The sequence below is a fragment of the Crinia signifera genome, chromosome 8 (genome assembly GCF_055691185.1).
Source record: "Crinia signifera chromosome 8, ASM5569118v1, whole genome shotgun sequence".
Taxonomy (NCBI): domain Eukaryota; kingdom Metazoa; phylum Chordata; class Amphibia; order Anura; family Myobatrachidae; genus Crinia; species Crinia signifera.
In genome coordinates, this window is record NC_139224.1 from 51647462 (window position 1) to 51791640 (window position 144179).

The 144179-nt window shown below is 45.8% G+C and overlaps 3 protein-coding genes across 4 annotated transcripts; 1 reads left to right on the plus strand and 2 right to left on the minus strand.

The window, feature by feature from the left end:
• Positions 1–20841: 20841 nt before the first annotated feature.
• SSTR3 (somatostatin receptor 3) lies at positions 20842–26386 on the minus strand. The gene is made up of 2 exons (XM_083156363.1): positions 25426–26386; positions 20842–23350 (listed from the first exon to the last, which is right to left on the minus strand). Exon 2 carries the CDS (start codon positions 22853–22855, stop codon positions 21644–21646), a length of 1212 nt encoding a protein of 403 aa, XP_083012489.1. The 5' UTR covers positions 22856–23350; positions 25426–26386; the 3' UTR covers positions 20842–21643.
• Positions 26387–26519: 133 nt separating this feature from the next.
• Positions 26520–112510, minus strand: RAC2 (Rac family small GTPase 2). Of its 2 annotated transcripts, none has more exons than XM_083156364.1 (7): positions 112389–112510; positions 62320–62391; positions 57554–57671; positions 43516–43578; positions 38305–38464; positions 30056–30188; positions 26520–26731 (listed from the first exon to the last, which is right to left on the minus strand). In XM_083156364.1, exons 1-6 carry the CDS (start codon positions 112421–112423, stop codon positions 30058–30060), a joined length of 579 nt encoding a protein of 192 aa, XP_083012490.1. In that variant the 5' UTR covers positions 112424–112510; the 3' UTR covers positions 26520–26731; positions 30056–30057. The 2 variants fall into 2 exon arrangements, with proteins under 2 accessions (XP_083012490.1, XP_083012491.1); XM_083156365.1 differs by lacking the exon at positions 26520–26731 and adding an exon at positions 26748–26892.
• Positions 112511–130213: 17703 nt separating this feature from the next.
• On the plus strand, positions 130214–131569 carry LOC146027227 (paraneoplastic antigen Ma1 homolog). The gene has a single exon (XM_083158180.1). The coding sequence runs from the start codon at positions 130214–130216 to the stop codon at positions 131567–131569; it is 1356 nt and encodes a 451-aa protein (XP_083014306.1).
• The last annotated feature ends 12610 nt before the right edge of the window (positions 131570–144179 follow it).

Here is a 144179-nt window from a genome sequence, read left to right on the forward strand (position 1 = left end):
GAGGGAGGGGGTACGTACGCTCCGTACGCTTCTGACTGGCACCCCGGCCCCGCTGTCTTCCCAGCCGCAGCTCCACCACCTGAGCAGCTGCTGGTGTTCGCTGCGGCTGGCCTCCTCTGAGTCTGTACAAACACGGGAAGCAGGAAGGGGGCAGCTATGCGTAGTACTAGTACGTACAAACCTGGAGACAGTGAACCACTTCCGGGCACGGCCACTGCTACCCATAACTCCGCGGTGGCCGGCCCCTTGATTCAGTGTCACCAGTGTCCAGCAGCTTTCGGCCTCAGGGTCGGCCGGCCTCCCGGGAAAAGTCCCGGTGACTTCAATGGCCAATCCGCCCCTGTCTAAGGAGTCTGAAAACTAAAAGCAAATGAAGAAGACAGCGGCTGCACCATTCACAGTGTGGCGCTCTATACCTCTGTGTACCTGGAGTAATGGTCGGGCCGGCCCTGGCAGCAGCACAAGAGTCTGCCACAATGAAAGTAGGGGTTCAGAGTTTAGCAGCGGGCACTTGGTGGCAGTCAGTTTGCAAATTAATTTTAATGCCCGCCCATCCAGCGCCCAGGTCGTCTAACCCCCTAGCTTCCCCTAGTAACAGCCAGGGCCGGCTCTACCACTAGGCAGCTTTAGGCAGCTGCCTAGGGCGCCAGGTTCTAGGGGGCGCCACCAAGTCTGCCTATCAAAAAATCAATGATGTCTGTGACAATCCTTTGTAGTTAATGCAGGTGACGGCTGTGGAACTTCTAAAGCTGGGTACACATATGTACAATTTCCTTTTTCTTGCGACCGTTCGATCGACCGAATACACGTTCGGCCGTCCAAAACATACGACCGTTCTGCGCGTACACATATGTACAATTTTACTTGCGACGTCCGATGTACTCCCGTCCAAACAATCGCAAGAAGAAGTATATGAGAGACCCTGCCTTTGCCTGCTGTTTTAACTAATGTGTATATAATGTATATATGTTGAGCAGTGGCTCAACACTTTAGACGCATCCCTTTAAGACATTAATCAATGTTGAAGTTTTAATAGAGTGGGCTGGAAGCTCTTTTCAGGGCACCAGCTTCACACTATTAAAACTTCAACATTGATTAATGTCTTAAAGTGATGCGTCTAAAGTGTTGGGCAGTGAGGCATTATACACACATTAGTTAAAACAGCAGGCAAAGGGTTACAGGGTCTCTCATAATGCAGCATACCACCGTGCTTTGTCAAACTGTCAAGCATATCGATCGAAGGTGCGTACACACTTCACTTTTGTTCCGATATGGAGCCGTCCTGTCGGATGAAATATTAAGCAGCAAAGAACCTTCGACCGACCGACAGTGGACGGCCAAGAGCGTTTTTGGCCGTTTATCGGTCGCACAGCAGCAATTGGGACAGCGTACACACCTATACAATCGAACGGCCGTTTGCCCCCAGATTGGAAGAACGGCCCGACGATTGTATATATGTGTACCCAGCTTTAGACCTCACCTCCATACTTTCTCTTGAGGCAAACTTCCTTATGTTGCTGCCCTCCCTTCCTGTACTATGTCATGAGTGGCAAAGGGGAGGGTGCTGGGGGCCTCCAGGGAAAGCAGTGGTCTTGCCCACCTTCCTGGGGGGCTGGGTGGACCACTCAGTTTTTGGGAGGCTCCCTGCCATTCTAGAATGTTAGGCAAGTATGCATTAAAGGGTTGGAAAATGGTTATTGGTGGCAGTATGGGGGGGGGGCGGGGGCGGCAGTGGGTTGAAGTTTTGCCTAGGGTGCTGAGAAGCCTTACACCGGCCCTGGTAACAGCCCTACGCTCACCATGCTTCGGGCATGGTGCCTCGCTGTGCTTGGCACACTATTATATTCTCCCTTCATGCTGTAGTGGATGGTAGGGTTTGAAATACTGCCTGTCGGCACGTCGGCTCAATCTTTGGTAAAAAAATCATGTTGACCATTTTCATGTCGACCTTCCCATGTTCACATTTTTGGCCATGTCGACCTTTTGACCTTGTCGACCTGTTGACCCTGTTGACATTTTAACTGTTTACTTTTCGACTGACGAACTCTTGACTGTCGACCAATAGTGGTTGACCTTATGACTGTGGACCTACAGTCAATCTATCATGAGTATGGATACCATTGGCTGCTGCGGTCCTCCACAGCAGCCCAGTAACTTCCTATAAGGACTGGGAAAATGTCCAGTTCAGCAAGCTCTGAAACACTTAGGGGGGGTACACACCAGAACGATTAGGGCTCAATTCCATCAATCTGGATCCAATTCCGACCAATTGGATGCAGATTGTATGTAGATTGGGCATGTTTAGGTCCAATTCCGATCCGATTCCAATCCGATGCGCGTCCCCGCTGTCGTTTGGTCGTTTTACAGATCCTACCTGCTGCAGTGAGGATCTGTAAAAGATCCATTCAACTGGATACAGACTCAGATCGGATTGGTATCAGATTGGATGCAGATCGTTAGCAGATTGTGTGCACCCAACAGATCGTGCGAGCATCACACAATCTGCTAACAATCTACTAACAATCAGGATCGTTCTGGTGTGTACCAGGCCTTAGCTTTAGGTGTATAATCCATCAGAGGTGGGTGGGAGCTTGGCAGGGTGGCGTTTACCTGCTCGCATGGCTCTGAAAACTTGCAGCTCAGCGAGCAGGTTTGAATCAGGCCCATAGACTCCTGGCTAATTCTGCTATGTGCAGAGCTCAGTTGATTATACCAGTTGCTGCTGATGTCAGCAAATGTATATGAATTCTGTAGATAAAGTCCAACCTCTTTTATGCTGGTGCATATGCCCAGTTCTATATACTCCCATTGCGGAGTCTGGTATTTTTGCACTAGTATTCCCCGAGCATCACAGCTGACATATAAATGCAATGAGCTGATGTTGAGACTCCTGGATAAACATTTAGTAATATAAGTAGTATATAGTATAACACAAGTGCAATCTCCCACAGCAACGGCTTTTATACAAATGACCCCACATTTGTATAAAAGCAGCATTCAGAGCCCTATAGGGCAGTGAGCAGGTTTCTGTGAGTCTGGGCTGCAGTAAAGTGCGGCCTCACACTAGATCTTTGCGGACAATAGGATTGGCGTCATTATCTTAATTAATGAGCAACCGTTTTTTAATATATTATTTGGATCATTATTCAGTCTGTTTATTTGATTACTAGTTTCTAATTAAGCACAGTCTTGTTGTACAAGTCTTGCTACTGTCCTTCAATTAATGAGGTGCTGACTAGCTGGATGCACAGCATGTTATATTGTAGGCAGGGCTATTTTTCAGCAGGCTCCAGCAGGAACTGAGGTCCTTATTCTAGTTCACTCTTTCTGACAAAATATTTCTTAGATGGACAAAACCATGTGCACTGCAGGTGAGGCAGGTGTAAAACCCCACCAAATCTAATTATCTCTGCACAAGTAACACCTGCCTCACATGCAGTGCACATGGTTTTGTCCATCTGAAGCTGGGTATACACAGGGGCGATAGGGGCTGAAATCGCTGGAAATATGGTCGCTGGCGACCATATTACCAGTGATTGGAGTGTGCCCCCGCGCTCCCGTTTTCAGCCCCATTCTAATCGCTGGTCGCAGGAGCTTGTGCCTGTGACCAGCTAATTACCTCTGCGGCTCCCCAGGCAGAGGTTCCTTCTCATCAGCGACCATTTGTGGTCACTGATGAAAAGGAGAAACTGAGCAATATATTGCTCAGCCATATATTGCTAGCAATATATGGCTGAGCAATATATCTCCCCCGTGTGTATGTGGCTTGAGAAATATTTTGTCAGAAAGAGTGAACTAGAATAAGGGCCTCAGTTCCTGCTGGAGCCTGCTGAAAAATAGCCCTGATTGTAGGTTATAGATATGTGATATGTTGTTTAATTTCCATTTATTAGTCTCCTGATTGGCTGAACAACATTTAATTCATTAGTACCCCAAGGTGAATTTATGGAGGAGGGTACAACAGCAACAGCCAACCCCGTGTCTAATTTTAATATTTTCATTGATTTTTTTTATAAGCCCTTATTTAATGATAGCCAATTTAATAGAATAATAAAAACCATTAACTATGAAATGTTTCAATTTTTACTTATATATCCTTAAGAAGAGCACCGCGCAAGGGCCATGTCTGACCCATTTACACTCCAAACCAGATGACATATGGTACAGTACAGCTACTGGTACATTTAGGGTTGACAGTATTAACACAGGAATCCAAGTGCCTCCCCCTAACAGGTGCCCCCCTAGACATGTGCCTCACGTGCCTAATAGGAAATTCACCATTGGTAGTGCCTCATTTGCCACATTTTACAAATAGTAATAAAGATACTGCATTGATTATTTTATTTATCCAGGCCACTATGTTCACAACACAGAGAGTAATCCCAATATAATTATGGGGACTTCCATACACACCTTACAAGACTTCAGGATATGAACTGCAGACTTATAGGCCTGATGGCAGAAACCTCTCAATCTTTGCAGCACTTGCACGTTTATTTCTCCTGGTTATATAATCTTGTTGGGGGTTGGTACATGAATTACTGTACAGAGTGGTCATAAATACCAGCCGCTAAAAGCCGCTTATCGACATGGCAGTGCTAGTGCAAACACCTGTGTGTACACAGAAACACAAGTAGAGCGGAATAATTGTGTCACCAACCAAGGGCAGGTGATCTATGATAGCACAATGTGTTACCAGCACTTTAATGTAATTTCCCGGAACAATTTGTTACTGGTTCTGTGCATCTTAGTACATCACATCCAGTAGTATTTAGGCCAACCACAAAACACCGTTATCATTACAGGTTAACTAAATACATTTATTAGGGGATTTTGGTATATTATTAACAATCTTCAAAAAAGACCATGAAAAAGCTGATAACTATATACTGCATTGTATCAAGCACATATAATGAGTAACAGTTTACTGATATATAATATATTAAAACAATATACCTCCCGACTTCCAAAAACCTCTTGTTAGGGGTTATTAAGAGTGGTACTTGTGTATTATCACGGCGCCCATCGCATCGCATACCATAAGGCATACGATGGTATGCGATGCGATACAATGTTAGCAGATGTTATACAATTTCAAATTGTATACCATCGAATTGTATGCCATTGTACAATACAATGGTATAAGATTTTAAATTGTATAATGGGTGTTTTCAATGTTAAATGTGCCCCCTATAAGATAAATAATTGTATAAGCACCGTAATAGGTGCTTACAATGTTAAAAGCACCCCCACGCCACCCGTGCTATCAACGCCAACCCGAAGCGTGGTGAGGGAACGCGGAATACATGTGAAGTAATGCGCGGCCGCTCACGGGGCTCGCTGCGCTCGCCACACTTCGGGCTCGGTGGTTCGCTGCGCTCGCCACACTATATGAAGTCAACTCCACACCGACGTGGATAGTGGGGGTATGAAAAGGTCGGGGGACGCGTACCGCCACCCCTCGCGGGCTCGCTGCGCTCGCCACGCTTCGGGTTGGCTTTGATAGTGGCAGTGGCGTGGGGGTGCATTTAACATTGTAAGCACCTATTAAGGTGCTTATACAATTAAAGATTGTATATACAATTTAAAATCGCATCTCATTGCATTGTATGCCATATATACAATTTTAAATGGAATACAATGCCATACCGCTGAATATCGTGGGCGCCGTGATAATACACAAGTACCATAAGAGTTGATTGCTGCGAAAATCGAAATCCGTTCAATTATTGAATGACTATGCAAGCGCGAGTCAAAATTGTGTCAAAATAGCAAATCCCCTCTCAATGTGACTAAACGGAAGTCAGGGTTTGGGGTGCACATCTGCCATCTGGGAATGTCAGAAAAAATGCAGGCGTGCGTTTAAGGGAGGGTCTGTGATGCCAGCACCGGCCTGGATCATCCTGTCTCTGTTGCAGCATTGTGTAAGGCTCAGAGTTACTCACAAGTGCGTATAGATGTGAGACAATATTTTTGCAATTCACTCGCAGATTTGCACAGGGTGAGTTTTCGGTCTGTTTGGGTGGCGATCACACGGCAGAATGGGTTGTGGTTTGCTTGGGGCAGACAAGTTTATTTTGTCTTTTGGGCATATTATCAAAAGTAATTTGCAAGCAATACCATTGCTTGAAAATGATGCTCATGGACGTGTGTGTGTGTGTGTGTGTGTGTGTGTATGTACACTATGTGTTTGTAAGTATTTTGTTTATGTGTGTTTTGTGACTATGCTATGCTATGTATGCAACAAATATACAATATACAGTATATATATATATATATATATATGTGTGTATATATATATATATATATATATATATAAAAACAATATCCTATTTATCAAAAATAGAAAAAAGCACTCTCCATAGGAACAGATAATGTATTTGAATAAAGAAAAAAACCTGTTTAGCTGGTTCAATCTCCAATCTCCAACGTTTCGATCACAGCAGTGACCGTTGTCAACGAGTGAGATCAGCCAATAGTAATGATGCATCGCCCAAACGGCGCGCTGTGTTCCCGGCCTTGGAACGCACGCATACGCGGCTTCTGGCCTGTGGAACGCACGTGACGCAACTTCCGGATTGGGAGACACACTACAGTGTTTTTTTGACACCCCTTCGTATATGTATAACTTGATTCTCACATGTTGACATGTTTACATTGTTTGTTATGGGTACAGGGTTCTATCAGGGTTGGCACGGGGGTGGCATTGTACTGTGTCTCTCATCCCGGCACATTCCACAATATGCAAGTACTTTGGTTGTCACTCGGAACCGGAGGGAGGTCTCCATGTGTTGGAGCTGTCCCTCTGCCTTAGCAGCGTTGTATGAGATGCCAGGTTGTCGTAGCAATGTGTACGCGGCTCCCGGAGAAACCGGTAGTTGCGTCACGTGCGTTCCACAGGCCGGAAGCCGCGTATGCGTGCGTTCCAAGGCCGGGAACGCAGCGCACCGTTTGGGCGCTGAATATTGATTAAATGCAGGTATAAATAGCCGGGTTAGGGGGTCTGTCAGGTTGTGGCTCCCATCCCCTGGAGATTGCTCTGTTGGCTCACGCTGTATATGCTGCATCACTACTATTGGCTGATCTCACTCCTTGACAACGGTCACTGCTGTGATCGAAACGTTGGAGTTTGGAGATTGAACCAGCTAAACAGGTTTTTTTTTCTTTATTCAAATACATTATCTTTTCCTGTGGAGAGTGCTTTTTTCTATTTTTGATAAATAGGATATTGGGGAAGATTCTCTATGCAAGAAATACGGTAAAAACCCCATTATCGGGGTTTTTACCACATTTTGGGATGCTGGCGATTCCCCATAGAAGCCAATGGGCTTCTACCGCATCCCACTGCCGCCCCGCAACGACCCGCCGCCGCCCCGCACAGACCCCCGCCGCCCCGCATCGCCCCCTCCACCCTCACCTGTGTCCGGGCAGCACAGCGCAGTGCTGCCCGGACCTTTGACCTCCTCTCAGCACTGATCCTCTTCCGGGTGCAGGGAGGAGGAGAGCCCGGCGCCGGGTGTGTGAGGGAGGGGGGAGCCGCCGGGACCTGCTGGGACCCGGTGACTCTAACCGCAAAGGACGGCTCTTAACGCAAGAGCTGTCCTTTGCTATAATTATCGCATATGTTACAACATATGCGATAATTATAAATGCGATGAGCGGCGAAGGGGGGCGGAGATTCTTAGAGAATCTCCCCCTCTGTTTGTATTTTTTGGCAACAGGTTCCCACCTGTGTGCCAATAAGGCACCCCACCCATTGCATAGGTTATAGGTCCATAGTAGTAGTGCCTCTTATACACATAATATGCCCAGTAGCAGCAGTGTTGCAAATAGCCCAAAGGCGTGTGGCTAAAATGTAGGCTTTGGCTTCCTGGGGAAAGGGCATGGCCACATAGTAGTACTAGTTCACATTACAGTGTTTATTCCCATTATACCACCCAGTGGTGCCACTAATAAACATTGCGTAAGCTAGAGCTCCTTAGACACACTGCACAAGGTAGAAACCCTTAGAAACATTATGCGAGGTAGTGCCCCTTGGATACATTGCACCAGGTAGATCCTCTTCAACACAATGCCCCAGGTAGAGCCCCTTGGACACACTGTGCCAGGATTATGCAGGCCATAATGCCCATTAAACATTATGCCGCACACAATAATGCCCATTACACATTTTGCCACACACCATAATGCCTGTTACACATTATACCTCACATCATAAATCCCAATACACATAATGCCACACATCATAATGCCTATTATATATTATGCCACATAAATGCCGCTTACCTACATGCTTGTTGCCGGGAGTTCCATGCTAATTTTTAGGAGCTACATGCTCGCTGCTAAGAGTTTCTTGTTCGATGCCAGGGGTTTACATGTTCATTGCCAGAGGGGATTACATGCTTGTTGCTAGTAGGAGGTACATGCTTGTTACCCAGGGGGGATTATATGCTCATTGTCAGTATGCTGCTTGTCACCCACTGCTGTGATGCATATCGTGAGTGTTGGGTTCGGTGGAGGAGGAAGCCTACATTTCATCTTTGCAACTGGGCCAACCACTCACAAGTTCTGCCACTGCGGCCACCATCCTTCAGGTTCCACTGTGCTGTCTGGACTGTTTCTCCTGCAGTCAACGTCCGGACCATCGCCACAGCATAATGGAATGGCAGGGAGGAGGAAGCAGCATCGTGTGGGTTCTGGTGTGTCAGGTGAGGTCAATTACGCACACTACTGGGTTAGGGGAAGATGACATCGGGGCAGTGGGAGGTTACCAGAGAGGATCCAGGTCTTACTTATCAACTACATTGTCACAGCTCCCTTCAAGCTGGGCAGCCAGCACAATCTATATAGATTGTAATAAGTGCTAGCCGCTGCAGCTGCAGGGGCGAATTTAAGGGTCCCCCCCCCTTCCCTCCATTTTAACAAATTAATCATTACAGTATATATGTATTATAATATAAATATACAGTACGACCACAGGCAGCAAGCAAAGCTAACACATATTGTACACATAAAAGATTCTTAAATAGTACAGTTAAGGGACTTTATACAGCTACAATGTATCTAGTAATGTCACAATCACAAAAAAGTATCTGCATTTAGATACAATCACAACTTATATCAGTAGTTGTTTTTTATCATTTGCCACACATATATGCACCCACAGTGCTAAGTATGCCCCCAGTGCTAGATATGCCCCCACAGTGCCACACATATGCCCCCAGTGCCAGATATGCCCCCACAGTGCCACACATATGCCCTCACAGTGCTAAGTATTCCCCCAGTGCCAGATATGCCCCCACAGTGCCACACATATGCCCCCACAGTGCTAAGTATGCCCCCACAGTGCCACACATATGCCCCCACAGTGCTAAGTATGCCCCTAGTGCCAGATATGCCCCCACACTGTTAAGTATGCCCCCAGTGCCACACATATGCCCCCACAGTGCCACACATATACCCCCACAGTGCTAGGTATGCCCACAGTGCTAGGTATATCCCCAGTGCCGCACATAAATGCCCCCACAGTGCCAGAATAAGCCAGCAGCAGAAGCACAACTCACCCTACGTGTCTGCAGTGCTGGCTGTCTTCTGGTGTTCGGGTGTCCTCTCCCCCTCCAGTCCCCCGCTGCCGCCGCTTGCTTCTGTGCAGTGTGCTTCATTTGGCGGGGAGGAGAGCGCATTGCGCGTCTCTCCTTCCCCGGCTTCCCTGCGTCCCTGGCTGTGAATGTCCGTCAGCCAATCACATCTCGTGGGCTGGCTCCTGATTGGCTGCCGGCCCATGAGCTCTGATTGGCTGATAGGCAGCCCAGTCACAGTGAGGGAATCAGCCAAAGGGAATCAGCTGTGGTGGGGTGGCCCTGCCCACCTGGCCCTACAGATCTGTCCACTTTCAGTTCTTTTAGGAACTTCTCCTCTGTAAATTCCCCTTCATCTATCTTATTTTTATGAATGTCTATGCAACTTAGCTGTGGTTCTTTTCCCTCTCCTTCTGTATTGAATCCTGAGCAGAAATGGGGGGGATGCACTAATGCAAAAATGCGGTAAAACCTCCGTTATCCAGGTTACTGCGATTGGGTATCGCCAGCAAACTCAGGGGTTTCTTTACTAAGATGGGAATATACTTGTTTTCTCCCTTTATCTACTGACTGCACCACATAGCTGCCTACCCTCCTGCATTCTACAGTAGACTCCCTAAAATAGCAGCAATCTCCCTCTGTCCCTCATTAGTCTAGCAATCTCCCTCATTCACATAGCCCACATTACACTGTTACATTTTTTGGGGAAAAAGGAATCAGACAGATACATTTACATTGTATTATCAGCGTCATTTCCCAGCACTTTATCAAGTATAGTAGCTCTTACTAACTGCTTTGGGGCTCATCTACATTTGTATACAAGTCAATTTAAAAGCTTAGATGTAGCAGTACACACCCCCGCTTCTAGGTGCCACATTCACAATCTCTTCATATATGGAACTAGACAAACCCTTTGGGTGGAGCAAGACACGCCCCCTTCAATGGGGCACTGTGCAAAATTCTGCTACCAACTATAATCTCCCTGAAACTAGTTTTTAAAAGTAGGCAAGTATGCTGCACCATTTTCTCCTCAGCTTCTGCCTTTGCACTTCTGATCACCTTCTTAGCCACCTTCGCCATCTGTACAAAGTAGGCCTTTCTAAAATCCAACAGTTCTGGATTAAAGGGTCAACTGTGTCTTAGATAGGCAGTCAGGACAACACCAAACGATCAACATACACAACTCCAGTGACAAAGTTAGGTCCAAATTGTAGTGGGCTAAAGGACCTCCTGACTTCACATGGGAGGAGAGGGGGTGGAGAGAGGAGGAGCAAGGTCAGAAGAAGGGTCCCAAATGGACCCTCGCGGGCTCGCTTTTCTCGCCACACTTCGGGCACCTTGGCTCGCTTTGCTCACCACCTGGTTACTAAAGGCAACCAGTGGTGGCGTGGATAGTGAAGGAGCAAGCCCTCCGGCCTTGCTCCTCCCTCTGGATGTGGAAGGTCCTTTAGCCCACTACAATTTAGCATCTACCGTGACAAAAGGTCTACACAAGCAAAATGTCGACTTGGCAACAACAACACTTGTACTAGTGGACCCCCAAATAGTGTACCATTGAATGGCTCACTTTACTCGCCATGTTTCCGGCCAAATGCCCCCCCTGTGCTCGGTACACTTACTGTTACCAATTGTAGTCCATGGGGATGGTAAAGCATTAAAAACTTCACAAACCTTTGTCTTTATGTAACAGTAGAGTCTTTATATTAAACACACCACCAATTCCCCATTGCTGATCTGTCTCCATCTTGCAGCCGGAGCAGAATAGAGGAGGCGGAGCCACATTGCTTGGATGTGGCGGAAATCCACTCCTCATTTTATATGTAGGTTTCAAAACCCTCACTCCTGTAAGGCGTTAAGGAGGTAGGTTTTTTTTTTATAATTAAATTGATTAGAAATGTTCCTTTTATTGTAAAACTAAGTCACCAAGACTAAAATCTCGGTTGCCATGGCAACCTGGCCCCCAGGATCTGTTGAGCCCTGAATTAGGGACTGTGAAATTCTGAACGTCATATTTCTATGTGTACTGTCCTCGGTGAATGCTGGCTTCCCTGGTGAAGCATGTCACATTTGACTTCTAAAAAAATAATGTTATTAAGTTACTTAATTGATGACGATCATGAAAGTCTCTCTCTATTGCTCTCTCATTTGCAATGTCATTTAGTGACTGATTATTTTCAGAAGCAATCTTATTTACAAGCACTGTATTCATCACTCAGAGGCTCATAAGGAGAAACAGGCTCTAGGCTTGTACAACAGAGGAAGGTGGATTAAAGACACAACATAGGGCTTGTTTTAGTGTGGCATATAAATGTGTTATGCAATATATAAATATAAGATACGGCAAATTGTTTTACTTATATGCAAACTACTTGTATTTTGCTCTTGTAGAGACTTAAGTTTGGAGAAACAGATCAGGGAAGTTACATTGCATATGTACAACAATAAGAAATATGTCTTACTTAGAAAACTGAATTCTGCAGTAATCTTATGTGAAAGTTATGAGATAATGGCGATGATGATGATAACAGTTCAGGGGCAAACGCAGGATTTTCAGAAGGGGGTTTCCAGAGGGGCGGAGCAAAGCACGGAGATGGACACTTAGGTGACCCTGTATATGCGGGGTCAGTTAAAGTATTATAGATAGACCAAATGTATATAAATAATAATAATAATAATAATAATAATAATAATAATAAAAAAAATATATATATATATATATATATATATATATATATATATATATATACACATACAGGGGCAGCAACAGCAGTGCAGACCCCTGGCATAGCAATGTATTGGGGCCCCTACCGATCCTCCAGCGGTAGGGGTGGGGGGGTGCTATCAGCAGAAGCTTTGATGTCCCACGGGTGGTAGGGGGTATTATATCAATCGCTCAGCATGTAGGGCCTGGATCAGCAATTTCCAATAATTACCCTTTACTGCACAGATGGTGGGAGATAGGGTGGGAGAAGGGGGCATTGGGCCCTGATACATAACTTCTAGGGTGGTAGAGGATGTTTAATACGCAGAGGAGGGGTGTATAGTGCAGTGGGCTTATTATCCATAATTTTCTGGTGGGAGGACAGCTTGCTTGACTGCAGATATCTCCAGTTCCCGGAAATAGATTTCTTAGATTTTAATGGAATTAAAAACTAGATAATCCCACCTACCAAATAGTATTGGGGACTACGGGATCAGACTTCAGGAGGCAGAGCAATCTGCCAAAGAGTATATAAAACTACATACCAGGTGTGTGGAGCTGGAGCAGTAACCAGCTGCTGGAAGGCTGATATCTCTGGTTCTGGGCACAGTAGAGACAAGCTACTAGTGTCCATCAAAGGGAGAGAGTCCCAGCTTTTGGAATATACCCTCTAAAGTCCGACAGAACCTGAAATATCTGACTGGGAAGAGCAATTAACAGGCTTGGATGGGGACCACTGCTTTGAAGTCAGATATCTCCGGTTCCCAAGGGCCGATTTTTTAAATTCTTGTACCCATGGAAAGAGGGGACCCTCAGCTTTCAGCCTAGGGTCCTTAGAGTCTTAGGGGGGTTTCTGGGTACTCAGAAAACCCCCTGCGTTCGCTACTGCGGTTCCATCCTTGCTTTAAGCTCCTCTACATGCTAGACTTATAAGGTTGCACATATCTTTATGCGTGCACAGCTCAAACTACAGATGCACAAATCGAGGTTTCATATGCTCATTTTACAATCAGAGCCACAGTACTAAATTATTATTTATTTATTAACAGTTTCTTATATAGCGCACACATATTCCGCAGCGCTTTACAGAGTGTAGTTGAACACTCACATCAGTCCCTGCCCCAGTGGAGCTTACAATCTATATTACCTACCACATATACACACACACAGACATTCTAGGGGGACACCCACGCAAACACGGGGAGAATATACAAACTCCGCACAGTTAGGGCCATGGTGCTGGGTGTGTCGTGGCCAGGGCCTGTGTCTTTTGTCACAGTTGCGTTAGCAGTGGCAACCATGTTCTGATGGACATTCTGTGCCTCCACAGAGGTGGTGCAATGCCTAATGGTGTGACCCATGGTGCATCGTTTTACACACAACCAGTGGGCTTATTAATAGGAATCTCTAAATCAGTCCCAACATAAGTGCAGACAACAGGACTATATTATGGTTATGGTCACAGAGGGCGGGATGTATCAACATACATCCCCGCCCTTCGCACGGCAGCCGCCGCGATGCTACCGCATATGTACTAACATATGCGGCCAGCATCGGGCTGCGGTAACGGAGACCCCCGCGATACCTGTGATGTGGGCTGCGGGGGTCTCCGTCACCTCCCGGCGGCTGCCAGCGTCCCCCTGTGTCTCCTCCTCCCCCCTGAAGCCGGATGTCCTCCCGGCTGTCACACCAGGGGGAGGAGATGATCACAGGAGGACGGGAGGGGGTGGGCGCGCGGACGGCGTATGTCGGGCGGCGAAAGAAGCCCATAGGCTTCTATAGGGTATCGGCACCCTCTGGGTGGCGATACCCTGGCCTGCGAAAACGGGGCGAACCGGTGATGATACATAGGAAAATGCGGTAAAACAGGGGTTTTACCGCATTTTCCCGTTAGTACATCCCGCCCAGAGAGAGAAATGAATCTGGGTGAATGTCTGCAAATTTACACTAGATTGCACTCAGTGGTGAATTAAGAGATTTTGGGGCCCATATGCGGTCTCTCTCTGGTTCCTCTTCTCTCTGGCAGGGTATTCGCACTGATCATAGACTGACTCAAGATAGACAGTCATATGGTTGACCACTAATGGTCAACAGGGTCAAAAGGTCGACAGGGTCAAAAGGTTGACAGGGTTTAAAAGTCGATGGACAATAGGTCGACAGGGTCGAAAGGTCGACAATCAAAAGGTTGACAGGGTTTAAAGGTCGACAGGCAATAGGTCGTCATGGTCAAAAGGTCAACATGGTCAAAAGGTTGACATGGAAAAGGTCGACATGCTTTTTTTTTTTACATTTTCAGCCGACATATGCCGACAGGCGGTATTTCATGCCCTACCATCCACTATGGTGTGGAGGGAGAATAAAATAGTGTGCCAAGCGCAGCAAGGCACCGAGCCCACAACTAACATACCTCCCAACTGTCACGATTACAGCGGGACAGTCCCGATTTTCGGGTCCTGTCCCGCTGTCCCACCCGCGGCAGGCATTGTCCCGCTGTGGGGGGTGGCAGTTGGGAGACCCCCCAATCTAATAGAATAGACGCTGTGCACACGCGCACAGCGTCTATTCTCGTATGAAAATGAGGTTGCGGCTAATTAGCATAAGCCGTACCCTCATTTGCATATGTCCCGCCACCTTTTCGGACGCGAGTGTCCCTATTTCATCATCACAAAAGTTGGGAGGTATGGACTAATACTCACTGTCACTACTGCGTGACAGAGAGGTAAGTATTGAAAATATGGGTGCAGAGTGTGTTTCAACATAGGGGCTCATGTGCACCCACACAATGCACCATATACTGTATATATATATATATATATATATATATATATATATATATATATGCCACTGACCGCAACTCATCTGAGATTTTTTAAAGCCAAGAGGAAATATCTGCACTTTGTGCAGATAATAAGTCTAATTTACATTCAACTTCGTTTTCACCCGATCCGTGACCGCACTGAATAGACGTGTACTGATATTCCCGTCTGTCCAATATATAGGCACACATTGAATACCGCCTAGAAAGCAAATCATTTTGTCACAACATCCTAACCTATTTAAATATTTTTCTCCTGTTTTTGCACTACTGTAATAAATCTGTAATCATACAAAATACAAATGAATCACCTTTTTATACTGTATGTAAGGCAGAATGCTATATGCTGTGCAATTGATCAGAATACTGATGCCAGAATCCCATAGGAGGGAACCCTGACAGGGTCAGGTAAGTATACCTACTATCTTCCTGCCACTCCTAACCATCTCTCCATGCAGCTTTACCCTCTCATCCTGCAGCCTGACCATAACCTCCTTCTAAGTGCCTAACCCTCCCCCCAACCTAGCCTTCCACTTCTACAGCATAACCCTTCCACACTGCAGCCTAACCATAACCCCCTTTTAAGTGCCTAACCCTCCCTCCCTGCAGCCTAACCCACCCCTGCAGTCCAACCCTCTCACTCTGCAGCCTTACCCTCCCTCCCACCAGTCTAACCCTAACCCACTTCCAAATGCCAGATGCTGCTTTCACACCGCAAAACCTGCTTTGACCAGGTATTTAAAACGTTTTTCAAAACGGGTCAGAGCAAGTTTAACCCCTTTCACACCGCATGTAAATACCTGGTCTAAAGCAGGTGAAAGCGGTACGGTCTGGGCAGTTTACCCCCCCCCCCCCCTCACCATCTTAACATTAGTGAGGGCCCCTGGGCTTATTTACTGTGCCCCCCCCCTTCCTATGAATCAGTTTGCCCCCCCCAGGAGCCCGGACCCGGCCACAGATAACAGGGGAGCGTGACCTGCGGGATTATAACGGAGCGGGCTGAGAGGACGGGGGTAGCACCGGGCATAGGGGGAGCCTCCAGGATGCCGCAGCCCTCGCTCAGCACAGAGTAGGGCGCACAGGGCCCCCAGGTTATTGGCATGTGGTGATAAGATGCAGAATGTGGTGGAAATGCCCCCGCACCCAGTGCCCGGCGGATGCCAGCGCCCTGGCCATCTTTGTGCTCTGCTGGCTCTACATCTTCCAAGTTCCCGGGGAGCGGCTGCCGGAATAGAAGGAGGTGGTGGAGGGACTATGTAAAAACCGGACCCGGACTACACTCCGGACCGCCGGACAGGACATCAACATCTGCAGTCCGGAGCTTGTAGGGTCCGGTCCGGCGGATGTCCTGTCTTGGGGGTGTCTTGTCCGGGGGGGGTCCCTGTGATAGCTATCACCAGGGACATGGGGAAGGGGAGATTACAGCCTCCCCGGGTGGTCCGGACCGTCCGGTTTTTGCTACATGCCCGGACCATACAGGGAGGCTTTATTTTCTCCTTCCTCCTCTCCCTGGTGACAGGTGTGACAGGCAGCTCCCCCCCGGACAGGACACCCCCCGGACCGGAGGCTACAAGCTACAAAATGCAGAGTTTGATGTCCGGTCCGACGGTCCGGGGGTTTTGTCCTGGTCCGGTTTTCACCCATACCCAGTGGTGCAGGAGGTGCTGCAGCGCGGCCGGGACTGGCGGAGGAATGACAGCTCCGTGCGGGCATTCAGGATCCCCAGGCACTGCTGCCTTACTGTATCGCGGCCGGGACTGGCGGAGGAATGACAGCGCTGTGCGGGCATTCAGGTACCCGAGCAGCAGCCAGCCCCACAACCCCACTGCCCGGATCCTACCTGGGCAGCACAGGGAAGGGAATAATCACGCTGGGGGCAGGGGGTCCCTGCAGTGTATGTTAAATCAGTGGCGGGGTCCCTGCAGCTACTAGTTCCCATCCGCTGCAGGGACCCCGCCACTGATCTAACATACACTGTAGGGACCCCCAGCGCGATCATTCCCTTCCCTGCGCTGCCCAAGTTGGGGGGGGACCAATAATGGTCCGCTCATTAGATATGCACAGAGCGGACCACTATTGGCTGGGTCCTAAATACTGTTTCAGACCCGATTTTGGTGCCAAAATACCGGGTCTGAAATGGGTAGGACCCTGCTTTTTTACCGTTTCCAAAAACTGTTTTTTTTTTTGGAAATGTTAAAATCACTCTGCCCCTTTCATACTGCACAGATTACCATTTTAAAACGGTAAAAAATCTGCAAAATACCGTTTTTTTAGTGCGGTCTGAAAGGGGCATAACTCTCCCTTCCTGCACCCTAGTTCTCCTCCCCTGTATCCTAACCCTCCCCCTGTAGCAAACCCTCTCTCCCTGCAGCCTAACCCTAACCCCCTTCCAAGTAGCTAACCCTCCCAGGCTGCAGCTTAACCATAACCCCCTTCTAAGTGCCTAACCCCCCCCCCCCAGCCTAACCCACCCCTGCAGCCCAACCCTGTTATTTTGCAACCTTACCCTCCCTCCCCGCATCCTAACCCTAACCCCCTTCTAAGTGCCTAATTCTCCCTCCCTGCAGCCTAGTCCTCCTCCCCTGCAGCCTAACCCTTCCCCTGCAGCCAAACCCTCTCACCCTGCAGCTTAACCCCCCTTCCAAGTGCCTAACCTTCCCTCCCTGCAGCCTAACCCTCCCCCCTGAAGCCCGACCCTCTCATCATGCAGCCTAACCATTACTGCCCTTCCAAGTGCCTAACCCTCACTCCCCACAGCCTAACCATAACCCCACTTTTTGCAGCCTCTGTCTCTGGCCTGACTCTAACCTACTCCGGCATACTTACGTTTAGCATCCCCACAGTCGGAATTCTGGTGCTGGCAGCCTCATAGATGTCAGTATTCTGGTGCCAGCCTCCCGGAATCAGGCATCTGTATTGTGAACGCCGGCATCCTGATACTATGTACAATACCTTGTAGCCAGAGCAACAGAGTCACAATTTAGCTGTTTTTCTTCTTCAAATTCTCAGGTACCAGGACAGTTACTGAGTATGAACTTATCATATATATTTCTCTTTTCTTCAGACATAACAGCTGAATGGGGGGTAATAATGTTAAGGGGTGCTAAAAAAAACAACTACGGCACCCATAAGATGAGCTGCTAATAAAATAAAACTAAAACCCTGATAACGTTATAGATTGTTCACATTCTATGCTACTGTGTTCTATTTGGCCAATTTAAGACATGATCTGAATTAGTACAGTGGACGATTATCACATTTGGGCTACAATGTACATGTGGCGATAAAAGCCTGCTACTTTTTTTCTTCACTTGTCATGATCATCAGGAAGTAGGTCTGAATCTGCCCTATAACTAATTGAACTTATTGTAGCTTGGTGCTATTTCTAATTAAATCAAAATATACACATATATATATAATATATATATATATATATTGTTGGGTGGTGCGGCACTCCCCGCATATTCAAGACAGGAGACGGGTTAAAAGGCTGTCTCCTGTCTTGAATATGCGGGGAGTGCCGCACCACCCAACAATATATGTACAAATCGTTTAGTGTGGGCACCCAGCAAAGCAACCTACAGCGTGGGAGCAGTGAGTGTGCCGGTCTATTGGAGTTGTTATATATATATATATATATATATATATATATATATATTAACTAGTAAGCCCTCTCGAAGCAAAAGCTTCAAAAGCTAGTCTGCTACCTTCTGTGTTTTTTGCATGTGTGGGAAAGAGATGTAGTTTCACTCTCTGCCAGCAGGTGGCAGTATTTCGGAGACTCACGGACACTAGACATACATATATATAGATGATATATAAAGAGATTATGCAGATGTTGATGATTCCACTACAGATATTTTTTTCTTGTTTACTGAGTACTTATGGGCAGGAAAGATGATCATTATTCCATATTCAAATACAAAAGAGTCCGGCCTCATTCAACGCCGGCGCCCGCCAGATTCCTCTGGCAAGCGCTGGCAATAGGGACGCACGTGCATGCGCATCCCAGTATCATGGCGGCTGGGCAGCGTCTCCCTGCATGTCTCCGCTTCATGGAGACAGGCAGGGTGCGGGGGGGGGGGGGGACGGGCGAAGGGGGACCGGCGGCAGGGACCCGGGGCAAGCTCCGTTGCCACGGGGCATGCAAGCGTCTTGTGCGTGCACACACCTGGAAGTGTCATAGAATGTGTAATGTTTTCAAAATGCTGAAATATTTTTGAAATATACTCTTTCTCCAAATCTTTCATGTAGGATCACAGAATTGCTTTCACGTTCTACCACGTATATATGCTTTCACGTGGGATCACTGATTGACTTTCAAGTATGATCACGGATTTACTTTCACATGGGATCACAGATTCGATATTTACATTGGGTCACAGAATTGCTTTCACCTGGAATAACAGATTTGCTTTCCAAGCTTCCAGTATAAATGATAGTAACATTAGAGTAATACTTGGGCAGATGTATTAAGCCTTAACAAGAGATAAATGCAAGGGCGATAAAGAGAGATAAACGTCCAGCCAATCAGCTCCTTCCTGACTTTTTTTTCAAACATAGCAGTTAGGAGCTGATTGGCTGGACGTTTATCTCTCTTTATCACCCTTGCAGTTATCTCTTGTTAAGGCTTAATACATCTGCCCCACTAAAACACATCTAATTTTGGACTCTTCAACAGTAATTCCCAACATGCATATGGGGGAATATTTGCATGAGACTAGTCTGTCCATGTCTGACAGTTCCATTATTTAATCACTGTCAGGAGAAATCCCTTAACCAAAATGAATGACGTACAAAGAGGTACATTTTTTAAGCTATGTATAATTTATAATGTGGTTTTACAGTATACTGTACAGTCTGTACATATATTTTAACAATGGTGTAATACAATAAAATTTCATGGGTGACATGCTACGATTATATAAAGATCTGGGCTCATTGTGCAGCCCACGCATGCTGCATTGTGGTACATCCACGGTGGACACAATAGCTGAATACCGGGGGACTCAGCATTGTATGTATTTTTTTGTTACCGAACAACAAGGACTTGAATCTTCACTTTTCTATCGAACAGATGCTGGTGTTGGAGTTAATCATTTAACTCAGTGTCCTAATTCTTGATATAACTCATGATCTTAATTTTGATAATGTGCTATTAACCTACAGAGTATACATATGTTGGTCAACGTGTCAAAATAATAAAATCGACTAACCAAAATCTCAGAGTAGTTTTAAAACATCACTCTCCCTTTCTTTATGAGTTTTTTCTTTCGCCTACATTCAATTTCCTTTCGTTTACTCAGCTACAGTACTTCAAATTACCGGGTTATACTGTACAATGTTACTTCAATATTTACACGTATAATACATTAACGGTCAGTATGCACAGTTCATTCAAAAACATCTGAAGAAAATCTACCGTATTTTAATTAACAACTGTGTGCATATGTATTGTAGTATTTAGTGGAAATCTGATTAGAACTCAATAAACTATTTATAAAGGTTTAATATCCCAAGTTTACATTTACAAGTCTAGAATGCTGGCTGTTCAAGGCCAAATGGAAATGTCACAGCACTTTATATTGATAGATTACAAGTACCTTTCGTCCTGGTGCGCCGCTTGCTTACTTATTACAGTACATATTGGAGAGGGAAGATAAAATCTATTTGTTTTGTACAAAACAATTATTGAGGGTTTAAAGACCTTCTCATTAACGACTCAATATACAATAAATACATGCCAGTTATTGCTTGGTAAGCGTTTAATTAGTGGTAACTTTTTCATTTATACAGTTGATTCTTCAGAATATTCTTCTGAATGTCAGTGCAAAATTACAAATGGATAAAACACAAAAGAACAGAACATGAGAGTGAATATAGCGCGTTAGTGAAACTGAAGCTCTGTTCTGTATCGTAAATGGCAGAAGTATTTTTGTTTGCTCATTCGTTTTATAACTGCAGAATGAAATTTTGATAAAGATATGTCTTTGAGTAACATTGAACTCTGTTGTTAGCCTCTCCGATTGTATAAATGGAAAGTGTAGAGTGTTTGGATTAGATAAATCATACAACAGTGGTCTATTACAGCATCGTAGGTTGCAGTTCTTTGGCTCATTGCATCTCTGGCCTGCAGAGCTTGCAATCTATGACATACTATTAAACTCATTTGCAATGAGAATGTTAAAATCGTAATCATCTCACTCTGTGGGCTGCCCAGTCCTTTACTCCTCTTCAATTGAAATGTTTGGATGCTACAGTATATCAGTTAGCTGCCGTTCATAGGAGATACTTATAGTAATAATTATACTGAAAGATGGTTTAAAAGACCAGTCCATAGGATTTCCAGTCGGGAGTTTTCTTTTCTCAGAGTTATTGACATATTCTAAAGTTATATTTTAAAGTCTTGTTTTCAAATAAACTTATGTATGTCCTTGAAAAGATATAGCCACACATTTCAGGCATTTTACAGTCTAGAGTTTTAATATTTGCTTTTCCACTTCAGACACTTACATGTCCAAGGGAGTTTTATAGGCCACCATTGCCCTTTCACAAATAACTTATGCCGAGCATGTTTTCTTTCTCAGATGCCCCCAGTTCCTCTGGAAGGGCCTTTTGTGAAGATGGGCCCACCACTGGCTGCAGTGGTTCTTCGACTTCCGCTCTCTTCCCATTCTCATCCATTCCATCGACTTTTGGTTTTCCTCTTTCTTGCGAAATGCCACTAACTCTGCTTAGCTCTCCTTGTGCCCTTTCAACTCCTCCATTTATATCTCCATCTGCCACCCTTACTGAAGTACGGCAGAGAACACGTTTTAACCCCCGCTGGAATGGACGAGCAAGAAGCGCATAGATAATGGGATTTAGGCAGCTGTTAGCATAGGAAAGCGCTACAACAAACGAGTAAAGTCCATATAATCTTGGACCTGCAGGCAGTGGCCAGAGAAGATTAATTATGTTCAAAGCATAAAAGGGCAGCCAGCACAAGATGAAGGCAGTCACAGCAAGGGCCACCATCTTAGTTACTTTACGTTCGGGACCTTGCCGTCGGGCTGGAGCCACTCTAACTCGATTTCCAGACATTCTTAGCTCGGCTACAATAAGTAGGTGGCAGATACAAATGACGAGCAATGGACAGAAAAATCCAAGTGCAGCTGTGTATAGGATGAAGCCAGTTCTCCACGCCTGTTGCGGTTCAGGCCAAGCAATATGACACATTCCAGAATCTTTTGGAACCCCAGCAAATAAAACTACTGGCAGCACAACCAAGAACGAGATAATCCATACTGTCACATTGACGCTTTTAGCTACTTTGGATCTTCTCCACTTTGAGGATTGGATTGGACGAACAACAGCTAAATACCTGTCCAAGCTGAGCACAGTTAGGCAGAAGATGCTGGTGAATTGGTTTACAGCATCAAGAGTCATTACAATCCGACACACAGGTGAGCCAAATGGCCAATATGACAGAGCACTTTGAGCAGCCAGAAAGGGCAGGCCCAACATAAAAAGATCATCAGCCAAAGCCAAATTTAGAATATACAGCGCTGTAACTGAGTTCTGTCCAGCAGGACTTCGCCATGCCAGGTATATGACCAAGGTGTTACCCCACAACCCTACTGCACATACAACTAGGTAGACTAGAGGAATGAGGAGCCTAGGGGCTGCCAAGCTAGGAGTAGAGGATACATTGGCATACAGAGTTGTGTTTATGTAATCATAAGAGCTTGAGAGAAGGCTCGTTGGAGAAGTTGGTGTCATACTTGGTTACAGGTCAAAACATGGTATTCTTTGGTGATTTATCTGCCATCTTAATGACTCATGAACAGCTCTCCAGATCTCAGGGAAAATGTTATTTACCAGGTGCTTCTTCCTATCATTTTTTTTTAAAATTGTGAAAGTGCATGAAAAAAAAATCCAAGTTTTTGGATATGTTTTGATTATTTTTTTGGATTGTTAATTATAAGTCTATTTGGCCAGGATTTAGCTTACTGTGCTTATACAACAGTTGTGCTTTCTCCAATCATGTGTCAAATTTGATACACCTGCAGTATAAACTATTTGGTTGGTCTTGGTCTTAACTCAATAAAACATGCTTATAATTCTTCAGTTGTTTCTTCTCGTTAAGTCTTTGGAGGTTTGGGGGTAATTCCTTTTTTTGTTACTTCTTCATAGAAACTAAATTATGTTCTTTAGTTTTTCAGTAACTGTCTCTTTGCTAGAACCACAGTCTACCTTTGGATGAGCGTCTAAGATCTGGTAAGAAAAGAAATAAATAAATAAAAACAAACATTTTTATTTGCTTGCAGAATTTGTTTCTATAAATTAATTGATCGATCTCGCTTCTCATTCATCATACACTTGTTGGTGCCTGGGCGGTCTGATCATGTTTTTCCTTGGTAATGACAGTAATTAATTATGTCTCTGGCACTTTCCAAATGTAAAACAAATAATGTAGAATGAATTTGGTATGCATTATAGCCGTTAAACTTTCATTTGACAACTCAAAGAGAAATTGGGACTGATGTACAGACATTGAAAGTTTCCATAGCAATATTTGTTTCAAATTTCAGCTTACAAGGGTGTAACACAACAGAGCCTACCCCTGTGATGAATGACATTCGACAGCTCAGAGGACCAAGATTTGACTCCTCAAATATGGCTGCCCTCTTGGGAATCATAGGTTGCTATAGTGATGATGTCAGTAGTTGAAATGAGGCCTTGTGTAATTCTTTGGTAAATAATTAAAATGAGATATGTTGTGAAAGCAATATTGCTTTATTGAGGATAGTGCTGTTAACAGTTCCCAGTTCAATTCTATGCGGTCGGTCTTGTTGCTTTATGATTACATGATGTCACTAATAATACTATAAAATTGATTTATTATTTTTAAGATAAGGAAATCTTTTTTCAATAAACAACACACATTTAGACAAAACATATACATCGTCCATAAGGACGTTTCTATGTCCTGTTGTGTTTCTATGGCATATACTGTATAATGTACCAAAGCTAGTGCTAAGATATTGCAGATACTTTCACTGCAATCATTGTTTCTGGTCAAGTGAAGTCATGCATTACTTCCACTTGCAGGTACAGTATGATGTCTGGCAGGCTTAGATTGTTTTAAGTTGAACTCCTTTAAGCCAAAGGTGTTTTAAAATGTATATTAGACACTAATAAACCCAAGGGGATGCTGGAAGTCTAGGACATCGTATAGCTCATTGCGTTTTACAAAAAAAAAAAGACTTATGGCTACAGTAGAGCTTATCAGTGCTAGTTGTGTCATTTAAAAGGGACCATTTATTTTTCTTCTAAGCCTTATCAGCAACCTCACATGCATTGCTGTGCCCCATGGTCTGTGCCACTGTGTGACCGGACACTGATAATTAACTTCCTGACTTATGTTAACTCTGCCACTACTAGACTGTATGTCAGAGAACCTAACGTACTCATAAATAGAGAATGGAATGCAATGTGATATACATGAATATATACAGATATAATGCACAGTATTACCAGGGGGAACAAAAAGAAAGAATGAAGAGACTCTATTTATGTAATAATAAAGAATCAAGGACGGTTACTAAGAGAGGCACTCAGTGACGCAGGCACACCAAGCAATCCATGCAAAGGCATAAAGTAACATATAGCGTGTATGTGATACAAAGGTACCCAGTAACATACTGACTGTAGTCATAGAGAGCGATATAGAACTCCTATACCTGGTGTACTGTAAAAAGACTTGGATAAGGAACATGCAGTTATAGATACACAAAAAAAAGGAAAGCGGCAAAGTCGAATAACACACAACACAGTAAACTACAGTATGTAACTAACACATCAATATAGTTTTAGAGATATTAAGATCACAGTAAACTCTAATACCGTGTATACAATAAAACGGGGCATGTATGGTTTAAGTGTAGGCTAATGCAATATCTAAATGACACAAAGTCAGACTGCGACACAATTGTAATTGAAAATCAGGTTAATAATACATAAATAACAATAATGGTGCAAGTGAAAGGTGAAAACCCGCAACAAAGGGACACGTTGACTTTACAAAGTAGATATATGTGCAGATGCAGACAAACATGATAAAAGCTAAAAATAAAGGCACAACATAAACCACAAAGTAATACATATATCCTATAGCTAGAGCAAATGTCTAAGCACAGGTGAATGCATCCTATGCAGTAGCTGCAGATATTTTGCAGGAACAGTGATATTCTCAGGTGCTTCGTTCAGAAAGGTAAAGCATCTCTGTACTGAGTCTTTCAGGTGAATGTCTGGCAGTACAGTCTGGTGCCTGTTGCAGAGCTACTTACCTGTTAACGCACCCTGATATGTCCAGCTGTTACACTAGTGACAAGCATCCAGTTGTGCGTCTGTCACAGGTAGACGTAGGTGTGCTGCTTATGATGACTTGGTTGGGTCAATCTCACATGTACAAGTGAGTCCCCTAGGTGCTGCTGGCGTTATTTCCTCCGTAATCATTTATACTCCCTCTTCCTTCTATTTAACCTGTTCCTAGTCATACATTGTTTCAGTGCCCCTTTTCTTCTGTCTCTATCTCTCCATATCAAGGATTTGTCTGTCAGTGGCACACAGGTTGCAAACCAATCAGGGGCTGAGAAGGTGGAGAGAGGGGGAGTGAGTGGGAGTGAGGGAGAGAGAGAGAGATAGAGCTATAAATACATAGGGAGAGAGAGGAATGGACAGAGAAAAAGAGTGAGAATTTAAAAAAAGAAAAGAGACAGAAATAATGAAGAGAGCAAAGGAGAAATAGATTCAGTCTTTTTTTAGCGCTGCTGTGTTTCCTCTGCGGATTCCTATTTATTTCTATGACTCTGCAGCTGCATTTTTTTTAAATCTTTCATCAATGAGGCAGCGAAGACACTATTTCCCAAAAGAGACAGGGGAACGATGCAATATCCCATGCCTGCAACCCTTTCCGTGCTGGTGATGCTCTAGCACAGAACACTTGATATCTTCTCAAGTATCTTGTTGAGTGGTAAACAATGAGTTAATGGGAGTCATATAGTGACCTCCCCCCCATTCACTGCGTCATTCTTTACACTCATTCTCCCCCTCTCTGCCTCATTCATTTTTCTGCGTGCATCCATCCTGCCCCATTCAGTCCCTCTCCTCTGCTAACCCTTGCGTACTGACTTTCACATACCAATGCACCAGTATAATGCACATTCGCAGCAGCGTCTCTGCGTACAGCAGCTATATCATCATGTCAATGATGGCAAACCAATCACACAGTCCTGCAAACAGTCACCGTACAAAATAATATCTGTGAGCCAAAATATGAGCAGCCTGTAATACACAGATGTGCGGTGAGATGAGTCACGCAAAGCACTGTATATACTGACCAAGTTATGATATATAGAGTAGGATACAGATAAGGCACATGGTAAGACAATATATTTATTTATAGTCTGAACAGTATTACAGGATTACAGGGATATCTGAAGACAATTATAGGAAGAGAAGCAATGGATAGCAATGGACGATGTGTTCTAGAGCAGCTAGGTACATAAGTGATTTGTGGGGCACATGGGTAATAGGGGTGTTATGGACGTAAGGGCTATGCTGGTGCAAGCTGGAGAATCTTCCCCTGAAATCCTGTACAACACAAAAGAAATGACAGTTAGAAATAGCTGAGACGTTGTATTTCTGCAGCCTTCAGGAGACACCATGATCCTTTCACCTTTGGTCAAACAGTAAATGAAGTCAATAGCAGGCATTCAATGTCATTTGCATTTTCATAGGAACCGAGAGCATAGCTGAATAATAAAATATAGAAAATGGTCAGCAAGAAACTGAAATAATTTGGAGGCTACAATTATAGATTTTAACACAACATTTATGATGCACAAAACACAGCGGGGGAACTTGTGATTCGGGCTCCCCTCCTCCACTACAACTCAAGGTCACAATATGCCACTCAGCGGGATGCAGTCAAAATCCCGACGGTCAAAATCCCGAATGGGTCATAATACCGACAAGGACAAAATCCCGTCAAGGACAAAATCCAGACATTGAAAATCCCGACAAGGACAAAATACCGACATATAGAATGTACAGGTGAAACAGTCAACATGACTTTCTGTCGACAGGTCGCAAGGTCGACATGGGTTTTTTCACTGTTTTTTGACCGACATGTCACTAGAAAGGAATCTAGGACATGAGGGCACGACTTTAGATTAGAAGAAAAAAATCATGTTGACTGTTTCACCTGTACATTCTAAATGTCGGTATTTTGACCATGTTGGGATTTTAAATGTCGGAATTTTGTCTTTGTCGGGACTTTAAATGTCGGGATTTTGTCCTTGTCGGTATTATGACCCATTTGGGATTTCGACCCTGTCGGGATTTTAACCGTCAGGATTTCATACCGAATCCCACTCAGCAGTGAGTGGCAGCAGTGGCCCCCTTATTCCCCTGGGGCCCTGCTACAATGCACCTGCTGCAGCAATGGTAGCGCTGTGCATAGATTTGTACTGTACCTTACCCATGTTTTTGGGAACACTGCCCATTGCATCATTCAATCAGGTGCCGGGGATGGCATAAATAAGGTTGACATGACTGAAGGTCAACATGCAGGAAGGTCGACATGCAGGAAGGCTGACATGGGTCATTTCAGGGGTGCTCAAACTATTTTGATCTGGACCCTGTCAGACATTAAAAATTATTACAGGACCCCAGCAAGTTACTACTGAATGGCCGCAACATGTGTGGTCAGTAAAGTAAAGTGACCGCTTTTGTGACAGGGAGGCAGTGGGTAATGGGGGGGATGGAAAAGAGTGACAGGGGATGGAAGAGGGAACAGGGGGGTGGAAGTGGGAAGCTTTGGGTGTATACTTAATGAGTTATACCCTGTCCCCCCTCCACAGACACATTAGCCTGATGATCAGCAACACAGTCGTGACCCCATGCTGAGGTGGCCGGGACCCACTCTGGGGTCAGGACCCACAGTTTGAGAACCACTGGGTTAGTTCAACAGGGTCATTAGGTCAACGCAATCATTAGGTTGACAGTCAAAAGGTCGACATGGGGTTTTGCACATTTTCTTTTGGAACCAACATGTGCCAACAGGTGGTAATTAATGCCCTACCATCCACTAGGGCATGGTGTAAATAGTGTGCTGAGCGTAACGAGGCACCATGCCCAAAGTATGGCAAGCGCAGCGAGCCATGCCAGGGGTCATGGTGATACCTTTCAGTGTCCATGTCGAAATTCGGGAAAAAAAACAACGTAAATAAAACCAATGTCCACCTTTTGACTGTTGACCTTCCCCATGTTGAGCTAATGCTTGTGTCGACCTAATTACCCTGTCGACCTAACCCATGTCAACCCTCACTCATGTCGACCGTCATACATGTCGACGTAGTGGTGTCGACTTAATGCTTGTTGATCTAGTTGCTGTCTATCCAATGATCCCATTCAGTGATAAACAATTACATTCTGGCCATTGTGCCATAATATGAACTAGGGCACTGTGTGGCACATTGTGAACTGCCAGCAATACAATGGGCCATATTGCCAAACGGGAGCACAGGAATGTGGCATATTATTATCTGGCGCACTGTGTGGTATAATTGGAACTACTATACTGCACAAAATGAAAAGACATTTCTATGGGGAATAACAATAGTCGGCCACTATTATTGTTCATAAAAAATAGTAGAGCACCGCTATGGGATATAAAATTAAGCAGCTATGGAGAATGATGCCTCTCTAGTAGGGCAGAGGGGCATAACCACACCTCTGGTATGGGCACAAATGTGTGTGTGTGGGGGGTGTGAGGGTGATTAGTACTTAGGATGTCCTCCCCTTCTCTTCAAACCATGTGCACTTTATCCTGCACAGATACATATTTATATAAAGAGGGTATGAAATCCTGGTATATGTGAACTGGCATTTGTGCATATATGACAACAATTATTAATTTGAATGTGGCACAACAAGAATCCCCTGCCATGATCAGGGACCTACATAACAATGATGGGCCCAAGTGATTGGGTAGGCATAGTCAAATCTCGGGACATGTCTATGCCAGCCCGGAAAAGACGGAATGAAAATGACATGCTTGGGGGATTATTTTTCCTGCTGGGCCCCTTAAACCTACCTGGGCCAGGGTAATTAGTACCTGCTCCCTCTTCTTGTCATCCCTGGGCACCATTATCAGAGATAGTCCAAGGGTAGCAAGGGCATAATTTCAATAATTGAAGAATGGGATGCTACTGCTATGGAGCCCACAGATGAGAATAAACATCTCAGTCAAAACCTTATTTTTATTATGTTTCCTGTCGGGGGAAATAGCGTCTGAGCCCTATTCAGTGCTGTCTTTACCGACAGCATTGAAGAGGATCACGGCAGAACGAGCCCGACTTTAAATGCTGTCCGGCCCGTTTTGCCGATAACGGCCGTGGATTGTCGCGATCCCGGCTGTAGATCGTCAATCCACGTCCTTTTCGCCGATCGGCAGGCGGGACATTGAATCCCGCCTGCCAATTTGCTGTCGGGCAAACCGCAAACGGGCCAGGAGGCTGTCAGGAGGGATCGACAGCCGTGACACGGGATTGCATGGGATTGCATGCCCCCCTTAGTGTTCGTATATATGTATACATAAAAATAAATAGCATGCATGCAAATAGATTGAGCATAATTACCACATTATTGATGGCACCATTACTATACCCAGTCCCAATGAATATTTATACATAAAACTAAGAAATGTTATGTGCTTTAATCATTTAATTGCAATATGGGTCTAGGAACATTAAGAAGCTGCTGCAGTTTTCATGCATATTTTATTTCCAGCTCCAGGCCTATACAAGTCCCTACATTATGGCATTTATGGGCTGACAATCCTTCAGCGGGGTCAAACTTGCAATAATAAAAGGCGAAGTAGACATTTCACACACAAAGCACCACCTAGCTCACCTTTATAGCAAGACACATGGGTGCTTCTTCGGTCGTGATGGAGGGGGGCAGAGCACAGCTCTAATAGCCTCATCAAACACTGTCTTTAGGCCGCGCTGTGTGAGAGCTGAGCACTCTAAATACTTCACAGACTCTGGAACAAAGGAAGAGCACAGATCTTAGACAGAGAGCAACAAGGAAATAAAGCTTTGTATAATGAATGTGATGCGGGAGACACAACAGGCTGGGAAAGAAGAGACGGAATAAAGGGAAGACTGTTGAGGTGGATAGATACGTGAACGTGATCTTCAGCAGTCTGGCTTCTTGCAGGCATATATTATGGATCCAAGGCTGTTTAATGTAGTGTATTTATATTCAGACCTTGTCTTTCCTCATACAAACACAATGTTAACCAGCATCCCTCTCTTTCCTCCATTCTCATACAGTAGCCCATACATGAAACATCCAAGCCCATACATGAAACACCTTTGCATTATGATACACAAGCCATGCTAATATAAACTCCTCCAAGTCTGATTCTTAGTTGGATACAAGTGGAAATACTGATGAATCTCAAGGATTCAGAATGCTTCACATGGGCCACACTGGGCCAGATTAATAATGGAGCGAATGTCGCTAAAGCTCCAGGCCTCAAAAATAGGCCCATGATAATGGTACAATGATAATGACCAGTGTTTCCTGGCCAAAGGGTTGGCCATAACTCATGAGCAATGCAAAAGTATTTCTAGTTTTCCCACAACATTTAGCACTTTCTCTATATGGGGGGATGCTCTAACATCCGCGGCCCCTTACCGCCGCACATCGCTGGCTACCGCAGACCTAATTATCGCATATGCTCTAACATATGCGATAATTATGGCTAAGGACAGGTCTTGCGTTAAGAGCTGTCCTTTGCGATCTTGCCGGCGATGTGCTGCGGGTCCCGGCGGCCCCCCCTCCCTCCATTACCCGGGGCTGCTGCATACATGTGGGCTCTCCTCCTCCTCCCTGCACCCGGAAGAGGATACAGTGCAGGGAGGAGGGGGTCACAGGTCCAGGCAGCACAGCGCTGTGCTGCCTGGACACAGTTGAGGGGGGAGGGGGTGTCGGCGCGAGGTGGCGGGGGTCCGTTCGGGGCGGCGTGGGTGCGTTAAGAAGCCTATAGGCTTCTATGGGGTATCCAGCAACCCCCCCCCCCCCCCACAGCGAAAACCCTTGCGGGTTTTGCTGCATATCGAAATGCGGTAAAAACCCAGATAACGGGGTTTTTACTGCATTCCTGCTTTAGAGAATCTCCCCCTATATATTTTGCAAGAAATTGCAGCTGTTAGTGTAGGCGGTGTACAGGCCCACATGCCACTGACCACACCCACATGGCACTGGCCATACTCACATATCACTAATACCTACACAGCACTGACCACACCCACACAGCACTGGTCACAGCTTATTCACCTCTTATACCCATTTCACACCAGAAAATGCAGGGACTTACCTGGGAATACAGTCCAGGGCTCAAGCAGGGACATTCCCAGATTAGCCCCTTTCACACCGGCCTAGTCCCAGCATTTTATGGTGTGAGGCCTTTTCAAATCCAGCAGCGCTTCACACCCCACTGACCGGCAAATGGCGCTACAAGCACCCAACTGCCGCTGCCTGGATCCCCAAAGTCTGGAACCCGGATCCCCCCACCCACTGCCCAGATCCCCGACACCCGCTGCCCGGACCCTGGCACCCGCCACCAGGACCCTGCTACCCTGATCGTATGCCGCCACCCGGCGCTGGAGGCAAGCCACCACTGGAAGCAAGCCAGGATGCCGGGTAAGAACCTTTCCCACTGGCCTGTATCCCAGGCTGGTCTTGCTATCTAGCAGGGTTGAATTCCTGGTAAATTTTCCCAGGAGTTTGGCCAACCCAGGAATTCAGGCTGGTGTAAAAAGGGTGGAACAATACCGTTCTACTAACTGGAGGGCGGCATCCCTCCACCGTAGTGACTGCTAGTGTATGTGATATACAAGGCAATTATTCCTAGCACTTTAGACAATCTTGTTGCTGGTGTAAAAGGGGAATTAGTATAGGCCTATAAACATTTTAGGTCCCAGAGCCTCTTGGCCCTTAATCTGGTGCCATAGTAAGAAAACGATAAGTGCAGGATGAGCTATGTGCACACAGACAGGGTTAGCTAGTATGTACAGATTGGCCTGTCCATTGATGGACCGCTGATTGGTGATCATACAGATTCATGGAGCTGTTCTGTCTCATGGGAGTGTCATACTGCCAAATTCAGCATGGATTGTTATTCACAGAATTGGCAAGTCGAGCAATTATTGAATGACTGCGCATGCTCAGTGTTCGCAACACACGCGCGTGTGGTCAAATAGAGAGAAAATATCCATACACAGCAGTCTCAGAGTAGCTGTAGTTTGATTGACAGGAGCCTGGTATTTAGCGGTGGAAACCTGGTGTTTGTGGGTGTGTTTGCTAAAAAGCAGCCTCAGTGATGACCACTTCTAGCCTAATTCTTGCCTAAATTATTGGAAGCTCTAAGATACCAATGATGACATTTGCAGCTGAGGATTCAAAAACAGCAGATGGGATAGGCTTTCACATGCAGACGCACACATTGACAGCATATACAGGGGTATTCTGTCATTAACATAAGTAGCCTACAATGAGGCATTATATGAAAATGAGTCCTGATGCCATCAATGTATGTTATAGCTTTCATAATCTATTTGTTGAACCAAATCCATGTTTCGGCATAGGTAGTAAATGTACCTCCCGACCCATGCAACGCGCAGGAGCTGATGCGGCAGGAAAATGGCAGGAGGCGTGTCTTCACTGTAAATGCTAATAATGCTATATAGCTGTATACAATTCATACACATTACTTCAAATGGTCAGAGTGCAAATAATAGGTAAGGTGTGTGGTGGAGCGCTATCTGGTTTATATTAAATAGATAAATGACCGATTGGGTAGTACATTAAATATTTAATATATCATATCATGAAAATCACACAAAAAAATTAATTAAAATAAGCCTTTACTCTCTGCCATCCAGGTGGTAGGGAATAAACCCCCTTTTTTTCCCTGTAAATAATAGGTACCTGAGTAGTTTAGTGCCTTGAATGCAGACTGAACAAGATGCAAATACAAAATGTAAACTTAAAGGATTTACTTTGCAAAGAAACAAAATAACACCCAGATCTAAAGAGGCATACACACGGACCAATTTTGTGCTCTCTTCTCAGCAATCTGACTAGCTTGCTTAGAAAGTAAGCACAGATCGCTCTGTGTGTATGCCCCTCGAGCGATGGCGATGTGTGGTCCGCATGTCGCTGTCACCTGCTAGTTAAGTCAGTGCATGCAGAAATCTAGTCAAATTGCTTAGCGATTTGCGCTATTTATTTTGATTTTGCAGCACCTGATCCCAATTTGATCCCAGTAACATGGCTCCACGGCATCAGAATCAAATGTAAAAATAGACTGGACAGCACAGTCTATTTCTACTATACCGAAATGAGGGCCATTCCCCTGCTTCCCCCTGGCGCCGCCCCCCCCTCCCTTTCAGCAGATGCCAGCACCCCATCTGTAAAGCCAAATCAAAGCATGTGTACACACCTTTAGGGGGGAGGGTGCCCACCCCCCCCCGGAAAAGACACCTCCCGGACCGGACACTACAAGCTCCGGACTGCAGATTTTGATGTCCGGTCCGGGGTCTTGTCTGGGTCCGTTTTTTACCCATACCCCCCAAAATGTACTTTGGATGTGTTTACATAACTATCCCTTACTTCCACCACCTTCACAGCCCCCTTGGTGCAGGAGGCTGTTGGGAAAACAGTAGCAAATGACTCACATGCATTCTAAACAATCATCTATGATTGCATCCAACTTTGTATGAGAGTCCAAATGTGCCGTTGGGTCACATCTTTTATAAAACTCCTCATGCCTTTGGAGTTATCCAGTGAAGTCTATGAATGTCTGTTAAAATTACTTTTGTAAATGAATAACAATGTTCATTGGAAGGACTGTTATACTTTTTTTTTTAACATAATCCATAGAAATATCTTGTAACCGGCACAGTGTTATAAATAGATAGCATTCATAGAACTGCCTGCAGTATAAAAATAGTACTAATCAGAGAGGGCATTCTAATCGCACAAACGAGGGAATAGGTTATGCTTCCAAATAAAAATAACAGTGATTTAATAGAGATACCTTTAATAATGAGCCAAAGTGTAATGTTCCAAGAGTCTAGAGAGGATGAGGTGATGAAGGGTTTCAATAGATATCTTTTTTAGTCTATCTGACCCTGCTAATTAGGTGCAGCAGAAGAGATTGTTCCAAGCATCCCATTATAATTTTGTGATAAATACCATGGAGAATGCAATGCCTCCTAGTCCCTAAACAAATGATCATTTGTGCAATTTATATTTTCTATCCTTTTTGCTTACCTACAGTATATGCATTTACAAAACAATTGTATGCACACTAAAAGCTGCACTGTAACATTCAAGTTAAAGATAACTATTATATTGTCTCATTCATAATACTGAAAGAGCTCTGACTTCTGGATTGAAAAATATTAACCCTTATATTCTTGTACTGTGATAACGCTTTCATACATTGATCCCGGGGCTGACTCAACTCTGATCCTTTCACACTACAACCAATATGTACAGTGCGACCCGGGTTTCACCCTTTTTATACCCTGGTCGAATTGCTGGGTTGGTCAACCTGGGTTATTAGGTTTGTTGCTTTCACACTGTGCCTCAACACGGGTTGACTCGGGAACAAGTTGGCATAACCCAGGTTTTAGAGGTGATGTGAAAAAGGTATGAGGGGCACTGCAGAGCTGCATATACAGTGCACCTGTACTTTCATACTTTTCAAAAAGCGTTTCAGGGAGATTGTGAAGGTGACACCTAGAAGCGAGGACGTGTATTGCTGCTTTCTGAGGGGTGTGTCAAAAATAATGACTTAAATCTAAATATAGATGAGCCCCAAAGCAGTTAGTAAGATGCAAAACTCTACTGTCCCGATTGTCGTTGGACAGTCCCAATTGTTTGGGACTGTCCCGCTGTCCCTTTCATGGGCAGCAGTGTATAGTGGTGTGGGGGGCACTTTGGGAGACCCTCTGTCCCTCGCTGCTCTGCTTAGCCAAGCGGTGGTGATTGGCCAGCTGACAATGTCCCACAAATGACGGAAATGGCAGGCGTGGTTTGCAATAGTGCCATTATCATGAAGCCAAGTTCCTTTCCCCAAGGCCACACCCACTGTTTGGGCAGCAGTGGGGCTTCACCGCACAAGGGTCCCGGCTGCAGTCCACTGAATGTTGGAAGGTATGAGATCTATTGTACTTGTTGAAGAAAATACACTGAAACCTGTCACTGCTTGTTTATGTATTGGGCTTTACAAGGGGTTCCATGTAAGTTGCCATGAGAAATCCTTATTTAACATGTAGACAAAGGGATCAGTGCTTTATAGCCAGTGCAGGGAACTGCCACTGATGATTCCATTTGAATGTATACAGTATATCTCTGACTTCTTTTTCCCTATGAATGTAACAGCTGAATATACAGTAGTGGGTTATTCCCCGACTGAAGCAGATGAATACTGAGAGGCATACAGCTCCGCAGCATGTGCACGAAGAGCGGCCATTTTTCCATGCACGTTTCTTTTGAGTAACGTACAAATGTTTTATTTCCAGCCCAGCATCTGCACCCTAACTCTCAAATCTAGGTAGGATAGCAATTGACTCCTTGTAGTCTCAATTGAGTCATGCATTCTGACATTGGGGTGGCTGTATAGTGTAGCCCAAGTAGTTGCTTAATGCTCCAACATACTGTAAAGTGCATATAATTAGTTGTGTATATTTGCGATCTCTGTGGCCAGTGCACCCTATTTGTCATCATCATCAGAACTTGTGCCAGTCCAATCCTTTTCTGAAAATATAATAGAGGGCTGAATAAGCCTGATGGCGCATGAATCGGGATTGTAGGTGAGATATTGGCAATGCATGGGGTATCTGATGAACAGACTACTAAATACAGTTACATGGTAAGTAATGTTGAACAAAGACATTAGTCTATCGAGTTCAACCTGTTTAATAAAAGACTGCATAAAGACTTGATATTCCTGACTAAGATTTAATAATTTCATACTAAACTAGGGCATCTTGTTGTTATAATGTCCATGAAGTTCCCAAACGTGGGTCCTCCAGAAGCACAAATGGACCAGGTTTTAAGTACTGTGTATCCCTCGCTCAACACAGATAGTTTAGTCATATTGACTGAGGCACTAATTAAGCTAAACATAGTTATACTCAAAACCTGGTACTCCTTGAGTAATGAATTTGGTAACTACTGGTATGGCCTAGTAAAGTTGAGACAAGGATCTACTACTACTTTACAAAGACTAGCGGTGGGTGTTTTTTCTCCATTGCATTTTAATGTGCCCCCCCCCTGTACTCAGCATTCTGGTCCTGATTGTCCTATATTTGATTTTCTACTTGTTACATTTTACCATGTACGATGTTAGTGTTCTGCATTGTCATCCATGTTTCACAGGAGGTGTAGCTTTGCAGGAAAGCATTGTCCTTCAGTGATAACAGGTGGAGCAGGAGGCAGTTGTGCAGCACTCCCATACTGGAGGAACAGGTTGTCACTGATCATGAGCAGGAACTTGGGCACCTTCCTTAAGGGGAGGTTAGTTCTGTATAATTCAGGATGCGTCAGTTGGCAATATATTATGATGGTGTTGCTGATTCTCTGCAATGCTTTCTTGGCCATCCATTTTACTATTCATTCAGTTAAGAATAGCAATGACCTAATCAGCCAATCATGTATCAGAGTACTCCTTCATTGGGGTTAAGTTGGTTGGTGGCTGGGGTTTTTATGCCGAGTTGAAGGCACTTAAGATACTTCTGAAAACAGGTGAATTGCCCTTTTCACACAACACTACATAGTCTGCACAAATGCTCAATTCAGTGGTGTAAATAAGGTTCCGCAGCACTAGCGGTGGAGGGGGGGAGCCAGCGCCACGGGGGCGCAGGCTGTGACCCTGCACCCCCTGTCATTTTCAGTTTTTTTTTATATTATTATTAAAACCGCTGCGCTGCTGGGGAAGCTGTTTCTGGCACAGCATCAGCTGCAGCAGCAGGAATAGGCTGAGTGAGGAGTACTTTGTGCTCTGGTGGCTGCCTGTGCTTCCCGTTGCTCAGTCCTGTGCGCTGCGTGGATGCAGAAATGTTGGCCAGCGTCGGGGAGCAGGAGAGTAGCAGCGGCGGCCGTGGACCGCAAGAAGAGCATTGGAGGCAGGGACCAGGGGCGGGATGTTCTAGCAGCCCTCTATCGCCCCCCTTCGCCGGCCACCGCATTCTTAATGATCGCATATGTTCTAACATATGCGATCATTAACGCAAGGGACAGCTCTTGCGATAAGAGCTGTCCCTTGCGATGCGGTGCCGGACTGAGACCCGGGAGTCCATCTGCACATGTGCAGAGCACGGGGCCGGCCGCAGGACATGCTGGGAAGGATCCGTGATTGATCCCTCACACAGCGCTACAGTAAGAAGCCCATAGGCTTCTGCAGGGAATTACCAGTTTTTGTTGGCGATTCCCTCCGCAGTGGTGACACTGCGGGGGGGGGGGGTACAGAGCATGCAGAAATGCGGCAAAAAACATGATAACGTCGTTTTTAGCGCATTTCTGCTTTAAAGAATCTCCCCCTTGAGAGAAGCGGCCAGGGACCATGATAAGGGCAGCTGTGGCTGGAACCTCGTGAACAGCGTTAGCCAAAGGTGAGCAGTAGTAGCCAGCAGAGGCCGGCCCCTATGAGCAGGAGACCCTCCCAATGCCACCATGCCCCCTTTCACCACGTCACAGCTCACCCCCTTTCAGCATGCCCCTCTTGTCTCAGCTCATGTGCTGCTTTATAAAAAAATGGGAGGGGGGGGGGGTCGCCAGATTTTTGGGGGGGCTGGGGGGTGAAAAATTTCTAGTTACGCCACTGGCTCAATAAATACTGTTTGCTTGAACCTGCCCAGAAACCAAGAGATGTTGCTTCTTTCTGTATGACTTCATGCCCGTACTTGCATACACTTGGTGCATAGAACAAAACCATATAAGCTATGCTCCGCAAACTGGTGAACGTTCAACTCTGCAGTGGCCCCATTGGGTACATGAAATGGGTGCATTTTTGGTTACATTTAACATTAATCATTCCAATCTACCCCTACCCTGCCGCTTCTGCCAGTATTCATACTCACCAATCTCCTTGGCTAAAGCTAGGCCCTGTGGATAAGAAATTGGTGCCAGCTTCTTTTCTTTAAGCTTCTCAATAGTTTCCTTGTCATCACGCAAATCCAGCTTGGTACCAACAAGAATTATTGGGGTGCTGGGGCAGTGGTGTCTCACTTCTGGGAACCACTGGAAAGAATTTACAAGAGATGTTAGGTTCAGTATGTAAGATGTAATGCTTCTGTGATGCACATACAGTACCAGCCCACACCCCGGCTATTACTGATAAATAGGGGAAAGCTCTTCTGTGCACCCGGGAAAGAAGACAACCCTCCCACATCCCTAGCCAGACATGTAGGCAGGATGGGAGTAATACAACATGAATTACTGTAAATTGGATATGCAGATCCAGGGAGCACACAGGCCCCCTATCATTTCTGCAAAAAAAAAATTCCAACGGAGTAGTGCCAGGTAAGCAGGTCAGTCTAATTCTAATCCGATAGTGCTTGTCTGCTTTCGCCTGCCACCATATTTAATGCATTTTGCTGCTGCTGCTAGGGACTGGAGGTCTTTCCTCCCACTTTCCCAGAATGCCAGTGCGTGCATGACGTAATCGCGCACCTTATTCTGAGAGGTTTGGATATACATCCTCTTTAGTAAATGTCCGGCTGACGGGCATACCATATGATCCAGGATGGCAGAAGGAGCATGAAAGACGCCAACAGGAAACACAAAGTGTACCCCTGCGTACTCTCTTAATTCGCCAAGTTTGGGCCCGGTGGCTCGCTCCCCTTGCCACCAGGTTACTAAAGGCAACCAGTAATGGCATAGATAGTGAGATTGCTGTTCCACCAACCTTGCTGCTGCCACTGCCGTCGTAGGTCACATGATATGTTCCATCGGTCAAGTGGTCCAAACTACATTCACAGCCTGGGAGCTAGCTGCTACCATTATTTAAGCGACCGCGGGGGTAAGAAGAGTTACAGGGAGAAATTTACTAAGATGTGTATTCTACTTCACATGTGATATTGCTATGGGCAACCAATCAGATCCTGTCTACTATGTTCTAGAGGGTGCTACTTTAAGTGGACCTGGAGAGGTGGTGGAACTCAATTCCAAAAAATGAGATGTAAGGAAAAGCCAGCGAATAAACAAAAAATCTGGGTTTCCTTTCCCCACCTTAACCACTTAAGTGGTATACCCGGAAATTTTCCGGGCTCAGCTGCGCTGCCGCAGCGGGCTGTCCCGGAAAATTTTCGGGCATACCACTATGTATGTGTGCGCCAGTGGTGTCTCCATCGGAGCACCACTGGCGCACTACCTAAGGGGTCCCCCCATCAGTCACCCCCCACCCCTCTTGTTGGCCTCCCCGGGTCCCTCTGCTCCAGCGTATACGGCCGAGCTTCCCAGCCGCCAATCATCCTGTAGTGACGTAGGTGGCAGGCTCGGGGATGTTCGGGGCGGCTCGGGGGAGCTTGGGAGAGTTCAGTCACCGAGTCCTCCTGAGCTGCTGCGGCTTATTATCTGTGGTGGGTTTTGCTGGGGCAGGACAAACCTGCCCTGGTAGGTTTGTCCTGCCCCAGCAAAACCCACCACTCAAGGGGTTAATCGCAACTTTAAAGTGTGGGGAAATTTGGTGAAGGCTATTTAATGGAAAATCCAGAATTTGCCAGAAATTAGCCACGGACTAAACCCTGTGAGTAACTGAACACCCCTTAAACAGTGCAGGTATTTTGATATCAATGTTTGAGAACATATGGTTAAATTTAAATAACTTAAGGTGGCCATACAGTACATCAGAAAGACCAGTCTTACAATCATGATTGTGTCCAATTTCCCTTTAACTCACGGCAGTTCTTGGTGGTTTTTGGACACACAATATACTCACAATCTGTCATACAATCCGTCATACAATCCATCTACTGCATGATTGTAGCTTCATTTAAATAGGGGGCTGGCCTACTAGGATCAAAAGGATAGGAGTACCATAAATCCAGTTTTTTTTATTTATTTATTTTAATTTACAGGTTGCCAGCAACTACCAATCTGCTCACATCTGCTGTGTTATACACCATTATTAAATAGCCCGAATGCAGCAATCCTCTGAAAACTGTTTTGTAATAACAAGTATTGACAGAATTGTGCAAATTAACTTCCACCGCTCTCTTCAGGCACCCGCCCGTCTGCCGCTTAGAAACTTCTGCGGCTCCCAGCATCTTCACTGCCAAGGGCCGCCCGTAAGCTTCGCCTTTCTTCTCTGCTAGTCAGGGTGGGAGTGTCACATCCCAATCCCAACTGATCTGACGTGCAGCACATCAGATCAGAGGACCAATCCTCCAATCTCCCAGGGCTCGCATTGCATTGAGATTGTATGATTGGGTGCAATGTCTTTCTGATGTATGGCCACTAGGTACTAATTAAGTCACCTGTGCTGGATGGATATCCTCAAAACCTGGAGTGTTGGTATGCCTCGAGGACTGTAGTTGGGAGCCGCTGCAGTCAGAGGCAGATATAGACCTTACATGGCACTAACCCAAAAACTGAATATGGGACCCCCTTCTTCAAAACAATCCCCACCGCTAGTCAGTCATCATATGCCAAATCCTCACCAGTCTCTGTATGTGAAATCCACCCCTGGAGGCTGAGCCAGCTCCTGACAGCTGTAATCACTGGCAGCCTGCCAGGAGTATTTAGCCAGCCCAGTGCTCGCACATGAGTTCACATTTCACAGTGATTCAGCCCTGTCAGGAGGCCACCTGGGATCAGGGCTCTAAGCTCCCACTTTAGTAGCCTAGCCTTACATCCGCTCCCACCTGCAGCACCTAATCCTTGGTAATGTCCTAGACCAGTGGTGTAACAATAGCCCCACAGATCCCACAGTGGTGGGGAGGCGCTGAGTAAGTGTGGGCACCGGGAGTCTGCAGGGGCTATTGATACGCTGCTGCTGCCTGCCGGGACCTGCTGCATCTGTGGCCGGGACCCGCAGGTTTACTTGTCTGTGGTCATGGTGCTCCTCCTGGCTCCTGCTGCTAATAAAAACTGACCGTTACAACATATCCGCCCCCTTACAGCAGACAGTGTTTGCTATTAGGGGCAGTCATTATGTGAGGGTCAGTTTTCATTAGCAGGAATTCGAGGCACGCTGGGACCGCAGACAAGATATGCGGGTCCCTCCCAGAGACGCGTGACAATCGAAATTTTCGTCGGGGGGATGCGCAAATTTTGTAGTTACACCACTGCCATAGACCAGCATTTATATGTTAGAAGTGCCTTGTACAGCGAATCATAGCAAGGAAAGCAATGGCATAAGTACTAATTACAGAGCACCAGACATGTCCCCCACTTGTAGAGTGGAGTGCCGGGCCTGGTGGGGAAAAAAAAATTGAGAGCTTTGATTACCCTCCTGGCCTCGCTTCCAGACCGATCCAGGAGAATATGCACCTATGCCCCACAATTAAGAAAAAGGGAGGCGTGGCTTGCTATTGCCCCCTTTTTCCAAGACCAAGCACCCTTTTTGGGAGTCTCATGTCCCTTTCAGACCGCACTAAAAAAAACGGTATTTTGTCGATTTTTAACCATTTTAAAACGGTAATATGTGCGGTCTGAAAGGTCCAGAGTGATTTTACCGTTTAAAAAAAAATGGTTTTTGGAAACGGCAAAAAAGCAAGGTCCTACCCTTTTCAGACCCGTTTTTTTTGCGGTCTGAATGGGTCTGAAACAGTACCCAGGCAGCAAGCGAGCACTATTGGTCCCCAGCACTGTGCATATTTAATGAGCCGGCCAGCTCATTAAATATGCACTGCGCTGGCTCAGAGGGGACTCCTTGCCTGCGTGTAATGTCCGCCTCACGGGCTCCAGCAACAATTACCATGTTATGGGGTGTCACTTTTCTGCCAGGAACCGGCCCCCAACACATTGTCTCCTGCACGATGTCTGGACAGCACAAGACGCTGGCATGGAAGATGGGGTACAGGTGTGGGCACAGAGCGGTCTCCGTGAGAGCGGAGGTGCCCAGATCAGCCCTGGACAGCGCCTCTCCCAGCAGGCACAGCACCGCTGCCTATCAACAGCAGCAGCCAGAGCAGGGCCAACTCTGGACAGCGACGTAGGTGGCGTGGGAGCACACAACGGGCCGGGCGTATGGTGCGTCTATACAGGGAGTGTGTACTGGCTTTGACCCTGTATTTGAAAACGTTTTCAAAAACGGGTCTGCCAGGTAAAAAAAACGGCACTTAAACGGTAATATACCCAGGGCCGGCGCCACCACTAGGCAAATCTAGGCATTTGCCTAGGGCGCCGGCCACTGGAGGGCGGCATTTTGCCCCCCCCCCCCCCCCCCTCGTGCCGCCCGGGTACCTGTCCTGCGGCGCTGTGTATTTAAAGCTGGCGGCGGAGGCAGCGGGGGTCCCTGCAGTGCATTAGAAATAACAAGCGCTATCCGCCGGGCTATGCGGAAGCGCTTCTGTTGTGAAAACACTGGCAGCACGGCGCACGCTGATCTCAGCCAATCAGCGTGCTGCCAGTGTTTTCACAACAGAAGCGCTTCCGCATAGCCCGGCGGATAGCGCTCGTTTTTTCTAATGGACTGCAGGGACCCCCGCCGCCAGCTTTAAATACACAGCGCCGCAGGACAGGTACCCCCATCCCCCGGCACCGGACAGCGCCGCAGGACAGGTACCCCCCTCCCCCGGCACCGGACAGCGCCGCAGGACAGGTACCCCCCCCCCCTCCCCCGGCACCGGGGCGCCCCCACCCCGACTCGCCTGGGGCGCTCCGGTGCCTTGCACCGACCCTGAATATACCGTTTAAGAGATGGGGTGAGAAAGGGGTTTTACCTGGCAGACCCGTTTTTGGAAACATTTTCAAATACAGGGTCAAAGCCAGTTATGAAGTCTGAAAGCAGCATCAGTCCCGTATTAGATGCTCATAATGTTGGGAGATATGCTTCGTACTGTCATGCGGGGCTTGCTGTATAGTATTCAGGTTCATTTTGGCTGCATAATCGCAGGTCACCTAACTTTTCTAATCACAGTCATACAGTACTGTAGGTCATAATTTCCTTTTGATCCATATACTGTGCATCCTGCTATAAGCAGAGCATTAATTATAGTATATACTTTTCATGTATTTAAGAAAGTGCACTGTTTCCATTGACATGAAGGTTATGGCTGTTGGCAAATCTAGGCAGAGGTCAGGGATGTGTGTTTTATTCATTTGTTCACATGAATAACAGTTCTCACCTTGGCTCGGACATTTTCGTAAGAAGCTGGGCTCACCAAAGAAAAGCAAATAAGGAAAACATCCTGAGAAAAGAGAGAGAGAGGCTATGAGTAATACTGATTCTAAAACATGTTATACATTAGATCTTTCTTAAAGGACCATAGACCCAATCAATGTTCCCTCTAATTTTACGAAGGCTGTGTGCGGCAAAAGATTTTGGCTGTGCAACTTTGGAAGGAAATTAACATTTTTGAGCGTCACTTATATATAACTGGAAAATGACGTTCAGCATTTGTGTTAACTTTACTTCAAAATGATATTAAACATGTAAACATTCAAAACACAGCACACAATGTAGTTAATGGGTGAAACACACATTAATTGAGTCCACAATTGCAAAAAGGGACCACTGCTGCTTTGTGCGCTCTGTTGTAATGTCTGTGCGCACGTTCGTCGAGTTGTGTGCGTGCGCACGCGTGCACAGCTTAGAGGGAACACTGGACCCAATGCAAATCTGCGAGTCACACAAGTAAGCCCCTTTTCTACCGGGATTTCAGTTTTCAACCTGCAGTTTCTCTGTCTAATACACTGTGCACACTGGCACCCATGGTCCAGGACGGCCCACAATGCATCCATATTTTCAATACTCACCCTCTAGAGTCCCGGCAGTGCTGCAGAAACCACCAGAATAAGATTGTGGCACCATTTTCCACGCCAGCTAGAGAGGGGTATGGGTCATAGAATAGACAGCAACAAGGTAGACAAGCATTTGGTCGACACCACTAGGTTGACATGCATTAAGGTCAACATGACTGATGGTCGACATACAGGAAGGTGGACATGACTGAAGGTCAACAGGGTCATTAGGTCAACATAAGCATTAGGTCGACATGGGGAAGGTTGACAGTCAAAAAGGTCGACATGGGTATTTTTATTTTTTTTGTCCCGAATGTCGACATGGACACTGAAATGTAGCACCGCGTCCCCTCGAATGGCTTGCTGCGCTCGCAATGCTTCGGGCAGAGTGCCTCGCTACGCTAGGCACACTACTTTATTCTCCCACCACACCCTATTGGATGGTAGGGCATGATATACCGCCTGTCGGCTCAAAAAAAAAGTTAAATAGCCCATGTTGACCTTTTGACTGTCGACCTTCCCCATGTCGACCTAATGCTTGTGTCGACATAATGACCCTGTTGACCTAATCCATGTTGACCTACAGTCATGTCAACCATCCTGCATGTCGACATAGTGGTGTCGATCTAATGCTTGTCGACTTAATCCTTGTAGACCTAGTGACTTTATCCCCTAGAAAGCAAGGGGCCCGGACAGTGGGCCTTATTCTGGTTCATTCTCAGAGGCAAATTCCTTCTCAAATTGACAAATCCATGTGCCCTGCAGGTGGGGAAAATGTAATTTGTTCAGAGAGAATTAGGTTTGGGTGACTTATTTTGTTTCTGTGCAGGGTAAATACTGTCTGCTTTATTTTTACACTATAATATAGATCTTACTTTGAAGTAAAACCCCATCCAAATCTAACTCTCTCTGCACATGTTACATCTGCCCCACCTGCAGTGCACATGGTTTTGTCCATTTGAGAAGGAATTTGCCTCTGAGAGTGAACCAGAATAAGGTCCAGTGTATCCAGGGGATGTGTTCGACAGTAAGTCAATAGGTCGACTACTATTGATCAACAGTCAAAAGGTCGACAAATGAAAAATGTCGACGTGCATTAGATCGGCATGGTCAAAAGGTTGGAGCAAGCAATAGGTCGACATTGAGTTTTTCCGTTGTCTTTTTTTTTTTAAAGTGTTTTTTTCATTCTTTACTATACACGTGGACATAGACACAAAAAAACCCCATGAAAACTCATGTCAACCTGTCGACCACGTTGACCTCTTTTATTTGTCGACCATTTAACTGTCGACCAATAGTGGTGGAATGTCAAACTAATTATTGTCGACCCTACTACCCAAATCCGTATCCAGGAGGGCCTCTATCTCTCTCTAAGGGGCCCTGCTCACAGCGTTTTGTGGTCTTTATGAATACTGCTTTACTTAAAGATAATACACTGTCATTATTAATGTGAGCTTGTGCTGATTTCACAATGGGCGGTATTCAATGTGAATACCGGCGAGGTGCAGCGAATCCTGACCGGCGAATATGAGCTCCTGCAGCGAATGCCGCAGGGAGCCTGAGGACAGTGGCAGGCAGGGAGATGGAAGTCTCTCTGCCTGCCCCAGAGCGTATGTGGGGGGGAGGTGGGCTCTCCGGGTGCCAGGCAGCACAGGCTGCCCCCCGGGGGTGCCAGCCAGGGCCGGAGCTACCATTAGGCAGCTTTAGGCAGCTGCCTAGGGCGCTGGCCGCTAGAGGGCGCCTCTTCGTCTGCCCAACATTTAAATTAAGTATATTGATGGCAGTGGCCTATTTTCTCTGAGTCCCAGCATCAGTATTTAACAAATTTATGCTGTATCTGGACTTCCATGGAGGCGCTGGTCACTGCTGCTGCCGCCCACCCCTCACCAGCAGTGCTATCCAGTCAGTGGCAGCAGCGGGTACCAGCTTCTCCCCATCATCGGCAGAAGCGGGGACCAGTGCATGAACGGCGGCACTAACTAATCAGCGGCAGTAGCGCTAACTACCATAATCAGTGGCAGAAGCGGGGACCAGCGTCTCCCCACCAGCAGGAGCAGCGCTAGCAGAAGAAACCAGCGTCTCCCCACCAGCTAGCAGAAGGAACCAACTACTTCCCACCAGCGGCAACGGTGACTTGGCCGGCGGCACCATTTACCTGAAGGTGACAGCAGATCATCTGCGAGGGGGCGCACTAGCCAGAAATATTGCCTAGGGTGTCATAAAACCTTGCACCGGCCCTGGTGCCAGCAGGGGACCGGGTATATTCACTACACCCGATCGTGCATATGTAACGATCGGGTGCAGTGAATATATGAATATCTAATGAGCGGCTCGGCTCCGGCGCCCCCTGCTGGCTGCTGTGTAAAAAAAAATATATATATATTTTTTTTAAATTAAATATATATTCATGTGCTTACAGCACATGAATAAAAATAGCATGCCCCTCCTCAGAATAAAATTCCTGATTTTTTGACACCAAATGTAAAAACAAAACACTTTATTTTAAAAGTTCACATTCCACTTCACCATAAAAAGATAGCGATTGCTACTCGGTGAATCATGGCGAAAAAAACCTTCAAATGTATTCGCCATCTGGTCATTGAATAGGGTGATTCACCGTTTAAGTAAAAAATTCGCCAAACAGCACAAATTCGCCATAAAAACCTGGCGAATCAGGCTCATTGAATACCGCCCAATGTATTGGTTTTAAAATCTGCATTGAGCTACTGTAACTAATGGTAAGCCTGATAAACTTGGCTGCATATTCATGTAACGGCATGCCTAAGGATATCCCCTCTTTAGTTTTGCATACACTGAAATGCACTTATGTTATTTTATGCTCCAAGTGCTAGAACGAGAAAATGGCATGTCATTTAATGTATGAGATAGCGGCACCTTTGAGATGGCTCTTGAACAGTAAATGTGGTTTGTAGGTTGCTAATCAGGGATGGATACGAGTGTGTCATCTTCCCCACCTTCCTTCCTGTAAAATCTTCAGCACAAAACATAATCTCAGATTTGTGATTCATGGGCATATGTTAACATAGTGTGAAGAGCTCCATGACCAACAAATTGTTCATTTTCATATGGGCAAATTAAATTTATATATAGGCTTCGTCCTTTACAACAAAAAGGTGTTGCCGACTTTTTTAATCTCCTGACTTTCAGCAGTTCGGGGGGGGGGGGGGCGCTTGAGTGTGACGTCAATAAGCCACACCCCCATGATGGGAAATTACCCGATTTGCTGATCTCCGTGGAGGTGGGGCTAAATGATGTGATTATGACACTTTAGCCCCACCCCCTCACCGGAGATAGGCAATTCGCCATATCAGGTTATTTGAACGGCGCGGTTAGAGGAGGGGGAATACGCAATCAGGGGGGAGCAGGGGTCCCACAGAAACCGAGAGGGTTGCCCACCTTTCCGAGAGTCCGAGAGGGGGACCCGATTTTCAGGACACTCCCGGCCATTCCGGGAGGGTAGGCAACCCTGTGTTAAGGGCCCTACATATACAGAGATTTGTGCCAGAGATTCATAACGGGAGATTCAGCATGAGAGATTTCACTCTCTCAGATAATGAGCCACATACAGAGAGATTTGTGTCACAGATTAATAATGGGAGATTCAGCATGGGAGATTTCAAATCTCTCACTACTGTCACAGAGAAGTGACGTAAAAAACTGCACTTCATCACAAAAATAATGTTATACAGTATGCTATAGACAGTAATATCCTATCTACCACATAAATAATGTATGTTTCCAGAGACAACGCGGCTATTCTGCATCTACATACCCTCAGTCTACATGAGGGTTATGTTATTTTGGTTCACTCTTTCTCACAAATTACTTCTTAGATGGACAAAACCATGTGCACTGCAGGTGGGGCAGATGTAACATGTGCAGATATAATTAGATTTGGGTGGGGTTTTACTTCAAAGTGAGATCTATTTTGCAGTGTAAAAATAAAGCACAGAAACAAAATAACTCACCCAAATCTAATTCTCTCTGCACCTGTTACATCTTCCCCACCTGCAGTGCACATGGTTTTGTCCATCTAAGAAGGAATTTGTCAGAGAGAGTGAACCAAAATAACCCCCCCATGTGACAATTACCATTGTGCACACCTAGTAAACAAGAATAACATAGCCATAAAAGACAAGGATGTCTCCAATTTATAACCTCTCCAAACTTGCAGACATTAATAAAAACGAGCCCTCCCCAATAACACACAAAAAGGATAGTGATGTGGATACATTGTGCAGACCAAGTGGATCACGCAATATGCTATATTTATAATAGTGTGTACCGGCTACTGGCTAAAAGAAGAGGACGGGCATGCAGCAGCAGCACCCAGCACGCCAGTCCCCAGCCACCTCTGTTTACCCGGCGTCCAGTGGCACCTCTTCCTCCAGCAGCCGCAACCTCCTCAGCCACAGGGCAGCACCGGGAGCAGCGCCAGGACCTCCTCTGCCGCCACAGTTCAGCGCCGGGAGCAGCGCTGGGACCTCCTCCGCCGCAACCTCCTACACCACAGGTAAGCACTGGGAGCAGCGCCAGGATCTCCTCCGCCGCAACCTCGTCCGCCACAGGTCAGCGCCGGGAGCAGCGCTGGGAGCAGTGACGGTATCTTCACTGCCGCAGGAGCCCCCGGACCCTTCCCCGGCTTCAGCGATCGCTTGGAAGGCCACCACACAGCAGAGATGTGCTGGGCTTTCTGAGCGATTACTTTGAATTTTCCAGCGGGGCTGTTATGTATCCAGGGCCGGTGTAAGGCTTCTCAGAAACCTAGGCGACACATCAACCTACTCCCCCCCCCCCCCCTTTACACTGCCAAAATACCCACTTCGCAACCCCTTAAAGCATAATTGCCTAAATTTCCAGAATAAAGACTCCCAAAAATCAGGTGGTCCAGCCTCCTGGGAAGGTGGGTATGGCCCCTGCTTTCCCTGGAGGCCGCCAGGAGGGGACAGGAAAATAGGGATGTATGCCTCAAGGGAAAGTATAAAGGTGAGGTCTTGCCACAGCCTCCACCTGAATTAAGAACAACATGGATCCTAAAGGTGCCCACACACTAGAACGATTTTTGGGCCGATTGGCCGATTTTCGATAAATCGGCCGATATATCGGCCGATATTTACCGAAAATCGGTCGAAAATCAGCCGATGCTCGCTCCCGTGGATCTTTTGCTAAATCTTCTGATCTTACGTGCTGCACAAAAGATCAGAAGATTTAACAAAAGATCCATAGGAACGCACACGGGATCTTAAGGTGCCCACACACTAGAACGATTTTTGGGCCGATTGGCCGATTTTCGATAAATCGGCCAATATATCGGCCGATATTTACCGATAATCGGTCGAAAATCGGCCGATGCTTGCTCCCGTGGATCTTTTGCTAAATCTTCTGATCTTACGTGCTGCACAAAAGATCAGAAGATTTAACAAAAGATCCATAGGAACGCACACGGGATCTTAAGAAAAATCTTTGGTAAAGATGTGCACTTGCCTGAAATCTTTTGTCCAGATCGGACAAAAGATTTGAAGACTAATTTATGCGAACATCTTATGATCGCAGATCTTTCTAGTGTGTGGGCTACACACACAGCGATAGTCAGCCACTTTCTGAGTGATTTACTAAAATTATGTAAAATCGCTCAGAAAGTGGCTGAAAATTGCTCTGTGTGTAGGGCCCATAACGCCAGTAATTAGATTCACCAGATTGCTTGAGATAAGCCTATTTAATCAGTATGGCATGGATACATATAGAGGCACAACACTATTCTGTTGATAACATTCATTTGAACATTCTGCTAAAACAAATGGAAAAAAATATATTATTTTTTAACCCTGAGGGCCAAGTGAATTTGTCAAAATAGGTGTGAAAATTACCAAGCAAACATTGTTATTCATCATAATGACCTGTAATGTTTACCTTATATAGGAAATATAATCTTGTTTTACATAACATTTTTTATTTGAATTTATTTAACAAATGTGAGGGACACTGGCATTTTTAGCGATATTTTGAACATCTCTCACAGAGATTTTTGCAATCAAAGGGTTAGGAAAGATTATTTTATAAAAAAAAAAATTAATGATCAACTACTGTAGCTGGAGTACCCGGCATTTCTTCTTATTTTAAGTATGTTTTAATTGTTCGTTAATTTACGTTGGAGCAGCACATCATGCATCTCTTTATATACTTTGTGCTGCTGGGGGACCCTGCTACTGCCACTAAATAACTCTCAGTGTGTGTGTTTGTGCTATTCCCCTCCTCAAATCATGTCCCTGTCACATACAGCCCTGTCATCACTGACATATCATGCATGTCCTGATATAGCGTGTGCTGCTGCCCCACCCCTCGGGGTGCTAGGGGTGTCGTACCCCCACAGTATTTGTTCATAGATTGTAATTGATATGTGGACCAAGTTTTGTGTAAATTGCTCCAGTCATTCCAAAGTTATACTTTATGCTGAAATACTCTGTGCTGCTGCCTCAGCCCTAGGGGTGCTAGGCTTGCCTTACCCCCGCAGTGTTAAGGCCCCCATACACTATGCGATTTTCGGCCGATTTCATCCGATAAATTGGGTGAAATCGGACCAAAATCGCATGTGTTTGACATCTGATCTGATCACGGCGTCGGACCTACAGAACATAACATATATCGGAATCTGAGCCATCATGGGTGCTTTTTTAGCACCCACGATGTTCAGATCCGATATATATCTTTATATACAGCCCCCCTGTCTTACTAGCAGCGCCCCCCCCCCCCCCCCCCGCATTGACGGCTCCCGGCGGAGGTAGTGCAGGCGGGGACCGCAGGCATCGCAGAGCAGAGAGCGTCGGCGCGGCGGGAGAATAGGAAGAAATCCTATTCAAAAGACCGGGCGGCCGCTGATTGGCTGAGCTCAGCGGCCGCCCGGTCTTTTGAATAAGATTTCTTTCTACTCTCCCGCCGCGCCGACAGTCTCTGCTCTGCGACGCCTGCGGTCCCCGCCTGCACTACCTCCGCAGGGAGCCGTCAATGCGGGGGGGGGGGGGGGGGCGCTGCTAGTAAGACAGGGGGGCGCTGCGGGGGACACAGAGTTGGCAGTACAAGAGCCGGGCAGGAAAAGCTGTCAGCGCTGGAAAAAAAAGCCCCTACAATGAATGGGCAGCCTGTGATTGGCTGAGCGCTCTCTCAGCCAGTCAGCAATTGGCTGAGAGAGCGCTCAGCCAATCACAGGCTGCCCATTCATTGTATGGGCTTTTTTTTCCAGCACTGACAGCTCCCGCCTCCCCCTGCCCGGCTCTGTCCCTGTCCCCCGCAGCGTCCCCTGCACGCTGCCTTAGCAGCGCCCCCCACCAGCAGCCCTGCTCTGCAGCCCCCCCCCCCTGCTCCCCGGGTTTACATGTGATAAATCGAGACGATTTATCACATGTAAAAAATGGCACATCAAGTGCCAATCTTATCAAGCTCCCCCGGGGAGCTGCCGGGGAAGCTCAGGGGGAAGTCGGGGGCGACTTGTCCTCAGGACAAGTCGCCCTAGTGTATGGGGGCCTTTAGTTGCCAGATAGGAAGTCATATGTGTACCAAGTTTGTTGTAAATTGCTTCAGCCATTCCCAAATTATGCAGTCTGCTTAAATACTCTGTACTGCTGCCTCACCCCTAGGGGTGCCAGTGAAAGACATAATAAAAGTGCAGTGAAAGACATCATTGCTGCTGTTTAGTTTTATAAACAGATCTCTTAATCGCTTCAGTACATCATCCAGAAAATAAAAATGCTCTGTACAATTAGGTGATGTGGGCACATTACAGAATTAGGCTGTATTTATGTAGCACTCTGCTATATTTTGGCATCCTGTGAACTGGCAGTTCTTGCTGGGAACTGTCACTAATATATTACTTTTAATGATTTGTGCAATTAAATATAGCTTAAACTTTGCAGTTTATATTTAGAGAAAATACCATCATTTAATTTGTTGCTAATGTCTGCAGATATCTGCAACAGTCTTTTGTCATCTCAGAAGACATTTCTTCAATACGCAGAAGCACATTTCAATATTCTTTGCAGTATTGCAATAATTCCTTTACTAAATAAATCTAACAATGCCTAGCTTTTCCACTGCAGGTGCGCTTTATGGTATCCGGTCAGTAGGCTGACAGTAGGGATGAGCTAGTTCAGATTAGGGGAATCCGGACACCTTCGAGCACACCCGATCTGAGCCCGTACCCAAGCACTGCTCGGGTATTCATGCCCAGACCCAGAGCTCGGAACAAGGCAAAAATGTCATCAACCCGCATCGGATCTTGCAAGTTCCGGACACAATTTATAAGTCCGGGCGGTTTGCTGCCATCTTTACTCTAGCATTGGAGAGGGAACTGAAAGGAGGGGTTCAAGGTACTGGAGGTATGGTTTTGAGCACGTGGGGTGACGATCTGGGGTGGAGACCTGGTGCTGTTCTGTGGTGGTGTCCTGTGCTGCTGAGCTGCCTAGTGCTGGTGTCCTCTCATTGCGCTGCCATGAGTCCCGTCCTGTGGTCATGTGCTGCCTAGTGCCCTGTGGTGTTGTGCTGCCTAGTGCGGTATCCTGTCACTGTGCTGCCATGAGTCCAGTCCTGTGGTCATGTGCTGCCTAGTGCCCTGTGGTGTTGTGCTGCCTAGTGCGGTATCCTGTCACTGTGCTGCCATAAGTCCAGTCCTGTGCTGTCTAGTGCTAGTGTCCTGTGCTGCCGGGTGTGGTACGGGACTCCGACAGTCGGGATCCCGACAGTCATTATCCCGACGTCGGGATCCCGACTGGCCGGAGTCAGACAGCATGGCGAGAGCAAAAAAGCCCCTTGCGGGCATGGTGGCTCGCTATGCGAGCCACCTATTCTATTCTCCCTCTATGGGGGTCGTGGACCCCCACGAGGGAAAATAGCAGGTGGCTGTCGGGCACCCGGCTGCCAGCATTTTGACAGTCGGGATCCCGACATCGGGTAAACGACTGTCGGGCACCCGACTGTCGGGAACCCGTCCGGCACCCGTGCTGCCTAGTGCTGCTAGTCCATTGGTGCTGCTGTATATGTGCAGTTCCGTGATAAAGCTGTTTTTTTCATCAAAAATGGTTATTATTACAAACAGGGCCGCCATCAGGGGGGTGCTGTGGTTACAGTTGTCTCGGGCCTGGGCTCTCTGACAGAGGGAAGGGCTCGGGCCGCTCATTCTGCCCAACACACCCTCTGTTATTTTCTGGCTTTTTAAAATTATTATTAAAACTGCTATGCTGCTGGGGAAGCTGGTGCTGCAGCATCGGGCTGAAAAGCTCTGACACTGCTGGTCACAGAAGCGGGGGAACGCGGGTATACTGGAGGGGGAGTGGGGGGGACAGGGGGTCATAGGTGGGGTGATGACGGACACTGTGAGTCACAGAAGCGGGGGAGGGGGGGGATCAGGGACTACTACTACTACTGAAGAGCAGAGAAGTGCCTGCCCAGCTGTTCTGATGGGTGAGGGGGTCACAATGTATGTGAAATATAGCACTTCCCATACCCCTGAGATGGGTAATGCAGGCTGATAACAGGCAGCAGAGACTACCAGATTATGAAAATGGCTGATATAAGTGGTCATCTGACCATGGGAAGTAGCCAATCAAGTAATTCATTGTATTGCTATAAAAGATGCTCTTTTTATATTTGAGTATAATCTCTGTGATCATTTTTATTGGTTCTTTGAATCTATGGGGCAGATTCAATTAGACTCAGGTTAGATTATGCCACTGTTTGATGTTGGTAAAACCCAGAGGATCTATGTTTTGCAAATTAATTTAGCGCAGTGGAAGGGGAGGTGGGGGAGCCTGTGCTTCCCTCTGCTCCCTCCCCCCCAAGTGACCAGCAGAGCCTGGCGGTAAGTGAGGGGGGTGGGGGGCAGGGACGGATTGGCCCACCGGGAAACCGGGCCATTACCCGGTGGGCCGGTGCAGATTTCCCCCTGGCTGGGCTGCCGACCGTTCTACAAGGGCCGGTGCTGGCGTCATCCTGAGGGGAATATATGCGGTGGCCATATTTGATTTGGGCTGTGCTGCCCTTCTTTGTGACCAGGATGCGGTCGCTGGTCGCTGCTCGGTGACGTCGGTCGGAAGCAGCTGCAGCATGGATGGAACCTGCGTGGAGCGCCCCCCCTCCCCCCGGTCAGTAGTGTTTCCATCCCCCCCCCCCCTGACAGTAGCATTACCTCGCTTCCAATCCGCCCCTGGTAGGGGGCGGACTAGAAATCAGTCCTGCGTCCGGGGCCCCACAATTTCTAGTGGCAGACTTGAATACAAATACAAGTACTTTGAGCTGACTGGAGATTGAGAAAGAGTTTAAGAAAAGTCTGCCATGTTATGTAGAACATGTGAATGATCATGTCTAGGCAATAGTGGTATACCCCAAAGCTTATTACAGTATTTCCACTTTTAATAACATTTCTTATACAATTTTAAAAAAATCTCAAATTTTTTTAATTAATGCCAAAGGTGATCAACTGATGTTTGGGTAATATGTGAGTGCCAAATCTCAGCTGAATGTAGCAAATGGTGGTGGCACCTTGGGATGCAAATTAACAATATAGGGAATGAAGAAGCCGTTCTGGAAGCTCTTAAAGTGAAAGTCCCTTTAACGCCACACTCCATCTCCAGAAGCTGCCATGAGACTGCATTGTGGAGGCTGCAAATGTTCACATGGAGGTCCATGAGCAAATGGTATGCAGACATCCGGGATTAATCAGGCTGATTTAATGTTATAAAATGTTTAGTTAATATGAAGGGGTCCTTTTGATGTTAATGAATAAAGTAATTAGGGGATGATCAACATAAATAACATTGATAATGTGAGGGTTAATTAAAATGGAGTTAAAGGGATCAAGTGAATATAGAGGTTAATTATATTAAATTAGGTTAGAATGATGATGATGATGATAAAGGTGTTAATGATTTTTGAGGAGGGGTTAATTAATAATAAGTAAATTATATTGTTTATCATACATGAGAATAAAGGGGTTTATTCTGGTTCACTCCTTTTGGCAAATTCCTTCTTAAATGGACAAAACCATGTGCACTGCAGGTGGGGCAGATGTAACATGTGCAGAGAGAATTAGATTTGGGTGATTTATTTTGTTTCTGTGCAGGGAAAATACTGACTGCTTTATTTTTACAATGCAATATAGATCTCACTTTGAAGTAAAACCCCACCCAAATCTAACACTCTCTGCACAAGTAACATCTACCCCAACTGCAGTGCACATGGTTTTGTCCATTTGAGAAGGAATTTGCCAGAAGGAGTGAACCAAAATAACCCCCAAAGTTTTATTGCAGTCTCTGAGATGCTCCATGTGGTCACTAGGCTGATCACTGATTTGTTTGTTAATCATTAAAATGCTTGGGGTATTATATGGCAGTAACCCAAATTATCTTTGTATTGTATTTTGGCCGCTATGATACCCTTTGTTTTAATAGGCAGTACATATTATATTATATGTATTGTATGCCAGCCACTAGTATGTTCTCTGTATCATCTGTCATTAAGATCATCTGTTTTATATTTTGATCATAATGATGCCATCTGCACAGTATTGCTGTCACTAAGATGTTCTATATAGTATTTCTGTAACTAGGTTACTGTATTGTATTGTGTATTGTATGGTGGTCACTTGGATGCTTCGTATGGTGGTCAGTAAAATAATCTCTGTATTGTGTGATGGTTAGTAGTCTATTCTGTATTATATGGTGGTCAGAGATATGCTCTCTGTAGTACAGCAGTCACAAGAATACTATCTGTGTTATATGGTGGTCACAAGAATGCTTGTATGGTTAAATAACAGAACTCTTTAAACTGTATTTTGGTGTCTTAAAGTGCCCACAGAAGCATCGATCCCGGCGTGCGTTCTGTGCTTAACTAGCACACATCGCATCGTATGCCTTTATGCGATAAAAAGCTAGTACAAAAAGTATGTGCAGCACATACTTTTTGTACTGTGCGATGAGGTGCCGCGGGAGCGTGCACCCCATCGCATAGCATTGCACCGCCGGGATCGGTGCGTGTGTGGGCACCATTAGAGTTTCTCTATATTTTATGTCTCTTGAGTGCACACTGTGTTGTACTGTACATAGATCTACTGGATGCTCTCTGTATTGTATATTGGTTTCTGCTATACTCTCATTTAGGGACTTATTCTAGTTCACTCTTTCTGACAAAATCCTTCTTAGATGGACAAAACCATGTGCACTGCAGGTGGGGCAGATGTTACTTGTGCAGAGAGAATTATATTTGGGTGGGGTTTTACTTCAAAGTGAGATCTATATTGCAGTGTAAAAATAAAGCAGCAAGTATTTACCCTGCACAGAAACAAAATAACTCACCCAAATCTAATTCTCTCTGCACATTTTAAATCTGCCCCCTGCAGTGCACATGGTTTTGTCCATCTAAGAAGGATTTTGTCAGAAAGAGTGAACTAGAATAAGGCCCTTAGTGAGGCCAATCCCAGGGCATTTTTTCAATCCTTGGATTTGGGATTGAAAAATACCCAATCCCAGGATGCACGCGCAGTCTAATCCCAAAATCAAGGGATTGAAATTTTGCGATTTTGGGGCAAAATGCCGGGATCCCGCCGATCCCAGATTGGCCACCCTATTTTCAATAATGTATGTTGGTCCCTGGCATTCTGACTATCGGCCAGTGTATATCTGTCTCTTGGATGCTTTTTGTGTTTTATATTGGTCTTGCAATGTTGCCTATATTGTGTATTGGTCTTTTAGTTTATATGCATTTTCAGCTTCAGATTTACTTGCATATTTTGTTACAAACTCAATATTTAATTCCCTGCAAAAATCTGTTATTTTCATTTGCATTAAATGAGCCTGAGTCTGCTCTTTACATGTATACGTTTATAAGTGCATAATACTTTTTGTGACAAAATTACACAGGCACAAAAATGTAATTATTTTTAGCTGCTATACTCTGAAAACGGGAACACTAAAGTTGTTGGTGGTATATGTGTATGTGGGGGGAGTAGTATAAATGTGCATTGTATTTACATGGGTTGTGCAGGGCAGCCGAGAGGTATGCCGGGCCCTGGTAAATTTTTTGGGTGTGGCCTAATCTTCGGAGGCATGGCCACCTCCCGTAATTAGGCCACACCCCCAAAGTGTTTATAGGGGGTTGAAAAAACTCTCTAAATGGGGGGGGGGGTGGTTATTGCCGCCCCCCCCCCCCCCCCTCAGCAGAAGCAGCACACACCTACAGCATATGCTGTGCTGAGCTCTCACGCTGCTGCCAGCACACCTCATGCTGTAGAGGTGTGTGCTGCTGCTGCTCCGCCGGGCCCCTCCAGCAAGCCTGGGCCCGGGTAATTAGAACCCGCTCCCCCCCCTCTCGGCCGCCCTGGGGTTGTGTAGTGCCAATAATCAATTTTTTAATACATACAGTCTGTGGGTAGGATAGAGGCCTCAGACGATCATAGTCTTCCTGTCCAGCTGTATCCCATAAGCCAAGATTTACTGGTTTGCTGTCCACCATCACATTTGCTGAATAATTATCGAACCTGTCAGAGAAAGGCAATATGATTACTTATTTACTTTTTTGTTTTATTAACACTGTTCCTAATTAAATAAACGCACTCAAATCATGTGGTGCTTAATGATATAGGAAACAACTGAAAATTAAAAACCACAAAATGTATTCAATACAATAAATCAATGAATAAATAAATGACAAATGACAAACCTCCCTGGGGTATCAAATTAAAAGGTAATCATGATAACATGCAAAATACCCCATTTATAAAATAGTAGTGCAATATATTAATGTCCTCATATCACTAAAAGGACTGCTCTTAATTATATTAATTAATATCCCTGTGAAAATATATTCATCATAATGACCTGATCTACGACAGGGGACAGGGCTAAAATGATAACAATGATAGGTACTTATGTAGTAACTGGGCTGCCGATTTTGAAATCGGGTCCATCGCATCGCATCGCACCCGACCATATCGCATGCGATGCGATGCGATGCGATGCGATGGACCCGATTTTTCCATAGGATTCAATGTTAAAATGGACTCTGTCCATTTTAACATAGAATTCAATGGGAAAAGGGGTCCTTTTCATACCCCTACTATCCAAGTGGGCATGGAGTTGGATATAAACCTGTGGCGAGCGTAGCGAGCCACCGAGCCCGAAGCGTGGCGAGCGTAGCGAGCCCCGCGAGGGGACACAGAATACCGTCCCCTCGCGGGGCTCGCTTCGCTCGCCACGCTTCGGGCTCGGTGGCTCGCTACGCTCGCCACAGGTTTATATCCAACTCCATGCCCACTTGGATAGTAGGGGTATGAAAAGGACCCCTTTTTCCCATTGAATTCCATGTTAAAATGGACTCAGTCCATTTTAACATTGAATCCTATGGAAAAATCGGGTCATCGCATCGCATCGCATGGTCGTATGCGATGCGATGCGATATCGCATCGCATCGCATCTGATTGTATGCCTTAACTTAAGGCATACAATCAAAAAATCGGCAGCCCAGATACTACATAAGTACCCAATGATATATTTTAGCCCAATTTTAGCTAAGATTCCCTTGTTAATCTCACAATCCTACTGTACCTGCTTCTCTAGGAAGTGGGCAAGAGGAAAGAGAATGGGCCACTCTTCCAGACGGTGTGGGGGAGTGCCTTAAAAATCACGAGTTCTGTCTTGGCAGTTAATAAAAACTCTTATGACCTAATGATATTATAGTACAATAGTTTGTAGTTAGCTTCAATATAAATTGTATGAAATTGTGTTTTTTTCTGACAAGTATATTAGAAGCTGACATTTAACAAATTATATCTTCCATATGACGTATTTAATAGACAAGTCTGAGGGAAGCACAAATACAGTACTAGGGGTACTCAAGCAGCTGCCATGCCCACAAAGCTGGTGAAAAACAAGGGAATACCAGCGTTGGCTGAATGATACGATGAAAAATGTATTAACTAAAATAAATCACAAATTAAAATATAACAATTATATATATACTTGCTCCTGAGGAAGCCGGAATACACATAGATTCTTATTCTGGTTCATTCAATTGGATGTGAATTCGCACCCTTGTGAGTGACCCAGATCCCGCCTTGTGAATGGTGGTATGCCGGCCCACCATTTGCAATGCGCGTGTGTTCGCACCGGTTGCGAATGGATGTTTTACACACCCGCGTCATCGGCTCATTACAATGAGAGCGCCCAGTGGTTTCATGGGAACACACATAAAACGCTGGGCGTTTCCATATGGTAATGGGGCGACCCGCCACCCACCCGCCCCCTGCCCTCCGATCGCAAGGTTTGTTCGCTGTGTATACATGCACCCAGTGCATGCACATGCACAGAAATGCGCAAAGCGAAAATATAGGCCCCGTGCGAACGCATACGGCCTTGCGAACAGACCAGAATAAGGTCCATAATCCAGGAAAAAGGCATTGAGATACTTGAAACTTACCAACTGTGACCTACCCACCATCGCCATTTGATCCATGTACAAAATCTCCTGAATGCATAGAGCACCACAGGAAATTGGTATTGTGAGAAATCATCTTTGTGGGATACCTCGCCCCATCCCTAAATGCACAAGGGGTGAGATTTGATAGGATGAGATATTCAGAAAGTGAGAGATTTGGTAAAGATTCTCCAGTTTTTTTAAAGCAGCAATCATTTACACTGTAAAACCAGTGTGATTTTGCAGTGTAAATGATTGTCGCTTTTAAAAAAAGTGGAGATTTCTCACCAAATCTCTCACTTTCTGAATCTTTCATCCTATTACATTTCCCCAGGAATCTTTAGTTCTTGAAAATATAGAGCACATTGGGACTACTGAGACTTACCAAGATATTGGGACTACAGTCACGCCCCTAAAATCTTCAGAGCCCACTAGTGGATCAAGGTATTAAAACATGATGAAACAAAATTTGTGTAATATCTCGGGTACTGAATTTGAATGCCAAGCAATCTTTATCTTATATCATATATAGTGGCAGTTACATACTGTATCCCATCCTCAGTAGTGCTGTTACATAAGTACCCAGTAGGTTTTTAGCAAGAATTTTTTTTTCCACTTTCTGGAATGTATGGTTTTCGGAATAATTTGGATAACGGATATTTGGATAAGGGATACTCAACCTGTATATCCTTTCATTGCTTAAAAAAAATTACAGGTGTAAAATCACTAATGGGACGTTCAATGTTGTAGCAGGCAAAAATGTGCCCTGCGCCTGTCATAATCCTGAACCCCTAAGATGTGATGTAATAGTGTCGCAACAAGGAGGCAGAACTGTCCAGACCAAGGAGAAGCTGGACAGCATCCTAAGGACACTGCAAGCGACCCTGCGGCAGCTTGCTTCCAGGATCAAGCAAAAGCTGAGCAGCTTTGTAGGATGCACGGTGTCATTCTAATTCTATGCACCCTATTTGCCAAATACAGGTGCCATGAGGTAGCGATGGTGCTGCCCACTGAGACAAGCGACCTAAAAGGAGATACCATTCGCCCAGTCTCAGCTATGGTTCTAGGGACATAACCCTGATCACTGTTGCACATTAGTGACTTTTTAAACATCCTTTTTATAGAGCTATATTGTAGCTAACCACTGTTCCATAGTCAGTGTCATAGGTCAGGGAAATGTGATGTTGGTACTTATGAGTTATCCGGGCGTCCGATTTTTAAATCGGGTCGGATCGGGACATCGCATCGCATGCGACCATCGGATGCGATGCGATGCGATGACCCGATTTTTCCATAGGAATCAATGTTAAAATGGACTGAGTCCATTTTAACATGGAATTCAATGGGAAAAAGGGTCCTTTTCATACCCCTACTATCCAAGTGGGCATGGAGTTGGATATAAACCTGTGGCGAGCGTAGCGAGCCACCGAGCCCGAAGCGTGGCGAGCGTAGCGAGCCCCGCGAGGGGACACAGAATACCGTCCCCTCGCGGGGCTCGCTTCGCTCGCCACGCTTCGGGCTCGGTGGCTCGCTACGCTCGCCACAGGTTTATATCCAACTCCATGCCCACTTGGATAGTAGGGGTATGAAAAGGACCCCTTTTTCCATAGGAATCATTTTAACATTGATTCCTATGGAAAAATCGGGTCATCGCATCCGATGGTCGCATGCGATGCGATGCGATGCGATATCGCATCGCATCGCATTTGATTGTATGCCTTAACTTAAGGCATACAATCAAAAAATCGGCAGCCCGGATAACTCACAAGTACCGTGATGTTATAGCTGAGATCACTATTATAATGCAATATACAGAGTTTTGACAAAGCAGCACATTTAATAAGGGCTGGTACTCTAACCGTAGCCATGGAGACACCCATTGAATCTTTATCGCCAACAGAAGCTTTTGAAATATAGTTTAACACATTTTTGTTTTTGCTGGAGAAAGGTCTTTTCTAAGCTTACGAATGGAGCTCAGCGTGAGAAAGCCATTGGGACATAGCTGCCTACCCTCCTGCATTTTGCAGGAGACTCCCTGAAATAGCAGCAATCTCCCTCTCTCCCTCATTAGTCTACCAATCTCCCTCATTTCACCTAGCCCACATTACACTGTTAAATTTTTTGGGAAAAAAGGAATGAGAGACAGATACAATTACATTGAATCATCAGCACTATTTCCCAGAACTTTTACAAGTATAGAATCTCTTACTAACTACTTTAGGGCTCATTTACATTTGGATATACAGTAAGTCATTTTAAATTATACACCCACGCTTCTAGGTGCCACGTTCACAATCTTTTTTCACAATCTCTCCATATATGGAACTAGACACGCCCTTTGGGAGGAGCATGACACGCCCCCTCAATGGGGCGATGTGCAAATTTCTATTACCAACTAAAATCTCACTGAAACTAGTTTTCAAAAGTAGGCAAGGATGCATTGGGAGAGCATATTAAAACATTTGGTAGAAGAAACAGAGAACACTTATACAATATACTGTACAGTTATGGTCTATTTTTTTAAATGATACTTGGGACTGTTTTTGGATCATTTTGCCTAAAGTGCAAAAAAAATAACATGTAAAATAAATGTTCTTTCTTATTCTTAGTAGTTCTCTTTTCAGCGCCTACAGGAGGAGACTATTGGCAATATTATCTGTGTATATCCTCCCTGTGCTGTACCCCATACCTGTATCCTGGTCTAATGAACTTACACAGTTGGGATGTATTCCCCAGGGAAGGCGTTGGTCGTATAACTGATCAGCAGACATGTTTTTCCTACGGCTCTGCAAGAAAAGAGAAAGAGAACATCAGCTAGCTGCTGTATAGTGAGAACAAGGTAAGGAGTCTATTTGATTTATTTGGACATGCATCACTGGCAAAGACGCCTAAACACTGTGCAGCTCCGCCCGCAACTGCTAATAAAAGCAACTTTAGGTCAAAACTTGGCTCCTTACAATTTCTGCGAACCATGATGGTCTCAACCACAATTGGACATTTGGTAGGAAAACATATAGAACAGAAGACGTGGTAGAGTGCAGGTAAAAATATTAATCGTGTACAATTCCAGGAATACAATCTTAAGGTGGCCATACACGGTGCAATCGGGCAGCGGATCAGTCAACATGGAGAGACCGGAGCTGTCTGCCTGATAATTGGAGTGGCTTCATACACTACAAGCAGGGTTGGATTAGCACACAGGGTAAACCTGCAGTGGGCCCTTTTGGGGTGTGTGTGTGTTTTCCTCCTCTTCTATGGATCATGTTACCTTAGTGTATACTGCACAGGACTATGGTGTATTTTCTACAATGCATCTCCATTATTAATCTGGTACATTAGCATGCATGCACTACCATTATTACTATACTTTACTCTCTATTGGCTAGCCAAATCTGTGGCAGCTGGCCACACCCCCTCTGAACACTGGCCACACCCCTAAACATGTGTGCTCTAAATGGTATTCCCTGGTTGGTCCATAATGCTCAGTCTGACACGGACTACAAGATGCAAGGAGGTGAGTTCTATACAGTGGATGAAGGTGGCAGAATGACAGGAGGATTGGGCAGGTTTGAAAACTACTGTATCTAACTGATTCAGACCATTTTTCATCCATTTCCAGACTGTGATCGATCATCATTCATTGCTATTATTGTGCAGCTTTACTGCTACAAATTACAATAGGAAACAAACAATCAGTCGCCCCTAGAAAATATTGTCCATTTTAATATGAACAGTAAAGTGGATTTAAATCTCCATGTTTCTCATTCACACTTTAAACAACCTCCTCCAGTATCAGATGCATACAGTAATAATAACGGTACTGCTTTCCTAGCACGGCGCCTGTCTCATTGACTGTATGCCTTATGTTTAAAGTACTTAAGGCATACAATCAACGCGATGGACCCGATTTTTTAATCTCATGGATCTTATGCATCCATAAGATGCATGAGATCTATGAGATCCATGATATAAAAAATTGTGAGCCCCCAATAATCATTGTTAACGCCACCAGCACTATCAACGCCAACCCGAAGCGTGGCGAGCGCAGCGAGCCCGCGAGGGGCGGCGGTACGTGTCCTCCGACCTTTTCATACCCCCACTATCCACGTTGGCGTGGAGTTGATTCTATATAGCGTGGAGAGCGCAGCGAGCCCTGCGAGGCAATGCGGACTACTTTACATGTATTCCGTGTCCCCTCCCGGGGCTCGCTGCGCTAGCCACGCTTCAGGCTCGGTGGCTCGCTGCGCTCGCCACACTATATAAAATCAACTCCACGCCGACGTGGATAGTGGGGGTATGAAAAGGACGGAGGACGCATACCGCCGCCCCTCGCGGGCTCGCTGTGCTCGCCACGCTTCGGGTTGGCGTCAATAGTGGGGTGGCGTTAACAATGGGGGGGCCATTTCACCCACGAGGGGGGTTAGCAATTAAAATTGGGGTTTTGGGGGCTTTTTACATTGATTCCAATGTAAAAATCTCGTTGATCTCGTTGATCGCATCGATTGCATCATCTCATGCATCTTATGCCGCACAAACACATAAGATGCTTGAGATATCAGCCCCACACATACAATCTAGATCGTGGGCGCCGTGCTAGGAAAGCAGTACCATAATAACATATACAATGCACACTGTTATAATGAACTGGGCAAAATATGAGGCAAGTGAGGAAGTTGCATTGAGCACATGTCCATAAGGGCGCATTATGATAGACCACACAACCAACTGTTCCCCATCACCCCCTACATCCTGCTACAAAAAGACATTTCACAATGAGGGTAATTCAGAAGTGGATGGAGTAACTATCGCTGCTGCTTCCTTGGAAGTACAAGAGATAGCTCTGTATGTAAATTAAGCAGGAGCCATCTATTAGAAGTAGATGCCTCCTGCTGCAGTAGTGATCCTTCAACTTGCCTCCTGGGATGTAGCATCATAGAAACATAAAAAATGACAGCAGATAAGGGGCACTTGGCTCATTAAGACTACCCATTTATTCACTGACTCCCCGAGGCCAGGGAATCTCTGTTGGACAGAGATATCTTTCCTGTCCCTAAGCGGCGGTGACATGACTCCATTTTAACAAACGGTGGCTGCCACCACCATCTTCCCAGCCACCGAATTGGCATCAGACTGACAGCCACTGACAGTCTGATGCTGTCCCTGCATCCTGTGTCAAAAGACCCGCTCGTGCACAGGTAGAATTTGCAGCCTGAGCGATTATCAAACTACTGCGCATGTACACAGATTGTAATGCACGTGCGCGAGGTCTTCCAGAGATGAAAGACAGTGATGACTTTTCATCGGTGGCCCCACGCAGGATGATCGACAGACAGCCGCCATTTTCTGGAAGTGTTGCGGGTAAACGCAGACAGATCCCTATATTCCCACAGGGGTGGATCTCACTCTGACCGGAAGGCAACTAAGAGATCGCGGGGCTACAAAAAGTAGAAGCGATCAGGTCATAATTACCCCCAAAGTATCGAACATTGATACTTTGCACATCAAGACGAGGCATCAGGGATGGTGTAGTGGTTAGCATTATTGCCTCACAGCGCTGAGGTCATGGGTTCAATACCCACCATGGCTCTAACTGTGCAGAGTTTGTATATTCTCCCCGTGATTGCATGGGTTTCCTCCGGGTACTCCGGTTTCCTCCCACAATCCAAAAATATACTGGTAGGTCAATTGGCTTCCAACAAAATTAACCCTAGAATGTTTGTGTGTGCGTGTACATGTGGTAGGGAATATAGATTGTAAGCTTCACTGGGGCAGGGACTGATGTGAATGTTCAACTATACTCTGTAAAGCGCTGCAGAATATGTGTGCGCTATATACTGTAAGAAACTTAAATAAATAAAATAAATCAAGATGCACATCCAACTGGGCTGAATGAGGTCCAATGGGTCCTAATCTTTACAAATTAGGAGTCAGGAAGGGAAAAAAAAAGACACAAAAGTAGATGTTACAGACGGTGTACACTAGTAGGGTGTAATTCTGAGCATATAATTTGTCCAATTTCTATAAAATATCAGGAAATATTTCTGTGACAATATTCTAGACACATACCTGGATCCCTTTAGAGTACATACAACAATAAATTGTACTAGATAAAGTGAGTAAACAACTATTGTAGAACTAAATCACTGACAATGGAGAAAAAAACCCATAAAAAATGGGGAAGAATAAACAAAAAACTCATTCATAAAATGGGGGAGGCCAACACAGAAGTACAGTGGCAGTGTTTTCTTCTTGTACAGAAAAGATAAAGGATGGCAGTTAGCCTCACTCAGATCTCCTGACGTAGATGTGAATACAGGCAGGCAATGAAAGGATTAGATATAGAGATAAGTTGTACATTTTTAGATAAGAGTCTCATGTAATGAAAGGTCATATGGAAAGGCTGATTATGTTTTAGCAAATTTTACAAGAACCACAGAAGACAGAACCTCTGAAAAAAGAAAAAAAACAACAACTTTGTTTGCAATGGCATCACAACAGGGGTGCATGCCACACCCGAGTGTGTCACTCACCAAGGAGTGGCACCAAATTGCCAACTCTGTTTCAGTGACAGGAAGTGAGTACTATATTTTTTGCAGCACATGACTCCTATCACTGCATAGGAGCCGGCCTGGTTCAGGCCAGGATATGGGCCTTAATTGTTTCTCAAATGTGGGGCAATATGTAATACCCTGCCTTGTAAATTATTGTCACTTTAAAACTATGGACAGACTCGCAGAAATTTCTGAACTATTGCGTACTGCCCCTTGTCCTTAAGGCACTCTAAAGGGACCCATACATTAGATGATTTTTTGAACGATTTGCTAAAAAAATCGTGCAGCAACGTGGATACTATTGCAGGAGCAGCACAAGAAGCACAGATTATTTCATTCTTCAGAGTCCATCACCACACAATGCAGGATAGAATACAGGATACTGTAAATACACTTTGTTAAGCCAGGCAAAAAAAGCAGAGCACAACAGCAATGCACAGCTTTCAGCAGGTATTCACCAAGCCTTGCTAGTCTCAGAGCAGAAGTGCACAGAGCTAAAATGGCACCTGTTTCATATACCCTCTAGTAGTCTAATCCAGGGGTCCTCAAACTATTTTGCTCTGGGACCCCCATCAGACAATAAAAATAAATACCAGACCCCAGCGAGGTCCTGCAGAAGGTCATAACATCACATGTGTAGTCAGCAGACAGCACATACATGGCAGCATTGCGGAGGCACAAAATGATGGGAGGAGTCTAAACTAAAGGTCCATACACACTGGGCGACTATGCTCAGCATATATGGACAGAGATGATCACTTTCATCATTGGGGAGGAAAGCCGCTCAGTGCATACACACTGAGCCAATTTCCCCCTGCCTGGCGCGGTCAGCGGGGAGAGGACGGCTATGCAAAGCCATCCTCAAAGCCGCTCAACTGCTGCTATTACCTGTAGATGAACGGCTTTCCCGGCGATGATGCGGGAGTGCACAGCAGCACTCGCCGCTCATCGCCAGGGCATACACACTGGGCGGCTTTTAGCTGAAAGCCGCTCAAACATGCTGTTTTGAGTGACTTTCAGCTCAATGTCGCCCAGTGTGTATGGACCTTAACAGACAATTCAACAGATTTTTGAGACACCTTGAATCACTGACTAAGATTAGAAATGTCTTCAGCCTGACGGTCAGCAACATAGAGTCGCGACCCCATGCTGAGATGGTCAGGACCCACTTTGGGGTCAGGACCCACAGTTTGAGAACCGCTGGTCTAGTCTAATAGTCTGGGAGTTGCCACAGATAAGAAATGAGAAATCATTGATGACATAACATCGATTGCAAGTCATCTAAAGTATCGGTACCTTAACAGTCCAGATCTCAAAGATATCTATGCTTGAAATACATGGTTAAATCAAAATGATGGAAGTTGTAATAAAACAACCTGTGTTCAAGCACAAATATCCTGAAAACCAGGACTGTTGGTGTGCCTTGAGGACCTAGGGCCAGATTCTCTAAGCTTCAAAAAGTGATAAAATGGAGAGTGATAAACAGCCAGCCAATCAGCTCCTGTCTGACATTTTTCAAACACAGTCTTTGAAAAATGTCATGGCAGGCAGGAGCTGATTGGCTGGCTGTTTATCACTCTCCATTGCATCACTTTTGAAGCTTAGGGAATCTGGCCCCAAGTTTGAGAAGCGCTGTTTTAAATAGTTGTCCCTGTTATTTTTTTTTTATTTTTTTTTTTTTAATAATGATCAAATAAACAAATACCATTTTTCTTATTTTGGATGTTAAACACAAATCTAACCATTTAGTATTATTACTGGAGTAATCCTGTAGTATTGCCATAATGGGGATTGTAGTATCCCGAGGTAAGCCGTGTCAGTGGTGATTATTACATTCTACCGTGCATGGATCAGCAAAGAAGTTCCCCATGAAATATTTTCTGTTATACAGTAGACTGTACAGTAGTTCTTCTTTCTTGTCCCTTTGGCCTATTTATCACACTGAGAAAAGCCCTGTCGCAGGGGAAAACAGACAAACCAAGGGAAAGCCGGAGCCATATTACCATTACTGCTGCAATACTTCTTTAGCTATCAACATATCAGGGTGGTGAAAATAGAAAAAATTATAATAATAACAACAATAATAAGAATAACAATAACATTTCAATACACTAATAATAATGTATTATTTTTTAAAATAATTTGAATGTATTATCCTAATTTGGTAGTGCAAGTGACATCCCAAGCCTGGGCTTTCTATTCCGTGGTGTACCCATGTACCCGGGAACCGGCATGTGTGTTTCCCCTGAGACTAAGAGGCAGGTTTAGCTTGCTAGCATTAAATGAGGATCACGCAGCTGCCCCTGCAATATTCTGTCACTAAATTGCAACGACAGTTGACTTTGAATCTACCCTAGCTGCAATTAAATGTCAGCCTTATCACCGCAGATGTATAACTAGAAACGTTTGTCACAGGATACTTGTTTCTCTCCCCAAAACGTTCTTGTCAGATTTATTGATTGTTATAACATTCTCTCAATATAATTGTTTGGGTTCATGGCCTAGGTGTAGGTAACTGGTGTGATGTCATTGGTGAATGGAAAGTTCTGAGTTTGGACATGAAGATGTGGAAAGGGCAGAAGAACTCTGCTGTACTATAAAGGGATAACATAAAATATTTATTCTAATATTTCTGCTGTGAAAGTCAGATCCTCGAGCGCATATCCAAAGGGGGAACGCATCAAAACTAAGAGACATGGCCTTATGTTATGTCCCCATACTCATCATTGTGTGTGTGTGTGTGTGGGGGGGGGGGGGGTCCAGCAGCACTCTGTGAGATGCTTCGCTATCTCCATGTCTCCCAACACTGAACAGACACTTGTGCACACCCTCTCTTCACCTGGTAATCTACAATGCAGAGCTAGGACCGGTTCTACATTAGGCAGCTGCCTACTGGCTCCAAAATCTGTAGGGTGTCCCTGAATTGACTAGCGAAAAATTAGGGATGACTCTGAGAGAGGTGTCCTTATTGAACTTGAAGTACTGCAAACAATGAATGTTGATCTTCTAAGATGACACCTCCATCGTTTCACCTGAGGTTCAGGAAAGTCGGTATTGGCATGCAGAAGGTATGGTGGTGGTAGAAGTAAATAGAAGTTTTGCCTAGAGTGCCAAAAAACCTGGCACGACCCTGTGCAGATCAGTGGAAAATGAGCTCACCCCCAGTGGACATGGCATTAGCAGCTTGCAGAACAATATATACAAGGGCGAACCACAATAGCTGCAAGGGGTGCAGCTGCTATGGGGCAATGAGCTGAAGGGGACCTTGCTGTCTTTGCTGTCTAACTAATATGTTTTACATACATTTATCACCATCAGTTGCTAAATAATGCTGTTTTCAGACAGCAAATGCCATGTCGCACCCGGGATTAGGATACGGGTCCCATCCCGAGAGCGACACGGCATATGCGGTCTAAACGCTCCGCCACCAACATGGCTTTTTACCATGTCGGTGGCGTCACACAGGATGGAGCTGGGCGGCGGTGCTCAGCAGCACAGAGCCAGTAACCATATTGACGCCGGCGTCAGTGCTCAGCAGCACAGAGCCGGTCCCCATATTGACGTCGGCGACGGTGCTCAGCAGCACAGTGCCGGACCCCATACTGACACTTGGCACTCAGCAGCACAGAGCCAGTCCCCATACTGGCGTTGGTGCTCAGCAGCACAGAGCCGGTAACCATACTGACCCTGGTGCCGGGGCTCAGCAGCACAGAGCCAGTCACCGTACTGACGCCTGGAGGAGGCAGAACTTGGAGCTGACAGTGCTGCCTCCTCCCGTTCACACTGCACTTGACATGGGTCAGAGCAGTGTTCAACCCTGGTCATTAAAATGGGAGTTCAGGGTTGAACTCCCATGTTGTTCGACTCATGATGGCCCTTTCAGACCGCACCTCGACCCGTGTTGGGGTCACAAGAACACAGCAATAATACGGGTCTAGAGTGCTGTCTGAAAGCGGTATAAGGGGCCCTTTCGAACTTTTGCTATGGGGCCTACGGATATCTAGGTACGCCTCTGAAATATATCTCAATGGAAATAGGCAGGCAGTCTGTTTAACAAGCTCTTAACATATATAGTAGGCTTAGCTAGTTATAGAATGACCCTTACAGCTAATGTCATCTTTAGATGACATTAACCATTGTAGCCTATAGACTACTTTCCTGCTGGAGAGTCATATTCAAGTGCCTTCCTTGCATATGTGTGACCTGATGGCAGAGTAAGGACATTAGGAAAGCCAGATAATGAAGTCTAGCACTTTACATTGCAGTTTTTGCTAAGAACACTAATGAAAGTGCTGATAGTGGGGGTTGAGATAGAGGGGGTCTCATCAGAACAGGCATTTGCAGACCTGAGGGGCACCTGAATCTCTGCATAGTACAGTTCCTAAAATAGCACTGCAGCCTGAAGCATTGTCCAAAACTTGCCCAGTGTGTCCTCAGCTTCTTGTCATGATGTCATTTACTCTAGCGTATAATGTGAGATCATTGTAGGAGAAATAATCTAAAAGTAATACAATAAATTAACTATTCAGGGACCACTAACAGATTTATCCAAACCAGGCGCTGAGGGCATGGGCACCCAGCTGATACTATTATCATATTAATATAATAGCTATTCACTATTTATAAAGATTTTATACATTTACAGGAACATCTGAAATTCATGTGTCACTTTGACTGGCCTTTAAAATATTTTTAGAATGTTCAAAAATATCCCTGGAGCGGCAAGTCCTAGCACCGAACCTCTCTTCCATTACGTCTTACTCTGTTCTACCTGCTCCTTTGAAGATTATTTCTCAAAGAAATCCTGCATCCATCGCTAAAATGCATGAGGTCATTACCATTGGGAAATTTTGTTACAGAATAATGACACGGAGGAGCCAATTATGAAACCTAGCAGAATACATTATTTGGTACAACCATTTAAGGCATACAATTATTTTACTTCATAACAAAGGGAGAGATGGGCAAATACTAATGGAAAGACAGAGATACAGTATGGAGCTGGTGGATAGAAACACACACAGCATGGGGAGGCCGGTAATGTCACAGCACAGCAGCTACGATGAGAACTATGAGGTAGAAAGTCTCTCTAACATCTACAACAACGTCTACAATGACGATTCTACATCAGGGTTGCCGACCCTCCCGGAATTTGCGGGAGTCTCCCGAAAATCGGGTCCTTCCTCCCGGCCCCCGGAAGGGTGGGCAACCCTCCCGGAATCAGGGGGACCCCCACTGAGCCCCCCGATCGCGGCATTTATATGCCGCAATCCGCGGGTCTCAGGGGAGGGGGCGGAGCTAAAACGGCACAATCGTGTCATTTTAGCCCCGCCCCCTCCATGGATATCAGTTATGTAGTCTATTTCCCATAATGGGGGCGGGGCTTAATGACGTCACGGTTAAGCCCCGCCCCCAAAAATCGTAATGAAAGATTCCTCTCCGGGCTTCTCCCGGAGAGGATTTTCTGAAAGTCGGCAACCCTGTTCTACATGCCTGGGGGGTCCTGGTTCAGACGTTGCATCTGGTCCCAGGAGGCTCTATCTTTATCTAGGAGCTTGTATGTCTTCCTGTTCCTTCAGGCATTGGTAAATGTCAGTGGTATGAAATGATAACTGTTTTATTAGCCAAATGTACATCAAACATTAGGTATACTATCATTTAAGTCAGTTAACCCTTTGAGTGCCAACATCTCTGTGAGAGATGTGCAAAAGATCCGCAAAAAATTCCAGCGTCGCTCACATTTGTTATATAAATTCAACTAAAAAATGTTGTGCAAAAAAACAGATTATATTTCCTATATAAAGTACTTTACAGGTCATTATGGTAAATAAATATTTTGCTTGGCAATTTCCACAGCAATTTTCACACCAATTTTGACAAATTCATTCGGCCCTCAAAGGGTTAAGTAAAACAAACTCTCAACAAAAATACAGTAACATAATAGACTGACTACTACTGAAGGATCTGCTTGCGAGCTGGGAAAGTGTGTACAGCTGTCATACCTCGGAACTGTCCCACTGGGGCCGGCAGGATAGGTTATCCTTGAAAAAGTGTATTGTCTACACGAAACGTGTTGGTGGCTGGTGAGCGTGGAAACCTCCAACAGAAGACCTGACATCATCAGCTGGATGTACATGAAGCATGGCGAGCGCAGTGAGCCTGCGAGGGGCGGTGGTACGCGTCCTCCGACCCTTTCATACCCCCACTATCCACGTCAGCGTGGACTTGATTTTATATAGTATGGCAAGCGCAGTGAGCCGCCGAGCCCAAAGCGTGGCGAGCGGCCGCGTATTACTTCACATGTATTCAGCGTCCCCTCGCTGCGCTCGCCACGCTTTGGGCTCGGTGGCTCACTGCGCTCGTCACACTATATAAAATCAACTCCACGCCAACGTGGATAGTGGGGGTATGAAAAGGTCGGAGGGGGTATGAAAAGGTCGCTGCGCTTGCCACGCTTTGAGTTGTCGTTGATCGTGGCGTCACGTTAACAATGGGGGGGGGGGCATTTCACATAATAATTAACCATCATGGTGGGTATACAATTAAAAATCGGGTCTGGGGGGCATTTTACATTGTAATCAGCCATCAGGGTGGCTGTACAATGTAAAATCGGGTCGGTCGCATCGCATGCCATTGTAATGGCTTGCGATGCAACCGATTTTAAAATTGTATGCAAACGTCTTTAAACCCCAAAAATCGGGTCGGTCGGGTCTGATCGGGTCCCATCGCATACCTTAAGTTATGGTATGCGATGGGACCCGACGGGCGCTGTGCTAGTAAACAAGTACCGTGTAAACATTTTAAACAAATTCTTTGTTTTTAAAATTATTATTTCTCTTTTCTCTGGCAACCAAACACACACATTCTCTTTAAACGCTCCTAAAAAAGCCTATTGATATTTATTACTGTTGTAATATAGGAGCTCATTGCTCATTATATATTATCTACAGCGCGGTTATATACACATTTTTAAGACTTTACTGAAATGCTGAACGAGCATCTGAATACCCTACAGTACATACAGTACATACAGTACTTTAATACAGTACACAAGTGCACACACAAGGGTGATAGGGACAGACAAGCTCTATGCACAATACCATACTGTACCACACCCTCCAAAATTTTACACATGGGAAAAAAAGAGGTTGTGGGCACTTTACGCTATCTAAAATACACCACGCCTATGGGCAGCCTTCACCGCTAGCCCACATCCCTGGCTGGTGCTTCTGTATAGTACGGGTGCATTCAAGCAGCATCCCACCCGTATACAGTATGTACTATGTCTATTTATCTAGGGTACTCGGACACTCATATTGCAGTGCACTGCATTATCTGAATGTACTGTACTGTACATTAGGGCACTCGGACGCTCAAATTGCACACCACAGCATTATCTGAATATACATTAGGTGCCTCGGACGCTCATAATGCAGCTACAGTATTAGGGAACTCGGACGCTCATACAGTATTGCAAAACGGTACTGTCAATGACCTGTATTATTCCTTTCACACACGGTTGTGTCTGTGTAAAGTAATGGATTATTGGAGCATTAGCCACCAAGTGGTGGAGATGTGTATTGTATGCTGAGTATCTAGTGGTGCCTCAACGCGCCTGTCCGTGATTAAACTCAGCAACCTAAGCTATCCCCTAGGCATGACTAAACCTCCATCTAGGTGCAGAAACAGCCAAGATAAAGGAGTCTCCATCTGTATTTACCTTCAACTATGTATCCTTTCTTACTGCTCTGTAGCAGCTGGATATTAAGACAGATCTTGGGGTGACATGTACTGTAATAGGATGTGATTTGTGGTAATGTTTCAAAACCGCACTAAATTGCATGTTTCACAATCGCAATATTTTTGTCCAAATTGCAAATGTAATAGAATGCGGTTTTAGGGGTACAAATGGAATTCGCATGCAATTTATGGCGATTTTGGGTCATGGTAATGTGCAAATTTTAGTCATGGAAATGTGCCATAGTTTACATGTGTGGTTTTTGGTCATAATTGGTTTTTACAAAAAACCCTCCTGAGCCAAATCAGTACCAGGCTCTTGGACTGGTCCTGGTTTCAAAAATACTGAGTAACAAAAATACGGGGTGTCCCCCGTATTTTGGAATCAGCACCGGGCTCCAACAGCCAGCGGTGTCATGCCGCAGCCGGGGGACACTTTATACGCGGTCCCCCGACCCTACCGAAACCACCGTGGCTGGTCAGCCCTGGACGGGGTTGAGGGGTTGTCAGAACCCCCCATAAAAGGGGTGTCTATTAGTTATACATTTCTGGGTGCGTGTCCCATTATTTACACTTCCTATATACAGGATAACTACAAGACCTAGCTGACATATTAATGCCCCACAGGCATCTTGTAGTTCTCCTGTATAAAGCAATGTGTTTTTGGTACTTGTTTCCTAGCACGGCTACAATCGCGGGCATCGTGTACCTTAAAGTTAAGGTACACGATGCCCGCAATGGACCCGATTTCCTTTGAAATCAGGTCCATTTTGCCGGCAAAGGGAAAATCGGGGGCATCGCGTCGGTCGCGTGCATTAACATGGCCCCCGACGCGACCGACGCGATGCCCGCGATTTTGCCATAGGCTTCAATGTTAAAATATTTTTAACATTGAAATCGGGAGCATCGCGTCGGTCTTGTGCCATTATAATGGCACAAGATGAGATGGACTTGATTAAGTCCATTTTACATAGGAAACAATGTGAAATGGGCCAATATGACCCATTTCACATTGTATATGGCCCCGTCGTCACCCCACGATTGACGCCAACCCGAAGCGTGGCGAGCGCAGCGAGCCCGCGAGGGGCGGCGGTGCGCGTCCTCCGACCTTTTCATACCCCTACTATCCACGTCGGCATGAAGTTGAGAATATAAAGTGTGGCGAGCGCAGCGAGCCACCGAGCCCGAAGCGTGGCGAGCGCAGCGATCCCAGCGAGGGGACGCGTTTACCTGTGAAGTTATACGCGTCATGGATAGTAGGGGTATGAAAAGGTCGGAGGACGCGCACCGCCGCCCCTCGCGGGCTCGCTGCGCTCACAACGCTTCGGGTTGGCGTCAATCGTGGGGTGGCGTTGAGGGGGTAAAATTTGGGGTCTGGGGAATACTTTACATTGAATCCAATGTAAAATAGGGTCCCAGGGACCCTATTCACATTTGATTCAATGTAAAAATCGAGTCGATTGCGTCGGTCGCATCGCATGCAATTTGGTCGCATGCGATGCAACCGACGCGATTTTTCCGACACGATCACCCCGATGCAAATCGGTGTGGCCGTGCTAGGAAACAAGTACCGTGTTTTTTACTATTTGTTTACACACATCCGCCCGGCGTCTACCGCCCTGGGACGCCGGGGACAGAACTAGACTTCAGCCCTGGACAGAGGGCCCCCTTTAATGGGGGGTTCTGACTACCCCATGGACCCCATGAAGGGCTGATTAGCCACAGTGCTCATGGTATGGCTGGGTGACCTTGTATAAAAAGTGTCCCCCTCATGTGGCTTGACAATGCTATCTATTAGAGCCCAGTGCTGGTTCCAAAATACAGCCTCTCCAGTATATTTTTGGAACCAGGACCGGTCCAAGAGCCCAGGACTGGTTTGAGATATATGGGGGACCCTTAAGCTTTTTGTCACCTATATTTTTGGAACCAGGACCAGCTCAGTGAGTCCGGGGTTGGTTTGGCTCAGGAGAGTGGACCCTACGCCATTTTTGGTACTTATGTAGTATCTGGGCTGCCGATTTTTTGATTGTATGCCTTAAGTTAAGGCATACAATCAGATGCGATGCGATGCGATATCGCATCGCATCGCATACGACCATGCGATGCGATGCGATGACCCGATTTTTCCATAGGATTCAATGTTAAAATGGACTGAGTCCATTTTAACATGGAATTCAATGGGAAAAAGGGGTCCTTTTCATACCCCTACTATCCAAGTGGGCATGGAGTTGGATATAAACCTGTGGCGAGCGTAGCGAGCCACCGAGCCCGAAGCGTGGCGAGCGAAGCGAGCCCCGCGAGGGGACGGTATTCTGTGTCCCCTCGCGGGGCTCGCTACGCTCGCCACGCTTCGGGCTCGGTGGCTCGCTACGCTCGCCACAGGTTTATATCCAACTCCATGCCCACTTGGATAGTAGGGGTATGAAAAGGACCCCTTTTCCCATTGAATTCTATGTTAAAATGGACTCAGTCCATTTTAACATTGAATCCTATGGAAAAATCGGGTCCATCGCATCGCATCGCATCGCATCGCATGCGATATGGTCGGGTGCGATGCGATGCGATGGACCCGATTTCAAAATCGGCAGCCCAGTTACTACATAAGTACCCCATTTTTTTTTTAAATGTCACTTTACCACATTTGTTTTGACAGTACCATTCACAGATCTCACTGATCAGTGCATGGTTCTGTCAAAATCACCAGATTGAAACGGGTCTATTTTTGGTAATGTTTACCAAATTGTCCCCCTTTTACTTTGTCGATTGTATCATTTATCATGAGAAAACATCTGATGTGAACTGGTGTGATAAAAACCCGAAAGGCCAAAATGTGGCATTTCACCAGCAAAAAGTGTAAATTATATAGAATTCAGACATTTTTTTCCCCAAAATTTGAAAAATTCTGAAAATCCCACCCTATAACATGTCACACCCTTGTGTCTACTTTTCTAAAGCTCATGGAGTAGCGATATTGATAAGGAATTCCCTACACAATTCACTTGACTGATATTAACCCACAAGGCCACTAAATGTTTGTCAATGTAACATTGGATGGAACCAGATTTGCTCTCTGTAATGTTTACAATCCCAATCAGGGCTGAAGCTAGGATTATAATCACTTGAGGCAAGTAAGTAATTTGGCTCTACTCTTCCCTCCTCATGCAGGGATGGGTATCACATCCAGCACCTTGGGCCGGTTCTGGTCCCAATAATTATGACAAATCTTTTTTTTATAGATTTGATTACTCCTGAATAAATACCTGAACATCTCCTTTAAGTACTTCATCACTGGACATTAGATAACTGGATAAACTGTGGTATATTCTATACTTGCTTATTACGATTAAGCATGATTCTGCCTTGTTAAATAAATAATCAATTTACAATCTTATGTCCGCCTCCCTAACTAACAACTTGTATCTCTGACCATGGTTGTTTCAACCGACATCAGTGGTGCCCATTTTGGGTGGGAAATTTTCAACAATCATTCCATTCAGCTGGCCAGATTGCATGGAATACTGCCTGAAAGAGACATTGACCGCGGGCCCAGGCACCCCATGGGAAAGAACATTGTATCTGACTATAGAAATGGCCCTGACATTGAGTTTTATGACACATTACAGTGCCCCCTTACCATTATTACACATCCACTACACAGACCCCACATTAAAAATGTAATGGCACACAATTCATAACCAAATGTATAACAGACAAATCTATGGAATTGATATGGAATTTTATAATCTGGGTCCATGTCCCTCTAAGCCTCTGAGCCCCATAGCAATGGCATCCCTTCACCAATTATAGTTCCTTCACCCATTATAGTTATGCCCACTCTGGCGGCCATTTTAATGACATTCAGAACATATTAGTAATAATAATAATAATAATAGTAATAATAATTAAACTATAAAATAAATAAAACTATAATTACTATGCTAAGTTAAAGGTGCAAACATAGCCGGTGACCAATAAATAATAAATGTCTTATTGTTTTTTTTTGTTTTTTTTTTGCCATCATCTTCTTTAAATAAAGACAGGCTATACAGTACTGTGTAATTTGAGTAAGTGGCTATGCAGTCTGGCATGATGTGGATAACGAGTTTACTGTTTTACCTAACATTCATAATGTGGCATATCTTATATAAGGGGCTTTACTGTGTGTAATAATGTGTATTAGGCACACTACTGTGTGACATAGGGGGAAATTTACTAAAGGAAATTTGTAAAAAATAGGTGTATTTGTATCCAGAAATACACTTACTTTTGACATTTACTATCCCGAAAATACGGCAATTCGTATTCGTATTGATAGCACATCAATACGACTATGAAATGCCGTATTTTCGGGATAGTTGGGGGGACATTTACCAAAATGGATTCGTAGAAAAAAGGTGTATTCGTAGGGAGAAATACACCTTTTTTTTACGAATTTGTATTTTCGGGATTTACAATCCCAAAAATACAACAATTCGTAGTCCTAAAGATGGAACATTCGTATTTGTAGTTACAAATACGAATGCCCTACACCATCGATAGGATACGACAGAAATCACCATTCAAAAGAATGGTGGTTTCTGATTTACTAAGCAGCCGTACTGACAATACGGCTGCTTAGTGGTGTGAAACACCCACGCAAATACGACAGGAAAATAGAACACCATTTTCCTGTTCTATTTGCGTTTTAGCCTGCACGGATCAGTCAGATCCGTGCAGGCTACAGTGTAAAAAAATAGAAAAAATAAATAAATTTAAAAAAAAAACGGCGTGGGGTCCCCCCCACAGCCATAACCAGCACCAGGCTGAAGGAGCCGGGGCTGGTAATTAAAAATCAGGGAGCCCGACAAATAGGGGTTCCCCGATTTTTAACAACCAGCCCCAGGCTCCAGGTCCGGGGCTGGTTCCCAAAATACGGGGGACAAAATGAGTAGGGGTCCCCCGTATTTTAAGAACCAGCCCCAGGCACAACCAGCCGGCAGGGTAATGTCACAGCCGGGGGACACTTATAATATAAGGTCCCGCGGCCAAAACATTCTCCCTACCGACCAGTCAGCCTGGCCAGGGGCCCTGGGGGAGTGGGGACCCCCCCAATGAAGGGGTCCCCCCCCTCCAGGACTTACCTGACCAGGCTGAAGCCTGGTGCTGTCCTCGATGCCCCTGGGCGGTGGGCATCGAGCTGATAAATGTTGTAAAAAATAGATAAACCATTGTTTTTTACTGTGGCACTACAAGTGCCAGCAAGCCTCCCCAGCAAGCTGGGACTTGGAGAACCACAAGTCCCAGCCTGCTGGGCATTAAAGGGCCCGCTGGCACTTGTAGTTCTACAGTTAAAAAAATAGTGCACAAAACACACTGACACACTTTTAAAATAAAACTTTATTACACACAAAGCCCACACATACTAATACTTACCTATCTTCTCTCCGTAGGTAGCCCTGATGTCCTGTGTCGGCGTCTTCTGGTCCTGTGTCGTCTTCTTCCTCCATGTCGACGTCGCTGTCGGCGATGGTGTCCCCGTCCGGATCCGAAGAAATCCATTTGGGAAGCTGTGGAAGGAAACCATACTCACCTGTCCCAGCGCGACGTAGTCCAGGTAAGGGTCTTTGCAAAAAAATAAACCGAAAACCCCGAAACCAAACCGGACACGACGGAGACGCACGGTGTGTTTACATCGTGCGGCTCCGCCTCCCGAATGCCGCTATTGGCCGCCTTGCGGCCTAGCGGCCAATAGCGGCATTCGGGAGGCGGAGCCGCACGATGTAAACAAACACACCGTGCGTCTCCGTCGTGTCCGGTTTGGTTTCGGGGTTTTCGGTTTATTTTTTTGCAAAGACCCTTACCTGGACTACGTCGCGCTGGGACAGGTGAGTATGGTTTCCTTCCACAGCTTCCCAAATGGATTTCTTCGGATCCGGACGGGGACACCATCGCCGACAGCGACGTCGACATGGAGGAAGAAGACGACACAGGACCAGAAGACGCCGACACAGGACATCAGGGCTACCTACGGAGAGAAGATAGGTAAGTATTAGTATGTGTGGGCTTTGTGTGTAATAAAGTTTTATTTTAAAAGTGTGTCAGTGTGTTTTGTGCACTATTTTTTTAACTGTAGAACTACAAGTGCCAGCGGGCCCTTTAATGCCCAGCAGGCTGGGACTTGTGGTTCTCCAAGTCCCAGCTTGCTGGGGAGGCTTGCTGGCACTTGTAGTGCCACAGTAAAAAACAATGGTTTATCTATTTTTTACAACATTTATCAGCTCGATGCCCACCGCCCAGGGGCATCGAGGACAGCACCAGGCTTCAGCCTGGTCAGGTAAGTCCTGGAGGGGGGGGACCCCTTCATTGGGGGGGTCCCCACTCCCCCAGGGCCCCTGGCCAGGCTGACTGGTCGGTAGGGAGAATGTTTTGGCCGCGGGACCTTATATTATAAGTGTCCCCCGGCTGTGACATTACCCTGCCGGCTGGTTGTGCCTGGGGCTGGTTCTTAAAATACGGGGGACCCCTACTCATTTTGTCCCCCGTATTTTGGGAACCAGCCCCGGACCTGGAGCCTGGGGCTGGTTGTTAAAAATCGGGGAACCCCTATTTGTCGGGCTCCCTGATTTTTAATTACCGGCCCCGGCTCCTTCAGCCTGGTGCTGGTTATGGCTGTGGGGGGGACCCCACGCCGTTTTTTTTTTTTATTTATTTATTTTTCTATTTTTTTTTACACCTTGCAGCCTGCACGGATCTGACTTGATCCGTGCAGACTGCTAGAAATAATTCGTATTAGCGGCCGTATATACGGCCGCTAATACGAATCATTACACCATCGGAGGGTTACAAAGCAGTCGTATCTGACTGCTTTGTAAATCCCCCTCCGGAACACGACTTTGCATACGACTTAAACAGTCGTATGCAGTCGTAGGGAAACAACCAATACGAAAAACTAGGTTTTTCATATTGGTAAATTTCCCCCTAAATGTCAAAAATAAGTGTATTTCTAAATACAAATACACCTATTTTTTACAAATTTCCTTAAGTAAATTTCCCCCATAATGTTTAAATGTGGTATAACTGTGTGGTGTAATATGAATAATGGACACAACTGTGTAGTGTAATGTGAATGGTACAATTCAGCGGTTATGCCCACTCCCCACAAAAACTATCTCCAGGAGTATGGCCATGTCCCATTCCATGTCTGTCCTATATTGAATACAGTAGCAGAAAAGTTGTGAGGTAAAATTTAGTATTGCCAGAAATTAATTTAAAATTATATTAAATCCTCAATCATTAATTTGTGAGGGGATTACCAGGGCTTTATTTTAGTACCATGGCTGAGTTAATATCTTTTAGGCTTTATATAAGGAAAAACAAGGCAATTTCAGGAGCCAATTGATAACATGATCTATTCATCTGAATACAACGCTATAAGAGGACGGTGTCTGATTGGAGCCTGTGAACCAGCAAGATATTTTTTTCTAAATTCAAGTAAAAAATAGAAAGTTTTGCTTTCATGAATTTTGTCGATATTATTACATCCCAAACACAGGATAGAGCAATCTCATAGAAAGGTTTGTCTTTGCACAAAAAACAATTAGTGTGCCAAGAAGGAAACTGGGTTTGAGCTGGGTTTTGTTAGGGTTTACTAGTTTTGCAGAGCAATGCAGAGTGGAATTATGAAAACAAAGGCATGATGTCCAACTGGTGAGGGCATTTCTCCAGGTCCACTCTTTAAAAATACTTTAATTTGTCATCATGCTGTAGCATACCTCCCAACATTGGCCAGGAGTAAAGAGGGACAGGCGTGAAGAGGTCCGAAATTTTGGTGGCACATTCCCGTGAGGCCAAACCACCGTTTTAACCGTTGTGGGGGTATGGCTAGTGGCTCTTTGAAATGCTATGTCCCCAGCCCCTCAGGCTTCAGAATAGTGAAAGAGGGGACTCCCAATTCCCCCCCCCCCCCCCCCCCCCCCCACTGCAGGAGACTACCGGCTCCAAACAGGACGCAGGAATGTCCCAAAGCACTGGGACGTTTCCACGAAAATCAGGACAGTTGGGAGGTATGCTGTAGTTGGTGGAAGATGAGTCTGGTTCTATACATTTATTGGGATGCATTGTATGACTCCCTGTACTAGTATGGAAGAGAGTGGAGCAATTCCAAACCAGTGCTCGTCGTAAATGAGGTACACAGCATGAACAAGGAAAATAAATAAAGCACATCTGTTTGACTGAAGTGTAGCCCCCTCCCCTTGTCAGTGGTTTGCGGATCATTAGGTCAACAGTATTTAGGTAGACAGTAAATAGGTTGTCCGCTATTGGTCGACAGGCAATAAGTCGACACATGGAAAGGGTTGACATGGTCTATCTAGATAGACATGTTCAAAAGGCCAACACAAGCAAAATAAGATATAAAAATGGTTGTCAGAGAAAAAGATAGACATACTGTAATCCATGGTTCAACCATTTTCATGTTCATCTTTTGTTAATGTCAACCATGTTTTCATGTGTCGACCTATTACCCGTCAATTAATAGTGGTCGAGCTATTGACTGTTGACTGAATTACTGTGGACCACTCGACCAGATACCTTGTCAGTTTTTTTATAAAATAATATAAGCTGTCACAAGTGTTAGAAAACTGAGTACTTGTGGAGTTTCACTGCGGCAGTTATGTAGTCAGCATAGTGTCCCTGTCAGAATCAGCGTAGTGTTCGCACGGCCAGCGTAGTCAGCTTGTGTCTGTGTGTACGTTCGCGTCTAACCGGAGCTTACGTAGTTAGCATAGTCAGACAGCGCTGTGTCAGCGCTTTTTACATTGTGTGGGAACCACTGACAGTTTTTCACCTGCCTGACATGACAGTTGTGAATGTGTTCCTGAAACACTCCCACTATCCACGTCAGCCCGAAGTGTAGCGAGCAGACGCGGTACGCATCTTCCCGACCTGTTCATACCCCTACTATCCAAGACGGCGTGGAGTTGATTTCATAAAGGGTGGCAACCCCCTGAGGGGATGCGTAAAACGAGCACCAAGCGTGGCGAGTGCCCACGTATTACTTGACGCGTATTCCGCATCCCTTCGCAGGGCTAGGGCTCGCCACACTTCGAGCTTTATAAGGTCAATTTCACACTGATGTGGTTAGTGGGGGTATGAACAGGTCGGAAGGACGCGTACCGCTACGCTCGCCACGCTTCGGGCTGACGTGGATAGTGGGGGTTTGAAATGGAGGCACTTGCCGGTATGTATTATGGAGCACTGGCAATGCGTCCTTTATTGTGCATGAGACGCACTTGCCAGCTCCCTGAATTGGACATGGGAAGGGTTGCCTTACCCTGCCGCACAAATTACTGAGACGTACAAGCATATGAGACGCTCCTGCGTCTCAGGCAGATGAAGCGCCTCTCCCCCGGCGACCGCATGATCGCCTCTCCGCTGGCGTCTGTCAGCGCAGGGGATCTGGTGGTTACATACTGTGTGAGAGGTGCTCACTAGGCTTGCCAGGGACACCGGGGACAGTACGGTGAATACGATGCCTGACGGGGACACTGTATGCTAATTACACAGGACTGCCGCTAGGACACTACGCTAACTATGCTAGGCTGCTATTGGGCTACGCTGATAGCGTAGCGTAGCCTGCCGCCATGAAACTACACCGAAGTACCGAAAACTGCTACATGGTAATAACTGATAATGATTATAATCGTCTGCAAAAACATAACTAGTATACATATGGAGTGTATGCAGATTTATTCCCCAACTGTTGTCATTATTATTTCTTTGTTTGCATTACCCTATCACTTTTATTGAGTCATATAAATCACATCCGTACAGGCAATCTGTTATACATACATATATTTTATTACTGCTTTCATAAAAACTATATTTAGATGTATTGGCATCAACGGATGCCAAACTGTGCCCAGACAGACAAAACAGGGTGTGGTAACATGGCATAATTGTCAAAACTGATGCAAACAGCATTTATATGCAATACATTAATCCACCGACATATGTGATTTGCATAATAAAAAGAAGCAATTGCCTTCTTTACATTAAGTGCATGCTGAAAACCCTAGGTGGGGGGAAATGTATCTTATTTGCAGTGAAAGGAAAGACACATACTACACATATATTACATGTACTGTGCTTGCTGATATTTCTTAGCGTTCTATGGAAGATCACAGACAACAGACGCAGGTGGAACTTTTGTGGTTCATGACATGGTGATTTGAGTAACCACAGCCCTGCCAATGGTGCTTAGTGCCACAATTGGGCAGTGATTAACCACAAATCATGTCACGAAGTCCCTGGACCTCCCACTTCACTGGGATCCTGAAATAAACTTAAAGTTTGGGAATCTGCAAGACATTCTATATGGGCCTACACCAGGGTTGCTTACCCTCCCGAAATGGCCAGGAGGCTCCCTAAATTGGGCCCCCCTTTCTGGCCTCCTTGGAAAGGTGGGCAACCCTCCCAGATTCCGCCTGACCCCCCGCATCTCTCACGCCACATCAGTAAATTACCGAGATCCTCAGCCTTTCGTGGGGAGGGGCATGGCTATGTATGCAAATTACATTATATTAGCTCCGCCCCTCCTCCAAAACCCACAAATTGCCTCAAGCCCCACCCCCAGAAGTGCTGCTGACAGTCTCCTCTCCGGGGTTTTCTATGTACTCTATAAATGGTCGCTGCAGATCCCTTGTGGAGCCATATAAATAAAGGATAAGAATAATTTTTAAACATTGTACGCGCAACTAAGTTACTATTTTGTCAATTTAATTAAACTATGTATGTATGTGAGTGCATGCACAGTATGTAAATAAACCTTTACTTTCTATAATGTAATTTATATTATTATTATTTTCGTAATGGAACTACAAGTACCGGCATGTGGAGAGGCTTGCTAGGACTTGTAGTTCTACAGTCAAACCCAATATTATTTTTAATCTTTTTTTGAACACTTTACAAACTATCAACCCAGCACCCACCACCCAGGGCTTTTTATGCTTGGAGAGGAGGACCCCATTCCATTTTTTTTTTTTTTTCAGAGATGTGCAGGTTCGGATTTACCTGGATTTATCTGGAGCCAAAACATGAGACAGCCGATAGCCAATAAGATCTCGTTTTAAAAGCTGGGTAAATTCAAGCCTGCACATCTCTACTGTTTACACATAGAAGCATTGCATGAATCTGATCCGTGCAATGCCCAGGGCCGGACTGGCCATCTGGCACTTCTGGCAAATGCCAGAAGGGCCGATGGCCTTGTGGGCCAGTTTTCTGCTTACTGAGCACAGCGCAGTAATTACAGATTTACGTCATGACGCCGCAGCGTCATGACGTGACAGTATCTGAGCTTCACCAGCAGGGGGGGTAGCTGAGGGGCCGGCCGCGGGTGTAAGAAAATGAAACTAGGTCCCACGGAGGAGACAGAGAGAGCAGACGCTCTGCATCTAGGCTCTCATCTCTGCTGTCCTTCTGGTCTGCGCTGCACTACCTGTCACAGTGTGTATGACAGGCAGCAGCGCCGGAAGCCTTCCACACAGAGCTTATCTCTGTACCTCCCAAGATGTCCGCACAGGCTGGCAGTTCTCACTGCGTCCTCTGCCTGCTGCTGCTTGATGGATTTCTCTTCCTGCTTCTAAGCACGGAAGTTTTCACCCTGCTGCACTCAAATTACAAGCCCGGCCCTCCCCTTCTACGAGCTGCTGCTGCTGCTGCACATTCACAGGGAGCCAAGAAAGGGGACGTCAGGAAGATTTAACCCTCTGCCATCCTGTTTTTTGACAGTAAGCTTCAAAAGTGTGTTTCATTTGTGTGTGTGTGTGTGTGTGTGTGTGTGTGTGTGTGTGTGTGTGTGTTTAATGGGCATAATGTATTGTGTCATATTCTGTAGTGGGCATTACAGTTTGTGTCACAGTGTGTAATGGACATTATGGTAGGTGCCATGATGTGTAGTGGGCATTATGATGTGTGTGCCACCATGTGTAATGGGTATAATGGTGTGTATTGCCTCCATAATGTGTAATGCCTCCTTTTTGTAATGCCACGCCTCCTTTCCATGAGACCAGGCCCCTCTTCACCGCGCAAGGTGGGCCTGTGTGCTCAAAATGCCAGGGCCTATTTCTAGTCCCAGTCCGGCCCTGGCAATGCCTATTGGTAAACTCAACAGCCAAATACGAATGGCTTCACTATCAGAAAATTTGAATGCTGAGAACTCAGCAGCTAGGTCAATTTACACAATTCTTAGGTCAGAATCACTGCCGATTGCGGCCGATCCTGTTCGTAACTGTTCATATTTCCACTTGGTCTTCACTGCCGAGCTTAGTAAATTTTTCCCATTGTGTCAATTTTTATACTAATATCTTTGTACAAATTGTATTTATTTGTTATATCTTTGCACTGTCCATAAAGTCTTCTTGACTATACATAAAAAAAAAAAAAATTATCCTCTAATTCTTCAGCTATGTTTGCAAAAATATTCATACTATTGGGTTCCTAACTGTGAGCAATATCCTTCAGGTGTAGTAAGTAAATGATTAGATTTTTTTTAACGTATATCAATAAAAATATGTTTTAATATTTATTAGGTAAATAATATGTATTTAAAAACATACTCCTGAGGAAGTCCAGCCAACAGAAGGCACGGATGAAATGCGTTGAGGGAACTCTGATGGCTGATTGGTGATTGTGCTCAGATATGCAACTTGGAGCAAACACCAGATAAGCTTTTATGCCTTTTAAACATTGTACGCGCAACTAAGTTGCTATTTTGTCAATTTAATTAAACTTTTTAACAGTATTACACTATTCTCCGCTTCCTGTATATTCTTGTCTTACATGGGTATAACAAATGAGACATAAGGAATAAGGATCCTGTGGATGACTCCCGCCAGCAGGAAGACTAACACTTCAGGCTAAAAATACAGTTGTTGGATACCACTGTTTACGGTACTCCTTAAATTTTGGGGGTGCTATCTATCTCTCAGGTGGAGGGTTACTTCACAAAATTATATGTATATACTGCACTAGGAGGCGCCCTTCTCACTCTCTTTTTCAGACAAATTCCAAGAGTTCAATTGGAACTAGAACCATTTGGAGAAGGAGCAGCCGCCCTGGAATAAGGGAGCAGTGCGAACTATTATAGAAGGAGTTCTATAAAAACCATCTCTTTAAAAGTGTATATACACTATAAGGAACCATTAGGAGGACTTGACAGCGCTAGTACCACCACCAACCACATTAAAAACATATTTATTAATATTTTATTTGAAAAAAGTATGCCTAGAGCAGTGGTTCCCAATCTTTTTCTAATCACGGCACCCTAGAGTATCAGAATTTTTCCAAGGCACCGCTAGGCCCCAAAAATATATATCAAATGAAGTAGATTGTGTTTATATGTGCTTCTTAGGTTCAGTTATGTAGTAAAGGGCAGGGTTTGGTTCTGATTGTACACATTTTATGATTGGCAGCCACCAGCACTGGTTTTGTCCACAAATAATTGATCATAAATAATTTGAATTGGTCCTGGACAACCAACCCGAGGCACCCCTGCAAGTGTCCCGAGGCACCCCAGGGAGCCTAGGCGCACAGTTTGGGAACCACTGGCCTAGAGGTATCCAGCAACCCCTTGTGTGCATATATAGTACACCACTTTATCATCAACATTTATCATCCTAATACTGTACCCTGTAGGATCATTCCAAACCCAATCCCAGTGGTCATAGATAGCGCTATTAGCACCACCCTACCATAGGCGAATCTAGGGGGTGGTCCGGGGGTGCACAGGACCACCCATTAGCCCATTTTGTAGCTGAGGGATGGGGCTTTCCAACGAGCCCAGCCTCGTGTCTCTAGCTCTCTGGAAATCGGAGATACGGTCAGGCAAAGCTGGAACGTTTTCCCTATAGGATAACATGGGACCCCCACCCAGTTCAACGGCTGCCAGTTCCCCCTTCAGCATCACTGAAGCTCAAGGTTGATCTCAGTCGAACCCAAATCGCTGGGCCTTCAATCTGATACCAGGCTGGATCCATATGGGTTAATTGGTTCCAGGGATATTGAGGTTAAACCAATTTTTTTTTTCATTCCTTAAATGTAATTTCATGACTGTTTATGTTCTTTGAGGGCAGATTTCTCTGGAACCAAACAGCCCAGTTTCACGGGACCAAAATCATTCAAAGCCAACTCAAAAGTTCTTCAATATGATACTAGTCTCATGTAAATGGGTCAGTTGGTTCCAAAGATATAGCTGGTTTGTTAAAGAGGGGTAGGGAGAGGAGAGTGGTTGTCTCTCCCCCTCACACCAGAAAATGCAGGGACTAGGCTGGTGTATAAAGGGTCAGCCTGGGAATGTCCCTGCATGATCCTGGGACCATATTCCCGGGTAAATCCCTGCATTTTCTGTTGTGAAAGGGGTATTATTTCAAAGGGGCATTACGGTGTGCAGCATCATGTGTAAGGGGCATTATGTGTGCAGCATCATGTGTAAGGGACATTATGTGTGCAGCATCATGTGTAAGGGACATTATGTGTGCGGCATCATGTGTAATGGGTACTATGGTGCGCGGCATCATGTGTAATGGGTACTATGGTGCACGGCATCATGTGTAATGGGTACTATGGTGTGCGGCATCATGTGTAATGGGTACTATGGTGTGCGGCATCATGTGTAATGGGTTCTATGGTGTGCGGCATCATGTGTAATGGGTACTATGGTGCGCGACATGTGTAATGCATACTGTGGTGTGCGGCATCATGTGTAATGGGTACTATGGTGCCATCAAGCAAGAACCCCCTAGCAATGAGCTCGTAGGTAAGCAGCACTTATGTGGCAAATATGTAATGGGCATTACGGTTTGTTATATAGTATGTAATGGGCATCATGCTATGTGGCACAATGGGTAATGGGCATTATGGTGTGTGGCCTTATGTGTAATTGGCATTACGGCGTGTGGCTTTATGTGTAATGGGTATTACGGAGTTTGCTAAAATGTGTAATGGGCATTACTGTGTATGGTCTAAAGTGTAATACCACACCCCTTTTTGTGATGCCACGCCTCCTTCCCATGAGACCACACACCCTTTTTGCCGCGCGGCTACGCCGCGCAAAGGTCCCCCTACTGTTGTGTCTAGATCTGGGACCACCCATTACCATAATTCTAGATTCGCCTATGCACCCTACTCTATGCCACTAGGGTGTTCAGTGCCCCCTGCCAAAGTATAAATTTGCGCCCTCCCATACGTTACAAAGAGTGCATGCTGAATGCACTGCATGCTGAAAAAAAGGTGTATAAAGCCCTTAGAAGTAGTGCCTCTTATACACATGCTCCCAGTCACAGCATGGCAATAGCTAGGCACTGATGCCTGTACCAGAAAAGGAACTGGTCCCCGTCCCCCCCCCCCCCCCACACACACACACACACACACACACACAGAGTTTGGCTTTGTAGTGAAGGAGTGTGGCACCATAATAGTACCAATTAACATTACAACACACACTATTGTGCATTATTCACATTAAAACACACAGTCATGCCACACATATATATATATATATATATATATATATATATATATATATACTGTAGTAGCAAGGATTTCTAAACGGCACTTAAAAGTCGTATGGCAACGGTGGTGCAGGGTCCAGACACAGCAAATGATAGAGACAGCACTTACCCAACCTGTACCCCTGAGGAAAACTGGTTAGAGCCCAGTTGAAACAGACTGTCGGGTCTGTCTGATGTTTGTAAAGATGTTTGCCATGCTGTGAATACTCTTTAATACAAATACTTCTTTAAAACGAGTGCTGGTCTGTCGTCTTCCCTTCTGAGGTTGGGTCAGTGCTGTCTCTATATATATAGTAGAAGATGCCCGGCACTCTGTAACGCCAAAAACTCAACTTCTGCGGTGTCCAGTCCTCCCCTTGAGGAAATAAATAAGACAAGCTTGCGCTGGACGGCACTCGCATAACAACCAATTCAACAGTCAAATAAATGAGAGTCCACACACGGAGGTGCAGTCGACGTTTCGGGTCTCAGACCCTTTATCAAGACAGAACATACAGACAGAACGGTACTTACATTTATAGGTGATATCAGTGACAAACCACCCAGTGCTCTGGATCGCGCTGGCCTCCTGGAATCCTATGACGTCATCATTGCGCCTCAGCGCTGATCAGTACGGTCATCACAGGGGGCGTGCCGATCATAATGCACCCGTAACCAAGGTGACAAGCATAAGTGACAGCTAAAGACCGGAGAAAAAAGCAGAAACATGAGCATACTAATATGTACTTAAACATGTATCAATGTAGCAGTAATATCAGCCAATACAGTGGCAATGGGGAACAAAGCTGGCTACTGGACACAATGATGTAAACCAAACAATTGCATGTGGATGCTGGCCGTAATCAAAGTAAAAAAACAAGAAATCATGCGGCTGACAGTTTGCGGTAGACGCTGCTGAGCCTATGTGGGAACTAGTGAGGCTGATACGACAGGTTTACAAGAAGCTGGTGAGTGATAGTTGCTCATTAAGTCCTAGAGGGGATACCGTCTGCAGGCGGTAGATCCATCTCGCTTCCAATCTAAGGAGCAAGCGGTCTCAATCACCTCCTCTCACATTAGCAGGGATGCAATCAATCATTTTGTATCTGATTGTCGGTAATGGGTGATTATTGGCCTTAAAGTGAAGGGCAACCAGTTGTTCTGAACCTTGCAATTGTTCTGTTTACATCATTGTGTCCAGTAGCCAGCTTTGTTCCCCATTGCCACTGTATTGGCTGATATTACTGCTACATTGATACATGTTTAAGTACATATTAGTATGCTCATGTTTCTGCTTTTTTCTCCAGGCTTTAGCTGTCACTTATGCTTGTCACCTTGGTTACGGGTGCACTATGATCGGCACGATCCCTGTGATGACCGGGCTGATCGGTGCTGAGGCGCAATGATGACGTCATAGGATTCCAGGAGGCCAGCGCGATCCTGAGCACTGGGTGGTTTGTCACTGATATCACCTATAAATGTAAGTACCGTTCTGTCTGTATGTTCTGTCTTGATAAAGGGTCTGAGACCCGAAACGTCGACTGCACCTCCGTGTGTGGACTCTCATTTATTTGACTGTTGAATTGGTTGTTATGCGAGTACCGTCCAGCGCAAGCTTGTCTTATATATATTTCCTCAAGGCGAGGACTGGACACCGCAGAAGTTGAGTTTTTGGCGTTACAGAGTGCCGGGCATCTTCTACTATATATTGTCCTGATTTGGCATTAATCCAAACACAGGAGCCAAGGCAACTGTCCACTTTTTTCCATTTGAACTTATCAATAAACATCCCCTCCGTGTTTCACTTCCCTTGCACCCCCATTGCACACCCTCACCCTGCTAACGCAAGACTGGTGATGTCTGAACATGAAGCGATTCCAGGCTTCAAAGAAGTAAATCTTCCAGTGGGTGACACTTTGGTACTAACGGACTCAGATGCCGAGCAAATTCTATTCACTGACAAACTAAAGGATGTCAGCACAGCAGATACAGCTGATCAACTAACCATCCTACTCACAAGACTCAAAAAGAGGGAAATCGACTTCCTCCTCCACGGGGTAACCCTTTCTGATTATTTCAGAGATTAAAAAATCCCCCGTGGTTTTCGGATAAAAAATATTCCCACAATTGGCAGGTCAAACCCTGAGTTTTGCAGACGCTGGACCGCAATGTTAAACAAGTGTTCGTATGGTCTCATTTTACTTGTAATAGAAGAGTCTAAAAAAGAATTGGACATCACAAGCGAAAAGGTCACCGCGTTCGAGGCAGCACACCTCAATACAATCAAAACCGACAAAAGCCAAGATTGGCTGGGTCGTCTCAACTCAGAAATAGACCAATACCGCAAGGATCTAATACAATTTAAAAAATCCAAACATGGATCGCGATTATGCCGAATATAAAGTATACAGTTGGGCGTACGGTCGGGGCCAATCCCAGGACAACCAGCGCAGATACCAACACAGATATCGTTTCGACACCGACAGATCCAGCGGCGCACCATCCTCAAGTGACTCAGAATGTGCAAAGCCACAGAGAGGCAGGGGACGGGGAAGCCAACTAGCCCCTTTAGGGGTTCTCACCAGGACCAGACGGGGCCCTACAGATGTACTAGAACGCGGCGAGGAGGTCAGTGAGCAAGGATCCAGAAACAGGTCCAAATCAAAGAGGACATAACATTTAATCTATCATCAAGAGTTCTTACCCCGATTGAAAAAGAAGTCCTGAATAAGGGCCTTTCCTTTGTACCCACAACCTTGCCAGACCCCTTTGAGGAGAAAGTCGACTTGTACAAAATGGGCAGACGTCTGCGACTGAGAGTTTTTTGCCGACAACACCATCACCCCCAAACCAACTCCGGTACTACCAACTAAATCTACCTTTGACCCCACCTCGAACAATGCAGCTATCAAATGCTTCCTAGACTGCATGGACACTGTAATCTCCGGTCAAGAGACTGCTGTGAATGCTGGCATTCTCGGACAGCGTCATAAGAGCAGCCGATAAAGGCGGGGCACTGGTAGTGCAAAATATGAGTGATTAAAAAACAGAAATATATCGTCAACTCTTGGATACTTCTGTCTATAGAGAGCTCAGGTCTGATCCCACTCATCAATTCAAAAAAGAATTTGACATGTTGTTAACAGCTAGCGTACAATCTTCCATCATCCCGCTCAAGATCTGCGAGGCACTCACGGTGGATCACCCCAAAATCCCCCTGTTATATACTTTGCTCAAAATCCACAAGTGTAACAGATCAGGGAGAGCGCCTATCCAGCTCGGAGTCTCCCTGCTTGCAGGAGTTGCTGAACAGGTAGCGTCAGCTCTTCCTCACCATTCCATATACTGTGTGCATTCCTTTACAAGTGCTTCTGTTTTCTTGTCGCTCCAGAATGCAGATTGCAAGGCATTCTGGGGTGTACAAGGGATACTGTATGTGGTGTTTGCAGTCAGAGATCGCCCATACCACAATCTGAGCCCCTAACCCAGGCATTCCCAACCATGGTCCTCAAGGCACACCAACAGTGCAGGTTTTAGAGATATCCAGGCTTTAGCACAGATGGTTTAATCAGAATCCCTCAGATACTAATTAAGTCACCTGTGCTCAAGCCTAGATATCTAGAAAACCTGCACTGTTGGTGTGCCTTGAGGACCGTGGTTGGGAATGTGTGCCCTAACCCTTTGAGTGCCAACTGAATTTGCCAAAATAGGTTTGAAAATTGGCAAGCAAACATTTTTATTTATCATAATGACCTGTAATATTTACCTTATATAGGAAATATAATCTATTTTTACACAACATTTTTTATACAACAAATGTGAGCGGCACTGGCATTTTTAGCAGATATTTGGCACATCTCTCACAGAGAGGTTGGCACACAAAGGGTTAAATGTAGTGGAAAACACTACCTCTGATTTGGTAATAGCTAAAATGACCAGGAGAGGAGTCATGCACTTCTATAGGATGCAGCTGTGGCAGGGATATTCTACATCCCATGCAACAACACCGGGTAAGTGGTAAGCATCCAAGGTATTATCCAAATAAATTCTTTGGGAGATGACCTCTCAGCTACAGATGGAGTGCCTGTCATGCTTGTAGGTCCTGCCAACCGTCGAAAGGGGGCGCATGCACATGAGACGCTCACGCGCCCGTTCCGATGAAGCTCCCGTTGTCGTCCGCCGCCTCCCCAGTCTCCACCGCCGGCCCAAATCCCCCTTAACCCTGCCCATCTCCCTGAAGTGGATACGGGCAGGGTCACGCCGCCCAGCCACCGAGTGACTGATGGAGGGGACGTTCTGGCGAGCGCTGGCAATGACAAAGTTGGGCTCGATCTGTGTGTTACTTCTAGTGTCTTACTTATCCTACAGACCATACACAATGTGCAATACTTACCTACACTCCCAAATTAACCACGAGACTCAGGAAATATTAGATCACCAAGTACCCTAAAGGCCCCCCAATATGTATCACTGGGTGATGAGCAGTGAGCACTGATGAGTGCTCTTGCATTATTCCCTGCCACCGCTGCTCATCTGCTGGTATCACCAGCAGATGAGCGATGGGGTGGATTGCTTTCCATAGTGTCCTTCTATGGAAAGCCATCCACCAGTGCCAGGCTTGCCACTAGACCCGTGAGGCATGGGCCTAGGGACGGCACATAGTACGGGCGGCAGACTGCCAGGCTGCCTGTGAGACACAGAGTGGTGACTCACCTCATGACCACTGGCAGCAGGGATGGCCTAGCAGGCAGTGGCAGCAGCATGGCACATGAATGATATTTGCGGTCCTGCATCCCTGTCCGGAGGCTCGGACGCTCGGTTCACTGGCTTAGGCTTAGCTGAGCCACTGCTGCCCAGCACCCATTGGAATACACACAGCCTATTGGCTGCTGTGTATAGAATGGGTGTGTAGGAGCAGGGACAGCTGAGCCGAGCCTCCAGGTTCTCCCTCCCTCTGGATCCAGGGGGCAACTAAAAATATTGTGCCCAGGGTCTACCTGACCCCTAAATCCAGCCCTGCCGTCCACCCCTGTGAAAATTGCTTGGACGGGCAAAAATCGTTCAAAGGTCCTGGATTTGTAAGGAGCCACCCCACATGAATGTGCAGTTTGCCTATTGTATGGGGAATCCCATCAGACAGCTCTTTGGCAGGGAAGTATGCAGTGGCGGCTCCTGCTATTGGGCGGCAGGACTGCAACCGCTCCAGTTAAAATCACAACACCAGAGACACAGAAAGACAGCACCAGAGCACCGGTGATGTGGGCTACCTCTGGAGTTCTGATGCCGGCTGTCTGCGTAACCTCCTTTCACCCGTATCCATAAAGCAGCAGGGCAGACACAGCAACAGCCCTATCCTGCATGTGGTAGCTTCCTTTTAGAAGCTGCTACTGCTCATCATACACAGAGCTGGAAATTCCTCTCCCTCTTGGGCTGCCAGTACATGGGGCGATGACAGCAATAGCTTAGAACAGGAAGACATTCTGTGAAAATCACCAGAGATACAGTCCTTCTATGGGCTGCTGCCTGTGCAGCCCAGAAGCAAATCCTCTGCAGTGAGCATGCCCAGACTTCAGAGTCACTGATGAGTGTGATGCAGCTGAAGGAAGGTATGCATTGTACCAGAGAGGTGCATGGAAGTTTTTTATTTTAATAATATTTGTGTGTAGATCCTTATTAAGAGTATCATTTTGTGTACTTTCTTTAATATTATTAAGTTATTAAAAGTGTTCATTTTGCTCTGTACCTGTGTTTGTGTGCATATGAGTACATCATTTATTACAGTAAATGCACACAAACACTGGTACAGAGCAAATCAAACTTATGACCTGCAAATAATGAATGGCCTTGTGCAATGAGCAGTACCCAGGAAATTGTAGCCCCCCCCTTAAGTCTAAAGGCAGGAGCCGCCACTGGAAGTATGGCATACTCAGGGGAAGCGAGGAACAAAGTCATTGCTGAGTGCTACTCCAGGAAATCTCAATGAAATCTAGGTCTCTATTGGGAGCTTATTGCCCTAAGTGCTGCACCTTATCTGTTCAAATTATTTTGGTTACTGCTGCTCTAGAAATTTCATAATAACAGTATGGTGATTGTGTACTCTTCCTCCAAATGGTGTTTGAGTTCCTTTTGCTTGAACTACTTTCTATATTTTTTTCCAGCTAGGATCTGATAACCAGGTGTTGACTTAAAATCAATTAGTTCCTCTATTAACATCTTATCCATCTTCTCATGCTTGAGGCCAGTGTTTATACTATAATTATTGTTGTAATAATATATTTGAACTGTATGGTTTTTATCAGTTTCATAAAACAATATATCCATCTCTCTCCCTCTGTCTCACTCTCGTTCGCTCACATGAGAGGAGGAGGCCCTAACAAGGTATACATGGGAGTAGAAGAAAGAAAAAGTACTCTCTTTTTCTGGGGGCACTGCTTTTAAAATTAAGTTTTTAAAACTTAACTTTTATTACTATCAAAATTTATTTAAGAATAAAATGGACACACAATGACACTAACAATACATCAAGAAACACATATTGATAGTACATAACACTACACGAGTGTTTGTACCTGCAGGTTTACCTATCAGAAAAATTTGTATGGTGTGCTTAAAAATTTAATATGCACACTCAATTTTTCTGACAAGGAAAAGTGGCACAAAATTGGATGGATATTTCAAGATATCTTTAAGCAACACACTGCGAGATAATTTTTCAATTGTGCTTAATTAAGCTGTCATACTCTAAGGAGACAAAGTATAAGAAAGTATATATATATATATATATATATATATATATATATATATATATATATATATATATATATGGGTGAACAAAAAAGCAGGCACTCCAGGGACTTGGTGTAAAACGTATATTGAAAAAATCAGCAATAAAACAGAGCCAACGTTTCGAGGCAACAATTCCCCTTTGTCAAGGCAATATCAATAGTGAAACACAGCAATCAGCTTATATATATATATATAAGTTTGCCCAGCTCAGCTGAAATAGTTTGCAGATGTTACTCCAACAGTGATGCCAATTTGTCTCTGCAGCAGTGAGAGGGGGCCAATGTGTCACTTCAAGTGCAGCAGTGAGCGAGTGCCAATGTGCTACTACAGCAGTGAGGGGGGGGGGGGGGGGGGCGATGTGCTACTACAGCAGTCAGAGGGTCCAATGTGTTACTGCAGCAATGAGGGGGGTCCAATGTGCTACTACAGCAGTGAGAGGGGGTCAATGTGCTACTACAGCAGGGATAGGGGGCAAATGTGCTACTACAGCAGTGAGAGGGGGCCAATGTGCTACTACAGCAGTCAGAGGGTCCAATGTGTTACTGCAGCAATGAGGAGGGGTCCAATGTGCTACTACAGCAGTGAGAGGGGGTCAATGTGCTACTACAGCAGGGATAGGGGGCAAATGTGCTACTACAGCAGCGAGAGGGGCCAATGTGCTACTACAGCAGTCAGAGGGTCCAATGTGTTACTGCAGCAATGAGGGGGGCCCAATGTGCTACTACAGCAGTGAGAGGGGGTCAATGTGCTACTACAGCAGTCAGAGGGTCCAATGTGTTACTGCAGCAATGAGGGGGGTCCAATGTGCTACTACAGCAGTGAGAGGGGGTCAATGTGCTACTACAGCAGGGATAGGGGGCAAATGTGCTACTACAGCAGCGAGAGGGGCCAATGTGCTACTACAGCAGTCAGAGGGTCCAATGTGTTACTGCAGCAATGAGGGGGGCCCAATGTGCTACTACAGCAGTGAGAGGGGGTCAATGTGCTACTACAGCAGGGATAGGGGGCAAATGTGCTACTACAGCAGCGAGAGGGGGCAAATGTGCTACTACAGCAGCGAGAGGGGGCCAATGTGCTACTACAGCAGTCAGAGGGTCCAATGTGTTACTGCAGCAATGAGGAGGGTCCAATGTGCTACTACAGCAGTGAGAAGGGGTCAATGTGCTACTACAGCAGGGATAGGGGAAAATGTGCTACTACAGCAGTGAGAGGGGGCCAATGTGTCACTGCAGCAGTGAGAGGGGGCCAATGTGCTACTAGAGCAGCGAGAAGGGGCCAATGTGCTACTCCAGCAGTGAGAGGGGGCCAATGTGCTACTACAGCAGTGAGAGGGGGCAATGTGCTACTACAGCAGTGAGAGGGGGTCCATGTGTTACTACAGCAGTGAGAGGCATGGGCGTAATTAGACAAATTAGACTACTGCCTCCTGGCTCCAAGTCCTAAAGGGGCACCTGCTCATTCACAGTCTTATCCAAGTGTGACCACAGCTATTCCAATGGAGCTTTACAGCGCACCCGCTACTGCTGCACAGTTTATCAATAGGAGGCAGGATGGCTCCTGCCTGGTACTACTAAGCTGGCCCTGTAGCAAGCAACGGTGCACTCGCCAATGCTGCTGGACTGTGAGATGGGACCCACAGATGAAAGCTGTGTCATGCTGCAGACAACTGACTCTTGTGAGACCCACCTGATGAGGGGGACACCAAATTTCAACCAAATTTCAACTTGCCTCTGGGCGACTGGGATAAATGTGCACCTCTGAAGGGGGCCACTGTGTTACTACAGCAGTAGAGTGGAGATATGTGTTACAGGGGAGGTGATATGACATAACACATCTGCTATGTGGAAATACAAAAATATCAAGTCCTTTATTTTTCTTGTAGCTTAATACATTTTGTTTTGCATAACCAGCATTCCAAGTCATGACATAAAGGGGGAAATTTACTAAGGCTAATACGACTAAAAAAAAATCGTATTCGTATAGTAAAATAAGATTTTTTTAGGCGTATACATATTTTCAGGATTTACTATTCTGAAAATATGTGAATTCATAAGAACTTACCGTTCAAATCCCTCTCTCTGAATCCATCCTGTTGAAACAGCTTAACTATGGGATGTAGGAGGGTCCGCAGGACCCAGGCACCTATGCTAAAACTTTGGGACAGGCAGGCTCCTCCCTTCTGCTTCCCAGCATTCCTCAGTTAAACTTCCAGAGCACACTAGGATACATTACTCAGTACAACGCCTGAACATATTAATATGCACAATCAAGTAATTTTACCATCATAACATGACAACACATGAAACATCATTACTTACTGAGTGTAAGGGAGGGATCGCTGTGTCACCAGGATGGATTCAGATAAAGGGATTCGTTCAAGAGCGGGTCCCTTGGGAGTGTACGCACAGGCCCTCAGTGCTCATCACTGCTCACCCAAATGAAGTGTCCTCCAACGCAAACTCATAGAGCCTGTAGAATTTGTTAAAAGTGTGAACAGAGGACCAAGTGGCAGCCCTGCATACTTGTTCTGCAGTAGCCCCATGACGTACTGCCCAAAAGGAATCCACAGACCTGAAGGTATGAGCAATAATTCTGGAGGGCCCTGGACTGCCAACTTTTGTATAGGCAAAAGCGATAACGGACCTTAACCACCTAGCAATGGTCTGCTTAGAAGCTGACCAGCCTCTCTTATGTACGCCATGCAGTACTAATAACAAGTCAGTTTTACGAAACTCCACTCTGTCCACATAAACGCGCAGAGCGCGAACAACATCCAATTTCTCGAGTTTGTTCCTATTTCTGACCTCCTCTGGAGGACAAAACACCGGAAGCACAATCTCCTGGCTTAAATGAAAAGTGGAGACCACTTTAGGCAAAAAAATTTGGAACTGTTCTTAAAACAGCCCTATCTTCATGAAACACCAGAAAAGGAGACGTGTAAGACAAGGCCCCTAATTCAGACACACATCTAGCCAAAGCAAAAGCCAATAGAAACACAAGTTTCCAGGTCAGAAACTTAAGGTCAGCCGACCTTAACGGTTCAAATGGTGTTTTCTGCAGTACTGCCAACACCAGTGACAGATCCCAAGGCGCCACTGGTTGTCTATACGGATGTTTAAGATGAGTAATCCCATGGAGGAACGTCCAAACCTCTGGCAACAAGGCCACTTTCTTTTCAAAGAAAATGGACAAAGCTGACAACAGCACCCTCAAGGATTGTAGGTGGAAAATCCATCCTGGAGAAATTCCAGAAGTCTAAAACTTTAGAGGTGTGGACTTGCTGTCTCTCACACTACCTAATGTATGTCTTCCAGGCTCTATAATAATTTGCTGCTGAAAATGGTTTTGTGCACTAATCATAGTTCGGATAACTGCCTTCGAGAAAACCTTTCTTCTTTAAGAGGGAGGCGTCAAAAGCCAGATCGTCAAATTGAGCCGAGCTAGGTCCTGATGAAGAAAGGGACCTTGCTTAAGAAGGTCTGGTCGAAGCATAATCCTCCATGACGCTGTTGACCAGCTCAGTATGACGGAATACCAAGACCACCTGGGCCAATCCGGGGCTCTTAGAATGACCTTCGCCCCTTGTGTCCTCACTCTCTTGAGGACCCGAACCAACATGGGAAATGGTGGAAAGACATATACGAGGCCGAAACACTCTGGATGGAAAGAACCCAAGAGTCCTGAAACCACAGGAGGTGACCGCCCACTCTTTTCCCAGAATGGGCTCCCCCCCCCCCCCCTTTGGCAGACTACTTCTTTGCAAAGGTACCAAAACGGGACCTGGGAGCCCTACTTTTGCCAGAGGGAAATCTTCCCTTACCGGGTTGACCCCTATTGGACGCATACTCCCCACCCCCTGAAAGAGGGAATGAAAGGATGAATGGAAGGCTCCAAACCTAAGAGCTCCCTGCTCAGTAGCCATAGTGGGAAGAAACTTACTCTTCCCCCCTGTGGTCTGTTTGATAAGGGATTCAAGTTCTGAGTCAAAAAGAAGTTCTCCCTTAAACCAGTGCTACCAATGGCGTCTTGGACTCGATATCAGCTTCCCAAGCTTAAAGCCACATAGTTCTCCTGGCTGTCACAGAAATGACGGACACCTTTGATGCCATTTTAACGCCCTCTTCACCGGTCTCATAAACATATACAGCCTCACACTTTAACTTCTCTGCTAAAGCAAAAAGTCTCTGTATAAGGTTGAAGCTGAGAACACAAGGTATCAGCCCAAACAATTATAGCCCTGGAGACCAGGTTGATGCAATAACTGGGCGCAGGGTAAATCAAACCCCATTCAAATACTGCTTTCAGGCAGCTCACAATCTTTTTATTCATGGGGTCTTTTAACGCAGCACCCCCTGCACAGGTAAAGCTGTGGATTTTGACAACCTAGCAACAGGAGCATTAAAAAGTAGAATCTTCTCCCACAATTTCACCTGTTCCTCCAGCATGGGAAACAAAATGGCAACCTTTTAGGTATAAGGAGCCTTTTATCGGTCATCCTCCGTGCCTCCCCAAGCATGCCTTTCATGCCCTCATCCGAGGGAAAGGTAACAGCATCTCTGCGCTGCTTCTTAAACAGTTGTCTATTTTATCCACATAGTAAGATTTAGGGGGACATTTACTAAAGTAAAATCGTGGAAAAAAATCGTATTTCTAGGTGTGAACTCGTAAATTCTTGTCGTATTCGGGTTTTCAATAGTTACTATTGTTAATATGTGTGAAATCGTACTAGGTGTATTGTACAAATCGTGATGTCGTAAGGTCGTTGTCGTATTGAAATCTACGAATACGAATGAATACGACAGAGTACACCATCGATAGAAATCTTGGATTTTTAACATAGACCAGGCGTATTTTCATTATCTACTACCCACTCGTATTCGTGAAATTTCACTTTACGAGTCGTAAATGCCTACGAATCACACCTAAAAACACAAATATTTTCCCACTTTGATTTTAAGGTCTATTTCTATGTGTATTTCAGCAGCAACGATGGGACACTACAATTTTTACTTAATACTTTGGTCACATACTTCTATATTGACTAATGTTTCACTACAAAAAGGAAAGTAAGCTGCTAATGCTATCAGGTGGCCATTTAGAATTTTATCAATTGCTGTTTTTTATTTTTTGGGGGGGAGTGTGTGTGTGTACAAAGATTGTGGTATGTGTTTTTTTTTTTTTTCCCGTGTTGTACTTTACAAACAAATTAAGACAGATACAAGTAGTTTGTTCAACCTTTTACTGATCAAAATAAACAAAATAATAGCACAACATAAACATTTTTTTCCCAAAGTTAATTATTTGTCACCACGTTTTTTCTTTTCAATTTGTTTGACATTTGAACCAGTTTGGGATTTCCGTTGCCTTGTCTGGCGTGGGGGTGAAGGGAGTGGGGTGCTTAGAGGCGTAGCACTGCTACTTTGGGAAGGTGTGGCCTCTCTTGCTGCCATTATATTTCTTTCACAGAAGGCCACAGAGATATCTTCCAAACAACGAGTCTGGGCGGTTTGCTGCTGGCACAGGGATTCCATCAAGGTCACCATTCTGGTTTGGTAATGCAGCTGGTCCACCCTAGATTCAGACATACATTTTATCATTCAGTGTGTGTCTTTCTGGAGCACTGACATTGTTTTGCCCATGCGGGCGCTTTCCTTGCCGATTTCCTGCAGGTGTTTGCCCTGCAACCTCATGGCTTCCACACATCTAGATTGGTGGCCAGACCAATTGGTGAAAAAATCTGCTGCACCACCACCAACAGGCTCATTCGGATGTGGGCTGAATGTTAGTTGGGGACTATGTGGCATTTCACGTTGGGGAGTTGATGGAGTCATTGTCCGCAAAAGCTGCCTGTAGGCAGGCTCCTCTGCAGATTGTGATGTTTCGCCTCCTTGGCCAGCTTCTCCTTCACCAGCCGCCGAATGTCGTAAAACCTTTTGCGGCAGTTGTCCAGATCCCGGACACGGGTGCCCTCTGCATTCACCGCTTCCACTGCCCGCTTCCATATTGCCAACTTGCGAGATGCCGACACAGGATGCAGAAAGAGCTGGTCCCTATACTTCACAATAATCCGCACAAGGGCACAGCTCTCAGCATAATTAAACATCAGCATTTTCTTTGCCCTTGGCTTTGGGGCATTTTTTCCCCCCTTCTTAGAGGCAGCTGGGGTGGCAACATCATCATCCTCAACAGCCTTACCCTCCACATCCTCACCCATAAATTCCTCATCCTCCACATCTCTCATCACACCAGCCACCTCCACAACCTCACCCACCTCACCCATCTCCTCAACACTCCCAGCACTCTCAGACATGACAAAATACTAACACAACACCAAAAAATTAAACACAAACAACACAAAACACACTCCAACTCCTTCCCTCAAACACACACAAACACACGCACACAAACACTCACTATATTCGACTTTGGGACAAAAAAAAAAAAAAACAATACTATAATAAGACAAACTTCAAAAGAGACAAGACAAACAATAGCACAAGACAACTTACACAACAATACACACTCAACAATCGAAATACACCAGAACCTCTCCTTACCACTCTCCACTACATCACTCTCTCCTCCACACTCCAAACTACACCCACATGGATTTTTGGCGCCACCACGACTTATATATGCCTCTGAGGACCCTCCCAAGTTAAAAAAAATACACCAATCACGAATCTTCTTTCATTTTCGTCGTGTTGCACTTTTGTGAAAATACGACTTTTCGTATCTTTTTTTACGCCAATTCGGTAATTAAGGTTGTAAAAAACCAACGTTCAGTACGACATATGAATGTGTCCATATACGACCGCATTGAAATACGAATATTAGTACGAAAAAATACGACATCGAAAAATACGAATACGACAAATAAAACACCACTGTAAATGATCCTCCGGAACAGACCTTTTTCCACAACACGAGTAGTCGTAAACATTCGTAGACGTACGACTACGAAATACGAATACGACTTTTACAATTCGGATTCTTGGTAAATGTCCCCCTTAATGTCTGCCTAACTGCCCGTATCAAATCTTCAATACCAGGAACAGAAAATCTACATTAAGAAGAGGAGATGTGGATAAAGGGTGCCTAGGAGTAATAACCTCAGGGGCCTCTATAAAAGCATTCATTTTGTGGACACTCTATGCAGTATCCTGCATAGCCTGTAAAAAGGGCAAATCCCCCCTAAGAGGGGGTAATAGAGCCCACAGAAGGCTGTAAGGGTGAGAATGGACTAGGGGACCTAACCACTCATCCCTTTGTCTATTCAAAGTCTGCACCAGGCAGTCATAGACCTCCCCAGGGCAGCCGTTCATCTGGGTTTGAGCCCCACTGGGAACAGATTCAAATGCAGGGCACAAATGCAAATCCCCATGTTCCATCTGTTCAGCAGTTAATTATACATAGCACACATGCAGTCAATTAACAGCGCAGACGCTCTCTCCCCAACAACAGCAGCACTGCACCTTTCTGTCATGATTACACACACAGTGCAAAATGTCAGGCATCTGTGCAGAATAATATACCAGAGTACTTATCTGTCTGTGCTGCTGTAATGGACCCTCAGCGTTCACCGGGGAAAGCGCTGCTTCAGAAGAAACTGTCACTCCGGTCTGCAGATATAAATCTCCCTTTCAGCTTTGCACAGTGTGGGGGAAAAGGGCGCCAGATCAGAGGTGAAGGAAGAGACCAAGTCCCTGCTGCAGCGGGAAGGGAAGCTTTTTGGGCGCCATTCCCCTGCAAGCTGCTCCTTACCAAGCGTTTCTTCTGTCTTCCAGTGTCTCCTCTCAGATCAGGATCACTTGAAAGTGCCCAGTTTTTCACCATAATGGAGTTCAGCCTGTAAACCCTTTCTAAGATGGTGGCCGCCATCACAGGGGGGGTCCATCGCCCATGATCCCCCCTAAGCAGGGAGCCGGCTAAGGACTCCCCCAGGGCCCAGGGGGAGGTCAAAGCACTGTGCTGAGAGAGCAGACAGTCTCTCTCAGCACACAGAAATCTGCCAGACCCCCCCCCCCCTCCCCTCTCCAGAACTTTCCTGCCCAGGCTGAATCCTGGTGCTGTCCCCAGTACCCCTGGGCTGTGGGTACTGGGGGCTTCAGCCTGGGCAGGAAAGTTCTGGAGAGGGGGGGGGGACCCCTGCCCAGGTGTAAAAAATAGAATAAACCATTGGGGTTTGCTGTGGAACTATGAGTCTCAGCAAGCCTGGGACACATACTGGGACTTGGAGAACCACAAGTCCCAGCATGCGGCTCATTAATGGGCTTGCTGGGACTCTTAGTTCCACAGCAAAACCAATAGTTAAAAAAATACACACAGACACTAAAAAAATAAAACTTTATTCCATTCAAAGCCCACACATACTGATACTTACCTAAGTTGAGCCCATAAATAGGTCGCCCTCCGTCCATCCATTGTTGGTCCGGTCCTGAAGAAATCCTGTGGGGTACCTGTGGAAGCAAATTATATCTGTGCGCTACATAAGAAACTGTTAATAAATAATAAATAAATAAATAATGTACGCTCCATGGGGACTTGGCAAAAAAACAAACCGAAAACGCGAACCACTGAACTGAGCAGGAGTAGCACGCTGTCTTTGTTTACATCATGCGGCTCCACCCCCCTATTGGCCTGCCTGAAGCCTAGCGGCCAATCAGTGCTATCAGCTGGGGGAGGACCCCACACCGTTTTTTAAAATTATTTATTTTTAAAAAAAAATTCACTAAAGCCAATCCAAATTCGTATTTAAAAATACGAATTCATATCTGCTAAAATACGAATGGATACGCCATCGGAAAATATGAATCAGTCATATGCGACTGATTAGTAAATTTTCGGTACTTGTTTCCTAGCACGGCCACAATCGCGGGCATCGTGTGCCTTAACTTTAAGGCACACGATGCCCGCGATGCCCGCGATTTCCTTTGAAAAAAGCACAAATCGGGTACATCGCGTCGGTCGTGTGCCTTAAGAAGGCACACAACGCGAACGACGCGATGCCCACGATTTCCCCATAGGCTTCAATGTTAAAATATTTGAACATTGAAGCCTATGCGCGCCCGACGCGATGCCCCCGATTTCTCCATAGGCTTCAATGTTAAAATATTTTAACATTGAAACTGAGTCCATTTAACATAGCAAAAAATGGGAAAAGGCCGAATATGGGCCATTTCTCATTGGGTATGGCCCCGTCATGTGTGTAAAAAATAATGGCCCCCCATTGTGGCCGCCACCCCCACGATTGACGCGAACCCGAAGCGTGGCGAGCGCAGCGAGCCCGCGAGGGGCGGCGGTGCGCGTCCTCCGACCTTTTCATTCCCCTACTATCCACGTCGGCGTGGAGTTGAGAATAGATTAGGGGCGTCCCTCGCGGCCTTGACAGGTATCCGCGTCCCCTCGCGGGGCTCGCTGCGCTCGCCACGCTTCGGGCTCGGTGGCTCGCTGCGCTCGCCACACTAATCTATTCTCAACTCCACGCCGACGTGGATAGTAGGGGAATGAAAAGGTCGGAGGACGCGCACCGCCGCCCCTTGCGGACTCGCTGCGCTCACCACGCTTTGGGTTCGCGTCAATCGTGGGGGTGGCGGCCACAATGGGGGGCCATTATTTTTTACACACATGCCGGGGCCATACCCAATGAGAAATGGCCCATATTGGCCCTTTTTCCATTTTTTACTATGTTAAATGGACTCAGTTTCAATGTTAAAATAATTTAACATTGAAGCCTATGGACACGATGGACCCGATTTCTCCATAGGCTTCAATGTTAAATTATTTTAACATTGAAGCCTATGGAGAAATCGGGTACATCGCGTCGGTCGCGTCGTGTGCGTTTTGGTATGCACCCGACGCGACCAACACGATTTTTTCCGACACGACCACCACGATAGAAATCGTGGTGGCCGTGTTAGGAAACAAGTACCAAATTTTCCTCTGGAATACGAATTTGCATACACTTAAAGTATTCTCATAAAGCACAGCTTGTTTTTCCACTGTTTTAAAGATTGGCCACACTTCCTCTGTTGGGATTTTGCAAACATACCATACCACTGAACCGTATTACAAAGTGTTCCTCTTTCCTATTGTCAATTATGGTCCTGATTCAGAACCACTCGCTAAGTAGCGGTCATTCGCTGCTTAGCAAGAGGCTTAACTCCGCCCGGCCGAACCCCCTCACCCGCCGATGAATCCCCTCGGGAACCATGTGAGGGGATGTGTTCCCTAACACATCCCCTCGTAGAGTGGCGTAACTAGATACATGTGGGCCCCATAACAAAAGTTTGTAAGGGCCCCTATTCATTATCTAATGCTGAAAAATGTATATAGCACATGATACTTTGACAGGCAAAGTAGGCCCTTCTCAGCTCTGGGCCCCATAGCAACTGTACCCCTGCACCTATGGTAGTTACGCCCTTGCCCTTGTATGCGGCTGCTAGCAGGAAAAATCATTTGGGAAGGGGGTAGGGGAAGTTGGTCATGCACAGCAGATATTAAGATCAAAAACAAATATGAAATCCACAATAAAGATTGATAATAACCAAAATAGGTTCTGCGGACAGGTCACTCATCCATGAAGTGAAGAGTTTGAGGACGGGATGTACTAACAGAAAAATGCGAGAAAACCCCCGTTTTCAGGGGTTTACTGCATTTTAAAACATAATAAGACCCAGCCGCCGCATTTTCACTGCATAGGGTATCGCCATCTTTGGTTTGCGATACCCTATATAAGCTTATAAGCCTATTGCCATTTTAACGCCGCCCGCCGCAGATGCTGACCGCACTCCCGGCCATACCACCCCCTCCCCTACCAGTGTGAATGCCTAAGAGAGTGTGATACTCACCAAAGGTGTTCACTGAGGGGGTCTGCACATGCGCAAATATGTGCTTGCGCCAGAGGCAGAACTCTGGGAGGCAATGGAGTCATCTGCCGCCGGGCTCCTGCTCTCAAGGGGGCCCCTCTCCATCACTGCCAGTTTAAATCCATTAATTGAAAGTCATCAAAATCACTTCTGGAGTTCTGAAATATACATGTATGTGTTCTCTCTCTCTCTCTCTCTCTCTCTCTCTCTGTATACTGTATATATACAGTATATAATATATATTTCATAACAGACTATATATATATTTTGAATATCGTTGTGTGTGTGGGGGGCAACAATATTCATCTTGCCTCCGGGCAACTGGGACAAACTTACGCCACTGGCTTGCGCAGACCCCCCCACCATCGGAAAAGGGCAGATCACTGCTGAATCACCCCCTATATGCATTGTATGTTTAAGAAGTAGCTTTTATTCCCCCCTTCAAACTTGTTGTATATTTCAATGCAGCCCAGTGAGTTATCAATTATAGTTGCACAGTGTACAGTGCACATGGACAGACTTATGGGTCCTCAGGTGCTCAAGCTGTCCACCCTGCTCCCACTACTGACTACTCTGGCTGCCTATGAGGTACCTCCCCTACATATACTATGACAGGGTGGGGTGGTTCTGTTACTCAGTATTATTACCATTCCAACCTCACTGGTCATGGCTCATTCCCCAATCAGAGTGCCCTTTACATGCTCTCACCCAATGCTGGGGACTCTCTTAGAACACTGCAGAGAATGAGGATTGTCATTACATGCACCCGGTCCCCTCACCACCAGCAAAAAAATATATAAAAATAGTTTTTGCTGAGAATCTCAAAATGGAAATATGATTCCATTAATATTTAGATTAACATTTTCCTATGGTATAAAGACAGGATGTGGTCACTATGTCTGCTAGCGTTAGGTCGACAGTCATTAGAACGACCACTATGGGGGAAATGTACCAATATGAAAAACCTAGTTTTTCGTATTCGTATTTTCCCTACGGTTGCATACGACTGTTTAAGTCGTATGCAAACTCGTGTTCCGGAGGGGGATTTACAAAGCAGTCAGATACGACTGCTTTGTAACCCTCCGATGGTGTAATGATTCGTATTAGCGGCCGTATATACGGCTGCTAATACGAATTATTTCTAGCAGTCTGCACGGATCAGTCAGATCCGTGCAGGCTGCATGGTGTAAAAAAAAAATAGAAAAATAAATAAATAAAAAAAAAACCGGCGTGGGGTCCCCCCCACAACCATAACCAGCACCAGGCTGAAGGAGCCGGGGCCGGTAATTAAAAATCAGGGAACCCGACAAATAGGGGTTCCCCGATTTTTAACAACCAGCCCCAGGCTCCTGCTCTGGGGCTGGTTCCCAAAATACGGGGGACAAAATGACTAGGGGTCCCCCGTATTTCAAGAACCAGCCCCAGGCAAAACCAGCCAGCGGGTAATGCCACAGCCGGGGGGAGACTTTTTATGCAAGTCCCCCCGGCCAAAGCATTCATCCCTACTGACCAGTCAGCCTGGCCAGGGGCCCTGGGGGAGTGGGGACCCCCCCAATAAAGGGGTCCCCCCACTCCAGGACTTACCTGACCAGGCTGAAGCCTGGTGCTGTCCTCGATGCCCCTGGGCGGTGGGCATCGAGCTGATAAATGGTGTAAAAAAAATAGATAAACTATTGTTTTTTACTGTGGCACTACAAGTGCCAGCAAGCCTCCCCAGCAAGCTGGGACTTGGAGAACCACAAGTCCCAGCCTGCTGGGCATTAAAGGGCCCGCTGGCACTTGTAGTTCTACAGTTAAAAAAATAGTGCACAAAACACACTGATACACTTTTAAAATAAAACTTTATTACACACAAAGCCCACACATACTAATACTTACCTATCTTCTTCCCATAGGTCGCCCTGGTCCTGTGTCGGCGTCTTCTGGTCCTGTGTCGTCTTCTTCGTCCATGTCGACCGTCGCTGTCGCCGTCCGGATCCGACGAAATCCATTTGGGAAGCTGTGGAAGGAAACCATACTCACCTGTCCCAGCGCGACGTAGTCCAGGTAAGGGTCTTTGCAAAAAAACAAAACGAGCACCCGAAACCAAGCGGACACGACGGAGACGCACGTGTGTTTGTTTACATCGTGCGGCTCCGCCCCCGAATGCCGCTATTGGCCGCCTTGCGGCCTAGCGGCCAATCAGGAGCCGCTAGGCCGCAAGGCGGCCAATAGCGGCATTCGGGAGGCGGAGCCGCACGATGTAAACACCGTGCGTCTCCGTCGTGTCCGGCTGGATTCGGGTGCTCGTTTTGTTTTTTTGCCAAGACCCTTACCTGGACTACGTCGCGCTGGGACAGGTGAGTATGGTTTCCTTCCACAGCTTCCTCCATGGATTTCGTCGGATCCGGACGGCGACAGCGACGGTCGACATGGACGAAGAAGACGACACAGGACCAGAAGACGCCGACACAGGACCAGGGCGACCTATGGGAAGAAGATAGGTAAGTATTAGTATGTGTGGGCTTTGTGTGTAATAAAGTTTTATTTTAAAAGTGTATCAGTGTGTTTTGTGCACTATTTTTTTAACTGTAGAACTACAAGTGCCAGCGGGCCCTTTAATGCCCAGCAGGCTGGGACTTGTGGTTCTCCAAGTCCCAGCTTGCTGGGGAGGCTTGCTGGCACTTGTAGTGCCACAGTAAAAAACAATAGTTTATCTATTTTTTTTACACCATTTATCAGCTCGATGCCCACCGCCCAGGGGCATCGAGGACAGCACCAGGCTTCAGCCTGGTCAGGTAAGTCCTGGAGTGGGGGGACCCCTTTATTGGGGGGGTCCCCACTCCCCCAGGGCCCCTGGCCAGGCTGACTGGTCAGTAGGGATGAATGCTTTGGCCGGGGGGACTTGCATAAAAAGTCTCCCCCCGGCTGTGGCATTACCCGCTGGCTGGTTTTGCCTGGGGCTGGTTCTTGAAATACGGGGGACCCCTACTCATTTTGTCCCCCGTATTTTGGGAACCAGCCCCGGACCTGGAGCCTGGGGCTTGTTGTTAAAAATCGGGGAACCCCTATTTGTCGGGTTCCCTGATTTTTAATTACCGGCCCCGGCTCTGTCAGCCTGGTGCTGGTTTCGGCTGTGGGGGGGACCCCACGCCGTTTTTTTTTTTTATTTATTTATTTTTCTATTTTTTTTTTACACCATGCAGCCTGCACGGATCTGACTGATCCGTGCAGGCTAAAACGCAAATAGAACAGGAAAATGGTGTTCTATTTTCCTGTCGTATTTGCGTGGGTGTTTTACACCACTTAGCAGCCGTATTATCAGTACGGCTGCTTAGTACATCAGGAACCACCATTCTTTGAATGGTGATTTCTGTCGTATTCTATCGATGGTGTAGACATTCGTATTTGTAAATACAAATACGAATGTTCCATCTTTAGGACTACGAATTGTTGTATTTTTGGGATTGTAAATCCCGAAAATACAAATTCGTAAAAAAAAGGTGTATTTCTCCCTACGAATACACCTTTTTTCTACGAATCCATTTTGGTACATTTCCCCCTATAGGTCAACAGTCACTAGGTTGACACATAAAATAGGTCGAAATGCATTAGGTCAACTCAAGCATTAGGTTGACATAAGTTTTTCATGTTTTTTTCAAAAAAGGTGGTTTTTCATACTTCATTATCCAAGCGAGCATATTGTGAGAATATAAAAGTGATGCACTGTGTCCGAAGCGAGGGGACGCAATACACTTATATGGTGTCCATGTTGACTTAAGTCAACATATACACCAAACGACCCATACCCTACACAGACACATTTTCATCATGTTACATCCTCCATATTGGAATCTCTGATAGCTGAGATCATACATACAGAGCAGCAATCAGGTGTGGGGGGGGGGGGGGGGACTTCAGTCCTGGGCACAGACAGAAAGAGGGCCCAGGAATGGAGTTTATGAAGTATAAGTTGTCATAAACAAAGTTCACATTTGCAAAGTGCCTGCTTTCTCACACCTGGCTGCTGCCTCTGCCTGGGGCCGACAGTGTCCCGCGGCAGGGGCAGTTGGGAGTCCCTCCTGTCACCCGAGAATATATGCTGTGCGCATGCAGACAGTGTCTATTCTGTAGCCTGGGTGGCTGGAGACATGGCCAGCAGCTCAGAGAGCCCCTAGCCATGCCCGAACAGCGGCAAAATGGGGTGTGGCCTCGTAGGAATAGGCCACACCCCTGTGTCGCTAGGCTACACCCCGAAATGTTGGGAGGTATGTGTAATATGTGTGTGTGTGTGTACTGTATGTAACACCATAGATGCTGACATCAGGCCGGTGACAGGGCGGGGTTCAAAAGGGTCAGCTGTGCCAGGCACCAATGATCTGAGGAGCCAAAAGCCAGCCCCCCATTCAGTCATCCACCATCTAGGCCCCCCACTGCTCAGCCACCTGGTCCCCTGCAGCACAGATGGCCAGCCTCCCCGTCGCCCAGGAGCCCAGCCGCCTCCCCCCACCACACCCCCTTTTCTGAAGTGTGGCCCTCGAATATTTGCTGAAAGTGTTAAGTGGCCCCCCCAGCTGAAATAATTGCCCGATGCCCACCCCTGAGATACAGACATTCTAGGCCTTCTGAGAAAGGGAAGAGTGGCCCTGCCTTTTTTTTATCAGTCACCGGCCCCACAATTTCTGATGGCAACCCTGCATACATACATGTGTCCTTAAGAGAACAACTAAATATCACCTTCAATTTAATCACGCTTTTTTTTTGCCAGAAATATTTAAATTCTGTAAATAGGCATTTATACTGCAATACTATGTTATAAGCAAGACAAACAGGTGAGTTTCACTAATTTTTTTATCGGAACTCATAACAGCATTCAGGATGTCTAGTCACTTTGGCAGCAACAAAAGCAATGGCCACGAGCCCAGAATCCGGTAGCCAGGTGCCAAATGTGGGTCTAGGATTTCACAATCATTCGGTATCTTTCTTATCTCACATACTAAGCCACACAGAGAGCAGCAGAGTGCATCAATAAGTAGATGAAAAATAATAATAATTATTATTATTATGTGTGTCTGAATATAACACTGCATTTTAAAGAACATATAAGTAATTGGATTCCAAATACAGCATATAATTATTAAATAAGAGCTAATTGTCACAGTCCTACCATGATATGTATATGTATAACACATAGCACTTACACCGGAAGTATGGCTACATAGCGTAAAAAGCAGAATCTATTTTCTGGCTTTTGACTAATATTTAATCTTTTCTCCTAATTACACAGCCTATATTCTCACACCCTCGAATTGCCCCAAAAATACCCCCCATTACTTACCCGTCACCCACCACAACACACTTTATGGCCTGCATAGCTGCTCTGAAAAGTTATCCTCTTGTGACTGAAAAAAGGAACAAGTGAGAGATAGATGGAAGGATGGCAACACACAGAAAATAGACCGCAACTGTACGATGATATCAAACAGGAAAAGATATTTTCTCAACCATAGAGGAACTAAACCTGTAACCCTTTAACCGCCAGTGGCTATAACGTGTATTCAGCTTGTAGACACATTCTTATGTAATGGGATCAAAATGAAGTCAAACTGGGTTTTTTTTTTTTTATAATCATTGCAAAATAGTAATGTATTGTCAACTGAATAAAACTATTGCACAGCTGTTTTGTTAACTGCAAGCAAAAACAGACAGGCAATCTTGTGGTTTGTACCATTACGTGCCCCAAGTGTCAGATCTCTCCACTTTGTCAGTGCTGGCATGAGCCTAGTGGTGCCGCTAGCTGGGGGCAGCTACAACAGTATCCCTGTATCAGATCTTTCCAGTGCCCCAGTTCTGCCACAGAACAAAGGCCAGGGGTACACTTTAAAAGGTTCTAGAATGGAAGTATTTTTAAAGTGGCAATTATTTACAAGCAACCCCAACCTAATTGTGCATTGTAAATGATTGCCACTTTAAGAACATGGCCATCCTCTGACAAAATCCTGACCTCCGGCAACTATTACATTTATTCCTACAACCCACATGATGCATCAGGGGGAGTTTCAGGAATAGGTGTATGTGCAGTCCAGGTGCCAAGAAGATTAGGTTCATATCAGATACAGGGGCCCATTTATTAAACCATATTTGCGGCTAAATACGCAAATATCAAGTATCCCCCTTATGTATCAAAGGGGGACCACAGCAGAAATCTCCTATCCCTGCTGCGATCCCCCTGCAGCGCTGCTGGCCGCATCCCCCATAGGTTTTTATGGGGGATGCAAAGCTGCCCGATGTATCAACATCGGACAGCCCGGCTTCGCATCCCTGGGCTATCGCCTGTCACGCTAGCAGTAGCACCAGCTGGAGTGTAACGGAGGCTAGGTGCCTTGATGTAAGGTTTTTGCATAGACGACAGAAGGGAGGGATGCAATTGGATAAAAGGAAACCAGTTTTAATAAAGATACTGCGATACAGAAGATGAACTGTGGCACAAAGGTAATACTGAAGATATGAAATAACCAGAGTCAATGATATATAAAACTTATTGTAAAGTTCGTAGTGCATGGATAACGAGGTTGAAAACTGAAGATGACTTGAAGTGTAGATTTGAAGAATAAACGTAAACTTGAATAGTTGATTTGAAGGATTTACTTGAAGAGATGATTGAAGATTGAATGATTGAATGAAAGATTGGATGATTGAATGGTTGAACGATTGGATGATTGGACGGTTGGACATTTGGACGATTGGATGATTGGATGGTTGATAGGATGAATCCGGGAAGTATTGCAGCAGGCCTGAGTAGCTGTGACCAGGGAGAGTTGCAGTGGAAGTAACCGTCAGGTGAGGAAAGGATGATCCCCTTTGGTGGGCTAACCTTGTCCGGACTGTAGAGGCAGCAGCAGGGTTCTGCAGGTGGATGGTCTTCACAGCAGGCGAGCAGGAGTGGATTCAGTCTGGAGATAGCTGACAGGCAGCAGCGCTTTCAGCAGGAGTGGGAGTCAGATGCCTAGGGAAAGGACATCATTGTACTGACTGACTGTTTGGCCCAGCTGGTCAGTATTTAAAAGGAGAGCTGCACTGTAATTGGCTGAAGGTAATTGGGAAGGCGACAGGTTTCAGAACCAGGAAGTGTGTGCAGTACACTCCAGGCAGCGTGTCCAGCAAGGCCCAGGCAGAGTTCACAGCATCATGGCGCCCCAGTGTGGGAGGCATGGGTGGTAGACATGGTGGTCGTGACATCGCCATTCAGAGATGGTGATAGCCCATTATAGCCTATGGGCTACATACCGCACTTGGTCAGCGGGGTCAGCGCATAACCGTGCATGTGGTAACATTCCGCCCAGATCGCATTGTAAATGCGATCATGGTAAATGGGCCCCACAGTCTGGAAGTGTTCCTATGTACAATCTGTAAGCCCAGTAGATGAGTTCTTCATCTGCAAAAACTCCCCCAAAAGGTAGCTGGAGGGGCCAGAGTGTTGGAAAAATCCCAAGTGTGTGTGTATGGGTTTGCACACGCAGGGGGGTGGGCAGGTGTTCAGTAATAAATCTACTTTATCCACTCACAAGTGTTGCCATTTTGGAATCAAATATGGCCATTCGGCCCTCAGGCACCCGCCGATGTGTGAGCAGTATAAGCACGAGCACTACAGTACTTCCTGAATGTATTTGTCGTATGCTCAGACAAGAAGTAAATCATGTAGAATAATGATGGGCAACATTCTCAACAGAAGAAAAAATGGGTGGGATGTAATAGTTGCAAAAGTTGCTTGAACTCAGACGTTAGTTTGTTCAACTTTTTACCGGAACTCGGCCAATATAATGGTGTGCATCTTGGTATGCGGTCATAATGTCTACAGTCAAGAGGTTGGCCACTATTGGTTGAGGGACAAAAGGTCGACACATGAAAAAGGTCAGCATGGTCGAAAGCTTAACTCAAGCAAAAGGTCAACATGAGCTTTTCTTGATTTTTTAAAAACCGACTTAAATATTTACTTACAGTATATAGCACACACATATCCCGCAGCACTTTTCAGAGAATGGGGCAGATGTATTAAGCCTTAACAAGAGATAAATGCAAGGGTGATAAAGAGAGATAAACGTCCAGCCAATCAGCGCCTTACTGACTTTTTTCAAACACAGCCTGTAACATGACAGTAAGGAGCTGATTGGCTGGGCGCTTATCTCTCTTTATCACCCTTGCATTTATCTCTTATTAAGGCTTAATACATCTGCCCCAGAATATTTGAACATTCACATCAGTCTCTGCCCCAGTGGAGCTTACAATCTATATATGTACACGCACACACAAACATTCTAGGGTTAATTTTGCAAGGAGTCAAATAACCTACCAGTATATTTTTGGATTGTGGGAGGAAATCGGAGTACCCAGAGGAAACCCATGCAAGGACGGTGAAAAAATACAACCTCAGCACAATTAGAGACATGGTGGGAATTGAACTCATGACCTTAGCGCTGTGTGGCAGTAATTCAGTCATTTCCGCCAGCAGGCCATGGCGTGATGGTTTTGGCGCACCACTTTTGTAGTGCATTCAGACGTGCCGAGGTACGTTGATGCATGCCATACAATATCCATGCAATACATATCACAACCGTTGGATGGCTAATGTTCAACCAATCCAGCTGCGGATTGATATACAGATGAATACTGTGAACACAAATCCAGAATGGGACGCTCTAGTGTCTAAAACACTGACCATCTCATTCTCCTTGAACAGCAACACGGCTCCGTCTGCTCAGCACATTAAACAGTATGATGTCGACCGTGAGCAAGGAGATACACAGAAGTTTTTGTGTGTGCCTAGTTTAAATAAAAATATAAATGTGTTAATAAAATATGAATCAAACTCAGGTCCCTAGCATACAGAGCGGCACGCTTAACAACTAGCCTACAACACCTGGTTAAAAAGAGACCAGTTCTCATGAGTATTTGTAAAGAGTGCTCCCATTCAGATGCAGCCGTAGTGCTTTACACCAAGAATGAGGCACGCAAGCGCCCCACACGCAAGAGTCTACCATTCTGGATTTTTGTTCACAGTATTCAGCCCACTCTGCCCCTCACCTCCATAGGTTGCTATTTTCACAAAGAAGGCGGTTGAACAGCAGTGCCCTTACATGTGTGGAACCTACTGTATACCATTACTACTGTACTGTATCTCCATAGCTGTGGGCTCCCATGAATCCCTGGCTAACGCTCAGTAGCCATTTTGTTAACCCCCTCTGTGCTCAAGTCTGTCCTGCTCGTACTGTATGTCATTCCTGCTGTAGCATACTGTATATCTGTGGATCCTATACCGATGCTACTGTTTGCTGGGAATGGGACGCACGAGCGCCTCACACACACACGCCATATTCTCAGCAAATTATTATACTGTAAAATATACTCATGGGCATAAGTACAACTTTATGGGCCCCATAGCAAAATCCTGAAAGGGCCCCTCCATTGTCACTACAATGCTGCTTGGGGGGGGGGGGGGAGTCAGAAGAAAGAGTGGGTAGAGTGAGAGATAAATGGATAAATGGTGTCAGGAAAGAGAATAGCGAGAGAGAAGGCTTCATGGAAAAAAGGGAATGAAAGGAGAGAAAGCAAAAGGGAGGAGTGCAAGCAGGAGAGAGGAAGGGAGGGGATCAAGAGTATGAGAGTGTCAGGGAGAGAAAGGAGGAGAGACAGAGGGAGAGGATGTAGAGATAGGGGGGTAAAGAAAGGGTGAGACTGTAAAAGAGGGAGAAACAAGAGAGAGAGGGAAAGCGTGGGCAAAGATGTGGGTAGAAATGAGATAGAGGAAAAAGAGACTAGAGGTAAAAAGAGATGTGAGACAGAGGGGGAGTGAGAGAGGGTTAAGAGAAAGAGAGAGCAGGGGTGGCAGAGAGAGAGAACATGGAAGGGATGGAAGGAGAAATGAGAAAAGGGAATGGCAAGCAAGCATAAAAGATGAAAGAGATGGGGTGGAGGGGAGAGAGAGATTAATAGGGGATATGGAGGGATGAGGGGGAGTGAGGGATAATAGGAGGATGGGAAAGAGCGGTGGAGGGGGATTACAGGGGAGGGAGGGGAGAAAGGAGAGTGGAGGGGGGAAGTGCAGTGTAGGAATATGAGAGGGGAAGGAGAAGGAAGGGGGGAAAAGGGGAGGGGATTGGGGAAGAGGAGTGGGGTGGCGAGTAGGGAAGAGGAGATGGGGAAGAGGAGAGAGGAGGGAAGTAGATGAAGAGGAGAGAGGAGGGGATGGGGAGGAAGAGGAGAGAGGAAGTGGGGTAGAGGAGAGAGGAAGGGAGGGGTTGAAGAGGAGGGGATGGGGATGGAGGGGAGGGGGATGGAGGGGAGGGGGAGCAAGGGGTTTGAAAGGGTTTGACTTCCCCCTGACAAAGGCAGGTCTGCAAATGCACTCACCAGCTCCTTTCACTGGTGCTGGGCTCCCCTGCTCTGGCCGATAGGCTGTTCTGCTCCCCTCCGTGACTCTGAGGCTTGTCTTATTCCACCGTGCATTGCTTTACTGCTCCCAGTAAGGCGTGGGCTTTAATTCTCCACGGGCAGCAACGGGCTCCATGCACTGCTCCTCGGGCATTGCTTTTCTGACCTTTACTTCTCCCTGGGCACCGCATGGCTCCACTGCCCCCCGGGCGGCAACGGGTTCCACTGCTCCCTCAGTGGCGTCGGGCTCCACTGCTTCCTGGCTGGAGCCAGGATGTACTGCTTCCTGGCCCTGATCTCCAGTGTCCCTAACGCCGCTGAATTGTGTACAAAAGGGCAGCTCGGCAACTGCCCGTGCTAAAATATAAAAAGAAAAAAGGAGAAAAGAAGATCAAGGGGGTGCAGTGGATAGCCTGCTAGGGCCTCGGGCCCCCCCAAGCTCCGTGCCCCATAGCAATTGTAGCCCCTGCACCCTCTATAGTTACGCCACTGAATATACTGTAAGAACAGTATTCACTCACTTGTCCCTATACCCAGTTATAAAATAGTGTAATGAGAGGCACGTCTATGCAATTGTATTTTGGTTATAAAAGGGTCTATCTAACTTACTAAACAGTACAGTAATGTACAGTAGTAGCAAAGTAGTTCTTGCACTACAGAGCATTTCAATAGTCACTTCACGCACACGCAATCCAGATTCTTTCGCTATAGCTTTGCATTACACATCTAACACATTGTGCAGTGGTGATTTAAAAAAAAGTAACATCTCATGGATGACCGCTGGTATTACACTCATCTGGAAACGCCATTCGCTGAACGCCAAGCTGAGTGATAGTGTTGTGGCGTAACTAGGCGTGCTGTTGTGAGTTTGCACGCCAAGTGCCATATTAGGCAGGCTAGATGAGCGTGGCTCCATCTGTAAGCTGTATTCGACAATGGTCAAAATCAATAACAAGTACACAATTATAGCACATTTTTTACATATACATTGTAAAGATTATTTCTAGAATTAAAAATGTATATTTTGACATTGATCTGTCAAACTCGCTCATGTACTATATGTGTAATTTTTTATTATTTCCCTGCTAAAGGCATCTTATACACATCACTTTGCTAATCATGGGCCCAGGCAGCTTCTGCTGATTAAAATGATACACTTCATGCCCTTGTTCTTTATGTAATTGCAACTGTATCTGCATACAGTGTTTCACTACCAAACTGTGTAACATTACTTGGTGTGCACATACAATCTTGCTCTGACGGCAAGATATGATGGCGAGCAGCACCGATAGCTCGCTGTCAGAGTATTCAACTGCCTCTCCTTTGCTCGCCATTTCCACCTTGCTCGTTCTCAACCAGTGAGGTGGAAGCGGCAAGTGCGGCCATCAAAACGGCAGGTCTCGCCACAAAATGCAGGGGACTCACTGCATTTGCAGCATTATCGTTTAAGGGGATCCTCCCCATCCTTGATGCCAAGGATTCAGGCGAAACATCGAAAATGGTAAGGAAGGGGTTTGGACAGCGAGGATGGCTGTTACTCACTAAAAATAAGCCATCCTCACCGTACAAACCACCCCCCTTGCCACCACTCGCCGCCACATTGAATACACCCCATTGTGTGTAATTGTGACTGTATGGGTGACATTTAATAGAATGCGATTTTTAAAATTCGCCCATAATCGCACTTTTTAAAATCACATTTTTTCCCCGAATTCGCATATTTAATGAGGTGCGTGTTCTGGGGGAAAAAAGTGCGATTAAGTGCAATAATGTGCTATTTTTAGGCATGAAAATGTGCGAATTTGAGGTAATGTGCGAATTTGTGTTTATTAATTTATTTTAAAAAACGGCGTGAGGTCCCCCCTCCTGAGCATAACCAGCCCTAGGCTCATTGAGCCGGACCTGGTTCCAAAAATACAGGGGGACAAAAAGCATAGGGGTCCCCCGTATTTCTGAAATCAGCCCGGGCCTCTTGGACCGGTCCTGGTTCCAAAAATCTGGGGGTCCCCCGTATTTTGAAACCAGCACCGGGCTCCAACAGCCCGCGGTGTCTTGCCACAGTCGGGGGACACTTTTTATATAAGGTCCCCCGGCCGAAACATAAGCACTGTGGCTGGTCAGCCTTGATCGGGGTACCCCAGGCTTCACCCGTCCAGGGCTGAAGTCCGGGGCTGTCACTGGCGTCCGTGGCCAGTGAACACCGGCCTGATAGGGTTAAATCTCACATACCTAACATTGCTTTATGCAGGAGAACTACAAGTGCCAGCAGACCTCCCCCGCATGCTGGGACTTGGAGAACCACAAGTCCCAGCATGCAGGGCATTAATGGGCCCGCTGGGAGTTATAATCTACCTGTAAAAAGAATGTTAAAATAAAACACACACACACACAGAAAAGTATAACTTTATTTCATACACAAACACACACCTCACTTTTACACCAACATACTTACCAATCCAGGATCCAGCGCTGGTCTGTCTCCTGCATAGCCAGCTCACCCCGCACTGACAGCGGGGTGATCCGGCTTTCTCCTGCACAGCTAAAGCTGGCCATACATCAGAAAGATCGATCTTAAGATCGATTGCACTCATGATTGTGTACAATTTCCCTTGAAATCCCCAGCAGTCCTTGGTGGTTTTTGGACACACAATCTACACACAATCCATCATACAATCAGTCATACAATACATCTGCTGCATGATTTTGTACACAAGATGTGCACACAATCTGCATACAATCCATCATACAATCAGTCATACAATCCATCTTATGATTGATTGTATGATTGTGTACACAAGATGTGCACACAAGCTGCATACAATCCATCTTACAATCAATTGAGATTGTATGATTGGGTACAATATCTTTCTGATGTATGGCCAGCTTAACACCTTCTGTAGCACTGTCCCAGCACTACAGAGGCTGATAGTGTCTTGGGCTTATGCGTCTCCACGGAGATGCATCGGCCAATCACGATATCAGCCTCTGTAGTGCTGAAGGAATCATAGGACTGATATCAGTTGTAGTCATTGCTGTACCACTCTTTTTTTCATAATCTCACAACATGGAAACGTATTTCCCCATGTTTCAGCCTCTCATGGTAACTTCCTCGTCTGTGAAGAAAAGACAACCAACAACTTACCCACTGCAATTACAAGTTACCAAGCGGTTTCTCTTTGACACAGTGCACCAACTTTCTCTTTTGCAAGCCCAGCATCCACTTGTTGGCCACCTGGGTGCAAAACCTGGGCACTTAATGGGGTACTTTTCTAAAAAGCAGCTGCTTGAGGAAGGAATATAGTCAATTTCCTTCAAGGGGATAGAAGCAATGGCATTCACCATAGAAGCAGCGCTAATAAATGGTGGGATTGTCCATATAAATATAATCACATATTTATCAAAATAAACACATTTAAAAAGACACAAAAAAATGGGAAAATGCTCCGTGAAAATGATGGTATTGGTCACAAAATACATTTTTTTTTTAAATTAATTTAAAAAAGGAACAGTCACCGTCTATTTATATGCGTGGTAACCTTAAAAAAAGGCTATTGGGCCCGGTGCACTAAGCTTCAAAAGTGATACAATGAAGAGTGATAAACAGCCAGCCAATGAGCTCTTACCTGCCATGTCACAGACTGTGTTTTAAAAATGTCAGGCAGGAGCTGATTGGTTGGTTTTTTATCACCCTCCATTGTGTCACTTTTGAAGCTTAGTGCAACTGGCCCATTGTCTTTATAGACACTCCATACTGGAAATATTTGAAGGTAAGTTCTGATATTTGTACAAAGATTTCACCACTGGAAAGTTGGAATTGGTGTCACTATAGCTTATGTCCTCACGATAACACAAGGCACAATGCTGGTGGTATCCGCTGGAACATGATCGATGGACTTGTAAATTAACCCATAAACTGTCCTCCCTAGATTGTGGAGAGTTGGTGGTGCGCAGATTATGGTGGAGGTATACAGCCAAGTACTAAGAGGTGACAAATTGGATGCTGGTGACTGTTTATTCTTTTGCTCCTCGAATGCCGACATTTTAAGCTGATTCAGTTTCCACAAGCTCTGTCATCTTCTTTCTTGCCTGTTGCAAGCATTTAACCCTAACATGTCCTTTTATTTGTCCAAAATAGAAATATTGTATGCAAAACATTTTGCGGGCTTAAATATGGAAATTATTTTTAAATTTTGTTATGTTTTTTTTTTTTTTTTAATTCGGTAATTTTTATTGTGATTTTTTCAATAAACATTACACAAACATACATAACCCCCGACATATATATATAATATAACGTACCAGACAGCAAGATATTCACACATAGCAATATTGTGTCACAGGATAGGCGTACAGTATATCAGGTAAACCATAAAATGGCAATTGTGGTATAATAGTAGTGAGAATTCACAGTAGATTAACAACCAAACATATGTGCAGAGATACCATATAAGATCGGTATAGTAGAGGATATGAAAATTTCCTACAGCCCAGAGGCGCCATCCAGGCTCCAGGAATAGGTGGCACAGAGCACACATGTGGGGAATACAAACCCCCATACCAATATATATCAAATCGCACCACTGCCATTAAGGTATTTTAATCTAACAAAATATTTACCCCATACAATAAGGAAAAATAAGCCCTGCACTAAACAATGTATATGGAATATTAGTTAGCATATCATGGACACTCGTCTGATTGGCTTAAAGAACTAGATGAAATAAACACTAAAGTACCCACCCAAAAAACCCAACGCAACCCGCCTCCATAACCCCCCACCCTGTACAACCCATCCCCAACTAGGCGTACCTGGATCCCTTAACCGTAACCCCCCAGTATCTAAACTACCTATCTATTCACCCGCCCCCCCCCCTCCAACCCCCCCCCCCCCCCCCCCCCACATATACCCAAATAGAAGGAGAGTGATCGGATAATTGCCGGGGCAGATATATCAGGATATTAAATGTTAAATATTTGAGCTTGGTTACAACAGCTTTCCCCCATCAAACATAGGGATATAGTGGTATATTCCACTTAACATACATTAATACGAAAGAGAGGATAACGTCCCCCATAATAGAACATGTTAAAGTATCCAATATAAATCCGATCCACAACACAGAGAATCAATGTAAATAGACAATATCAGAGTTAGTAAAGCTTCATATAAGCAGAAATAATGTTTGGACGTATGTGTATTGCTAGTCTGGCCAGCGTTCAGTCTCGTTGAAGAACAAGAGGATTTTCCTAGTGGGGTCAGATGCATGCTGACTGATAGGGTAGTATCCGGAATACATATAGTGCCATGCAAGGGAGGCAAATGTACACTTCAGGAGGGTATCAAGGATTTGAGGGCAGGCAGCAGTATCAGCGATGCATACAGGGGGAATATCCCAGCCCCTCATATATTTGTGTAGATCGGCCGAGCAGTATGGGTATGTTAGGGTATTCAGACCCACATCAGGACAGTTCAAAGGAGATGTAGATGCATAGACATCCTGTGCACTGGTCGCAACATATCCTGCAGGTTTAGAGAGAAAAGGTGGGTTCACCCTCCTGATGTTGTGTAGGGTTATACAGTTCAGGGTTGTATCAGGAGGCTCCAAAGGCTCGGCTTGAATAGGGATATCTCCCACAGCGGCCATGTCGCAGTTCTCAGATGTAGAGAAGAAAGGTGGATCGCCCGCTCGCAGATTATCCAGTTGTTTACATAGTCTAGTGGCGGAAGCATAAATCTCCTGCAGGATATATTGTATAGAGAGGGCCATATTCAAAATCAAAGTCACTGGTAGAAGTCCTCCAGGTCACCGATAGGCACTTCACAAGTATATAATCCAGTAGCTACGTTTAAATACAGTGCTCCACTATAATAGAGACCTCACCCCACGAGCTCCGAGCAGGTCAGGGGCGCCCGTAGAACCAGGCGCACAGAGGAGTAAGTCAGCGCAGGTACCTTAACACGTGCGCCAGGAAGGCAAGATGGCGCCGGCGTCTCTGTGCGGCCCGAGCAGCGCGCCTCAGGAAAGACGACTCCCGCTCTCCACCGCCAACCTTGCAGAGGGTCGCCAGGCACCTCTCCCCCCGAGACACCCGCCGGGGCACCAGCGCATTCAGGGCTCAGAGGCACAGAGGTCCAGCAGCAGCCGCCGGAGGATCCAAGATGGCGCCCGCACGAGTGAAGGAGACACACACCACAGCAAGCAGCCAGATCGATCTCCGCACACCACTCAGAAGCACCAGCACAGATGCAGGGGGCACAGGAGCAGCTCCGGAGCCGATGGGGGTAAGTATACAGCGTCCAGGGGTCCCGGGGCAGGATATGTATAGAGGATTATGTCGGAGCTCTCACTCCCCGCACCCGCTCACCTCAAATTTTGTTATGTTTGATACACTTGTGAACCCTATATATCATGGTAATGGATCTTTCTAAAGGGGCCTACACACTGCTGAACAATCTGAGCAATGTAGATCGCGCAGCGCACATCGCAGTAATCTGTCAGGACAAGTGTTCTCCAGTGATAGCGATGCATGGGGGGCCGCGTATTGCTATAGCTTTGACCCCTACACATGGAGCGATGTAGGGGCTTTTTTAAAAGATATCTCGTCAGATCGCTTAGCAAGTGCCCTGAAATCGCTTTGTGTGTAGGCCCCTTTATACTTTCACTGAAATCATCAAAGACACTTTTTATATATATATATACAATAATTGCTACAAGTTGTGACTGAGCTCCAGAGGTTGCCAATATCTATTCCTTTTAATCCCCTTTAAACTTGTGTAGACTATGTATATAATTCAATAAGACAAGTTGCCTAATTGAAATAGATTGAGAAGCCGGACAATGTTATCGCAAATTTAAATGCTAGGATCTCATTAGTGAAGGTATACTGGAATATATTTATCATTGTTAGCAATTCCAATCTACATAATGGTGTGAGTGAGATTTATTGGCTCTGGTGCTCTCTTGTCTTTTTTGCTGTTTAAAGTCTTGATGCAAATCTCATCCATTGGATTGAACTCTTGTTATCCTTTTCTTTTGCATCACTCTCGACTGGTTCAGGAGAGTTTTAAACAAACTTGAAGATTCTCTTCCTCCAGTCCTGTCCTCAGTTAATGACAGGGAGATCTCAACGCCAATTCTAAAGCTGGCAGAGGTCACTCAAGATGACTCACTATGCATGCTGGGTTCTGTGCCTCCAGCTGTTTCTCTTAGAACAGTATGGTAAAGATGTTATCGTCATTTCATGTAGTGTGCAATGAATAGTGACACCTATCTACTGGAGGCTGCTGTTACCTCCACATGTCCTTCTGGTATAGGGTGGTGGTAATCAGGCCTGTTGCTTTTGTATGTCCCTTCAGCTGCAGATGTAATGCTGCTTGCCCTTTCTTTCATCTCTACCTTCACTTATGATGGGACATCTTAAAATGCTGCTTGAGTTTTTACTCATGACGCAGTGAGACATTACTACTTGTAGCTCAGTAGCTGGGCTCCTGCTGTGCTAGCCATATAACCTGCCCTTATTCTTCCTCTTTTGTACTTCCTACTAAAATCAGCTAACTATTGTTTAAGATGGAATAGGAATTTAATGGAAACTACCGTAGATCACTGTATTTAGAATAATCCCCCACTTGATAGGGCCTGATCTATCACAGGTCTAGTGCCCGCCAGTAATAATCCTCCAATATTGGCTTGGGCCTATTGCCTGTCACGTTATATTAATGGAGCTCAACCTCTTACTTGGTACTCAGTCTAATGCTGTTATATTACCCTTTCCGTCGTCAGACTGTGCTCTCCTGCTCGGCAGTATCTATTATAAGATCCTGAAAGAGGGAGGAGCTATCCCATGGCAAGCTCTGATAGGTTTGCCACAGCTATTCCTTATTGGCCACCAACCAGTAAACCGTGATTGGCTCATGCTTGGTGCGCAATTCAAATTGCCATGTCCTTAGGAGCTTGTATATCTTTGGATGCAAGATCCTCAATGCCAGCTTTACACCGTAGCCGATGTTTCGGGATGGGAGTAATTAATGACATCCGGGCAACTCTTCAAAGTAGTTTCAATACAATGAACTACACCTTAGATATTGTAAGGGAGCTCTTTGGAAAATATATATTTACATGTGCATAGCAAAAAGACAAATTGTTAATGTACTGGCACTTTATGCAATGCAAGAAGTTGTTTGTGAACTTGAAGATGCATCATTTGCATCCATTATGATAGATTATTAAATTCATTTTTCCATAAAGTTAATTCCTGCTCTTGACGGCTTTCTGAAAGGTGTAGGTAGCATGGTGAAAATTACCCATTTTAGTAATCTTGAGAGAGAAATTTCTGACCTATTGTACTGTTATTACGGGTTTGATTATTGAAGTTGTGAAGAAATAAGCTGACAGATAAAATAAGAGCATTATCTCAGATAAAGTGAACAGCAACTTGGAGGCATTAACAGCGGTAAAAAAAAAGACAATATTTTGTAAAACTAAAATCCCATTTACAAAAGTAACATTTTTTGAATGGGGTATGCACCTCACATTTCACACAACAGTGGGGGTTATTCAGACCTGGGGCTAGATTCTCAAAGCTTCAAAAGTGATAAAATGGAGATTGATAAACAGCCAGCCAATCAGCTCCTATCTGCCATGTCACAGACTGTGTGTTTGAAAAATGTCATGCAGGAGCCGATTGGCTGGCTGTTTATCACTCTCCATTTTATCACTTTTGAAGCTTAGAGAATCTGGCCCCTGGTCTGGACTGGGAAATTGCAGCCCGGCCAGTTATCGATCGACTGTACATGCGATTAGATTGTAGCGCGCATGCGAAAGGCCATCCTGCGATAAAATCCAGCATCTTTTTATTAGCAAGTTGACTGAAAAGAAGGCATAGTTTGGGGATGGTAACCGGCCATTTCCTGGGAGTCATGGGGAAATTGCAGACGTGCTCAGGCGTTCAGGAAAGGCGTGTGACTTCAGCTCCAGCTCCGATCAGCCTGTAATATATCGCACTGTCTGAGTACGCCCTGGGTTATGTACAGACTGCTCACACTGTAAAAATCATTTGATGGGGAGTGAGTTTCAAATAAATTTGCAGCTATTAGCCAATCGGCAGGGGTGGATTTAAGTGTCTGATGCCCCTAGGCACCACTTTTTTTGCTGCCCCCCACCACAGAGAGAGGGAGATAGAAGTGGCCACAGCCGCCAGCATTCCTTATGGTCACTGACCGCCAGTGAGCCACCATCCCCCCCTCCTGTGTGGGAAACTCTGCGCTCAGCTGTCTGTGTAGAATCTGAGTCTGGAAGATATAGTGAGGCCGTGTGGTTTGTGTACCCGAACACTGTGTCTAACTCTTGGGAGCACTACCGGGGCAGCCACCCCCCGGCCAGGACTATGCGCAGGGTGCTCCGTCTTGTCAGGCAGCAGCCTTCCTGCAGCCTTCCTGCTGCTGCCTCTTCGTGTCCTGCTCTCCCGCTCACCCTCCTTTCTCACTCCAACCGCAGACCCCGGCTGGTCAGGGGAACTTTCAGACTCCTAATCAGTGGCGGCTCTTACCTTTCTGGAGGAGAGGGGCTGCTGCAATGTGGGCCTCCCCCCACCGATGCCGCTGCCGCCGCCCCGATCCCCATCCGCCGGTTCCCTGCACGGGGCCAGCGCATGCGAAGTAACTTCATACATACTGCGCTTGCGCTGGCCCAAGCCTCCATGAGCAGTCTCACAGACTGGGGAGACTGCAGCCTTGCAGCCCATAGGTAAAAACCACCACTGCTCCTAATGAAGCATCGTTCTCCTTCGCTGCTTATGGCTGGCTGCAGGCAAAGCAGTCATGGAATACATGTTCCCTGGTACTGCAGCAGCTGCGGGGACGGGGACAGGACAGAGGCAGGGAGCTCCCTGGGGAGTATCCGGAACGTACAAGCGGCGACTGGCAGGAGAGGTCCAGGATGGGTGAGTAGAAGGCTGAGCAGGGGAAGCCAGGCCCTGTCCTTCCCTCCCTTTCATGATTTTCCACTCCCCCCTTTCTGGCGAATCTCAACCAGTGAGGGGGGGGAGAAGCTTTGCCGCCTCCAGCAGCTGCCACCCATAGGCCCATGCCTCACAGGCCTAGTGGGAAATCCAGCCCTGCCGATTGGCAATATTTTCACTTTGGCGAGACGGCGGCTCTCTAATCTGAGAAGCGATCAGGTCAGAATAAAGGAGCCCATACACGCTCCGTTCTGTACTATGCGATGCGCGCTCCCGCGCATCACTTAGTGTGGTACAAAAAGTATGTGCTGCACATACTTTTTGTACTAGCTACACATCGTATCGGATCGCAGTGGATGCACACTGCATGCACAAGGCATGCGATCCGATACGATGTGTACTATTTAAGTCCCGAATGGATCCGTTAAACGGACCGTGTATGGGCACCTTAACCCCCATTTTTGAGTCACCAGATGATGTAAAAAAAAAAACTAGTTGGCAAGATATTTTCATATTTTGAAATTGAAATGGTTCATGTGGCAAATTTCCAAGAATATTGTGATTTTGCTGATGTGCAGTTCAAAGATATGTTTTGCCATTCAAAAATAAGGTGATTATCTTTGTCTCCAGCAGTTGTCATGATACTGTAGTCTTTATGTTTTCGACTTGAAATCTTTCATGCTAACCTAAGCTATTTGTCCCCAAATCCTGAAAAATATCTTTGCATCTAACACTTATGTTCCTACAGTGGCAGCTCAAAGTGTCCTACAATTGAATTTAATAAGCAGAGAACAAGAAAATGACATCTATAGAACTATTAGCCATTCTCTCAACCTTGTTGAGAAAAGTTGTGTCAGAAAAGAACATTTTCTACCCACAGAAAACCACTCACTGCTACAAGCATTGCACAATGAGGGGGACTCAAGTGAACAATGTTTTCATAGTCAGTGTGACGGTTTTATGGTGCCTGCATGAACTATGTTGAAAATTGGGTAGTTTAGAAACCTACAGAGGAAATAGCTCATTCTTCAAGGCTTCAGCTAATCATGAAGGAAAATATAAATTGGTCTTTTCAGCTATTTTTCCCCTCATTACTATTGATATAGAACAATAATTTGAACAGTATAAAATAGTTGAAAATCACATCAAATTATATTTGCGGAATTCTAATTCAGAAGATAAATGGGATCATTGTATGAAAACATTCATTGAAGAAGGAATTGATGTTTCAGTATTTTTAACTTTGGTGGAATTTCTATTCTCACTACCGGCAACTATGTCTGCAGTGAAACGTGTATTCTCATTTAAGGGCTCAATACATATGTAACCCCTGGGAGTGCTGCAGTTGGACTTGAGCACCCAGAGGCTACTAATAACTTCTACACAAATAAGGAGAGAGATGGACAATGTCTTTTAACATTCCAGGAAGAGAAACTACACCTCCCAGGAGGCCACTGTAAAAAGGGGGAGGAGCAAAAAACGGATCTGTGTGTGGGAGGACTGGAATCCCCCAGTGCATGAGGGAGAGGAGATCAAAGAGTATCCAGAGAGAGAGACTGTGCTGTGTGAGAAGTCCAGGAGAGGGGACCCTGTACAAGAAGTCACAATATTCTTGATATAGACAGAACTCACAGTTTGAAGAAGGATTCCAGAGCCAGAGGGAGTGCTGTGAAGTGACAGTGAGGAGCACCAGGGAGAGGCTTGCATGCACCTCTGAGGAAGGACACATTGCTAGTCAGCCATCTTGAGTGAGAATCAAGTTCAAGTCTTGTGATCCCCATGTGTGCAGATAAGTATTTAAGTGGGGTTTGGACTGTGTCTGGCCACAAGGGCTGAAGAGTTAGGGATAGATGGGAGGGCAGGTAAATATGCAGCAAGCATCATGCATTTGAACTTATGCTCCATGGTATTCCCCTGATGATAAATAAAAGCTGTGGAACTACAAGTCTCAGGATACACCTAAGCAAGGATACATGCTGAGGAATTACTATTTGTTGCTGCATACAAGTGTACACACTGGGATTGTTCTACTTTACTGCAAAGGATTAACAACTCCTGCAAAGCTGTAAACTGGACAGAGAGTGTTTCCAAGCCATGCTTACATCAATATAGAAGGGCCCCAACTTGCAGTGCACTGCTCCATTTGCGTGGTTGTGTGTGGTATCATTGTGCATGGAAGGTATTGTAGAGTTATAAGTAAATATGCTACATACAGCACATGTGGTTATTCCCATTATCCAGCACCTGTAAGGTTAGTCTCTGAGATACTGAGTCAGTGTAAAAGTGTATGGCAAGTGATGTTTATGTCAGAGACTGTTGGAATCATTTAGAGTTATTGTGCTAGCCAATTGTCCACAGTATAAGCTAGGAGCTGGTGTTATGCTTTCATCCCCAATGTCCTATTATTGTATTGTTCCCGTCATTCTGTCATGTCATTCCAATGTATGATTTCCATATAAAATTATAAAAGCTGCATTTAGTTGCCCCAGTTAAATAAATGTGCCAAGTTGGCTTCTGCAGCACACAGTGTGTCACAGCGTATTAGTACTGGGCAGGGGGTTTCCCGAATCTCCCCCTGGTGTACTTCCAGAACACTCCCCAGAAGAGAAGCCGTGATTCGGGTGGAGGCACTGCCAATAAAGTTCAGAGGTGAGATACACCTACATCATCTGGTACATATATACCCTCACTTCGCATACTACAGAAGGGGGTGTTACGGTGGAGGCACTGCTGAGATTCTGAAGACACCCTCAGTGAACACCACTCAGCACAGACGCCATGGATAGTATAAGAGAGGAAATGTATTTGTGGTGTGAACAGCAGGCTGCAGACCCAACCCAATGTTTAGGGATCTATGGGGATTCTCAAGGTGTGACCGAGGAGGAAGTCATGCAGGTGCTTCACAGGGTTTATGGGATTGAACAGCCTAAAATACTTGGACAGAAACATAGAGATGCTGACAAGACCAGCCTGATATTATGTGAGACACAAGCAAAATTGGATAGAGATTTTCTTCCCTCCATCATAGTTGGGCCAAGTAAACAAAGATGGAACATTGTTATTCCTTTGAAGCCAACACCCCTAGCAACAACACCTCTTATTGCTGAAGTGTCTGATGGAAATATTAGCCAACAAGTATTCTCTGCCACCAGGGAAGAAAATCCTATGCCGTCCTCCTGTACTAGTGAAACTGACAAGGGTCAAAGTGAACTGTTCCTCACTGCAGTACAGCAATTGGTGGAACAGTTAGGAAAGTCACAGCATGATGGGAGCTACAGAAGGCTCAGAATCTTCTCAGGACTAACGCCAGTCCCTGCTGGGGAAGAAACTTATGAAGCTTGGAGGGAGATGGCCTCCCAATACCTGGCAGAATGGCATTGCTCAGAACCCTATAAGAGACAACGGGTAGTGGAAAGCCTGAGAGGTCCAGCTGGAGAATTAATCCAAGCTGTAAGGAGAAGTAATTCCCAAGCCACTGCTCAAGAGTACTTATCGGCTCTGGACCGGGAATATGGGATAGCAGGGGATGCCACTGATCTTCTATACCAGCTACGCCACACTTACCAGGAGTCCGGGGAGAAATTGTCCAGTTATATCTATCGGCTGGACAAGCTTATCCATTTTATCGTATCAAAGAAAGGGATATCCCTAGCAGAAGTGGACAACATGCGTATGCAACAGTTGTTAAGGGGAGCTTTGTCCCTTGACCCAGTAGCAATGAAGATAAGAAATTCTCAACTTGGGAAAACATCACCTACCTTCCTTCAGCTAATAGAGGATGTTAAGCAAGAGGAATCTATAGTCGAGTCCAGAGAAAGGGTGACCAAGAAAGTCAAGGTTGTACAGCCAAAACCTGATGCTGCCCTTCCCGGCGCTGAGCTAATGAAGATTGTGGAGAAACAAGGGGAACAGATTGCCCAGCTGTTGGAGATGCAGAAACAGCTCCAGTCCCAGATGCAGAAAGGCCACCTTGCAGAACGACTACCCATGTCAGAAGATATCTCCGCTCGGAGGCAGGGAGAGTGTTTCAATTGTGGAGAAGTTGGGCACTTCGCTAGACAATGTTCACATAGGTGGAGAAAGAGGAGGTCTCCGTCACCATGCCCAAGGAATGGGAAGCCGGCGAAAAACTGAGGGGGAGGACCAGGATACCCCACACTGGCCCTCTAAAGAAAGTGAACATTAACACTGTGGGGAACTCTAACCCAGGATGGAGCCATTTTCCTGAAGGATTGCTAGGCCCTACGCCTCATGTTCCTGCATCGTTGAATGGAAGATCATGTATAGCTTTGCTAGATAGTGGTTCTCAAGTGTCCATTGTGTTTGAGAACTGGTACCGAAAGAATCTGTCTGACTTCCCCATCAAGCCATTATGTGGACTGACTATCTGGGGCTTGAGTGACAAGAGTTATCCCTACCTCGGATACATCACTGTACCATTGAAGTTCCCAAAAGAAATAGCTGGAATAGAAGAGGAGGTAGAGGTGGTTGCACTTGTTTGCCCTAATAGTGAAGGAGAACCTCGAGATGTCCCAGTGATTATTGGAACAAACTCCCACTTGTTTGAGATACTGGCCAAATGGTGCAAAGAGGCAGGAGGGGCAAATTATGGTAAAACTCTTAAAATTCACCCTATGTGTTTGGATGCTTATAAGAAGAAGGAAGAGGGAAAGAGTTCTTCAAAAGATACCAAATTACACATGCAAAGTTTTGATCACTGCTTTGCTGGAAGTGATGCTGGTCAAGAAGACAAACAATGGCTTGTTGAGCAGATGCTGCAAAGAGAGGCTGCCTTCTCCTCAGGGGACTGGGATTTGGGCCAAGCCAAAGGGGTTGAAGTTATCTCTTGACAAGTGTAGTTTCTGCCAAGCCAAAGTCAAGTATGTGGGACATATTGTGGACAGGAATGGAATTTCTACAGATCCGGCAAAGATAGAAGCAGTGATAGAGTGGCCTCGACCAACAAAACTGAAGGACTTAAGGTCATTCTTGGGGTTTGGTAACTTCTTCAAACGGTTTGTCCCCAACTACAGTAAACTTGTCAAACCTCTTACAGATCTAACTCGGGGTTACCCAGCTCCAAGAGGCTCTCACCAGAAAGAAAAACCATTGTTCCGGGTAAATGATACCTTTGGTGAAAGGTGGAATGAATCGTGTGAACAAGCATTTGAGGGTTTGAAAAACTGCCTGATTCAAGCACCCGTTCTGGCATATGCTGATCCAGAGTTGCCATATATTCTTCATGTAGATGCTTCCTTCGAGGGACTTGGAGGAGTGCTATACCAAGTGAAAGAAGGAAAGCTGAGACCAGTCTACTACATCAGTCGAGGCCTCTCACCCAGTGAACGAAACTACCCAGTGCACAAGTTGGAGTTCCTGGCCCTTAAGTGGGCAATTGTTGACAAACTTCATGACTATTTATATGGAGTACCATTTGAAGTGCACACAGACAACAATCCTCTTACCTATGTGCAAACCACAGCAAAGCTAGATGCAACGGGGCACAGATGGTTGGCGGCCCTGGCCCTTTACAATTTCACCATAAAGTACAGACCAGGAAAAAGCAATGTAGATGCAGATGCTTTGTCAAGATTACCGGGCAGGTTTGTGGAGTCTCAAGAAGATGAATGGATAGAGGTGCCTGCTCCAGATGTGAAGGGGATGTGCCACGAGGGGCGAGTTGTGGTGCCCCCAGTCAAAGAGTGCCTAACAGCTTTAGGTGCCACAATAGATGCACTACCAAGACAATATTGCTGGTTGAGTCAATTGGAGCTCAGTGATCTTCAAAAGCTGAGTCCATGCCAAGTCAGAGAAGATCAGCAGAATGACTTTTCTATAGCAGCAGTTAGGTGGTCTGTAAAACACAGACAAAGACTCCTCCAGGAGAGTTTAAAAACGGAGGAAGCTGTCTTGCTGAACCGACAGAGGGAGTCCTTGGTGGTAAAGCAGGGGATACTGTTTCGACAAACCAGTCACAAAGATGGGAGAGAGAGGAGCCAGCTTGTATTACCCGAGAAGCACCGTCCCATGGTCCTCCGTGCTTTGCATGATAACCACGGCCACCTGGGAATAGAGAAAACCATGACTTTAATTTCAGATAGATTTTATTGGCCGAAAATGGAGAAAGACATTGAAGCTTATTGTAAATCTTGTGGGAAATGCATACTCCGTAAAGCACTCCCAGAGAAGGCAGCACCGTTAAAGAACATCTCCAGCAATGGCCCCTTGGAGTTAGTCTGCATTGATTTTCTGTCAGTGGAACCAGATGAGAGCAACATTTGTAACATTCTTGTTGTGACAGACCATTACACTCGTTATGCTCAAGCCTACCCAACAAAAGACCAGAGGGCTGTGACGGTGGCCAAAATCCTATGGGAGAAGTTCTTTGTCCATTATGGATTGCCTGCCCGCATTCATTCAGATCAGGGTCGGGACTTTGAGAGCAAGCTCATAAAAGAACTGTGTATTGTGTGCGGGATAAAGAAATCAAGAACTACTCCTTTCCACCCTCAAGGAGATCCCCAGCCAGAAAGGTTCAATCGGACACTTTTGGGTATGATGGGCACTCTGGACACTAATAAAAAGGCACATTGGAGTAGGCACATCAGCCAGTTGGTGCATGCTTACAACTGTACGAAAAACGAGTCCACAGGATACTCACCATATCGCCTAATGTTCGGAAGAGAGGCTAGATTACCAATCGACATCTGTTTTGGAGTAGACACTGCTGACCCTAAAGAAAGGCCCCATTTAAAATATGTACAGCAGCTGAAACAGGAACTAAATGAGGCCTACAGAATAGCTGAAGCTGCTGCATCCAAAGCTGGACAACGAAACAAGCGTCGATTTGATTTACGGGTCAAGGAGCATGTTCTGGAGCCTGGTGATAGGGTTCTACTTCGACACTTGGGCATCCCAGGTAAACACAAGTTAGCCAATCGGTGGAGAAAGGATCCTCATGTTGTGATTGCAAAATTGCCAGACATCCCAGCCTACACGATAAAACCTGAAGGACAGACAGGCCCTATAAAAACCTACCACCGACAGCATTTGCTCCCCCTCAAAGCTGAAACCAGGTTCTGGGAAGAGCAAGAAAAAGATGTGCCTAAAGTGTCCACAAGCAGAAGATCAAAAAGATTCAGAGAGCCTCTCACAGAAGATAATGAGGAAGAAGATGATTGGGGTTATGATGCTCCAGGGCCATCAAGAGAAATTAATTACATACAAGATATCCCAAGGTTCACTGGGTCTACCGAGGGGGCCCCTATGAGACATCCACAAGTAGAAGAAAGTATACCTATGGTTTCCATACCATATGAAATAGGCATCAACCCAAGGGTATCGGGAAGGTTAGATTCCCAGCATCCAGAGGAAGAAGGACTTGAACCAATCAATGACATTGATAGGGATGTGGTTGTTCCAGATGTGAAGAATACTGAATGCCCCAGAGGAGTGTCAGGGGGAGAGGAAGGGACCCCAGCAGTTCAAGGTCGGCCTAAAAGGACACCTAGAGCTCCAATGATGCTGACTTATGATAGTCCAGGTCAAATAAGTGAGGTTCCTAGGATGATTCATCCTTGCTGGGTCTACCAGTGGCCTTATGTAACTCCCATATCTATTACGACAGGGCTTGTTGAGTATGACTGTGAAAGTTTATTTAGACAGGATGTCTTAACCCCTATTAATTTTCAGGTTGTGGGACAAGCCGCATCATCTGTTCATTATGGACTTGCCCCACAGGGGGAGTGTGTAACCCCTGGGAGTGCTGCAGTTGGACTTGAGCACCCAGAGGCTACTAATAACTTCTACACAAATAAGGAGAGAGATGGACAATGTCTTTTAACATTCCAGGAAGAGAAACTACACCTCCCAGGAGGCCACTGTAAAAAGGGGGAGGAGCAAAAAACGGATCTGTGTGTGGGAGGACTGGAATCCCCCAGTGCATGAGGGAGAGGAGATCAAAGAGTATCCAGAGAGAGAGACTGTGCTGTGTGAGAAGTCCAGGAGAGGGGACCCTGTACAAGAAGTCACAATATTCTTGATATAGACAGAACTCACAGTTTGAAGAAGGATTCCAGAGCCAGAGGGAGTGCTGTGAAGTGACAGTGAGGAGCACCAGGGAGAGGCTTGCATGCACCTCTGAGGAAGGACACATTGCTAGTCAGCCATCTTGAGTGAGAATCAAGTTCAAGTCTTGTGATCCCCATGTGTGCAGATAAGTATTTAAGTGGGGTTTGGACTGTGTCTGGCCACAAGGGCTGAAGAGTTAGGGATAGATGGGAGGGCAGGTAAATATGCAGCAAGCATCATGCATTTGAACTTATGCTCCATGGTATTCCCCTGATGATAAATAAAAGCTGTGGAACTACAAGTCTCAGGATACACCTAAGCAAGGATACATGCTGAGGAATTACTATTTGTTGCTGCATACAAGTGTACACACTGGGATTGTTCTACTTTACTGCAAAGGATTAACAACTCCTGCAAAGCTGTAAACTGGACAGAGAGTGTTTCCAAGCCATGCTTACATCAATATAGAAGGGCCCCAACTTGCAGTGCACTGCTCCATTTGCGTGGTTGTGTGTGGTATCATTGTGCATGGAAGGTATTGTAGAGTTATAAGTAAATATGCTACATACAGCACATGTGGTTATTCCCATTATCCAGCACCTGTAAGGTTAGTCTCTGAGATACTGAGTCAGTGTAAAAGTGTATGGCAAGTGATGTTTATGTCAGAGACTGTTGGAATCATTTAGAGTTATTGTGCTAGCCAATTGTCCACAGTATAAGCTAGGAGCTGGTGTTATGCTTTCATCCCCAATGTCCTATTATTGTATTGTTCCCGTCATTCTGTCATGTCATTCCAATGTATGATTTCCATATAAAATTATAAAAGCTGCATTTAGTTGCCCCAGTTAAATAAATGTGCCAAGTTGGCTTCTGCAGCACACAGTGTGTCACAGCGTATTAGTACTGGGCAGGGGGTTTCCCGAATCTCCCCCTGGTGTACTTCCAGAACACTCCCCAGAAGAGAAGCCGTGATTCGGGTGGAGGCACTGCCAATAAAGTTCAGAGGTGAGATACACCTACATCATCTGGTACATATATACCCTCACTTCGCATACTACAGAAGGGGGTGTTACGGTGGAGGCACTGCTGAGATTCTGAAGACACCCTCAAATGGGATCATTGTATGAAAACATTCATTGAAGAAGGAATTGATGTTTCAGTATTTTTAACTTTGGTGGAATTTCTATTCTCAGTACCGGCAACTATGTCTGCAGTGAAACGTGTATTCTCATTTAAGGGCTCAATACATACAAAAAAAAAAAAGAAACAGATTTGACATTGTTACTGTAAGGCCTATAGATTGTAAGCTTGCAGCAGGGCCCTCCTACCTCCAAGTCTGTCTGTTGTTACCCAGTTTGTCTTATCACTGTCTACTATTGTAAAGCGCAACGGAATCTGCTGCGCTATATAAGAAACTGTAAATAAATAAATAAGGCCGGGTATACACTTTGAATCTAAAGTTACACCATAAAATGGGACAGATGTATTAAGCCTGGTGAAGATATAAAGGGGGTTATTCTGGTTAATTTGCTCAAATGCGAATTCGTATCCTTGCGAGACAACCAAATCCCACCTTGCGAATTGTGGTATGCCGGCCCACCATACATTCGCACTGGCTGTGAATGGATGTTTTACATACAGTAAACATCCATTCGCAGCCTACAGGGGAACACCCACATCATTCGATGGTCGGCGACCATCGAATGACGTGGAACGTGTATGCATATCTAAGGTTGCTCAGAGCAACCTTAGATCTGTGTGCACATTCTGAGGGAATTGGGTGGGCAGCTGACATCCGGGGACGTCAGCTGCCCACCCCCGCACCCGCGTCATGGGCCCATTACTATGAGAACGCTCAGTGTTCTCATGGGAAGGACGATGAAATGATGGGCATTCCCATATGCTAATGGGCCACACTGCCGCCCCCCCGCCCATTGGCCGCAAGGTTGGGTGCGAGCACCCGGCGAACATTCTGTTCACTGCGGCCGCACGCACCAAGCGCAGAAAAATGTGCAAAAACAAAACATCCGCTGCGTGCGAACATGCCGCCATGCAAATGGACCTGAATAAGGTCCAAAGTGGAGAAAAAGTGGAGATCAAGTGGAAGGAGATAATTCACCAGCCAATGAGCTGTGTATAAAATTGACAGTTGGGAGTTGATTGGCTGGTGCATTATCTCCTTCCACTTGATCTTCACTTTATCTCTTCTCCAGGTTTAATACATCTGCCCCACTGTAAAATATACTGTAGGTTTTAAATTGATTGGGGTGCCGGACGCGGTCCCAACAGTTGGAATCCCTACAGTAATTTACCTGACGTTGGGATCCCGACTGTTAAAACACCGACAGATGGGTTCCCGATGACCACCGGCTATTCTCCCTTGTGGGGGTCCACGAGCCCCATAGAGGGAGAATAGGTGTAGTGAGCCACCGTGCCCGCAGCGTGGCAAATGCAGCGAGCCCACAAGGGGCTTTGTTGCGCTCGCCATGCTGTCTGAGTTCGGCCAGTCGGGATCCTGACGTCGGGCTAATGACTTTCGGGATCCCGACTATCGGAACCCTATACCACACCCATTGATTGTGTTGTTTTTAAGGATGGTTTCCTTTTAACATAATCTTATTGCTACAGGTGCACTGGATGATTATTAATTAAGAATCAGTTGTATATAGATCCCTTGTGGAAGGACTGTTCATTCTGCTCCTGAGGATACCGGGAAGCAGGCCCGGCGACAGGGGGGGGGGGGGGGGGGGGATCAAGGGGACAGCCGTCCCTGCCCTATGTTAGAAGCCTGGCTGGCCTGTCCCTGCCACTCAACCACTCAGCAACTCTCCCCCCCCACACACACACACACTGGAAACAAAAGGGGCGGGGCTACACAGGAATTGAAGGGGCGGGCTACTCGGGTCATGGCAGGGGGCGGGGATACATTGATCTCAGGCTCCTGCTATGCTGAGCCTGTCCAAGAGGGAGATGAAGCTGCTGACATCCCAGGGCCACCCAGAGAGTAAGCATACACTCTGTGGGTGTTTCTAAGTAAGTGCTTAGTGTGTGTATACTGTATGCAAGGTGGGTTAGGGTGCAGGACACAAAAGTAAGGATTATGCTGCAGGGGTAAGGAGGGTTACGGACTACATTCGTGTGATAGAGCGTAAGCTATGGGCTAAGGGAGTGTGTCAGTGTGATAGAGCGTAGGGGGAGAGAATGCATTGGTGTGATAGAACACAGTCCGCAGGGTCAGGGATGGCATCAGAATGATGGAGTGCAGTCCGCAGTGCAAAGGAGTGTGGCAGTGTGATATACAGTAGCACAGGTTGTAGGGTGAGGGAGGGTGTCAGTGTGATAGAATGCAGGTTGCAGGGTGAGGGAGCATCAGTGTGATATAGTGCAGTGTGAGGGAGGGCGTCAGTGTGATATAGCACAGGCTGCAGGGTGATGGAGGGCGTCAGTGTGACTTAGCGTGGGCTGCAGGGTGAGGGATGGCGTCAATGTGACATAGTGCAGGCTGCTTGGTGAGGGTGCGCGTCAGTATGATATAGTGCAGGCTGCAGGGTGAGGGAGGGCGTCAGTGTGACATAGCACAGGCTGAAGGGTGAGGGAGGGTGTCAGTGTGACATAGTGCAGGCTGCATGGTGAGGGAGGGCTTCAGTGGAACATAGTGCAGGCTGCAGGGTGAGGGAGTGCCTCAGTGTGACATAGTGCAGGCTGCAGTGTGAGGGAGGGCATCAGTATGATATAGTGCAGGCTGCAGGGTGAGGGAGGGCATCAGTGTGACATAGTGCAGGCTGCAGGGTGAGGGAGTGCGTCAGGATGATAGAGTGCAGGCCGCAGGGGGAGGGCGTCAGTGTGTTAGCGCGCAGGCCTCAGAGTGAGGGAGAGTGTCACTGTGATATTGTGCAGGCTGCAGGGTGAGGGAGTGTGTCAGTGTGATAGAGAGCGCAAGCCGTGGGGTGGAGAAGCACGGTAGTGTGATAAAATGCAGGCCACAGGGTTAGGTATTGCGTTGGTGTGACAGAGCGCAGGGTAAGGGAGTGCCTTGTTGTTACAGTATAGAGCGCAGGCCGTGGGGTAAGGGAGTGCGCCAGTGTGATAGAGCACAAGCCGCGGGGTGAGAGAGGACGTCAGTGGGAAAGAATGCAGGTCGCAGTCTGTCCAGTTTATGTTCCAACAAAGGGGGGTTGATAGCATTTGAGGGGGTGGGGGCCCTCAGAGATATCTGTGTATGGGGACCCAAAAATTCTGGTCTGAGCCCAGAGAAACACGTTGAGCCGAGCTACTTACCTCTGTGTACCTATGCTACTATAGGACACCCTCTCTGGTAATTCACTGATCTGGACATTATTGTGAACACTTGCCTTCTCATTGGACATTCTCATCTGCACTGGAAAGATTCCTGGGCAGCCATTGACTTGCTACAGTCATCCAGGTTTTATCTTTTCCCAACGAACATTCATATCATCAGTGAAGGGCATTCTGTATTCATCATCCTCTTTCCTGGGACTACCCTGACTACCTGGTAATAATTACTGCCTAATAATTGGAGACATCCCAGTCAAGGACATATACTGTATCCAGAGTAAAGGTGGCCATACTGTACATGTACAGATCGATTGGGCTGGTTGGAACAAAAACCTGGTAATATCTGAATGGCAGTTTGGCAGTTTTCCAGCATTTCAAAGCAAATGGTCAACTGTCATTTGCTCTCATCCATTACCAGAATTTTGTTTCAACCAGCCCAATCTGACAATCGATCTATAGATGTAAAGTGGCTTGAAAACTTTGTACTTGTTTCCTAGCACGGCGCCCGCCCACTAAGCAAATTGCTTAGTGGGCTATTCTGTGTAGGAAAATCGGTACTTGTGGATAATCACGGCTCCCACGATGTGCATCGCATCGCATGCGATCGCATGCGTTTTTTAACAGAAAAGCATCCAAATAGTATCAAACATGTTCAATGGCCCCCAAATGTCATTTTTGAGGCTGTACCACCCCCACTATCAACGCGAACCCGAAGCGTGGCGAGCGCAGCGAGCCCGCGAGGGGCGGTGGTACGCGTCCTACGACCTTTTCATACCCCCACTATCCACGTCGGCGTGGAGTTGAGAATAGAAAGTGTGGCGAGCGTAGCGAGCCACCGAGCCCGAAGCGTGGCGAGCGGACACGGATACCTTCACAGGTATACGCGTCCCCTCGTGGGCTTCACAGGTGTCCGCTCGCCACGCTTCGGGCTCGGTGGCTCGCTGCGCTTGCCACACTTTCTATTCTCAACTCCACGCCAACGTGGATAGTGGGGGTATGAAAAGGTCGTAGGACGTGTACCACCGCCCCTCGCGGGCTCGCTGCGCTCGCCACGCTTCGGGTTCGCGTTGATAGTGGGGATGGTACAGCCTCAAAAATGACATTTGGGGGCCATTGAACATGTTTGATACTAATTTCAATGCATTTGGATGCTTTTCTGTTAAAAAACCGCATGCGATCAAATCGCATGCGATGCGATTGCATGCGATTTTGTTAAAATGGTAAAAACTGCAACAATCGCATCCAATCGCATGCCATCGCATGCCACTATATGTGGCATGCGATGGGAGCTGTGATAATCCACAAGTACCGGAAAATCGAATCGCATCGCACTGCATGGGCCATTTTAGTGCCGTGCGATGCGATTTTTTTAATGTAATTTATTCACTGCTCTGTAAGCCCCAGGGGATCTCATTGCATCGCATCACACCTCCCGCAAAATTGCATGCGATCGCCATACAAAGAGGTTTTAGGCAACCCCCCCCCCCCCACTATCCACGCCACCCCGAAGCTTGGCGAGGGGCAGCGGAACGTGTCCTCTGACCTTTTCATACCCCCAATATCCACGTCTGCATGGAGTCGAATTTATATAGTGTGGCGAGCGCAGCAAGCCACCGGGCCCGAAACGTGGCAAGGGCAGCGAGCCCCGTGAGGGGACGCGGAATACATGTAAAGTAATCGGCAGCCACGTGCCACGCTTCGGGCTCGGTGGCTCGCTGCGCTCGCCACGCTATATAAAATCAACTCCACGCCGATGTGGATAGTGGGGGTATGAAAACATCGGGGACGCGTTCCGCTCACCACGCTTCGGGGTGGCGTGGATAGTGGGGGGGGGGTGGGTGCTTAAAACATAACTGTATGTCATACAACGATATAATGGCATCGCACACCCTATAAAATTGCATGCGATCACATGCAATTTTGCAGGAGGTGCAATGTGATGCAATGCCATCCCCTGGGGCATACAGAGCAGTGAATAAATTACATTTAAAAATTGCGTCGCATTGCACGGCACTAAAATGGCCCATGCGATTTCACTACGTTAACGTACGTAGGAAATCTGGGCGTCGTGCTAGGAAACAAGTACCGAAAACTTTTTTTATTCGTTTATGTGCTTTTTGATATCCATTGACCAATTTGATGCCTTATTATTATGCACCGATTCTAGCTAACTATGAAGCAGATGGGAAAGCGATAAACTGGAGATAAAGTGGAAGGAGATAAAGCACCAGCCAATCAGTTGTGTTTGAAATATGACAGTTGGGATCTGATTGGCTGGTGCGTTATCTCCTTCCGCTTTTTCTCCAGTTTATCTCTTCGCCAGGCTTAATACATCTGCCCCTATGTATAATAAATTGTTATCCTTTTTAATATAGCGCACCACCATGCATGGGTGAACCACCGCTATAATTTTGTTGAGTTCATTAAGTGATGGCTAAGAGGTTGATCAGACTGGAACCGATGACGCAAAGGTTATCGTATTGGAATAAATGGCACGGAGGTTTATCCACACAAGTGAAGAAACTGGGAAGACTTCCAGGAGATACAGAGGCAATACAGACTGAATGCTCTGAGGAGAGCAAGTACAAAGCTCACACACAGATCTGTGCGACTTATGGCACTGGCTACCTCTTGATCAGCTGTCTGGGATTGGAGAATAACAGATCACATGATGAAGACCAAGATAGTCCCTGTCCATACTGCCAATTCAGCGTGAAATAGGCCAAGGGACATGCCAACCTCGCATGCAGCATCTTGTCTCCTGTAACCATACACTATGATACAGCTATATATAATGAATGCAAGGTGTGTGGTGCAATGGACCCCTAGGGAGGTGCATTCACACTCACTGATCCTTGAGTGAGTGTGAATGCAAATGAACTCCAAAGGACACTGGGTATAAATATCAGCCCTGAACAGCTAGCAGTACACCTTGATAAAGCTAGTTATTCCAGTGAAACGCTTTTGGTGGTGCTGCCCATTTCCAGATCCGTGGTGTTTACTGGACACTTACCTGCTTATTCGTCAGACCACCAGGTCCCCACCTTTGGAAGTCCACAGCTAACATCCTTATACTGGATACAAATTAAGATTAGGTAGAAGGTAGGCTCCAACATCAGCCACTCCCTCAGCCGACAAACAGGACTTTTAACTGCTGTTTCTGGGACTCCATCTACACATTGGGACTATCGATTGTGTGGACAGTGCAGGTCACAACATCACCCTGATTGGGGATTTTCCAAACCACATGAGATCTGGATAACACTGTTTTACTCCCTTGCATATGACCTTTATATATATATATATATATATATATATATATATATATATATATATATATATATATATATATATATATATATATATATATATATATATATATATATATATATATATATATATATATTTGTGTATGTACTTTTATGTATCATTGTGAATGTCCTTTATTTGACTTGAGTTTATTATTTAAACCCGAATTAAACTTTTCATTTTTAAAAAATTGATTTACACATCAATAATTTCAAGCGCTGCTTTCTGTAGTGTTTCTTTTTTTTGTTCATATTTTGGGGACCGACCATCCCCATCCAAGCAGCTGCTAGTAGCAAGCAAAGCATATCAAGCGCTCTTAGGTCAGTGGCAGTTTTGTCACTGATCCTTGTGTACTTTTGGACCCTGCCTGTAACAGTGTAATATAAAAATGAAATGTCGGAAAATAAAGCAATTTCTAAATGTAGTACTTCATAAACACCACTAGAGGTCCTACAAAGCAAATAAATTGTTCATAGAGTATACATTATATGGCTTGATTTGATTCTGCATAGGAGTAACTTTCATGATTTCAGTTACGTGAACCTTATTTATATTGCACCACCATTATATACAAACATGTCCAAGCTAGAAGAGGCACACAAAATCATAATGCAGAATATACATTACTTACCAATGGTACCGTTCCCTCTGTTGATGGGTATGGGTCATGGTTATGGGTCATTGGGTCCACCAAATTAAGGTAACAGTTTGTCAACATTTTGTCTGTGTCGACCTAAGGCCAGTCGACCGTCAGTGGTCAACCCAAAGTATGTTGACCTTAATAATGTCAACCCAACGACTGTTTACTGTTGAAATATGTATACATGCCATGGTATATTGCACAGCATAAATACATTATTAAAGACAAGTGTTCATTCATGGCTGAGATGGATGGAAATTGGATATATTGTACGAGCTCCTGCATTGCATACAGTACATGAAAATATATGCACAAATTGTCATGCATGCAGAGCCAGAGGTGGTCTATGAGAGCAGGGGGATGGCATTCAGGATCTGATTGGGCTCCCTCCTTTCCAGCAGTGCAGTAGACCCTGACATTGTATCTACT

Excerpts from the sequence above, each read along its gene's own strand:
- SSTR3 (XM_083156363.1), bottom strand. The coding sequence starts at position 22,855 with ATGACACCAACTTCTCCAACGAGCCTTCTCTCAAGCTCTTATGATTAC.
- RAC2 (XM_083156364.1), bottom strand. The coding sequence starts at position 112,423 with ATGCAGGCCATAAAGTGTGTTGTGGTGGGTGACGG. Across the intron at positions 62,392-112,388 it reads TGTGTTGTGGTGGGTGACGG|AGCCGTAGGAAAAACATGTC; the intron begins GTAAGTAATGGG and ends CTTTTCTTGCAG. Across the intron at positions 57,672-62,319 it reads GGGGAATACATCCCAACTGT|GTTCGATAATTATTCAGCAA; the intron begins GTAAGTTCATTA and ends TTTCTCTGACAG.
- LOC146027227 (XM_083158180.1), top strand. The coding sequence starts at position 130,214 with ATGGATAGTATAAGAGAGGAAATGTATTTGTGGTGTGAACAGCAGGCT.